General features: G+C 43.4%; 3 protein-coding genes across 5 annotated transcripts; 1 reads left to right on the forward strand and 2 right to left on the reverse strand.

Annotated features, from left to right (window-relative positions):
- Positions 1-2798: 2798 nt before the first annotated feature.
- LOC118777360 (protein SCAI-like) lies at positions 2799-29428 on the reverse strand. Of its 2 annotated transcripts, none has more exons than XM_036528186.1 (17): positions 28834-29428; positions 19739-19870; positions 12799-12894; positions 11868-11954; positions 11532-11630; positions 11075-11171; positions 10810-10908; positions 10521-10673; positions 9439-9540; positions 9191-9292; positions 8073-8151; positions 6476-6575; positions 5503-5584; positions 4639-4711; positions 4333-4506; positions 3775-3875; positions 2799-2966 (listed from the first exon to the last, which is right to left on the reverse strand). In XM_036528186.1, exons 2-17 carry the CDS (start codon positions 19843-19845, stop codon positions 2820-2822), a joined length of 1698 nt encoding a protein of 565 aa, XP_036384079.1. In that variant the 5' UTR covers positions 19846-19870; positions 28834-29428; the 3' UTR covers positions 2799-2819. The 2 variants fall into 2 exon arrangements, with proteins under 2 accessions (XP_036384079.1, XP_036384080.1); XM_036528187.1 differs by lacking the exon at positions 28834-29428 and adding an exon at positions 28582-28666.
- Positions 29429-30999: 1571 nt separating this feature from the next.
- On the reverse strand, positions 31000-35022 carry LOC118777941 (serine/threonine-protein phosphatase 6 catalytic subunit). Its single transcript, XM_036529209.1, has 7 exons — positions 34930-35022; positions 33812-33907; positions 33629-33694; positions 32484-32625; positions 32067-32146; positions 31478-31687; positions 31000-31327 (listed from the first exon to the last, which is right to left on the reverse strand). Exons 1-7 carry the CDS (start codon positions 35002-35004, stop codon positions 31079-31081), a joined length of 918 nt encoding a protein of 305 aa, XP_036385102.1. The 5' UTR covers positions 35005-35022; the 3' UTR covers positions 31000-31078.
- A 2238-nt stretch (positions 35023-37260) lies between these two features.
- Positions 37261-94852, forward strand: LOC118778573 (multiple epidermal growth factor-like domains protein 9). Of its 2 annotated transcripts, none has more exons than XM_036530188.1 (6): positions 37261-37961; positions 56442-56640; positions 74395-74534; positions 80184-80333; positions 91505-91774; positions 93222-94852. In XM_036530188.1, the coding sequence occupies exons 1-6, from the start codon at positions 37412-37414 to the stop codon at positions 93689-93691; spliced, it is 1779 nt and encodes a 592-aa protein (XP_036386081.1). In that variant the 5' UTR covers positions 37261-37411; the 3' UTR covers positions 93692-94852. The 2 variants fall into 2 exon arrangements, with proteins under 2 accessions (XP_036386081.1, XP_036386080.1); XM_036530187.1 differs by having other exon boundaries at positions 93219-94851.
- Positions 94853-135364: the final 40512 nt, after the last annotated feature.

Below are 135364 nucleotides of genomic sequence, written 5' to 3' on the forward strand. Positions count from 1 at the left end.
TTGAAACCTGTAAATACCGTTTCCCCTCGTACCACCTTGAGGGAGTTTTGTTGTAGTCTGTACTTGTCTGTGTGCGTTTTGTTGTGTTTTTGGTGTGCAGTTTGGTACACTAGTGTATTGATGCCTGTGCCTTGTCTCCATTCAGCTGTGTGCTACGTGGATCACACAGCCATCACAACACAACACTGAAGGGCAGTCACTATGAAGTCAGACGAACAGAGGGATAAACCAACAGTAAACAAGCAAGGGAAAAACAGCATCCTTCTCAGGGTAGTCCACGTGTATGCTCCGACAGACAGCAGCGACGACTTCACAATGTTACATTTTCATCTCGTTTCTTCTGCTCGCCAAGTGATTTGTTTTTCACAAGATCGTCAGGTTTATGTTCTTTGGATCCAAAAACCTCTTCGAATTGTGAAAGGGGCCTGACCTGAACCAGAACCAACCAGACTGTGGATGGTGGAGGCCGGTGGTCAGTATAGATATTTCTGTGTTCTGCTTGTCCAAAGTTTGGGGAAGGTTCCATTTGGCAGTGAAAAGACAAAAAAAGAAATTGCCCAAAAATTTTTTTAAAAAGGGGTTAACTCATCATAACTCATTCATAATTCAGTTCAGGTAATTCAGTGCAGTTTGTCTTTCCGCAATGCTGTAAACAGGAGACAATGCAAAGAACCCAACTGAACATTTCATTTCTGTGCTTGAGATTAACGAGCAGCTACTTGATGCAGTGCACCATGTCTGATTCTGTGGACGAGGGACGTGTCCCGGCTGTGACAGCCCTCTGTGCAAAACCACCACTCCCGCACACGCTGCCCCACGTGGCTTTCAGAAGCTTCGCAGAAAACAAGATTCTGAAACAAAGTTCTCTCATTTCAAAATAGGAAGGCTTGCTAATGCCCCCAGATGCTGCACTTGTTCTCATTGGCTGTCACTGTTCTAGACTAGAGGTCAAAAGGTCATTTTCTCACTCGCATTCAGGACGGGGTGGGTGCATGAAAGACAGTGGAATGGGTTGTTTCTGACATGCCTTTTACCAACAGTACAACAAACAAGATCAGGTCATAATTCAATACAGTAAAGTGCAAGGCTACTATTATTAATGTTATTACTATTATCATCATCATCATTAAGATTTAGTTTAAAAACAGACCAAAAAAAAAAAAATCACAAGAACCGACATCAGACATGTTTCTTTTTTTTTTTTTTACGATGATTCAGTTTCTTGTCAGAGCCGGGGGGAGGCGGAGCAAAGCAAAAACAGCTTCGTTCCTTCCTCTCCCCGCATCCATGGAATGTAAGCGAGCCTGACCGGAAGGGACCGGATTGGACCGGTGGAACCAGTGTGGACATGGCAGAGCAGGGGCACTTGTCTCTAGGACACTGCCGAGTGCATTGCATCCATTATGAGAAACATACTAAAGATGAACGCACTTCATCGCCACATCCCAAGTTTCTCCTTTATATGTATTATGTATATTTACATATGTGTGTATATTTGCTTTTCTTTTCCTTTGTTTTCAGTTTAAGACAACACAGAATCTGGCTACGCACATCCCCCCATGATATGAAGCAGACACTAGGTTCTGCTTTTTTTGCACAATACACGCCTCTAAGAACCATACACGCTAACAACTGAACATGCTAACGAAGGGATGTGCACTGTGGTGAAGTGAACCAAATACAACTGTTTAAGAGCGGGGGCCTTCATGGTGGACGTCAGGTTTTCTTTGAGGCCTGCAAAGAGTTCAACACTCAAGATGTTCTGGTGTAAGCAGGCATTTAAACATTTAGGCTTGACTCCATCAGCTGCAATGCAAACCACCACACTGGGTTGCATTGGAATGGAGCATACAAAGCCAAAGTGGGCTAATACAAACCACACACTTTGATAGGATAGCATCCAATCACATGACCACCTTCACTCGTCCCCTTAGAGACCCCGCACCCTTCATTAAACACAGATCTCACAGAGAGGCAACACTACCCTCTGCAGGTCAGTGGAAGTATCAAACAAAAAACAAAAAATGCAACCCCCTAATATGGGTGCTACTTGAAAATGACAAAAAAAAAATCAATTATTTTTTTTTTAAGCAAGCTAAAGCTATCTGTCTCACAGATATGCACATGCAGGACACCCTTGGATACACTGGCCTGGCCACCTCACAGGGGATAGGGCCACACAGGCTACAGTTAACACAAGGACCTCAAAGTCAGTCACACCTCAATGTCCAAAGTAACCTTTGGAATTGTTGCAGGCAGTGTGTTGTCTTTTTTGATTCTTTTCTCCTTCCTTCTGTTTAAAAGCTCGATGGCTGTTTATTGTGATTTCTAATAAATTGGGGGGGGGGGGGGCATTTTTAAATCTGTGCATAAACACGCACAAGAGCATGCAAATGTTCGTGCATGTGTCCACATGTTTTTGCATGTGTGCCTGTGTGTTTGTACGGCATTAGGGAGTGCATCCAGGTGCATGTGTGCCTGTGTGTTTGTACGGCGTTAGGGAGTGCATCCAGGTGCATGTGTGCCTGTGTGTTTGTACGGCGTTAGGGAGTGCATCCAGGTGCATGTGTGCCTGTGTGTTTGTACGGCGTTAGGGAGTGCATCCAGGTGCATGTGTTGATAAGGTTAAGTAACTGGACAGCTGTGATCTCCTTTGTTTTTCTAAAAAGTAGAGACCGAGTCTACTGAAAAGAAAAATAATTAAACCAGAGCTTCTCTGCTAAGACAACAACCCTACACAAAAATCCTAAGCCAGACCCTACTCCAGTGGGGTCTCCGATATGGGGGCTGGATGGGATGGGCCAGGGGAAGGGATGGGGTCAGTAGCTGTCCGGCGCGCTGTCGTAGAAGAGGTTCTGCACTTCCAACATGGTGGCCAGGTCCAGCACGTGTTTCTGAAGCACGCTGCTCTCCACCGTGTCCTGCTTGGGCAGCGGAGGGAACGACTCCGGGAAGCTGCGAGACTCCTGGGAGAACACAGACCCAACAGCCAATCAGCACGCAGACACCAAGCCGCTGCACGCCTTCCAATTCAGAAGCATTCAGAAGTCTCTATTGAGCATGGTGCTGGTTATATCAGTGTAGGACATATGGGTCAATGCTGAATTTTAATCATTTTGTGCTGGAAGTCACTCTGCTAAATGAATGTAATGAAATGTAGTGTAATGTAACCTGGAGGATGGTGGGTTGGATTCTACTAAACGATGTGAAATCTATGAATATACTTCTCTATGAATATATAGCTCTATCTAGTATATGTTTTTGGCTGCTCAAGGCTTGAATATTTGAGTAGAGCCTCCTCAGTGATATAACATCCAGATTATCATCGACACATTTTAAAAGGTTCTGAACTGATATTCACACAAGGGCCTCCATCAGTACTGAAGTCAAAGCTGATGGTCTGCAATCATTGTACTCCTTTGGGCATGGCTCCTTAGTAATGAAAATGATGCGTGATGTTTTCCAGTCCCTTGGCACTGAATGTGAATCAGGTTGCCAGACTGGGCTCAGTTCCTTAGCAAGTTTAGGAGTTTAAAAATTTTAAGTGGCCACTCAAATTGTCGGGTTCATTCACACGTTTAAAACATCAGTACCCTGCTCACAAGCACGTCTGTGTGTCCCACTGTCCTGGTGACTTTGCTAGACCCAGTTGTGCACCTTTGCTTTTTAATTCACTCTGGATGAAAACGACTAAATGTGACTAAAAGGCAGGTGGATGAGGGGTTTGGGTAGAGCGTTTGGGAGCAGGCGGAGGGCTCGGGAGCAGTACTGTACCCGGAACAGCTTGTGGAGCCTCAGCACCGCCGAGCAGAACACAAACCGGATTAGCAGCAGCCGCAGGAACTCGTCCCCGTAGAACTGCAGGAAGGCCTGGTCTGAGGGGGACAGCGAGGGGACAGGGGTGAGAAGGCAGAGCTTCCTGCCTCCTTCTCCGTGTTAAAGACATCACTGTATACTAATACTACAAATCAAAGGCATATGACATCTACCTACCTGTGTACCTGCGTGTCTATGCACATTTTATATATTATATATTATATATATAGAACATAAAAAAAAAACAACCAGATCTCACCATTCAGTCAGGGAAATAAATAATACGTCTGTCTTTGCCTGTCTCTTCAGCTCTCCTTTGTCTCTCCCTCTCCCTCCCTCACTTTTTACTCTCCTTACCCTCTCCATCTTGCTTTCTCTCCTTCTTTCCCACTTCCCTCTTGTCTGGCCCTCTGTTCCTGACTCTCACTCCCTCATTCAGTCTTTCCTTCCCAGTCTTCACCTCTCTGCTTCTCACTGCCTGCTTTCCTCTGTTATTTTCTCTCCCTCCCTCTGTACCTATGGAGTGCGAGTGGGTAACCAGCTGGCCGATGTCACGGTACACCTTCCGTAGAAACTCCTGGGCCTTTTCCCACAATCCCTGGCGCAAGCTGCACAGGTCACAAATGAACAGGAACGCCATGAGGGGGCTGTACAGGAAGAGGGTGAAGAGGCTGCCACGCTGTGATTGGTCTGAGGGAGGGAAAGAGGGAGGGGCATAGTGAAACAGTTCAGCCAGGTAGGCTTGCAAAGCCTGGGGCTGGGCTTCATCAGTAAGGCCGTTCTGAAGGCTGTGCATGGGGGCAATGAGTGCTGGGTACACACCTTTCATGCTTTTAGGATACACTGTCGGCGAGAGCAGACACACCAATGGCTGTCCGAAGAGATTCGAAAAATTCTAGGCAGTTGAGAAGAAACAACATACACACACAAAGACACACATGTACACATAAAATCAACATGAAAAATTAATTATGTAGCCTCACATATACATGCATTCAAATGGAATATTTCAATATGCAAAGTAAATACATTAACACAAATCAAGACACCAGAGGGCGCCCTGATACACATATACAAAAAGAATGTAAACATGTAAACTCAAACAACCCCTATGTTTGAAATTAGACAGGCCTCACACATGGTGCCCACACCATGGACAGGTTTTGCCATTTTTAAAAATTATATTCCATTATCTTCAGTCGCATCTTCAACACTGCTGTTGCCACAAAGCTTTCTCCCACCCATGAGATTGCCCAGCTTGGTTTGATTTCTATTCCACAGCTGGGTGATTTCTCCCTTATAAGGATAAGAATCCCTTTCTGCCTCAAAGTGACTTGGGATTCTAATGTGGACACACAGTTTGACAGTTATGGCCTCCCTGAATGAATTATTGCAGTCTTTGGTTTGGGAGCCATGTCAGGCCACAAGGACAAAACCAAAAGAAATTTTCAGAACTTCTGCACACACTCTGGTCTTTGCCAGTCTCATTGAATAATGTCTTAAATTTTTGGTCAGCAGAACATCAAACATGTAATGCAAACAGTACATACACTATATATGGAGAAAGACTCCTCCTTGAATAACTCTTGCATACAATCCAGTTTGAAGCACGTGGGCAGGGGTTGGTCTGAGGCCGCAAAGCCAGCCCAGAGGACTCTGCAGAGAAGGGGGAATGAAAGGGCTCACCTTGTAGGCCGTGCTGTTAGAGGAATCGACGATGATGAAGAGAGGCTTCCTGGTGAAGGGGAAGAGATCGCCAGGGTGGAGGCTGAAAGGGGAATGAGACACGCATCAGGAGGGAGGGTGGGACAGAGGGGGGGACGGGACACAGCCCCACACCATCGACCAGCCCCATGGGCACTCTCTAACACATCACCAGCCTTGCGCTCACTGAACACACTACTTGGACAAATGTACTGTAACCACTGGCAGGATCATCTTCCGTGAATCAGGAACTCGTTTAGAGCCCCACGGAGAGAAGAGGCACTGATTGGCTGTTCCTCTGTAACTGCTCTCACCATTGGCTATATAAAGAGCGCCTACAGAAAAACACCATTTCAATGAAGAAGCTGGCATGTCAAAACACTTTACTTTTTTTTTTAATTTAGTTTACCAAAAAAAATACTGGATGAAACTACTTTTATGAATGTAGTTTCTGAAATTGATGTTTGCTTTCTTACTGTAACTAAATAGATGTAGCCTTTTTTGCCAGAATACCTTAGTCAAATCTAATATATCATTTTAACAAACTGAAAAATGATCTGTTACTCTTCAGTGCATTGCATGCTATATGTCACCCTGAATCTGTGTATTTTCCACGTGACTGAGACATGATAAAATAACGACCATGTGTACCGAGGGGCCTTCACACGGTGCTTAGCTGCTTTCCAGCGCCTTTCCCACAATGCATTACCTAGAATTTGCTTTTGAATTGCCAAAGATTGTCTAATGTATAATGATTTCCATTTCCCATTCACACATGACTCAGTGTTGCTTTCCCCGGTGTCAGTTAACGGTTCACATGGTGTGGGGGGGAAGTTCACCACTGCATTCAGTATAGTGAGTAGGCCAGTTCATTTTTCCATTCAGTTCAGTAGAGTGATAGTTTGTGTTAGTGTTCCGTAGTTCAGGGTTCAGCGTTGCGGCTCCTCTCTCTCACCAGTGCATCTCCTTCTGTGCCTGGTTCTTCTTCTGCACCGTCTCCCCATTTACCACGTCACGGTTGGTATTGGTGAGAACACCTCCAAAGTCATAGGGCCCTGAGAGAACAAGCAGAGCGATTACCCACACGTGCACATGTACACTAACACTTACACACATCCCAACATTCACAAGCCCAATATTACTTCAGTCCAAAAAGATTTGAATACCAACACTGTCTTTCAGTGCCAGAATCTGTGTGACTAGGGTTCAGACTCAAAGCCTGACAATCACTTTAATATATTTTTTGCTTTTCTGCTGATCTGCAGAATGCAAACTTTAAATGTTATGATGCATACACTTCACAGGACTTAATTCGTTTGTCAAAGATAAAGTCCATATCAAGTCCAAAGTATCACCCGCTCATGGGTTATCAAGTTTTTCCAGGACATCCTCGCAGCACTGTCTGTGTTCTCTGTCTCGCTGTAGCGAGACTGCCCTGGTTCACTGTCCCTGGGGGCGAGGACAATGCCCACATTTTTTCATAAGAGAAAAATCAATGAACTTTTAAAGTGTCTGGATGAATCGATACAACTTTGAACAGAGAGCTGTTTATCTAATGTAAGCAAGGGAGCGCTATCGATCTTTAGAGCAGGGAAATGAAATATCTACCACGGCAAGACCGCGAACACGACGGCATTTAAAACCCCTTTGATTTAAGGAAGGGTCCATCAGTGTTACAGCGGGCTGCCTCTGGTAAAGAGAGCAGGTGAACCTGGGCATAGCAGACGGAATGCTCTCTTTCTCTCATACACAATACACAGACACACGTGTTTGACTTGTCTTGTCTGAGAACTGATGAATGTGCCTCTCAACATTACGAGTGGGCAAAGTGGCAAGAGAAACTCTGGCCTGCTGCTCATTCGTGCCGTGTGTGGCAGTTAGGAGCTCAAGCTGGGCACTTCAACGCAGCTTCTGTGTGTGAGTGAGTGTGTGTGAATGAGCGTGTGTGCCTATGTCTTTCCCTATGTGGTGTGCATACATATGCGTTTGTGCGTGCATGTGTGTGTCTGTGTGTGTACACGTGTGTGTATATGCATTTATGTGTGTGTGTGAGTCTCTGTGTATATGTGAGTGCGTATAAGAGCATGTGCATTTTGACAAAAAATGGACTCGCAAGAAAGACTTCCTTATTATAGCACAGCACGCTTCCCAAGTTCATCCATGACAATTCATTCCTTGCAGCGATTGTTGAATTGTGTTTCGGTGCCAACTCACACTATTTTAGGTTGGTTTTGTGGATAGGGCTCAAGGTTATGGTGGGCCAGAAATCAGGAAACAGCAACACAGAAATTACACCAAGCACCAGCTGGTGTGGAGGGCATGTGGCATTTCAGAAAGTGGCCAGCAGCTGGCGTACTGGTTATAGGATGGAGCTTTGAACCTGAGGGTCTTGGGTTTGTATCCTTTGTGGGACATTGCTTTTCTACCTTGGGCATCTGCTACTCAAGTAAGTGATAATTATGTCATACATTTTATTGCCTTACACATCATTAGTCCATGATGAATGAGAAGGAGAACTGCTATAATAGGCAGATGAAAACATAGCACACTACCTTCATAATCAGTGCATCCAGTGGGGAAGACTCCAGTGGCTGAGAGGTAGACCAGAAGCACGCTGTTTGCTGGCAGCTCCTGTGACATCATCACATAACTTACGTCAGCCAGTCCCGACAGCTCCACACGGGATAATTTCACCAATCAAAGACTAGCATCCAAAGGCAACAACATCCTCAAACGACTGTTCATTAAATCATGCTCAGTACATTAAAAACCATACGCTGTAATAAACAATGTAGCAGAATTATATTAGCTTGAGAGAAATACCCAAGAAATAATAGAGAATAAAATATAAAAAAAAATGTAAAGAAAAGAGGGCTTTAAAGAAGTGAGACAGAGCGGCCTGCTTCTTCAGATGACAGGGTAGCAGAAGGTGACACTCGTAGCAGTATTTTTAGGACACCCTCAGTGACAGTGCTGTTGTGTCAGCCTGCCTTAATCACTGCCATATGTGTGAGCCGCTGCGACAGAGCGAGGCGTTCATTCCGCACCATCCTCACACTTCTACAAATGTGTTACAATCTAGCGAGGGAGAGTGAAAGAGAGAGAAAAACTGCTCAGAGGACATTGCTCTGTCATCTGATTGAATGGATCTGTGGTTCCGCCAGTGTTAAATGAACAGCCCATAGCAAGGCATGGTATCATTTCTGTTTTTTTTTCACATTTCAGGGTTCACATCTATCGAAATGCTCTTATTCAGATGTAGTATAGGCAAAAAACCATGTTGGAGCCAACCTGTGTAAACAACAATAACCTGATGGAGGGGTCACAGCTGTATGATGTCCTGCTGGCCTGGTAGGGTAATATCTACGGTGTGCTGATAGGGTCATATCTATGAGAAACTGCCAGCATGTCTCAGAAGCTTCTAAAGTCAGTAAGAAACTGGCAACCCAGCTCTAAAGTCAACGAGAAACAAGCAGCCCAGCTCCTAAGTCAACGGGAAGCTGCCAATCTGGCTCTAAAGTCAGTAAAAAACTGGCAACCCAGCTCTAAAGTCACTGAGTCTGAAATGAGGGATGCACAGATCTGAGGAGGCAATGAATAATAGATTAAAAGAGCAGCAGCTGTATTTAGCATGGCCGGGGCGGCGCAGTGGGAGGTGAGAGGGGCGGACCTTGAAGGAGGCAGACAGGAAAGTGTATAGCTGGCTAAAAGTGGGTTTGTACAGCAGGTATTTGTGAGGGTTCTCTCTCTTGGCTGGTCTCTCGCTGGGCTCCTGTGAGGACACACAATAAAACTGCGATCAGACCAGTGGACAAACATGTTTGAATGTGTGTGTGCGTGTGTGTGTGTGTGTGTGTGTGTGTGTGTGTGTGTGTATGTGCTCCTGGTTTGTAGTTACATACAGTAGAACTCACTCACCAGTGTCCCTGGTTTGGTCGCCTGTGTAGCCAGGTTGACAGGTTCTCGTTCCAATGCCTGAAGCATGCGAAACATGTCGATGGTCAGCTCACTGAACTTCACCTGTCCGGAAGACAGAAAGAGGGACTTGTTATCACAATGCTATTTATGATGAGCGCGTGCGCGCATGCACACACACACACACACACACACAGTGTTTTAACAACAAATCATTTATGATCACTTATCACTTATCCTAATTACGATGGTGACAAAATGGCAGAATATTACCATCATATTTGGGCTAGCATATGATTTTATTTGCACTTTTATATGCACTATTTTACCTTCCTACACACATTCACATTACCTTTAATGGCAAATTTACAACTCCAGACGAGTCTATTAAATATGGCTAAAAATACCTCAGAACCCGTCAGCTAAATGATACTCATTAAACTGAATATTTTGTGAAAAGATACACCCATGCCAGCTTCTGCCAGTGTTCTACATTAGAAAGGACAGAACACTTACTTTAATGACCCGGCTATAAGTATGAAATATAATCTGTCATGTTTATAAATACAGATGATATATTAAACATTTCTCATATCCTAATCAGGTTATTCAATGCAAAAGGACTTTAGGAAAGCATGTATAGCTTGGCAGACTCCTAGAGACCTCCTTGTTATCTGCTGATGCTATTTTTGAGGTCTGCATTCCTGAAGAGTGTCCCTGGGGATGTTTGGATTCTTACAGTGTAGGACAGAGATGTGGGGGTCACCTTCTCCAGGAGTACTGCCTCCTATTATTATAATCATATATACTCTACATCTGCCTCTCATAATTATAATACATTATAGAATGTAATACCAAGTAAATACACTTATGAGAAATGCCCACATGGTTGTAAAAAAAAACCATCTACACCTGCATGCGGAAAGCTATACTGCCCTACATAATATGAATATAATACTCTATCAGAATGCTAAATAAGCAATTTCTCAAGCTCATACATGAAGCTGAAGTGGAAACTATCGTATGTGTATTTCTGGTTACCGTGTGAATTTCCTGAAACCACACCCATGTCCTCTGCGCTGTACCTGATTGTTGCAGTTGCCGATGATGAGGGCGTCAGCTAGGGTGAGCTGACCAACCACCATGCCCTGCTCTAGCTGAGGTACGCCCCCTTCCTGCAGACGATTGGACGTGACCACAGCAGTGTTGTCATCGTTCAGCACCACAACCGGGTCCGCCTAGACAAACACAAAAGCACGTGCAAAAACACACACACAAAGGGGCATCGGCGGGTGTTTTCAACTTTGGGTGACCACAGACACAACTTCGAATTCACACAAATCCAGAGTATCTCACACACTGCGCGTCTCTCACCATCACAAAGGCAGCCACCTCCTGCAGCACAAGGTTCCACTCCAGCTGGTCCTCTGTGTTGAAGCGTTGCGTGTATTCCTCTATCTCCTCTGACAGCTCCTGTATGCACATGCACACACACAAACATAACAGCCATAAGCCACGCCAAATAAGGATATCCTACATTCAAAGGCCCAGCTGCGCTACAGTATAACACCGATCTGTCCTCTCATGGCAGAACGCACGGCTCAAAAGCTGAACACAGCGGGGCGCTTAAAGACCTCACCTTGACCAGCACCTTGACCAGGTCCATCTTGTTGAGCAGCAGACAGACCACAATGAAGCGGGCATAATACCGCAGCTTCTTCACCACCAGCTCTGGCCTGAGAGATGCCACAGGAGGGGAGAGGGAGAGGGGGAGAGAGGAGAGGAGGGGACAGGAGAGGAGAGGAGGAGAGGGGGAGAGAGTGGGAAGACAGTCAGTCTGGATGTGAAAACAAAGCTTGGGGGGGCAATGCAACTACATCAAGCAGCCAATGAGCATAAAGGAAATACTCTGGCAAAACAACCACTGCGTTTGAGAAATAATGATGACAGTTGACAGTTCATGAGAAAGACGTTTTCCAAACACTCTTCTCTCTGTGACAGCACTCCTGTACGCTGACTCCAGATCAGAATTCCAGCATGACAAATGAGGAACAAACACATCATACACAACAGCACCTAGCACACCTGGTCCTCACCTGTCTTCCTTATTGACTTGGTAGTAGTAGGACCTCTGTCGGATAGCGGAATAGAAGGAGTATGCCTCATTTAGGTAGCTGGTTTCAGAGGTGCGGAGGCTAGAAATGTTAGACACAGGTACTGAATATAAAAACAGGTTTATCACTCAATGTAACATTATACATGCAAATATTATTCTGATGAACCCTCTTTGCCACACCTGAAACCACAAAGTGAGCACACCATGTTAAAGATGGGCAGGCATAGCAGAGCTTAATGTTCAGGATTAAGAAGTGAGTCTTACTAGTGGGGGTAGTAGAGCCTGGTAATGTTCAGAATTAATTGTAGAGTCTTACTAGTAGTGGTAGTAGAGCTGACCGATTTTGGAAGCCACCTCCCCGATCTGCCATCTCTTCAGGCCATATCGGTTGTCCAGTACCTGTCTGTGAACAAAGACACAAATCCAAGCTCATTTACCAGGGACACCTGCGTCCAGCGCACCAGGCATATAGTGAGTCAGCCCCCATTAAGAGAGCACTGGGAGAGAGCATGGAGCCACTCAGAGTCATCTCCCCTCTCTCTCGTTCTCTCTCCTCCCCCTCCTCTCTCTCTCCCTCTCATGTTGTGCACAGAGAGCTCCTGCTGTGTTACTCTAATTTTAGAGTAAAGGGCCCTTTTTCTTCCCTGCCTGACTGCTTAATGACCCTTTCCCAGTGTTCAGCCACGGGGCTGCATACACTCTCAATGAGACTGGTAATCCTTCTCCAACACATTATTCATTTATGAAACTTCACTCTCTCTACTTCTCTCTTCCTCTCTCTCCTCTCATCTGCCCTCCTGTCTTTCCCTTCTTTTCCCATTTCCCACTCTCTCCCTGCCACACACCTTCTCTCCACTCCTTATCCACTGTCTCCCCTTCTGTCCCTTCACCCCTCTCTCTTTCTCTTTTTCCTGTACCAGTCCAGTCCATTCACGCAGTGACAGACGCATAAACAAACACAAATGCAAAACATAAAAGCCAGCGCCCGTGAGGCCATTTTTTCAGCAGCTCAATCCTGAGAGCCAATGACAAAATAAACATTAAATATAATGTAAAAATGCAATAAACAAGCCATTAACATGTGTATGTGAAATAAATATAAGAGAGGCTAGTGTGGGGTCTACAGCCAGGCAGCAGGGAGTGCTGCCTTGTGCGAATATTCGCGAATGGCAAATCCTGGAAGGGAGGGGGTCTCTTCAGTATGGTCCTAATCCGCGGGATGCACCTGTCCAGGTGTGGCAGCGTACCTGTGCTGCTGCTGAAACTTCCACAGCTTGGTGTAGACGTCGAAGGTCCGGCCAAAGTAGGATTGCCACTGTTTGTGTCCATACTGAGGCAGGTCCCTGTGGGGCAGGGGGATGTTGCAGTCAGACAAACAAAGCAGGAAGTAGAGCCAATGCTGTGTCTGTTTGTACGCAGTGCAGCAGAACACTCTGGGTCATCTGCTTTCTCCTCATCTCAGAAAACAAAGGTGAACATATTGGTGGCATGTACTGACAACTACACAACAAATAGGTACTACTTTGTCATTTAATAAAAACAATAGCAACGTCTTTATAGTTATAATAACATTGTAACGTAGTGACTGCTGCCCCTCCCCCCGGGGCCCAAGGAGCCCAGATGGAGGAGAGAAAGAAGGAAAGAGAATTTCATACTGCCAAATGTCACAATCATCTTCCAATAGGTGCGCCTCCTGCAGTGGTACAACGCAAGCCTCACCTTACACTGCTGTGCTGTGTAAAAGGATACACTCCTCCCTCCAGTTACACTGTCCACTACAAAAACTGAGATCTCAGCATCTCAAAGACCATCAAAATCACCAAACTCCTGGGGAACAGCATTTCCCACCATGCACCAGAAATCCAATGTTGGAGGAGACAGACCCTAACATCGACCATCCGTCATCAGAGGGACTGCCAGACAGACAGGGACACAAGGAGATGCTAGCTGGACATGAAAATTGGGAAAGCCAGATCACCATGGCAACCTCCGGAGATGGACTGAAAGTGCACTGGTGCCTGAAGACTGCTCAAATCAATGCCTAATAAATAAGTAATTACACTAGTGTGGGGCATGTAGGCCTAGATTCTGAGCTCAATTATTTTACTTACCTCTTAGTTCAAACTTAGTATTGAAGAACAATGGTGATTATTTAGCGACCATTCTCATAGCTTGTAATCTGATATAATTAGTATACACAGTGTAATGTTGATTGTGTTTACGTAGGTTATGTGACACACATTCCAATGTGACCACAGACAATGACAATGTGATCACAGACAATGTGATCATGTGTATGTGGTGTAGGCCCTCCAACTGAGAGGCCCCTAATTCCATACATCCATGTCGTTGTTCTTAGTTCAACCACTGTATGTCTGACCACTGACAGGGCTGCTCTGATATAATAGTTCTGTACCTCATATCCCAGGCTCGGGCCCACTCATGTTCCCAGGCTCGGGCCTGCTCTTTGCATGTGACTTTTAGCCCATTCTTTGTGTATAAGTATGGTCTGCCTTGGGTGATATAGATGCATACCACTTAGTGTGCCCCATGACCTACTCTCCCACTCTGCCTCCCCTGTCAAGGTCCCACGAGACGTTGAGGAGGGTGTAAGGTGTAAGACTGTAAGCGCAAGACTTTGTGCATGTAACATCTGAAACTCCGCTGAGCCGACCATCGCCTATGAAGCCTTGCTGTATTGAAGATCATCAATAAGCAGTCTTTTCTGTCTCCTTCAACCGAGGTCCAGACTGAAGTTCTTTGTGTTAACAGTTTTAGTAGTTATTTTGCAAGTACATTAATGCTGAAGCAATTTCACTGAATACCAACACTATGCAAGCCACCCAAACTTAGAAGCTTACTACCTTTTCTCTGTATATTTATAGGTTAAAAATACATATTGACACCAAAACTAGAAATTGCGAGACCCCTTGAGGACCAGACACAAAAAACTACTGCTATACTGGTTGACCTAGGGATACCACCCATCCCCCCCCTTTGCAACTGCTGATCAGCCTGTATATCTCTATGTCTATGAATAACTTCAGTAAAGGCTTGAGGGGCTGATGCTGTTGATCTTAATAAACAGTCTGGGATTTCAGGACATTCTAAAAACCTTGCAGAGAATAACAGTAATAGTAAAAGCAAAATAATAAAAACCCAGAGAGAAAAAACAGAGGAAAACAGAGAGGGTGCTCACACACCATTGGCTCCCGGCCTCTTAATAAGCAGAAGCTGAAGTGTGGCGGTTTGCTAAGACGCACGTCTCTCCAGAAGCACGGCTGTTATCAAAGCGTGTTTGCATTACCGCTGACTCTCGACTCAAGAGAGCAGATATGTATGGGTACAACAGTGATGCGTCAGTGGATTGGTGGGGGCGGGGTTGGGTGTGGTGAGTCATAACGGTGATGATGCGATGGAATCTGACGCTGAGCTCTGCCAGCCTGCCCGTCTGCCGGAATGGCAGCACAATGTGGCAGGTTTTTTTTTTTTTTTTAAACTGAGCTCCAGGCCCCATTGTTATCGTCAACCCGTTGCCATGGTGATGCATCTGGAGACCGAAAAAAATATGGACAGAGAAGGACACTGACTGAGGCTGGGCTAAGGAAAAAAAAGAAAAATGCATGCACATAAACACGCACACGCCCTTCTCGCTGTGCGCCTGTGGAGAAGAAGAGCTGGAAGGCAGCGTGCAGAGTTCACAGTGGGAACGCAGGGCAGAGCCAGTTTGTCCTTTAATAGCTCCTCTTTACGTAACACTGCCCACAGCGACACCTGTCCACAGGGCAGGGTACCATAAGCCACAGTGGGAAGGAGATCAGGACAAACCCTGTCCTCTCCAACACACACACACACGCACGCACACAGACACACATGCACACACACACAAATGCACTCAGTCATAGTCATACAGACAATTCATACATAATCACAGAGGCTTTCATAGTTCCTGAAGCACTGAGCTCCCTCTGCCCTGCTTAGAGCAGCCAACATAAGGCTGTACAAAGCAGCACCATCTGCTCTGTACAGCAAGGAGAATTCTCCTCTTAACCCAGATGTTAGCGTTAATGAGCATTCAAATCCAGCCAATTATCACTAACTGCATATCTTTAGTGTTACTTTAAACACAATAAAAGGTAGACTACCTCACACTTGCACAACGTTGTTTTTACTTGTGCCCATTCTCCTTGGTGACTTTACAGTAACTCACATGCAGTCCCATTTAATTAAATCTCATCAATTGAATTCTGGCCCATAGATCTCAACTGGCTACACCAATCCAATGGCAAAGAAAAGAGTTCATCGTTATTTTTGTGTTTACTATATTTCACTGCTGAATCTCCCCACTTCTGACTACAGCAAAGAGTTAGCTGACTACATGACATACACATACACATTCACACACTAACACACATACACACGCATTCACACCCATCCAACCACACACAGGTGAACATACACACTCATGCACATTCATACACTAACTCACACACACCAACACACATACACACAGGCACACTCACAATTCCATCTGTGGCTTATTTTCCAGTTAAGAAGTCAGCCTTTAAAATCTACTCAATCACCACAAACAAATAAATGACTGAAAGCAGGCCTGAGAGGGCAGTTAAAAGCATACAGGTTAAGTGAAGAATACATGCAGAAATCTGTTTTTCTAACTGAGACACAACTAGCTGAGTCTCCCCCCACCCCCCGCACTCCCCTCGGGCTCTGATTTATAGCCTCATTCCTTCCTGAGGTCTGTGGGTGAATACATCTTGTGGGTATTAATCCTATCAGGATGGGAATTTAATGGTGCGTGGAATGAAATTAAATCCTGCCTGATGATTGCGCCCACGTCGCATGTGTGTGTGTATGTGTGTGTGTGTATGTGTGTGTGTGCGGCCGCATGTGTGTGTGTGTGTATGTGTGTGTGTGCACGCGTGTGTCTTCCTCACGACCTTGTTCCTCACAGACAGCGAGGGCATTCGGGGTGAGAGACGAATCTTATCACCAGGCCCAGAGTGTGTACGTGCGAGTGTGCATGCATATGTGTGTGTGCAGAGAATGTACATGGGACTCTGAGTCTGTGTGCCCGAATGTGTATGCCTTGTATGTTTGTAATTGCCTGCATGTGAATGTGCTTGTGTTTTAGTGTGCTATCACACATTTTCGTTTTTTGTACTTGTTTTTATGACTTTTACATACAAACGTCTCTGCAGGACTAACAGGAAGCCGAAGCACCAAACCCTATGAGACAGAACTCTATGGCCCTCACCAGGACAAAGCTATATCCAGTAGATATGAATGTCCATACGATGACAGAGTAAGACTCGCTCTTGATGCAGTTACAGGGGTACTGTTCTTTGGCTTGGAGTCTGATGAAAGAATCACCCTCAGCTATGAGGCCAAGGCCGATGATCCCCCATTTGGACATCTTACACAGGGAAAAGAAAGGGAGGATTTGGGGCGGACGAAGAAGGCTCTTCCTCCTCCACCCCAAATCCTCCCTTTCAGGGGCCTCCCTGCAAATAGGCCCCTTCTACAGCCCAGTGTCCCCTTCAGTGTTACAGGTAGAAAACCAACGCCCCGTAACACTGAAGGGGACACTGGGCTGTAGAAGGGGCCTACTTTCAGATGAGAGGCTACGACAGGAAGAAACCATGGTGTTTATCGCAGGGTGTAGGGGCTGCCTAATCACCTCCAAATCTAACAAGCTACTTAAAATTGTTATCTGTGTAGAGCAGCTGACATGGGGTGAGGGTTGTGGCCCTAAACAACTGCCATTCCCCATCCCCCAGGACACCATCCAGCATTACAGAGAGACTGGCTAACCTACCTATGTCACCTGTGAAAACCATGTCTGGTAAGCAAACACAAACTTGAAAAGACTGGGTTCATGAAATTGTACCAAAGACAATCTACATGCAGATGAGATACTAGGTTCTGTGTGCTCGACACAGAAGATTATGCCTCTGACACTGCTGGAGCTAAAGGCATCCTGATGTATTGAGTCATTATGAACATTCACATGGGACTATGGCTGAGATAAGAACATTCATAGCTACCACAGAAATGCGGACAGCAACCGTGGCCTCCTGCTACTAATGGAAGCATCTTGGACATGGATGTATGCAAGAAAAAAGAGATACGAAACCGAATGCCTTGTCACTAAATAGAATAATAGAGTATCTGTGGCAATTTTGCAAGTGACGTTTGCATGTGACACTCTCCAACCTCACCAAACATGTCACCTGTCCTGGAATATGGGAACATCAGAGGACACAAGCACTGAAGATCCAGTGACGTAAAGAAAAAAAAAAAACGCTCTATGGCTTTCTTTCTCCCTGGCTTAAAAATTCCTGTCTGGAAGCCAGGAGATAAGCAGTCGTTTGAAGAGGAAGTTAAAAATAAAATAAACTTTTGGCCCTTGAAAGGCGAGACTTCGTTTGCAGTCACATTCTTAGCTGACTGGGACTGAGCACGCTCCGTCAGCTCCCCGCCCGCGCCAGCAGCCTCACGCTGCCATAATCTCACACAATAAGACTAATTGATAAACTGTTATTATGCCATATGAAACCCCTAATCAGCAGCTACTGTTAACAGCTGCTATCACACACTACAGACACATTATTATACATTCCGGACTCTCTGTCTCACACAAATGCGCTCACACACGCGCACGGGCACGCACATCCACTAACACATCACACAACCAGAATGATGTACAAACACACTGACACAGGGATACTGACACATACACGTACATGCACACATGTGGAACGCACACAGACACAACGACCCTAATGGAACCAGGCTTTAGCTGATAAGCCTTACTTTGGCTTAGAATGACAAACTATTCACACACCCCAAGCTACAGGCAGGGAAATATTCTCATTTTTAGCTCTCTGTGTACTGACCATGGCTTGCTATGAGATGGACATCCACAATGCCATGTGAGGGAAAAGAAAGGAGAAGAAAGACTTGACCCCGAGCCTCTGATGCTACAGCGGGAGTGATGAACCCGCCAAGGCCTGCAGCGAAAGGGAGCCGCTGCTGCACACGCCATGGCCACAGCCACGCATTAGGCAAGAGAGAGAGGGAGAAAGGAGGGAGAAAATACAGCCCGCAGCGACTGACATACTAGGCCTATAAATAGACTGCGGCTGAAAAATGACTGATTAACTCAACACACAACCTACGAGCCCAGGAGGAACGGTGAAACACTGATTTGCGTGATTCTTTCTGAGTTTCACCCTCCGCGTGAGGGAAAACAATATAAGCAAAGACGTGGGAAGGATGCTGTGGGAGGGTGCTGGGTGCTTTCCCATACAAACTGCAGCTAGGGTGTCATTCATTTTTGCTTTGAATAAACCCATACTTTTTGGTCTACAGAGAAGATACATTTAAACACAACTGAAGAGTGGCTCCATCAATAAAATACAAACAGAAGACAAGAAGAACAGAACATAACAAGGGCTATAGCATATCTTGGCTCTGCTGGGGCAGTACTGTCAGAACTCAGCCCTGGCATCGAACCTTAGAGAGACAGAGTGCAGATCTTCCAAAGAAGTCCAGATATTAAGAAAACTGGCATAAATTCCTACCACACCTATGCGGAAACCAGTACACCAGTCTGAGAGTGAATGCATGAATGTAATAAAAGCATATACAGCAGTCTGTCTCATAAAAAGACACTACAAAATATATCATCTACCGTTCCAAATATCAGCTACCATTCCAAACTTATTATTAATATCACCCAGCCCAGGATTAAGAATTCTGTCAAAAACACCTAAAAATACAAAAAGAAGAAAAAGACCCAAACATGCAAGGAGAATCAGCACAGAAACAGCTCTTGAGCTGCCTCAGTCAGCTAGCACTAAAGCTCACTAAACACACACACACACACACACACACACACACACACACACACACAGACCACCACTGTAAACTATCTACAAGTCACAGCAAGCCAAATTATTGAACAAACTAAAACCTGGTTAATGGCTCAATGAGGCCAAAACAAAGTTATGATGACTGCCACCAGGCCTTGTAAAAGTAGACAGACGGACAGATATAGGCCCAGGGACAAAGGGGAAGTGTGAAAACTGAGACCTTGAGAAAGATAATCTGAAAGAAAGACAAACAGGCAGAGAGACAGACTGACAGGATGCAGGAGATCCTCACCTCAGGCCATTGAAGAGCTGCTTAGATTTGTCCAGCAGGTAGCAGAAGTCTGTGACAGTCTTCCTCTCACCCAGGGGAATGTCATCATCAGCACCCGCCCCAGTCATGGCGTCTACTTCTCTCTGTTCAGTCCTGACACACACACACACACACACACACACACACACACACACACACACACACACACACGCAAGAGCACATAAACACAAACACACATATAGAGAAAGAGAGAGAGAGAGACAGACAGTTTAAGATCTATCTCTCATTTTCAGTTTATAGGTCACCGACTTTTATACTCATTCATTCATGTACTGTGTGAGTGCCAAAAATCACAGTATAGACTTCATGAAGCACAATGCGTATAGCTAAGGAGACACTGGTGAGAGGGTGAGAGAGGATGCAAACAGTGAGTGTGAGAGGATGAGAGTGGGTGTGTAATGACAGGGTGAGAGTGGGAGTGTAATGAGAGGGTGAGAGTGGGAGTGTAATGAGAGGGTGAGTGGGAGTGTAATGAGAGGGTGAGAGCAGGTGTATAATGAGAGGGTAAGAGTGGGTGCATACTGAGAGGGTGAGAGTGGATGTGTACTTAGAGGGTGAGAGTGGGTATGTAATGAGAGGGTGAGAGTGACTGAGTCATGAGAGAGTGAGAGCAGGTGTGTAATGAGAGGGTGAGAGTGGGTGTGTAATGACAGGGTGAGAGTGGGTATGTAATGAGACGGTGAGAGTGACTGAGTCATGAGAGAGTTAGAGCAGGTGTGTAATGAGAGGGTGAGAGTGGGTGTATACTGACAGGTGGGCAGATCTCAGACAGGAGGTCTGTGCCACAGTGTGAAACCCTCCTCCAGACATGCCTCATGCCGCTCCCATGGCAACCGTTCCTCTGCCTCCGGTTTTGAGAGGAAGAGGCCGCAGAGAGAGCGCAATTTGGCAGGATGTTGTCACCATATGCCTCCAGGCCTGTAGACTGTGCTGCGGAGGCGGTTATTGTGTTGTCTGGATTTTGGCGAGCAAGACAGGATTCGCCTGGATCCCTCACCACATGGCACCAGAACACAGCGCCTTGGCTTTTACTTCAGTGTCATCGCAACAGAAGAATCCCCTTTTATACAGTCAGGGAAACTTTAGAGTTGAATCAGGACATTCTCTTCACACCTGCTGTTACAAAGACGTTGTGCAGCATCGGATTTCATGCCCCCGTTTAAAACAGGGGACCAAAGCCAGCATGGCAGAAGCCAACACGCCAGCATCCCAGCTTCAATGCTGCGCTCTCCTCAGCACCAAAAACATAGCGCACATCACTTACAAAACTATTACTCTGGTGTAGGCTGAATAGGCAATGGGTGAACAGTGGGTGACCATGAACCTGAGGCATTCACTCTCACTCTCCTAACAGGGAACAGAACATGACCAAACAGTACCACTCAGCTACAAGCCAAATTAACTCATCCAGATCAAAACCCAGTCCAAAATACTTTCAGAGCAAACCTTAGAGCAACGCATCCCAAAACCCAGGCTTGGAGGAGGAACACTGTGGACCCACCCCAGTTACACACTCTATAGCCTACTGGCCAAGAACTTCACGCTGAGAAACCACACAGGTTCCACCACCTGCAGCAACTGCCTAGAAGCGAGTGCAGGTGTATGAACCTCCAGCAGCGGTCGAGAGGAGGCCTGAATCTGTTGGGACAGAATGTAGCCCAGAAGTGCTAAAAGGAGCACAAGGCAGCATGAAGTGCAAAAAAATCCCAAAGGGTACACAAAAGGTGCTGTTTTAGTTGCTACATCACAGGTGTGAGGTGAGAGCCCTGTCCCCTGCGAACAGGCAACAACAGTGCGGAGGGAAAGGCCCACAGCACAGATGGAGCAACCGCACCACACCACTCCCCACTCCGACACACACAGTGTAAAGCACACACATACATGACCACTCACACATGTACATACACCCACATGCGCACACACACACACACACACACACACACACACTCAAGCACCCATCTGTATTGCATACATGTACAAACATACGCACAAAAATACATACACAAGGGCGTACTCACTCCACACGCGCGGACACAAACACTGAAGTACCAGCATAAACATGAAATGACAGGGTGTGAGACAAAACCAAGTTTTGAGACTTTTGAGAAAAGCTAAACAAAGTGATACAAGCAGAACAAGTACAGAAAGCGTAGCTGCTCGCTGAATGGCTGAATGGCTTTCCTCTCTCTCTTCCAGTGTGTCTAAAGTCTCTCACCTGAATAGGCACCACGTCAAGATCTGTGAATGTATGGGAGAATTACCTGTGTCTGTCTGAGTGCACTTGTGTGCATGAACACTGTAAATAAATGAACCTTCACTTCACCTCCCTGTCTGAGTTACAGTAGTACAGTAGGTGGCAATCTGTCAGTGACTCACACAACATCACATTCTACAGTCATTTTCCATCACATCTTACAAGCCCCTTTACTCTCACTGCATGGAGCAAACAGACACAAGCCTGAGTGTGGGGAAGCCTGAGGATCCAGTATCACTATCAATCAATGATCCAGCCTAACGATCACTCAATAATCCAGTATTACTATCACTCAATGGTGCAGTATTGCTGTCTGAAGCACCGCCAATCTCTTCCTATCCGTTTTGCCAATGAATGAATGATTCACACATTGTCTGGCTTCACTTGGGATATTGGTAGCCACAACACAGCCACTAATATTCAGCAGTATAGCAGCAGTGTAATGTGAAGGGCTTGTAACTGAAAGGTTGTTGGTTCGATTCCCGGCTGGGGCACTACTGTTGTACTCTTGGGCAGGGTACTTAACCAAACACTGCTTCAGTCCAGGAATATAAATGGATAAAAGTATAACCTATGTAAGTTAACCTGAATAAGAGCTTCTGCTAAATGACAGTAATGTAATGTAACATTCCTTTCCACTACCATATTAGAGGAGAGGCACAGTCAAAGAGAAGAGATGGGACAGTAGCAGGCCTACAGAGTGACACTGGTCACCACACGTATGTGTGCGGGTGTTTTTAATATAGGACTCACCGTTATTATTCATATTATCATTGTTGCTGCTGTTGGTACCTTATGGAAGATGTTCCTATGCTGGGAGGAAGCTGAATATTTTACAAAGGCCATTCAGGTTAGGTGCGCTGGTCAAGGGTACAACAGTTGCACCCCACAAAGGAACTGAACCTACAACCTCCTGGTTACCATAGTTACAGTTAAAATCAATTCTAAATCTCGGTTGTGGCTTTGTCCTATCAGGATCCTAAATCACACCCTGGAGACAGGCTGGCTGCCCAGCGGTCACCCGGGGATGAAATAGAGCCGGACCGGATAAAGGTCGAATTAACACCACCAATCACAAAGCAGGGCTTCAGAGAAAAAAAACGTGATCCATCCATTTTTATGGACTCCTTCACCCCCCTCATCACCACAGAGAGAAAAACTGTGGGGACAGGGGGGTCAGGAGGCTGGGGAGGACATGTTTATGGCTGAACCTGATGGACGATTGCTCTGTTTCAGGAGTGGAGTGGGGGTAGATGGGGTGAGAGACTGGACCCTCACATCATAGAACTGACGGGCAGCACCCCCCCCCCCAGCAATCTAACTCCATTTCTCTCCTATCAAGGAGTGACACATGATGAGCGCCACTTTCAAGATAAATAAATAAAACATTAAAAATACACTGAATTACATTACTGAGAATACACTGTGCTCAAAGTCACTCTGAATAATAGCTTTTGCTAAATGAATGTAATGTAATGTAATTACAAAACAGGACAATGGGACAATTTGCATGAAACGCACATGCTGTTACATGTCAATAGCACGTAAAATGTATACATGTGTTTACCTATGCACCTACCCACCTGTCTTTGCAGCTCTTACGACATACTCATATCATATGCATATCTTGCCATGAGCTCTGGGTAACTGCACTACAGCCAAATGAATAACACACACATATAAAAAATACAAATTTATATATTTACTTATATAAATACAAATATATTTACTTAAATACATGTCTATACGTTTTCACAGTTTTTGGAAACAATTACATATGGGATGTAACTTCCTAAAAGACCAATGAAAGCTTTCTCTCTGTCTAGGAGTCAGGTGTCTATCGGCTGTGTAGACTTCGGCACGTCTACAGTAGCCAACACAAGGAGACACTGATGGCCCAGTCACAAGTCTCAAATGACTTCACTGATCAATACTGGGGTCGATATCGATGCCTCACTCTTAACGGGTCTGTTTTCAGGTCATAACGAGCTGGTAATTGAAAAAGACCATGAAACCCTGCAGAGCTCCAACACGCCAAGAAAGAATAGAGCAGGTCAACTGTGATGAAAAGAGGACTGTCATTCTCTAGTCCCCACCCACTCCTGATGACATCACACAATAGCCCCCCCCCCAAGCAAATCTATATAAATAAAGACAATAGATGGATTTGCTACATGTAACAGTCATGTGACATGAACCAGGGAAGAGGACAAGGAGACAGAGGAAGGAGGAGAGATGCTTTGGACATATGTACCACATACTCTCATATATACAGACGCACACATACTTCCACTTACACACACACAATCACTCACACAGTCCAGTCACAGCTCTTCACATTCAGCTTAATTTACCATTCTGCTTCTTTGTACCACCTGTAAAGAGGAGCAGGTTCTGTACACAAATAAGTGTGACCCAATTATTCTCACTACATAAAAATGCAGGAATGTCCAGCACGAGGACAGCAAAAGGCAATGAGAACACAAGTCTGTGTATATGGGTATGTGTGTGGGTATTTGTGTGTGCCTGTATGAGTGAGCATGTGTGCGTGTGCGTGTGCGTGTGTATGTGTGTTCGCGCCAACAAAAAAACACATACACCATCTCCATCCCAGCCCAAGGCGGGATAGAACCAAGATTCAATCTAACTGCTATGGCGCTTTGTCCTTATATTTAAGCAAGTAAATCTTTTTATTACATGGAAATTCCTGGGGAAAAAGCCCAAATCCACCACTAGGAACACAAAGCCACTGGTTGCCATTTTCTGTGCCATGACTTCCACGCCGATGGGCGATTTTTGCTGGGTTTAAAAATAAATACCATCGCATCTCATTACAGTCAACGGTGTCTCCGGCACCACCCCCACTTATGCCATGCGACTATATCCCATTTGTAAGATCGTCCAGCTGGGTTCCATTTCTGTCACGTCACGATGCTTTCTGATCTCCCACTAGCATGGCTGGAATTCATCCAGTAACCTCACAGACTAATATACAGACATACTCGAATGACACACACAACACAGTTTTCATGTTTAAGCAGAATAAGGCAGTCATGGCATCATAAATGAACTGTCACAAGCACACTTTTGAGAAATGTATCAGGCACTGCAAAATCTGTGAGATTTCCCCTGATCTGTGAAACACCCGGATTACTCACCCCACTCACTGTGCCCGCATCAGCCTATCCACACAATGTAAAGATCAGTGGACCTGCACAGCATCTGAGCAGTACAGTCCTAAATTATGACTGCTGAGTGTGTGCATCACCAGCTGTTTTGCCTCCACCCACTTACATGACACTGCCCCCTATATTTCAGAGGAACTCCCACAGGCTGTCTCCATTGCAGAATCATTGGAGTGCACTGTCAATGCCTCCCAAAGGGAAATGTGGCCACAGACTCCCACTGTGCTACAGGCTCTCAGCTGCTGCAGAAATGCAGTCCTAAAGGACTTGGTCTGAGCGCATTATTCATTAGCCAGTATAACTTACAGTTTAACATTCCAGGCTTTCCACAGGTCGCCAGTATATCGGGACACTACTGGAATGAGTGGGGTCAAGTTTTTCTGTCAGGGTGGCATAGTGGAAAGGAGCAGGACTTGTGATCCAAGGAGCTTCTGCTAAGCTAATGTAAATCCAAGGATGCAGTACCTGAGATTTGAACCCAAAAGACCCTGTGACTTGTTCAGAAAGAACAAGTCACAGGGTCTTTTGAATTTTGTGCAAATTCAAGCATATCTGTAGCACTTGACACTCTGTCATGTGATTCTGTTCAGTCAAACAAGACTCCAGAGCATAGGGCACAGGCCTGTGTCGTAATCCACTTGTAATACATCTCCATTAGATTACTGTGGCCAATCATGTTCAGAGAGAAATGAAAAGCTGAAACTGGCAGGCTGAGTGTTGCCTGATGGCCTTTAGATTGTACCATAATTTGATCAGTCAGCCTCCCACCCCCTCCTCCCAGCAGAGTTGTGCGCTAACAAAGTGTTGGCAAGAAACCTCATTGGAGACTGTTAGAAAGGGCAAACACATGCCAGATTCACATGCTGCAAAAGGCCCCATTCGCAGTCACTTTGGTAAAACAGCAGGTTTGGCAGATGACATCATATAGTGCACCCCACCCATTTTTTTGTGTGATTGGCTGACTAGCAGCTCAGGGATTTTGCAGTGTGCGCTGTCTGTCAAATCAGGCATTCAGGTATATAGGCATATAGATTGAAATGCCAGTAGTATATTGGTGCGGTGTAGTGGTTAGGGTTTTTAAATTTGTGACTAGGAGGCTGCAGGTTTAATTCCCAAGTGGGGACATTTACTGAATAGCTTCAGCAAAGGTCCAGCTGTGAAGCTTGGTATTGTAATACGCCAACTGTAAACTGCCCTGGACGACTGTTGAGATGTTGTAATGCAATGAAGAGGAGGCATCTACTCTCACAAATGTTCATGAAACAAACTCACTGCTTTCTTTAAACCGGCCATGGAAACAGTAATTAACAGCGGCTTAAATCAGCGTCCTTTCCTCCCTCTCCATCCTTCTTTCAGGCTGAGAAGGAACATGACAGAGAAAACCTGCCGACAGACTTCTGAGCAGTCAGCCATGATTACGCAAGTCTTGAGCTGATGCCTCTTCTTCCACATCAGTCCTCTATCCACTTGCCTCTTTAGCCAAGAATTGAAAAAAAAAGAAAAAAGCACGGAAAAAAAACAGCAGAGGAAACATCTTCCTAACGTTTCTGCACCTCATAACCAGGCAAAATGAGGAACAGGAAAGAGTGAGAAAGGGGAGCAGAGGGGCAAAGTGTCCCATTTAATCTGAAGTGGAGTCAGGCACCCCGTGTTTACATGCAGAAGTGCCCTCCCTCCTAAGAGAGATCACCACCCCCACCATCAACACCCACAGACAGGAAAATCCAGCTGCAGGCTTCAGAGTTAAAAAAAAAAAAAACACTGTGCCTCTCCATGCATGACGTCAATGAATGAATGATGCTGAACGACTTCAAAAGGAATGGGCATGACTGGCACAGACTGTTTCACAGACATGTCAGATTAAAGGGAATGGAGGGTAGGATTCTGAACTAAAAACTGACAAACTGTTGTCACGAACTGGGTTGGGGGGGGGGGGGGTTGTCAGATTTCAGAGACAGACAGAACCAGGCAGAATGAGTTTCGAACCGATGCTGGGTAAGAAAACGGCAGGGTATGTAAACCCCATTCATAGCACATAAGGGCCATAAGGGACACCACATAGCAGCCGGGCAGGCAAACTGAGCTTGGAGCTCTAATACCCTCAGGGCAAGACTGTGCAACGCTGCACTGGCCCCTAAATGCTACAACCTCTGCCCGCCGTGGTCCTCATCTGACGCCCTTCTCCCATTCATGTCCTGCCTTGCTCTCCCATGCACAATTACAAACAGGCTCGCATGAACGGGCAGTGCACACGCCTGATTGAGACACAGGTACACTGTTAACAAGTCAACCGGTTGCCATGGGGCTCACAGCTGGTGTTACGTTCAGACCAGAAATTTCACCAATTCATTGCAGCACCACACCACAACTACACAATAAAAGAAAAAAAATCATTGGAACATCTGCAAACGATGCTACACCAAAGCTTGAGTATGTGCAGAAAAGAGCAGAGCCCACGATGACACACGGTCACAAATATCTACTAGCGTGATCAAGCTTGTCATGAGGCCGAAAACTGCATCGACCTTTTCGGTCCCGTGGCGACGAGCTTACTGTGACTGTGGGCAGCCACCGATGGATTCCCCCTCCAGGTCTGGTCCATATAAACCCCACACATATGCACGCAGAACGTCACGAACACTAAATTACAGAACAATCACTGCAATTCAGTATGTGAAATTCGTGCATATTAGTACTGGTTTCGTAATACCCTGCTAACTGAGGGGTAAAACACGAAAAGATTCCGTTTTGCCAAAGGCTTTATAAATAGAGTAAAGACGCACGCACACACAAGACTGAGCGATTTTACCGCGGAGGCTGATGTCACACTCGATTCCGAAATTTTCAATATTCAGCAAACGGTGAATGCATTACTTTTCATGACTGCGATTTGGAAACGGTCACAATCGTGAGTAAGACTGGCGGCAGTTCCTTTGTGCAATGCTCATTCAAATACACACATCTGCGCATGCATATGTATTTCTGTAATTTCTTGTCCGCTACACGAGACACCCTTGACTAAACGAAAAGACTAGCTATAGCTAAAGCTAAAGCTTCGGCTTGACATGCTAAAACACACAAGGAACAGGAGGGTCCACTTTATCTTAAAGTCGAGTGCGTATTCTCTGCTCTCATAAGGTTTATTTGGGAGGGGGTACAGCGCGGTCTTTCGAATAACGAAGGCTTTAAATGGCCAAACCAAGAGACCACCGGTTCATGCGAGGATTAACACTGACCTGCAAGGCATCATTAAAATGCACCTGTAAACCGTCTACTTTTCGGTCCCTCAGCCGAATTATCATAATGACAGTTCTGATAAACATCAGGTACATTATCGACGCTTATTTAGCTAAATTGATGCTTACCGTGCAATCGATACCTTAATTGAACCGCGAAGTCTTCCTGCTTTGTGCAAATCGGGTGGCTAGCGACCCGATGTTCAAAACGCTTGTGACAAGCAGTCGTTACTCTACGTCAAATCACCTTCTTCTGAGAGGTAGCTATGTCCACATGACCCAAATACCAGTGCTGCCGCAAAATCCATCGATTTACAAGCTTGCCAACACACATCCATAAACGTAATGTACACCCAGAGCACACAAATGAAAGACACTTACCGCTTCACTCAAAATCCAGTTGCGACAGTTAAAGGTGGCAGAGACCGCTGCCAGTTTTCTTGATTCTGTAAAAAAAAGATTGACAATACCGATCTGAAAGCATCAGCGAGGAGGAGAGAGAGAAGGACTCTCACACCAAACATACATGCCGCGCTGTTCTATGCACATCATTATCTGTCACTGACATAAGCTGGGACCCTACATGCCACAGCCATGAAACACAGATACCGTACTGCCAGGTAGCTTTCAAGTGCTTTGTTGAATTTCTCCGTACAAATGATTTCTTGGTGTACGACGTCCTAGTCGGCCCGGGCAGATGACAGTAGGAGCAAACTAGTTGTTATAACTAAGGGTGAATTCTTGGTACGTTGTATTGGTTGATGCAATTGAATCTGAGATCGCTAAGGTAGCTAGTTAGCTAGTCTGGTTGCTACTCTCTAAACTTCCGTGCGTTAAAACAACAAAATGATGTGTTGATGAATGCCTAGCGGAAATAATAAGAAAAACGTCTACTCTAAGCGTCTGATCACACACTTAGCTAAACGGTAAAGGACAGCTTCACAGTTACTACTGCCGCTACTGTATTCCATCGTGTTTACGCGGCAAGCATATAGCAGCTGTTGTTGCTAGAAAACCATCTCTGTCTTGGCACAATGTAGCTAACTTAGCTAGCTGAGATAGCTCGTTAGCTGAACCCCGTGTATCTCTCTTCCCTCCACAAAACCGTCTCCAAGCCAAGTGGAAAGTGCATGTAAATACGAGGCAGTAAGTAAATAACAGTATCCAAGATAGTGTCGCACTGTCATTTGAAACTTGCCGTTTTAACCCCCTTTCTGTACCGCTCAGGAAAACTGTTCTGTGCTGAACTTGTGCGGCTGATGCAGTCGCGTCCAGCTGCGGCTGTACTGAATTGTGGTGTTTTACAGCCAAACTTGACACACCCGCGCTGCGTGCTGTAGTTGGATCAGATGACGTCCATGCCGTCGAGGCTACATTTGATTTGCTGAATGATTTGTCAGTTAAGAGGAAGGACATCAAATCATAACCTTGCATGGTTGCCATTGGACAAAGAGACATAGCCAAGGTACCAGACCAGTGATACATCAGCACCACCATGTGGCCAATACCTATATTTTTAGCACAAACATTAATTGATCATTTAATGCTGTCAATCACTATTAATAAAGATGAGTGAATACCTACAACCACAGCACTGCAGAAACCAGTACCATTACAACACATTAAGAATATCTGAGAACTGAATTTAATAATAAAGGCATTTTATTTTCAATATTTTAATAGGTATGTAGGTTGCAGTCTCTACAATAATAAAATACAACAAATCTTGAGAAAAGAAAACAAAAAGAGAAAAAAATCAATACAATTATTTGCATGTACAAATTCACCAAAGCCTAATTTGACCCCTCTGCTACAACCCCCACCAACACCACTACTCCCCACCCCCCCATATGTCCTGGCCTAATTTTAAAAGCAGCCACTGGACACCCTCAGAATTGTGACACAGCCACGGTCTTTGAGAGGTGAAAATTCTGCAAGGATAAAGTTTCTCCAGTTTCACCAGAAAAACCAGTAAAATCCTTTACTTTTCTCCTGTCGCACCCCCATCTCCACACACATACACACACACTGAGGAGAGAATAACCCAAAGATTTCCATATTGTTGTGTGCACACATTTTCAGTTCATGTCACCGCTAACACTTTGATCTGAAGTTTGACACATTTTCAGGCTGAAGGCAACGTTGATACTGAAGTTGAGATACTTGCATCCCCCCTCCCAGTTACACTAACTCAAAGTAAGACTTCAAACAGCCTCTTCGAGGCAAAGCAGGTGTATGTCAGGGTGTAGCATGAGAATGCAAAGACCTCATGTGGTAGAGGCCGTATGCAAAAATTACAACAGGGGAACAGCTCAGCAACAGAAATATCAAGATGTACAGAATTTTAGAACTGTTCATCCATTCTTAAATAAGATGGTCTTGGAGTTAAACAATTTCTTATCAAAATTTTGAATCCAAAAGCAGACAGCAAAAAAAAAAATCTTTAAAAAAAAAAAAGGCTCTGCAACAAACCAAATCTTTCAGAAGAATGAGATTGTAAGCTTGGGTATGTTTTCTTTTTAAAAAAAATCATTTCATGATATTATAATAATTAAAAATATAGGGAGAGAGAGAAATAGGGAGGTGGGAGAGGAGGGAGGAGATTGGGCGGGGGGCATGGCTCTGCTCAGAGGAAGTAGGGTGTCGTCGTTCGGGGTGGGATGACCCTCTCGGAGTCGGGCACAGCGCGGAAAAGCTTGGGCTCCCGTGTGTTGACATCTTTGAACACCATGATGGAGGCAATGTTCCCGCAGCGGTAGCAGTAGTTAGGGGCTGACCACACCGTCACCAGCTTCTCATCGAACATGAACTTGTAGCCCTCATGAACCAGCTGGTGCGCCCGGCAAATCAGCTTCAGGTTGTTGATGTGAACAAACTGGAGAGTGAGAGGGTGGGAGAAAAAGAGATGGAGAGGGAGAAAGTGGAAAGAAGGAAAAGAGAAGAGTAACACATAGCATGAAGCTCACCAGAAGATGACTTTGAAAATAAAATGAAGTAACGGGAGAGATGGGCTGCACGCCCTCACCTCATTGGTGACCTTGGCGCCAAACAGCCAGCCAGCACCCCTTGGGCTGATGGCCCAGGTGTCAACATCCTCCGGGTCGGACCACACCAGATCACAGAATGCCCCCTTGTGGGGGATCTCCTGATTGCGCTCAATGGTGCGGATCTGGTCCAGGGTCTTGATGTCAGGAGAGAGTCCACCATGCACACACAGGATCTGCTCGTCTATCAACTGTAGCAGGGAGATACGACCCCCAATCAGAAACACGAGGGAGAAGCCTCTAACGTAGGATACAATTATAGGCCTTAAGGACATAAGAAAGAACATACTCCTGCTGCAGCAGCTACATCCATCACCAAGATGGCAGCAGAGACAGCAGCAGTGGTGGTGTAAATCGAATGCTGCCGATTTGATTATATGCAGGCTTTGAAAGCCGCCCCGGATGAGGTTAAACACTAGGCAGAAGCTGTAGAATGTGGGCAAGAGTGAACATGAGCGGCCACTGTAACTGATACTGGCACAGCTGAGCTCATTTGAAATGTGTATGTAGGCAAGTCCAGGATTAAGGGAAGAACCTGCTTGGTGGGGGGGGGGGGGTGGCTGTACTCACGGCAGCGACTGTCAGCATGTCGAACACTTTCGTGCAGTATCGCCAGGCATTCGCGTTCCCGTACTTCGTTTGGCACTCATCTGAAAGGCAAAAACCGCGGGGGCGAGGACCACCCACTTTTAAAGATACTCTTAAAGACACATCGAAGCCATTCCTGCCATCTCGTCATTCATCTTGTGGCAGACTGTGCCTATGAAGGGCAAGACCAGTATAAATTTGGGTACCAGGCAGTACGACAACGCCATATATGTATATTCACTTATTTAAGTAACCAGCGATGACTGATCACCAAACCACAATCAAATACTGTCCCTGAAAAGTGTAATGGTTCAATCGGCCGAACAGCCTAACATAAGACAATACAAATGACAGCCCGCGCACAGAGCACTAGGAGCTGGCTGAGGACAGGATGCTCACCGTAGAAACCGTACACCTGAGTGATCTGCCGGCTCTCATGGTTCCCTCGCAACAGCGTGATGCGGTCCGGCCACTTGGCTTTTAACGCCAGCAGGTATGTGAATGTCTCCAAGCTGTAATAACCCCGGTCCACAAAGTCGCCCTGCCGCACAACACACACCACACCAGACCCGTGAATTAAGTTCGGCAGGTAAGTCCACTAAGCAATCATGAGACAGACAGGTATTATGATGTCAACATATACGGGGCTATTACTCATCATATACTAGCATATACATTGATTTTTGTTTTATTCATACACATTTACATAGCTGAATGTTAACCAGAGAACTGATGCAAATACCTTATGCCATATAACAGGAGTGGGTACAACCCCTATGTGATTTGAACCCTATGGGTGATGTCTCCACAACACCACGTATCACTGATGAAAGCTTCAATCAGCCTCACAGGCGACAGCTGAAACTGAAATAGTCATGTGTGGAAAACAGGCTGACTAAAGTAAGGGGTCATGCTCACCCCCACACAAAATCAGACACAGTCTTAGGCTGGAGACCAAGGAGAGCTGTTTATATACCTCTGTATCCATGACAACAGAACTAAATCAGAGTTAAATCTCAGCAGTCAATCACAGCAGATTTCACTAGGCAAAGCGCTGAAATTTTCTTAGCCTGCATTACACAGTTCCAGTAAAATTGTTCCTTATTGTTATAAAATCTGTACATGTAGCTTGCTGAAAATGCAGTTTGGAGCTGCAACTGGGCAATCCTCCATACTCACTATATTGGTGCAAAGACAGTGCAACCAATTTGTGTAAATATCAGATTTTTGTTCAATTTCATTTCAATTCAAGGAACAGACTGAAATTCTGTTCACCAATTGAAAAATCAACATGAGACCTGTGATTTTCAATTCAAAAATTGAGATTCAATTCCCTGATTTGACTGACCTGAATGGTAACTTACCCCTACTCTGATAAAAATATTAATATCACCCTTACCAGAAATTTTCAACTGACAAATATTCTATGAGTGGGAGCTGTGTGTCTCTATATTTTCCAAGAAATCAATTCTATTTCTGGTGGCTCCACCAGAACTCTGTCTGTGATTGCGTCAGAATATCAATCCTAACACCTCGATACTTACCATAAAAATATAATTTGTGTCTGGAACCTGCCCCCCGGTTCTGAAGAGCTCACACAAGTCATAAAACTAAAAGCAAAGAACAACACATAACCTGTTAGAACAAGACTTGGAAACGCCGAGGGAAATTATGGTGAACTAAATTATCCACCTTAACTAAAAACGGGGCGAAAAGAACGGGTGTACCTGGCCATGAATGTCTCCGCACACTGTGACTGGAGTGGACACAGGTTGCACGTTGGATTCCTCTAGTAATAGGTCGCAAACATAGTCACACAATCTCTGTGAGGACGACATGCATACTTTAAGTCAACTTTGGTCACCGGTGACTTCAAACAACAATATCACATGTCTTGTCACTCCAAGTTGACGGAGACCCTTTGACGCCATCATCAGAACTGCAAAGCAACATCGTATATATTCTACTTGATATTTGCGATGCTAACTGTTCCGCTATTTAAATAAATATGCGTCATGTGGCACATTAAACACCAACATTCTGTATATTCCATGTAAATCCTATTCATTCTCTAACTAGCTAACGTTAGGCAACTCGATAACCTACACGACATATACCACATAGCTAATATTATCCTAGAAAGAAAACTAAACAGGTCTGTCGTTCTATACACCAGGAAAGTAGCACACGCATCAAATATCTGCTTACTCAAGCATATAATGTTATTTCTAAATGCCACCGACTACATCGGGAGCAACGGTTAACTTTACCAAGAGAGCGAACGTAATCGCAGTGTATGGGAACCAGTTAGCAAGCCAGCTAACGTTAGTTATACGAGCAGAAGGAATACAAGGAAGAATAGGCAACGCTGCTTATTCCATGTTGAACATTGTTTCAATGGCTTATCATATTCAACATATCCTTTTGGACAATTATTTATTTTCGCTAGTAAACGTCAGTTTTTAACTGATACCGTGTCATAACTCCTGCACTGGGGCTGGACCGGTTTTGAAAGTAAAGTTAGCTGGCAGCGTAGCTAACAAGAAAACCACAGCTAATACCTTTAAGCGATTGCTCCGCTGAACAATCATAAATGTGAGAACCTCTTAGTTAGACAGTGAGCTATTTCAGTACTATCCAGCTCGCTAGCTTGCTGGCTAAACGAACAAACGAAGCAGCGCTAGTAACCATAGCTAGCTAACTAGCAACTCTTATTCCGCTCTGAACAAGAGAGCCTAGCCAAAGCTAAGTTAGCACTTAGCTATAATGTTTTGAACAAAGTCAGACTTTTAATTAAACTAATGTTACTGTCCGGTTGAGGCTGATAAGACAAGTTGCTCTTTACCTTTAAATCGTTTTCTGGTAGGTATTTACACTGTCTTGCAATTTCGACATACTTATCCAGGTCTAACGGCGCCATTTTAAGGATAACAACTGCTACAGGAGGCAAAGGGGAAGAACTGCTACGTCACTTCCTCTTTCTGACAAACAAGTTGGGCTTGCAAAATGTGCGTTTTACGACGCCTCTCAATTTCATTTTCGATAAAAAATAATGCACGCTAGACGTAGAGAGAATGTCATACATATATATAACTTTATGAGCCTGCAAGTGTGGGCTAATAATTTGAACTCAAACCATAGTTGTCGCTGTGTAGGGGATCAAATCTGCGCAATTCCTTGTGTTCATAAGTATGAGTCCTGCGTGCATCTGGGTGTATTGCGCGAAGAGAAGTCCTACTTCATCAGCTGCTTCGATAGATAGCATTCTTGTGTTTGTGTTAAAGTCCTTTTCTTCTTGCATGCATTCATGCCCATATAGACACTATAGCTCAGTCATAAAACAGAGGTATTGTGTATGGATCGAAAAGCAGCTTGAAAAGCATACATGGCAGTATATAACATGCGTTCTTACTACGTAATCTGGGTATGTGGCATTGGATAATAATGTAATGTAACATAATGGACAAAGGCACCCGAGGAAACAATCTAGTTAACCAATTTTTCTTTGAACCTCAGTTCCAAGCACTGACCGCACGGGGCACTGTTGCATTAAAAATAAGCGAGCCCTTAACTCTCACACAGGTTAGTACCACGTTTCATCACTAGTTAGAACCAAAAGGGTGAGCGTCTTCAAGATCATAATACACGCGCTTCTTAAAATATATTTGGAGTCTGTTCTGTGACCTTTCACCTCCTGTTACAGTAAAGCAAAGGTATGCACCCTATTTGATGGTACGGCCACAGGTAATGCTTTTAATATTCAGAGGACTAATGTGTGGTGTAGTGGGTATAGGACATGGGTTTGTAATTAGTATTTAGAATTTAGTCATTAGATCTGATTTTCAGATGGGGTGCTAGCATTGGAACTTGCCTTGCTGACATCACACGTATATTAGCCTACGTCTCATCTGTCTCCTGGGCAGACGACTTCTATTAAGGAAGGGACCACTACTACCGCTAATGATAATGATTTGTCTTAAAGTCTTCGTGTGACAGGGTAGCATGTGTGTGGCAACCTGCAAACTGTATTTTACTTTAAAGATCATTACTTGGCAGTTGAAGCGTCACATGTATTTTACGCATTGACTCCCATTAGAAGTTGTAACACTGATGATTTGGTATCGTCGCTGCTTTTAGCCTAAACCATTTGTATTTACTTTTGTAGGTCACTCTGGATAAGAGCGTCTGATAAATGACCAAATGTAAAACGTAAATTAGTTCTTTTTTCTCGAACTGTTGTCTTTGTGAAAGCTGGGGAGTGACCAGTCACTGCAGCTGGGACGGTGTAACCCATTTATACAGGGGGACCACCGTGATTGTGTGTGTGTTAAACCATATTGGAGGAACAAAATGTATTTTCAATGATGTACTTTTGCATGACAAAGGATGTCTTGGAGTGGTGAATTTATTTGGGCTTGAGACCACGGTCTTGTAGTACAACCATTTGTATTCATTGGTATGTATATTGGGGGTATCAAGGTGGCATGCGTGACGTGTGAGCCCAAAACAGTGACTCGGCACTTCTTGAAGCATTGCCAAAGTAATGTGAGCATTCAGTCGATCGCAGTCATTTACCAACCGAGTGCAGTTTTGGTCCTCGCCATAGGAAGGTGCTAATACATTGGCAATTTCTTTCATTCTGTGACCAATTTTTGTTTATTTTTCTCGCGGCCGCCGAACAGTATTTTCACACAAAAGAAATGGAAAATTGGCCTTGCGGTCAAATTGAAAGAAAAGAAAACGGGGCAAGCTTATTGCATGAAAACGACATACATGCGTGCTGGATATAACGAACAGCCAAGTGAATGTTAGCAAACTGCTCCCTGACGAAAAGATGATTGAAACGTATTGAACTTGAAGCCTAATATGAGAGATAGAGGTTTGATGGCTTGTGCATGTCTGAAGAGTGAGGGATTTAATTAAAACGTATAACATGCCAACGGTGCTTAGCCACCTCACCGAGGTTCTGCCCGTGGTACAGTTCTTCAGAAATTCATTCGTTCGAAACAAGGCGGCCCCTAGGTGCTGAATTACCATGTTCTCCCGACCCCTCCCTTTAACCCTCTCCATTGGTTGAAAAGTACGCCCATCTTACAGGATTTTCACACGGGGGTTCGGTTGAGAGCTAACGTGGTAGAGTAAACGGTGCCGGGCTGTCATTTGCGGATGAGTTTGCCGCAAGAGCAGGCGTCTGGGCAGGCAAGGCTGGGAGCTCTAAGAACCACATTGGAGGCAGGGGCGGAGGAGGAAAGTGGATTATTACAAGGTCGTTGGTTTTTCACCGATCATTGCTTCTAGGGATTTACATGGAGAGGTAAATCAGCAGCATGAAGTGCAGACCCGTAGTGATGTTTGTACCCCCAGCTTTGGAATTTCTTTTGTTTTTATGCACAATTGGATTATCAGAAGCTGCACCTCGCATCAACGCCAAGGATGCTTCGCCTGCCGAGAGGCACCCTCGTGCTGTCTCCGAGACCACCTCGGAACTGCAAAACACCTCAATGCCCAACCACTTACCTGAGGAGAAATTCGGAGATGGCACGATAGCTGTGCTAACGCCAGCTACCGCCACGACTGTGGCAACACGGACGTCTGTCAGTACAGTACAACCTGCAACCACCATAACATTAAGCGCCACCACCGCACCCCTCAAAACAGTGGAACCTATTACCAAAACGAGAGACGCTGCAGCAAACACAAAGCCGAGAACTGAAACTGATTCGGTTCTCACAACCTACATCGAGTCATCCACTTTGTTGTCAACTACTGCTCTTTCCACAGTAGAAACGCAACAGACCAAGGTATCATCGGTGACCAATTCATGGTTTACGGAAGACAGCGCTCCGCCAATTGTCACCACCACCGAGAGTGGGCAAGGTGAGTCATCTTAACGCTCAGGTGCCGTTGAGACCAAACTTACAGTGAAACTGAAATATCGCTCAGATTTCTCTGAAATATCTGAATCCACCCTATAATACTTTCAGAGTTGAAGCGACTAGCTGTTTCGATTTTTTTGTTTTTCATAAGCATAGCTGTAGCTCGATGCCGCCACTGTAGTCATACCTGTATTGCTTTCTGCGGAATCGAGCACCCGAAACATAGTTTCCAATTTCGTTCGTTTGGGTGATCATTACGCACAGCGACTAAGGGAAAAAAAACAGGCATAACATAAACGAATTGCCATAATGCGGTTACACTTCCTTCTGCATTTTATGCCGTATAGGCTATTACATGGGTTTTGTGTCCACTAGAGAAAGGCATCGGATTAAATGGTAAAGTCAACGTAGTGGTTGATGTTATTGAACCGCTGTCAGGTAACTGGATCGTTACCTACTAAAACAATTAAGGGTAGCAAAACTGACTAACCTAAAATATTAGATTCTGATCTAATATATATGTACGTTCAGCACAAATAAGCAGATTTCAGAAATGATTGTTTCTCTCCATTATACTTGTAGCTGGTGACTTCCCGGGGATTGTTGTGTATTCCATATATATTTCCATAATGAGGGTACATCCACTGTTAAGTATCTCTCGCCCACTGCCTTGCACGTCTAACCCAAAGAACGGACTTTAAGAGAAGACGCAGCACCAGTGCCTTTATGTAAGCTTTACTAACAGCGCGAGGATGCAACCAGCCTTTTTTTTTCCAGGGAAAGGCTCAAAATGTCAGATGTTCGAGTGCCATCAAGCCCGAGAGAGCGCCGCATAGCAGACGATTTTGTGCACGGGAATATAAACTCAGCTCTACGTAGGATATCTTTCCGTGGATCGTGAGATCAGTGCTGGCTGTCTGCGAGCCTTCTGCAGACTGCCGTCAATTTGCAGTCAAGAATCGTTTTGGTGAGCAGGAGCTCAGCGCACAGTAGCACAATCAAATGGACGATACAGAGCAATAGGTGACCATTGGGTAGACCATGTTAATGGTGCTGTTCCCATTCATTTAATGTGCTTTTACCCTCAGGCTTACACCAACGGGCCAGCGTTGGGCTTGTTATACCACTGCACTCATTCAAACACACTGGTGTTTTCCCTGCCCGGGCCTCTGTCTTAAATTGATATGGTTTGGCTACACCAGTGAAAATGTTTTTTTTTTCTTCGCTCATTGGCATAGAAATTTTAATAGTTTGTAGATTGGTTTTCGACCAACCTGTTCTCATGGTGTCCCCTGTATTGTTCAACCTGTTGACCCTTATTCTTCATATAAATATTTGTGTCTAGATTGAATTTAAGTTGCAGGACTTGCACGGCTTACAACATAAGCAACAACTAGGCAGGTTTTTCAGTCTGTAGAAAAAACCATGAATGGCTGGGATGGTGTCTTGAAGCTCTTGGAGTTATCTTTTTAGAAACCATTCCCACCTTCTCTCTTCAAAATATGAAAACCTGTTGCCATGATAAGTGCTTTTTGATGGGTTTGTCAGAATGGAAATGGGGTTTCCACCGCTTGGCAACACTGTCAGTGATTTAAGATTACATGTGCTTTATGGATGCAACATTTTTTTCAAATTTCCCCCTCCTTTCTTCTCTTCATCTCTTTCTCTCACTCCCTCTCCCATCTTTCCCTTACAATTCATCTGTCCCTCCCTCTCTACCCCTTATTCAGTCTCTTTGCTGTTGTACTCTGCATGTTTCCTATCATCCTCTCTCTCCCTCACTCCCTCCCCTTCTTCTATCTCTCCCTCTCTCTGTAATGCTTTCTCATTCTTTCATTCCCCTCTTATGTCTCCCTGCACTGCAACCTTCTTCTCTGTCTCCATGACTCCATCGTTTCCTCAAGCCTTCCCAGCAGTAGTGCTGCATGGCTGCTGCAGTAGCCCAGTCAGAGCCGTCTACTCTCTGAGGAGAATAAAGAAAACAGAATGAATTAATAAGAAGTAAAGAAACTGTTAACTTCACATTTTTCTCACCTGTTTGTTTTTTTCTTAAGTATGATATTTGGCCCTCATGAAATATGCACATGGCTGCTACTTGCAAAAGAGGAGTCACTTCAGGCTGAAGGTTGGAGTGCAGAAGTTCTCAGGACACTCACGCCCTAGGGTGATCAGTTCCAGGCCTTACCTGAGACAACACCCAGCTGTCTTAACTGTCAGCTCTCTAGACCCTTTCTGATTCAGATTGGCCTTATTGACAAGGGTGTGTACACCACTCAAGCACAGTGGAAGAGATTTAATCTAAAAAAGTAAACATGTGCCTGCCCTGCTATGTCTTTGTAAGGATCACCCCACCTTTCTCTCCAAATACAAAATACAAACAGAAGCTATACCTCTGTTTGCAATACTAGTAAAGTGTTCTACTTATTTCGCTCTCCCCTGTCTCTGTTTTAATCAGTCAGTCAAGCAGTCATTGATTAAATGATTGGTTTCTCTGTTGACATTCTGTCCTCTTTCCCTCTTTCACTGTTGACATTCTGTCTTCTTAAATTCACACGTCCCTACTTGGTTTTTCTGATGGTTAATGTTCTGCTTATATGTCCTCTTAATTTAGTTTTTGTCTCTTTTTTATGATGTGCTATTTGGGATTTCTCCTTAGCTTGCCAGAGCCCTTTTTGTCTGATATATTAAAAAAGTATATATATATATATATATTATTGTTTTAATTAAACCTATCAGCAATATTTCTGCTGTAATCAAAGTTACGTATTTCTGAAAAACATACCTGGGCTCACAATATTTCCTCATTTGATACTGCACTTCACCTTCGGTAATTGCATTGTCTTCCTTGCAAGTTTTCCTCCGTTCTTCCTCACTTTACCTTTTCCAGTCACAGTGTTATGATTAGATGACATATGTCAAAGCTGGAGCACAGGGAGAAATTCACAAGCCCAATTAGATGCTGTTCACTGTTCCCCCAAAAGTCACAAAAAACTTAAAGAGTGATAATACCTATTCCAAGACCAGGTTTTCTAGTCTATGCATCAAAGCATGTGAACATGCCTAACGCTGAAGCCTTCAAGTGCTGGAGGCATCAATGTTACAACCGTTAGTCTGTTAGTCTGTGAACCACATGTAGTCACGCAAACAAGATCACCTCCGACGTGAAAACATTTTGTATTGCAAGCCAGCCATTCACCAATTCATTGGAACTGGGTGGAATTCTTTTCAGTTAGTGTTTTTTGTTAGGGTGTTCAAGGTAGCTGGCTAGACCAGTTCACCATACTTGAAGGGATAGGCAGTTCAAACTGAAAGTGTTTGTGGGTTCTTGGGAAAAAAAACAAATCATTTACAACTCAAACTAACAGGAAAGGTGTCCCATCCAGTAATCCAGCCTCTCTGTGCGTGGGCGATAGTAAGGCCAGGAAGTATGTGGAAATGTGTTGCGAAAAATGACTCGCTGATCCATGGACACTAACCTGAAAGAACTGCCATGGAAAGTTTTTTCTTTTATTGTATTTTTTTTTTTTTTTTTGCACGCAAGCAGCTCCACCTTATAGCTTTAGCTTTAGATATAGCTCTCTCTCTCCTTCTGTTCCCCCTTCCACTCTTCCTGGAGTTAACCCTCACTCCGATCTTCTGAAAAGTGAGGGTCTCATCTGATAGTTTCTCTTCCATATTTCCAGGTTACGAAAAAAACACACGTAAAGGGTAGAGCCCTGTTTCCCAGACGAAGCACTTCAGTTTTGACACTGGTATGTTCTAGAACAGTATGGATGAGTGATGATAATTACAATTTGAAAAAAAAGAAAACTCATAGTGTCCTGGGCACACAGGAACACAATCACCTACTTTCCTGAAATGCCTGGGCATCTCGGATGTATCTTCTGAACCAGAGGATCTTTGAAACAGGTTTCTGTTCTTGCTCTCAGAGTGGAATCTTTCTTCTGTGAATAGTGATGGACAAAAGCCCAGCTTGACACAACATGACATACAGAGCTCTTTTAAAAAGGAGGGAAAAACAACCTTTGGTGCTTTTGGATGGCATTTGAAGGGCACTTTTTTTCTCTTTTTCCTGAGAGGTTATGGTCTTGTAATTCAGCTTCTTGAAAAAAGGTTTAGCAGAACCACAACCCACTTTTGGGTGTCTGTCAAAGCATGTCCAGGTAGCGTATGGTTTTTACCATTTTACCATGGAATCAGGAATGGACATCTCTCTGAATGGGTCATGGTGTAGACTTGCTCAAAATGTTAAGGTTAGGGATGTAACCATTCTGTCAAATGCACTGTCAGTCAGAAGCGGGCATGTTGGTAGTAAAATGTAATTGTTGACAGTTTTCACCAACACATGATATTTTAGGAGGTGTGGGATCTTCTCTTTCCCATTTCACGATTTTCAGTTTAAGAGATGGCTAACAGGCACAGGAGTAGCCTACTGTATGTAGCAACTGCATTTGATTGCAGAGAAGTGAGTGCTTTTACACAAAAATAACAGATTGCATTCAATTCAGGCATTGCTGATAAGTGTTTCAATTCTGTTTAATTAGGAGAAACTTTTCTTTTAATTTTATGAAGATATTGTTGCTGTGGTAGATTGTTTAACGTAATGCACATTTAGTTGGTATAAAGTGGTCAAAACATTCACAGTAGTTGGACATAGCACTGTTCACAATGCAATTGTAACTTATGTAAATGAGCAAAATTAATTTTTGCTAGCTTGTTAGATAGAGATACTAAAGATGATTATTCACATGTGGCCCCAACTTTGTTTCCATGGTGCTCTTTCTCCCTTGAATTAAAAAAGAGGAAATGGCACTCAGCACAGCGTGGAATTTTTTTCTTTTAAAAGAGAGAACTTTGAAATTAACAGAAGTCTGCTTTGATTGGTGTGCTCCGGGCATGGTGGATAGGGAGCTGGCTTTGTAACCATAGGGTTGTAGGGTTCATTCCCAGGTGGGGTGCTACTGTTGTACCCTTCAGCCAAGGTACAAAACCTGAAATAATTCAGTACATCATGCTTCCAAAAAGAAGGAGAATATGTGCATTGTCAAGCACTTATACCCTGTAAAATGTTACATGGACGACATTTAGGTGTGATTCCCTCACCTTCCTGTTACCCCAGGGCTCTACTTACTAATCCCTGCCCAGTTGTCTCAGATGGTTTTCCCTACACTCCAGGTCTACACAGGGTCTGTGTGCCCCTGTCAGCACATGCTGTTCTCAGTTTGATCAAAGTACCTAATTACGCTGAACGTGTGAAGCCACACTGCATGGGTCTAAGGGCTCATGACATGTCCCCCCACCCCATCAAAAGGATATTTTCAAGTTGTTCCTTCATAAATTTATGGAAGTAGTTATAGTTAGTTCTAAAACTTTAAACAGCATCATCATAAAAACAAAACATCAAATAGATTAATAAAACAATTATAATGAAATGAAATGATTATCCCATGCACCCCCTGGAGACATGCCATGTGTCCCAGTTTGTCCCACTTTCTGTTTAAGAGTAATTGTGTTGATCTGTCTGATAAATTTCACAAGCTTTCATTCTATAGTGGTTCACTATAGAACAGCAAAGGCCTTCTGGGAAATCCCAGCTTACTGGAAGCTCCTGTGGTTAATGGCACCTTCCTTGTAGTGTTGTTTCTGTTTGTGGAAATGTTATCTGCGGGTTATCTTTTGGGTTTGGTTTACCTGTTTTCATGGATATGCATCACAGCATCGGGAAGTGCACCTGCAGGCCCAGAGATGCCACTGATGTGTAGCTGCCTGCTGAGAAGAATCTAGGAAGGTGAGCAGAACTGCATGGCCTAGACACTGTATATGCAGATGCAGTGAGACTCCGGACCGAAAGCTGGTGGGTCCAAGTCCCTGCTGTGTCATAAATCACAGCGCTTTCACTTAATTGCTTCAGTGAAATCCAGTACACGTGGTCCTGGATGAGGACGCTGGTTGAATGAAGAATAGGCAGGGGGTGTGTGAAAGGGGACAGATGGAGGGATGCAGTGTGCAGTGTCTGAATGCATGTATTTCTTTACCGTTCTGAATTCTGCTGGAACCAAACAGGAAAGTTTGTGATTAACATTTCTTTCATTTCCTTTAGTAGCCATATAGCCCGTCAAATTGTACACATTTGCGCGCGTGCACACACACACACATATGCAAACACACAAATTGACACAGTCCATACCACACACAGTTCTTTGCCTTATCTGTCAGAGCAGGACTCTCTGAGTATGTGCTGTGTGCATGTGTATGTATGTGGTATGTACAGTACAGTGCAGGCATGTGTCTGTGTAGTATGTGTGTGCGTATGCGTACCTCTGGTCTTTCCAGCCACTATCTCGTGTATTGAAGCTGTGAGAAGCACAGGGTTGCGCCACACTTAGGTATTTTTCCCATGAATTTTTCCTGAAAAGGACCAGACAAGCAGTTTGCTGGAAAAGTAGAATGACCAGCTGTTCCACTGCTGCTCCTCTGCTGTGCCATAATTGAACATGGAGAGAATTACAACCCGGGGAGAAACAGCAGCGAACACCACAGCAAGAGGAAGCCATGTATAGATGTCTGTACCAACCACAGACCTTTGGATCACTAGGGAACTAAAGTAACATTATGAGCATTTCTCTCTGTGTGTAGGAAGACTATTTTATATGATACCAGCGCAAATGGCAACAAAAAAACAACCTCATGTCCAAGGCTGAACTATTGTTACTTATGTAGACCAACATAACCAGTATTTCCTTGTTGGCAAAATTTAGTCAAATTGGTTGATTCTGGTGTTTTGTTGTGCATGCCAGTTGTTTTAAGGATTTTATTGACAGGCCATTGAACCATTGAACATTAAAGCAATTATTGTTTCAGTTTCTTACAGTGATAGAATTTAATGTCATAATTTGCAGCATGTGCGTACATACATGCTGTGTGTGTGTGTGTGTGTATGTGTGTGTGTTTGGTCTCAGAACAGCCTACTGCCTCAAGGAGCATAGTGATCTATTGATTGACAGTGCTGATCAGTGGTGCAAAGCAGATGAGTGTTTGTTTGTGTTGTTAATCCTTCTAATGGGGGAGGGGAAAAGTGTCACGCAGGGAGAACAGTGGTGTCTGCAGTCTGGCTGATTTCTCATTGGATGAGCAGAACCCAATCGGCAACCTTCCTTCCCATATCTGTGCTGCTCAATTGTAAATGCAAAGGGGCAGACATTAGAGTGACATTCCAGGACATGAAAGCACATGGCTGAAGCGCTGAACCCTGAGTGTGCTTGCATCCCTCAGCATAGCGCTTAGCCTGAATTGATTTACTGCATGCCCAGCTGCATAAATGGATAATACACAGGGGCAGCACTGAGGTGTGGTGCAGGCCCATCACCCAGTAGTTGCCAGTTCAACTCCCAGGTGTGCCACTGCTGTTGTACCCATGGGTAAGGTGCTTACCCTGAACTGCCTCAGTGAGCATCCAGCTGTATAAATGGATGATGTGTCAGCTATGTAAGTCACTCTGGTTAAGTGTCTGTTATGCAAATAATTAAGAGTTGTAATAATAATAAAGTAGACCTAGGGGCACACAGCTCATGGTGACAGGCAGGAAAACAATGCGAGGCACCATTAGTACACATTGCAGTTACTGCACTAATATTTAATATAATCAACCAAAAAGGAATGGCGTAAGCAGCTTAACATTCCCCACCCCCACCTGCCGATTTTTATTTATCTCCTATGAAATCATCCCTGTTCCAGGTCAGCTTTGTGTCACCAGTGTCCCTCTTGGCTTGTGTGAAGATCCAGATGTATAATTGAGGTGGTCCCACTCCTGCACCCCCATGAATGTGATGATGATGAGAGTGATTTGGGGCCTATTCGTCACACCCGCGAGACGGGTAGGCAGGCTCGCATCCTCCCTTTGTACATCTTCCCACTAATCCTTCCCTTAATGTTCTTTTTGCAGCTTGTAAAATGTTTCAAGGTGGCGGTGCTTTTTTGGCAACTCTGTTCACAGAGGTCGAGTGCCTCTGTGGCTCATGGAAACAGATCCAGGGTGCCACAACTGGGGGTGTAAATTTGAATTGAAGTGTCATAGAAATGTTCTGACCTGTTAACTCCTGCATAGTTTTCTTTAGAGGTAGTATAGTCATTTGATACCACTTGCATCAACTGAGTTTTTTGCTTTTTCCAGTATGACTTCTGGTCCTGAACTTCAACACTCATGTCTGTGTTTCATGCATTGTTGAAGATGAATTGTTGAGTCTCTGTGCCTCTAATTTCTGTCATAGGGGTTTCAGTACTACTCTAGCATTTGCAATGGGTAATTGATTTGATGTTCTCCTCTTTTTTTGTCAGAGGATGATTCTCTCAATCCCTGTAATTTTAGCGCAAGAACATTGAGGGGAAAATCGTCATTATAACGAAAGGCATAAATTCATTCTGGTAAGATACCCCTGGTCACACCATTAACATTGGCCTGTGGTAGTTTCACTGCCCTTAATGGATACCACAGGTTTAATCTGGGATTCTGTTAGTAAATTCCTCCACCGTTTAATTCGACTCATTCAGATGAATGATGTCCAGCGAAAGTGATGAGCCAGTCTGGGCCTGCCAATCTTTTAATCAAGTGTTCTGGGGGGTAATGCAGTGCCGCCACCCCCCCAGAGCTGTAGAAGATGATAAGGATTGCAGCCCTGGCTGCTTCTGAGATGTTGTGACGTTCATTATATGCTACAGTATTGGTTACCTAATAACATTCTTAGCGAAGATGTTGCTCACATTTCTGTCTTTTGGGATGCCTGATAATTGGCAGGACTTCTGTTCGCTCTTTGTGCTGAATGAAAACTGTGAAGAATGCAGGCCTTCCCTTTTAGTCTAAAGCACTGATTCTCAATCCTGCTCCTGGGGCCCCCCTGCTCTGCATGTTTTCCATCTTTCCCTGCTCTACCTACCTGACTGAACTCATCAGTGGCACTTTTGATTAGCTGGGCACACCTGATTTAATCAAGAGCTCACACTAATTTCAATCAGGGGTGTTTGGAGCAAGAATGGATAGCAGTCCAGGAGTAGGATTGAGAAACACTGGTCTAAAGGAACTAGCCCGTGGAAGGTGCTCCTTATTTAAAACTGGCAAACTTGTTTATCATAAAATACAATCAGAAATAGGATTAGGACAGTGATCTGTTTGAAGGCCATATCCTAGCCTCCTCTGCTTGTTACTCACAGGACATTGGTCTCTGGAGAGTACGGGAGGGCCTTATGGCCCTGATCCTGTAGCTGGTACCCCTCATCCTGGGCCCCCTTCTCCTCCCCCCAGAAGAGCGGACCATCCCTGCGGAGATTATCAGATTTTCCCAGCGCTCGTCCCCTCTAATCCCCGCCCTGATTGCCCGCCTGTTCTCCAGAAGGGCTCCGTTAGGGAAGCCTGCTTTCATTTCCCTGATGGATCTCAGGGGTCATGGGGGCCGGGGGTGGGGTCAAGGGGTGTTCAGCTGCCATGTGATCAAGCTCACTGCACAAAAATAAACCCCTCAATTATCTCAGATTTCTGAATTATTCCTAAATTCGTTTTTCATCTGGTGCCAGGTCTTAATTTACATAACGACAATGCCATTGTGCTGAAAGGATGCAGGCGCATTTCACAGCATGTAGCTTAGGTGTGGGTACAGGGTCTGAGTCCTGTGGCTGGAATGCCATGGGGTGCGTTGCTGTCTGAGAGACGCAACAGTGTGGAATAGAACTTAGAAGACCTTCAAAACTCACTTGGTGGAAATTATGTCAAAATGGTTATAATGTCTCTGCCTCCTTCAGGAAAAGGCTTTGGGGCTTTGAGGCAGACTGCACAGGTCCTGGATCAGGCTGTGAGGGCAAAACGCTGAGTGGTTTCTGGGCCCCAGTAAGCTCTAAAGCCACATGCACACTTTGGGAGATTTTGTTACGCAACGCATTTGCACGCAATCGAACACTTAAGCATGGATATCCCTGCATCTGTTTGTTAGCAGTGGCCTCCTGTAGAGGTGCATGTTTCAAGTGAACCTAATGATTCTCTCTGATTAGTTTTGCCCCATGTGTGAACCTTTGGAAATTGAAAATCCTAAAGCAATGATTTGTGATATCTGCAAATGATATCTGCATTTCAGCGACCACATCTCAATGACTGCCAGATCATGCAGATTTGCTCTGTACAACATCATGTGACCATACAGGCAGTCTTTCATGTGGGGTTAAAAAAGATTGTTCACTTCACGCAATCAAAGTCTGAAGTTGCTGGTGGCTCCACCATCCTTCCACAGAGTCACTTCACCTGTGCAATCTTGGTGTGGACACAAAAAAATCATGGCTATCATTAATGAATCATCAGATGAGCTTTGATTCAGCTATTTTATAAACACTGTGAAGTATCAACGGAGTCTGCAGTTCAAGCGCTTACGTAATGCAAGCCGATTGGATAAGAGTGGCTCCACCTTTTTGATGCATAATTTTCCAGTCCTGGAGAGGTTGAACCCACATGCTGGATGGTGCAGACTAGCTTCTTTGCTTTCTAGAGGAAACTCAAGGGTTAATTTTCCGTTGTGTGCATACTGTGGGCTTACAGTGGTCTGTCCTTGCTCATCAGGTCCTTCAAGCAGAAGAGCAACAACACAGCCACAGCCAAAAGTCTCAGCTGCAACACATTCTCTCTCAGCGTTGCCCTGTAACTGAACTGTACCGAGTAGCCTCTGCATGGATAGATAGGAATGGAGGAAACGGGAGAGAGAGAGAGAGAGAGAAAGATGGGGAGAGAAAGGTACAGAGGGTGTGAAAGTAAGAAGAAAAGGGAGAGCTTTTGAGAATGAGAGAAAATATGTGTGTGGGTGGAGATGTCTCTCCCCTCTCTCTCTCTCTCTCTCTCTCTCAAACACACACACACACACACACACACACACACACACACACACACACACACACACACACCTACCTGTGCCTGCTTATGTGCCTGCCTGATTTCTCCCACAGGTCCTGAGATATGCCAACATTGGTATGACTAAGCTGTCACAGTGACAGTCATTCCAGTTCCTTAATTTATTTGACTGAAGTCTTCATACGAGATGACATCAGCATCAATGCAGGCTACCACACATCCTTGCTGTATGAAACTCAGTAGTTTTGTAATGCTGTAATACTGTAAGCCAGTTGCTGGTCAGCTTTGAGAAAAGCTGAAAAGTGCCACCTTCTCAGCATGGGGTGGTATCTGGCTAGGAAGCTGTGTGCCTGAGAAGGGAATACCCTTGAACAAGCCTGATTCAGGAAAATATACAGCCACACAAACGGATAAACAGCTGCACAGTAGGATGATATAGCAAGTTTAAGCTTTGTGTGCTGCCTTGGGTAAGGGTAGCATGAGTGTTTGGATGGTGTCTGGAGACAGTGAGAAGCTCCACTGCTCTGACAGCAGCTGGTGTCTCTTTCCCCAGCTGAGGCAGCAGAGATATGTGTTGTTCTGGCCCAGGCCCGGTTCAGAGAGCGGTTAATCCCACAGAATCAGCGGGCGGCCCCAATCAGTGCCGGGCCAGGAGAAGGTAGAGGGGACGGGGGGAAATGGACCCTTCTGGATAATCCGCTTACCACAGCCCCAACAGACAAAAAGACAAAAACACCTTGCAGTACTGACAACAAACATGTAAGCTGCTACACTCTTCTGTTTTATCAGTAAATGGATAGGAAAGGAATTTTTCAATGAAACGCTTTTCCTCTTGCGGCCTTGGTGCTCGGCTGGCTGCACTGTGTCAGCATAAACCTTCATCCCTGAGAACGGAGGACCCTTTTATAAAAGTCATTCATTGTCATATGAAGGAAATATTTTGGAAATATTTTTGTTTTATACCTAGATCACACACACACACACACACACACACACACACAATAAATCTCTCTTTCTCACACACACACACTCACACTCATACACACAATATGTGAAGACTCTTTCTCACACACGTGCATGTAGACTCTTCCACACATACACACACACACGCAGACACATGAAATTTACTATTCACGTTGATTTACGCTTCTCGGTGAAATCTGTGTCCTGGAGGAATGCAGTGAGTGGAGTCTGCATTATTGAAAAGGCTGTAAACTGAACTGGAGATTGGTAATGATACCGAGCCACACGGGTTCACTTTCTAGCTACATTTCAAGTGCGAAGCACCTCGCGTTCGTTTTTATCATCATCCGTATTCGCCCCGGGGAACGTTTCCCGTCCAATTCCGTATTGAGGTCTGTCATCAGACGTCATGCAGGCGCTTCCATAGACCTGTGCTTCTATTTCATCGCGTTTGCAATGGACGCTGCAATGTCCACTTCAATTTCATGTCAAGACTTCGGCTCTCCTCGTGTAGAATCACGGGATATGTGTCCTTTACCCCAGAATGTGACAAAGTGGTTGTGGATAGCTGACAGTGTAGGTAACGCTGTGACACAAACAAAGTGGATGTCTCGAGCTTCCACGCTCGTAGACAGCCGCTCCTCACAGCAAAAAAAACAAACACTGAACCTAAGCTGGACCCTGGCATGTCATCCTTCTGCCTCACACCTGCATGTCTTGCGTAAACATCACGGATGCTGAATGTTTTCATGCCCGCTTGTTGTTCAGATCAAGTCTCATATTTTGGTACAATACATCGATAAAACGATAATGAACAATTTTCAATGCTATTAAGTCAAATAAGATTAAACAGTATGTGTGCATCTGTGTGTGCATGCTTTCATACCTTTGCCAAGTGTGTTAAGGTTGGCTTTGTACTTGTGTGCCCTGAACTCTGTATGTGGTTGGGTATATATAACGGATTGTGTGTAGTTAGATGTGTGTGTGGTTGGATACGTATGTGATTAATGAGAGGTGTGTGTTTGGCTGTATGAGTGTGTTGTGGGATTCATTTGTGCCTGTGTCATTGTGTTTGTGTAGTAAGATGGATGCTTCTATCTGTGAAGCTCAGCAGATAATGGTGCTCTATTAGATGTGCATGTGTATGTGTGTGTATGTTTGTGTGCATGTCTGTCTATTTCCGCATGTGTGTGTACATGAGTATATGTCTGTGTGTTTGTGTATGCACCTGTGTGTATGAATATGTGTGTATGTGTTTGTGTATGCGTGTGTGTGTGTGTGTGTTTGTACACACTGTGTATGTGTCTGTGGGTGTGTGTATGTTTGTGCAGGTGTCATGTGTTTGTATATGTGTGTGTGAGTATGTGTGAGGGACAGTGTAGGGACTCATGCGGCTTGTGCTTTATGTCAGGTGACAACGCGCTAGCTGCCTGAGGCAGGAATGTGTCTGTGCTCGCCCATGCAGGCTTGTGTAACTCTGTTACGTAACACTTGGGATGCACTAGTGGCGACTGTTTAAGGTTAAGACAGTCAGGTCACGGTTATGGAAAGCAAACCAAAGCCAATCTGCCAGTCGCATTGAGAAACACTTCCCTGTGGTGAAAACAAGCTGCTGTAGCATGTCACTGCCACGTAAACAGGCTCCTGCTCACATGAAGAGTTCAGCCGCCCCACTCCACCCCACCACACCCCACCCCACCCCACCTCCCTGGGCCTGCCTTGCCCTGCCCTCTGCAGGTGGGGTCCAGTGCCACACCCTGCCTGTGACATGCCCATCTCTGGCACATTCCCATCTGGGTTTATCCTTTGCACCTTCCTGACATCAGCCTGGCCAGACTGACATGCATCCTGTTGACAGGAGCTGACAGGGTGGAAATAGCTACAGTGAGTGTGTCTATGTGTGTCTATGTGTATGTGTATGTATCTATGTACATGTGTTAGTGTGTAACTGAAGTCTGCTGGACATGTTGAACCACCATCTGCTCAGCACAACAAGAGATACAATTAGCTCATTGAGTTAAAGACCAAGGTCTGGTTCTGGATCCAGGAGCAGACATTACCTCTCAAAGGTATAAATGGATCAGCCAAAACTGTACAGAGGACTGCTTGCTGCTGTCTGGAATTGTTTTAATTATATTTGGCAGACCAACAATACCTCCATTCTTTCACCTGTAAATAAGTAAAATTTTACAACTCTCTCACACAACAGGGAATGTACATTCTCATATGTGCCCATTTGAAATATATGAGTTAATTAAAGCCACTTTTATGAAAGGTTTTTTTATAGCTTGGAACTTTTGTTTCAAGGTGATTAGTAACAAAGTAACAGTGTTGGCGCTTTTTTCGTCTCAGTAGTAATGGAATGTAGTGGCCAGACTAAGTGCTCCTCCGAGGTCAGGGTGGAGAAGCAGTAATACCTCATACAGTTAAATTGCTTTGTCATTTGGATCTTTTTGATTGCTGTTTTGCATCAGCACAACTTGATTATTGCTACTACTGCAGTAATGAATGAGAGAGCTGCTCTGTTTTAGTTGCACTTTGAGCACATGAAGGCATGGAAAAACAGGCATCAATTTAGCATGTTGGCTCTGTAAATTTCTCTTGCTGAGTAGAGCTCAGTGTGTGGTGGCGGTGGCGGTGGCGGTGGTGGGAGGGGGCTGGTGTCGATTTGAGATACAGTCTACAGAATCTGCTTACTCATACTTGAAGAAACGGAATATGTAGCTCCGTAGAGATCTCTATCTTCTCAGCACTCTTAAGTTCAGCTCTTTCAGTGTTTTATTCATCCCTCTTAGCAAACTCTTTTAGAGTGACGGGGCTGCTTGCCTCAGCTGTCCAAAGGTTGTCCAAGATCGTTCTCTGAAAAACTATCAAAACGTTCCTCCCCTGTTATCATTTTCATAGTTGGAGTTTAAAATTTAGTCTCTGGAAAAAAGTCTGAAAGCTGAAGTTATGGAAATGAAACCCAGGGTAAATGTTTGGGTGGATGTGCCCAGCACATTCCAGTTAGATGCCCCTGTACAGGGGGGGGGCATCAAAAACCTTCCCCTTATTTTGTGATTTTTTTTTTAGAGAATGACTTGACTAAACACAATCTTTCTCTGAGAGAATTTAATGCATTCTTCAAAGCATGAACCAGTAAGAAAATCACAATAAATATACACAGGTGTTTGCACTTCACTATCAACAAATGGTGTTACCAGTGCATTACAGCATGAATGCGCCTACCAGAATCTCAGCGGTATCTTGCAGAGTCATAGTGATACCTTACAGAGCCACAGTGCCAAGCTCCTCTGAATTCCTGAGCTCAGGTGGCACTGAATAATCAATGCGTGCGTGATCCTGTCATAGTGGCTTGGACCCCGATTTCCCCTGTCTCATTAAGTGCTAATTAAATTCTCCCGTGTCTGTTGCGGTCTTCATTTTGGGGTGGAGTGGAGACAGGGGAGCGGTGTTATTGTGGCCAATCCGTTTTAGCTTAAAAGCAATTAATGTTTCAATACTAAATGGAGCCTGGTGATTAAAGAAGCAGTCTTTTCAGGCCTAAAAGACTTGATTCTTGAAGGGGGTATTGACCCAGGCTGCAGGAGTGTCTGCAGTTATCAGCTGTCCTCTCTTAGTAAGGTCATGGCTGTGCAATGTTTTAAAAAATGCAAATTACCAATGGAAACAGAATATTTCCACCCCACCTAACCCCCACAACCCAGACCTTACCTAATAATATCCGTTTCTGTGTAGTCTGGGATTTTTTAGAATTTTATCCCTGCCAGGGTTTCATTTTCTGTCTGAGTTGCTCGGAAAGTGAAAGGGCTTATTTACCCACAATGCCCCTGTGTTTTTCTGTCAGGTTCACTTGGGGGTTTTCCACCCCTCTGTCGTCCTCACTGCACCACGAACAAAGGCAGCCCAGGTCGCCTTAGTAACAGAAAACCCAAAGCCCAAGTCTACTGCTGTTGTGGCTTCGCTGATAAGACCAAAGTGTAGCAACAGCAGCAGCAAAAGGGTGAGGGCTGTGTTTGTGTGTGGCAGGCGGGGTTACCCAGCTGAGGGGTGGGCAGGTGAGTGGGAAAGGGTCTGCATGTCTATCACATGTTGCTTATTCTACAAGGTGACCTCTGATCGAGTCGCCAAGCTCCCAAGTCAGCTGGTGTGAAAGATACGGGCTGTTCTCTGCCGCTAAATATATCCACTGTGTCCTATTTTACTGGGTGCTGGGGAGCAGCTCTGGAGGCTGCTCCTACGCCCACCCGCCACTCTGAATCTCGATTCAGATTCCCCAGCTTCATCGACTTCACAATATACATGCACTGGGAACACTGGGCGGCAGTGTAGCATGGTGGTTAAGGAGCAGGACTCGTAACCGAAAGGTTGCCGGTTCAATCCCCGCTGGGACACTGTTGCTGTACCCTTGGGCAAGGTACTTAACCCACAGTTGCCTGAGTAAATATCCAGCTGTATAAATGGATAACATTGTAAAGAACTGTAACCTATGTAAGTCGCTTTGGATAAAAGCGTCTGCTAAATGAATAAATGTAAATGTAAACATGTATGCTGCATGGGCTACATGTCCATGACAGGAACTGGAGTTGGTCACTGCAACAACCTCAATGGAAACAGGTGTAGTTTGCGTTTAACTTTAGCTTCAGTTTCCTCAGTTTCTTCTACTCACAGTGATAAGTCGATATGCATTCCTATTTGCCTTAATGCACAGTAATTGTCAACATAACCAGCAGTAATACAAAATCCTGGTGATAATAATTACACACACACATATATATGCATATATATACATTGAAAAATTAATCAATAAAACAGAAAATAAAAAAGAACACTCCATTCCTCACCTCCCTCACTCTACTCTCTTTCTCCCCCTCTGTCTTTCTCTCCCTCTGTCTCTACACCTCTTCTCAGATCACACATCACACATTTCTAACAAACCCATCTCCCCTGGGAGTGAGCAGCTGTGGTCTTATCTCTCAGTGTCTGAATAGATGGATACCGGAAACGCCATGCTAATGTGTCTTTTTGTGCGAGTGCATGTGTGATTGCATGTGTTCATGTGTGTGCGTGCATTTGGTTGTGTTTGTTTAGGCGTGTGACTGGTTGTGTATCTGAATGCAGTGTTAAATGCAGTTGTGAATGAAAGCACGCTGGTGGACCTCAGAGGAATCGTCAGACGGTGCTGTTGTGTTCGTCACAGCGCTGATGGAGTGTCTGGTAGCAGAGGTCCTCTAGCTCTCCCTCTGTGCTGTGAGCATGATGGATGGGTGTGGCTGTTTGTGTGACACCTCCTCGTTGCTGGGACGACCGCTTGCAGTGCTTTCCCCCTTTCTCACACCTGTCCTATGGAGGGGCAATTCGACTGAAGTGGAGAGAGTGAGAGGGAGGGGAGAGTGAGAAAAACAGAGAGACTGTGAGGTGTAGGGGTTGAAAGGGAGGGAGAGACAGAGAGAGGATGAGAGGGAGGTTTTCTGTGGCGTGTGCTGCATCCCAACATTGCTTCAATCAAATCTAACAAGAGCCACTGAGAACACTGTGTTTGTTCATGGCTAGGAGAAGCACATACAGTCTCCCATCAGCAGAAAATGTTGGGTTGTTTTTCAGCTCATGTTTTAATATTTGTTCTATTTTAAATAAGCTCTGTCAGTAGAATACAAAGCCTTGGAAATCTTGAACCCGCACGGCAGGCATGCTTAATTTTTAATAAAAAAAGGAATTAGAAAGGAGCTGGAGAGAGGGGGAAACAAGCACAGTGTCCCCATGCTGGCTTGCTTGTGAAATTGCACATAGAGATCTGTCAGTGGTAATGCGCTTTCTTTGCTGTCCAAAGCACAATGCTGTTCCCAGAGCCACTGAAAAATGACCTTTGCTCCTGGGAATAAGAACTCAAACAGAAACAAAGCAGTCATATTCATCTCAAACTCGAGAGACTATCCAAAGTCATCTCTCTGTGATGAATAAACAGAAAGCTTTGTCCCTCTAAAATGTTTTTCAAATACTAAGCTTTTGCATATTTAAATGGATATTAATGAATGGGGCTGCCCAAATGTACATCAGTGCTGGTGCCCATGTAAGTGCTGTTGTTTACTTTTGTAATTAGGATAACAGTTACGCCAAGGTTTTCATCCTTCTGTAAAGAGGCAAGGGATTTACAGTAAATGGAACCCACAACCTGACCAAAAGGTGGAATCATATGACCTCTAACAGGAGTCTCAGGAACCTCGATGTTATATCAGAGTAAACTTGGAGTAATGTCTCGGTGGACAACACGGAACGAACTCCTTAACAAAAAGGTTTCTGCATGGACAAACATCCTTGAAATAATCTGTATGTGCGTTATGTGTTTACACGTCAATAGAATTTGTCTCTACCTTCCTGTGATATAGGTTAATTTTGCTCTTATGGGTCATTGTCTGATTTATACCATGTAAACACTATGATTCAAGATAATGATGCTTTCATAGATTGTTTACAAGCTACAGGATGTTGCTCTGAAGGATAATCTTTGGGCGCTGTTTATACTGTTTACTGATTTTCATCTTGATGTACATTGACTGTATGACATGTGCAAGTGTGTTCTATTTGTCCATTTCTCCTTGTAGAGAGTTGACATGTCTCTGTCTGTGTCCACCCCCACAGAGCTCTCATGTAACTGCAGTGGTGAGGGGGTTCAGGACCCATACGAGTGTGATGGGGCGACAGGCCAGTGCTCCTGCCTGTCGGGGTACACAGGCCTGCAGTGTGAGGACTGTGAGGAGGGGCACTTCTCCAATGGCTCCACCGGCTGTCTGCCCTGCGGCTGCGATTCCTATGGTGCCATCGACGATCACTGTGACAGGTAAGGACCAAACTGGGCCTGCATCACAGACAGTATGTAACCGCTTGTGTGACCAGCCTTTGTCTAAAGCCCTGTATTAATAGCCTGTGTCTTGTGTTAAAGGTTTGTGTCTAAGAGCTTGTGTTAACACACTGTGTCTATGAGCTTGTGTTAAAACCCTGTGTCTAAGGGCTTGTGTTAAAAGCCTGTACATGGGCATTATTTTTAGCAGCATGCATCTGAGGGCCTGTGTATGACAACCTGTGTATGACAACCTCTGCTTGGACAGAGAGAACCAGACAGAAACACAGTGGGAGATGGGAAGTCACAGTAAATGGAATCCCCTTATATTTTACATGTAGTATCACAATGTGTTTTAGATTCTGTGATCTAGTGACTGATGTATGGAAGAATACTTGGCTTCCCTTGTCTAGTCAAGTTGCACATAATGATGTAGCATGATGCAATATTATAGGGGAAAATTTTTGTTGATTTGTCACAGAATGACATCACTAGTTGTTGGACTGGATAAGCCCTTCCTCATAAGAGGCTGTGGATGCTGTACATACGGAGACTGGTTAAACCAGCTGGGTTTCGGTTCTGGTGGGACAGCTCTGCAGAACACACCATTGGGTGTGAACAGCAACAGCGTCTGCATGGTGTAGTGGGTAGGGCACTGGAGTGGATGAAAACAAGTAGCCATTAATGGATAACTTGTGATGTAAAGGCTACTCTATGTGAATGGCCCTGGGAGAAAGATGTCTGCCAACCAAGGAAGAAATGTAACAACTATTCGTGTTGAATTAGATGGTTAGATTTGTTTTTGTATGAGATATTGAGCTGTGATTCACATGATAATGGGTTTTGTCAGTGTTGTAATTATATCACTTTGACGCGGAAACTCGCGAGAGAGAAGGTCAGAGTATTTGGTTGGGTCGGTGTTAGGTAATAACAGTTAGGAAGTAATAATCCTTGAATAAAATGACCACATCAGCTGACGTCTGTAGATGTCCCAGAGTACCCTGAGCACCTCATTGCACTTTCATAGTACCAGTGTTCCCAACAACTTTGATACAAAGATAATTATGCAATCCCATGCAACTTAGCCAGCTAGTCCGTGTGTCAACAACCTGGAATGACAGGACAGTGTGTGCCCTTGTGCATGTGCTTGCAGGTGTGTGCTCATATATGGTATTTGTGTCTGTGTTAGTGTCCACGCTTATAACTGGTGCAAATGTCCCTGCCCTCCCCCAGGACTTCATTTCCCATGATTTTGGTCTGTGGTGTAGACAGAGCCCTAGAGCCCTAGAGAGTGATTTTTTTCCCTCTAAAATGTCAGAATGCTTCTCATTTTTCATGCGAGCCCAAGCAGGTCTGCTGTCAACGGGGCGCAAGACACCAACTTAGTGGTGCAGGTCTGACTGCAGGTTTTGGACAGACCTGTCACCGCAGGCCTGCTCTTATAGCGTTCCAGGAATGCTGCCATTTGAATCATACCATGACACACCTCAAAGACCTGAAATCTCTTAATAGAGAACTGCTTGTTATTTAGATTATTCAGTTGTCTGTGTTGAGTTTTCAGACACCATACAGTTAGATAAATATGGATGTGCTGCCATTCCCAGAAATCCCTATTTATCACTTTTTTAATGAATTATATGAACTCAATTTACCAACTTCCACAGGTGCTTCATGCACCTGTCACTCTGTCTGTACCCTCCTGTTTACCTGTGTTTACCTGCCAATGAGGTGGCTGAGTAGGGAGGCGGTTCAGGAGACTCTGAACTGTGGTTGTTATTTATCACCTGTTCCCAAACACAACCTGTTTCAGCTTGCTCCACCACTGGGGCAGGACCCTACTGTCTACAGACCAGGCACCTGAAGGAAACAGCTGTGGTGAAGAAATAGAGGGATAAAGAGAGAGAATGTGGGAGAACAAGAAAGAGATCAGGATTTGGTAAGGGTGATGGTGATTGTGATGGTGGCTTCATACTGTACGTATATACTAGAGATACACTGGTATATTTAAAGTATTGAGTCTGGGGATTTCCTTCACCAACTGTGCAGACTCACAGCATGCTGATTTTGATCTTGCACTAAAAATAGATGCCGTTTTTTTTTTCATGTCTGATTATCCCGAGGGATGCAACTGGTCAGAGAATCAATTGTTGCCTTTGAGTTTTTTTTTTTTATTTTACTTTCTGCAATATTCTTCTTTGTTTTGCCCCACAAGCATTAATAGTGCAGATTTTTCTTCTGCATTTAGACAGAACACACTGTCACCTACACAGTCAGACAGTACATGGAGTTCTCATTTCTATAAAGCTGTGCAGTCGGCTGGGGCTGGGGGAGGGTTAAGGGGGGTGCAGAGACAGTGTTTCCTTATGTAACACTGTTTTGAACTGCTCATCGGTTCATGGTAACAAACACACTATGTATGCTGACACAGATCAGCACACGCAGTTAGCCAAAGGCGGCCTTTTGTCACCAGTACAAACTGTCAAAATGTTGCCTTAATGTGTTAGATTTACTATAATGTTATTAACGATCTAAGGATTAAACTGTTTAATTTCATATTGAATTCTTTAAGGATGCTGCTTCACTACTACTTTTCAGTGTGAAAAATTGCACTAGCTTCCCTAATGAAGTGCTCATAATGTAATTCTCTAAACCTCAGCCCCACACAAGGAGATTTCATTTAAAGGACATTACCTTGCCATTGAAGTTTCACAGTTCTTTTTTCTGGAGCTGTTGGATTTCCCGTGTCTTTGTTATTGAAAGCTAGGGGGTTACCAGTCAGTGCAACTGGGGCAGTCTAACCCATTCATACAGGGGGACCACCGTGTGTGTGTGTGTGTGTGTGTATCAGCAGAATGGATTCTCTCTCCCTGGAAAGAACATGTATCAGGGGTGATTAATTCTTACTTGCTCAGTAGCGGGTCCTTTACTGGAAACTGGAGGTCATTGTCAGAAGAAGTCCAGTATCGCTAAATGTTTAATTTGGAGTGAGGGCAAATACCAGCCCCAATCATGATATCATCTGGGTCTCAGTCCTTATAAGGATCAGCTTCTCCTTCTGTTGAGAGGACATGGAGATGAAGTCCCGGGGAAAATACTTAGCAGTAAAGCTGTTTGCAGCATAACAAGCTCACAGTACCTCGTTGGTTAATGAAACCTGCAGAGCTGTTGAAGGAAATCCCCACACTCAATGCAGAGTATGTTAGTGCATCTCCATTAATCAGCGCCACCAATGACAGCAGATAGGACGGTGGCTGTATCATCTGAGTAGTTAGTGTGGTACAGCGGTAATGGAGTCTTGCAGGTTCAAATCCCATTTGGGTTATTGCCATTGCACCTGTGAGCAAAGTCATTAACATCATTAATTGCTTTAGTAAAATATCCTGCTGTATAAATGTAACCTGTGTAAGATTCCCTGTACTGTGTGAGGGCTGGGTGCCAAGCAAATGAGTTATAATAAAAACTGGTCACGGAGATACTCTCTTCCTCATACCCTCAGCGTCATATCCTCTGTCTGTTGAACTATTGCAGTCTGAACCAGCAGCCTGTAGCTACAGACACAGGCTCAGATAGAAGTCTTCATCAGTGTGTGGCTGCCAAGCTGATCGTTGGCATCTGGCTAAACAGTGGAAATATTGAGTTTGTTGGCAGGTGTTAGGGGGTGGAGGGACTGGCATCAGCCTCTAAAACAATCAATAATCTGTCGTGAATTGTGCTACCCATGACCCTTTCTTGCTTTCATCTTTAACCCTCATATTTCAGCCAGTGTTTGCCTGTGGTATGAGTTTCTGTTGTGGCCCAACAGTAATAGAGATGGTTACCTCCTTTGAACCTAACCCCAAGCATGCCCTGGAACCTATAGCGAAAATATCACCACGAGTCAAGAGTGAATGCCCAGCCCAGTGTATATGTTTTTTCTTGTCCAATTGGTTAAGGTAGCAGTGGAGAGGGCTTTGCACTGAAAAGGTCATGTCACTGTGGAATGGGTTGGAGGTAAAATCTGGGTCAGATCAGGTTCCAGTGGGAGTCTCTGAATCAGGCTTAGAGGAGGATAGGTATTTCCTGTGATTTTCAAGTGAAGAACAGAGGCATCCACATAATATTTCCAACGAATTTCTGTCTGAACCATTGGCAATCGTGGTTAAAGACACCCTCATTGTCTAAGGTTCAATACAGTGTTACTCTCATTCATGTTAATGTTTTCCTCATGAATTTGTTCATTAATTAGTATGTGTTTATTTAGTGTTCAGTGTGGGTTTTTGAAATACTAGATGTAGATTATTGTTAACATTTGGTCTGTGGTAGACTGGGCAAGTAAATGTATTTCCATTGATTGCAGTCAGCATAAACAAGGACAAATAAAATGTCCTCTTCACCATTGTGGAGGGGCCCCAGTTTTCATCATGGAATTGACAGGAGGCTCATCACCCCCTCTGTACCCCTGTGTTCTGTTGTCTGATGGCAGAGACTCAGTGTGGCTGGACACTAAGGACAGGGAAGGGAGTGGACCGCCTTGCTTACCATCCATGTGTCAGACCTGACAACACATCTCAGAGGCACAGAAACTGAGATAATATATGCACAAAGGCCCAGCAATCAAAAGCAGCAGCTGATTGAACTGCTTAATCAGAGCGCATGTGATGTTTCTGTTCACGAAGGGGAGGAGAGGGTTGTACTAAACACTCCTCCCTGTGTTGTTTTCACACTTATCTTAGTGAAGCATACAGTTGTCATCATAGGTAAATGACTGAATGAAGCAGAGATGGCACATGGATGGTACGTATGGCTAGACAGTGCAGGCAGAACTATACTCCATCTGGAATGTGACTGTTTGGTCACAACGCTATAGGGGGCCATTAGAGTGCAGATCCCTGCACCTGCTTGAAGGAAGTTAAGTTATATTTTCCCTGTAGACAATCTGCATTTAAGTATGTCACAACAAAAACACCTCAAGTGTTTTATACTTGAGTAGCTTCTGTAATGCATTATTTAGCGTAAATTTTCCACTTAAAAATTTAGTTACACTTTAGTTACACAAGTATTTGCCTAATTTTTTATTTGTTATTTAAAAAAAACACTTGCAGGGGGAATATGAATTTAAAACCTTAGAAAACTCTCTGGTAACCGCTAAACTGAAACAAAGTCAATGGCAGAATTGAAGCACGTTGACAAAAAGGAAGATTGTGCTCCATGCAAGAACATTTGGTGAGGGAAAAAGCTCTTTGGACACAATTACTGAGAATCTTATGTTATCTCTGGCTGTGGCTGGAAATCAGTCTACGATGCATCTGAGATGAATGAAGCTGACTTGAAGAGACAGAGCTAAAGGCACCACACACTTCTCTCAGTGCTCCAAGTTTTAATTGTGCTTGGAATTTTTGCTAATAAAGCTTTCAGGAACCACAGGCTGAAGTTTTCAATTTTAATTCCTCTGTTATGGTTTGGAAACCAGTCGGGTAGTTAGTAGCTATGCTACAATGAGCAGGGAATTAACCCTGAAAAAAATCCCAAAAAGAAGGCTTAAATTTCCTCACTCCTTTATTAGTCTCTGAGCTGTGATGCTCTGCGCAGCACTGACCCTGCAAAATAGGGAAATAGAGCAGAGAGAGTAGCATGTCCTGAGTGGGTGTGTGCAGGGGCCCGCTCTTTTTCAGCGCTGTTTGTATTGGCCTACCTCTCTGTTTTAGTTTGATCCTGTATTTGACCTCTGGTTCTGAAAGAGCAGTCTGTATAGTGTCCATCAGCTGACCCCGCCCTGACCTCCTTCCACCCACAGTTTGAGTCTGCCCTGTGGGGTGGGTGGGGCAGGGTGACAGGTTGGTGTCAAATACTTGTACTCTCCTGTGGGGGAATATATAACACGTCCCATCTGTAAGCATACATATAGAAGATTCTCTACAGGCCTCTTGTATCATTAGTCAGAGCTCCTGTGTGTATTTTAATTTTTTCTTAATTTATAAGGTGTGGTTTGCCTTGTTTTTTCCCATAAAACATCCCACAATGACAATTACTGTAATGGAATATGTGGTGCAATTGCCAGTTTCTTTTTTCTATAGAGATTCTAGATTAAGGTTGGATGAATGACACAAGGGAATGCTGAAACAGGCCCCACCCACCAGCCCAGCCCCGCCGCCCCCAGACCACACGCACTCTCCTGTCTGGAGAAATCTATCTTTCCTCCCCTAAGCGATGACATTTATTAACCTCTGGCCTGGTTTTGCCATAATCCCAGACTCGCACGGCTGAGCTGAAACGAGAGAGAGGGATGAGGGGGTGTCAAAGTGGAGGGAAAATAAAGGCATGACAGGCGCATCTGTCGCAATTCCGCTGCAGTGGGAGAGATGCTGCAGAGAAAGAGCACATTCTCCCATACATGCCAAAATGAGGTGCATTTATCGCAAGCATGCATCGATTATCACTTTTGTAAATGTGGTCTGTGCAAATATTGCGGAGGAATATGTTTTTATTTTAATGTACAATTCCATTGTCGAAAAGAATGAGGGTGAACTTGAGAGAGGAGGCATGTATGCACATACACACACACTCATGCACAGAGCCATGCACATACACACACGTATGCAAGTGCAATTTTGCACAGAGACACACACACATGCAAGCACGTGCAGAGGCACAAGGTTGCTAATAGGATTCCATAGTAGCTACCAAACCCCCCTTATATTATGTGAGCAGACAATCTGGTGGTATGAGACATGCAATTAACACGTAGCTGTCTGATGCATCTTGCGTTGTGGGGTTCACAAATGAGAAACCTTGGCGCACACAAAGAGGACAGTGAGAATGGGGTCCCTTGCCAAAAACCCACTTTCTAGCTTTCATTCCAAACGCATCTGCACCTCCTCAGATGGGGAGACCAGAGCGCAGCAAGTGGCGAGAGACGCCGCTGTTTACAGAAGGAAGAGAGTGTCACGTCCGGGTGCGGCGTTTACGGTGACGGCTGCGTCTGTCTGTGAAGCGCTAGAGGCTGGAGACCGCTGATAAAGATGGGGAACGGTAAACTAAGGTGAGATGGAAAACTGGCGCTTGGCGTAAATGCCAGCGGTTGCTAAGTAACAGTAGCTCAGCACCCCACTGAAGCTATGATGTGACTAGCACGGGAGGAAATGAGGCCAGATTATTGGAGTGGGGGAAGTGGGGGAGTGGGGGGGGTGCGGAGGTGTGGAGGACCACCATCTGTGAGTGAACCCCTGGGGATGAACCATGAGAGAAATGGGGGAACGAACAGAGCCAGAAGATTATGTTCTTTTGTGCTAAGGTGTAATAAACGTAATCAACCCAAATGAACAATTCACCAGGCGCTGGAGAGAGACGGAGGGAAAGAGTGAGAGGAGGAGAGAAGGAACGAGAGAGAGAGGGTGGGGCAGAGGCAGAGAAAATGAGAGGGGGAGAAAAGGAATGGGAGGGACAGAGGGGGAAAGAATGTGGAGGGGAAATGGAGAGAGACGGAGAGACTAATGCCTGGCAGAATATCTTACGAGGGTCAAAAGTCCCGAACCAAAGACACATGTTAACAATGTACAGACACTTGCCATTGTCTTGTCAGACCTGGCTAGCCAGGCAATCACTGCAACCATGCAGAGCTGAAGACATCGGTAATTTTCTCCTTTCCTGACCCCGATAGGCTAAAGAAATCATAACGCACAAACAAGACATCAAATCCTCTGCGCAGATGAATCCGTTGGCTTCATTCACAGGCTTCAGAAAGAACAGAAAAGCTTTTGGGAGATGAGGCTAACACTAACATTATGAATCCCGCTGCCCAGTATATCTCTGCCTGCCATAGTCAGAGTAGCGGGAGGGTATGGGCTAAATACAAGGACTGTGTAACATCTGGGGTGCCCATTCACGATGGGTCTGAGATTTAATGTATTGTCCAAACTCTGTTTATGAAGACGGGTTAATCGTTCTGTGTTTTGATGTTTTATTCTGTTATCTGTCATCTGTCTGTAAGGGTCTTGTTGTGCAAATAAAGTACATTTGAATTTGAATATAAAAAAAGAGATGGACACATATCTTTATTTATGTTGTTATTTATTATCTCATTATGTATGTCAGGTTGAGGGGATGGAGAGGTTGGGGGGGCAGGAGGGTGGACGGACCCAGCCGTGTATCTCACCCTCCAGTCTCATGTCACCTGTGGCGCAATTATCGGACTGTTGCCTCGTGTGTTATTATAATTAGTACTTATTGTTCAGTATTTACTGTTCTTATCCAGACTGAATTACAAGGTTATCACAGCAGGATCCATTCAGCACGTGTCACTTGAGCGACAAGGACCAGGGCAGCAGGTGCAGAGCATTGAGCAACACATCAATTATAAAACATTACAGTGAAAAACAGTGATGAGGTGCATGTTTCGTATACACGTAGTGTTTCACAATGATCATAGAAACCATTAGGGACGCAGCGCCTAACGATGAATGAGATTTTTGCCTTCATCATACAGGACAATCATGTATATATACTGCCTAACAGTGATCTATAAGAGCAACATCAGTGAGATGGGGGGGGCAGGTGATATTATAGGTGATGATCTACCTAAGGGGCAAATCCACTCCAGGTTGTAACCTTTCAGCAAGATACTTAACCTGCCGTGCTTCAGTGAAAATCTAGCTGTAGCCTGTGCAAGACCTGCTGCCAGACAAATGAATAATGGAATGTAATCTTTGCAAATGACCACAGAGTTTCACAAGCTTAATTTTTGTTGTTTTTCATCTATTTATTTATTTTGCCTGCACTTGAAACATTTTCCAATTGCAAGAAACGCGGACATTTTATTTATTCACAGCTTTGAGAACACGGACCATTTAACACTTTTACGAGGACAGCATCGTAAAAAGAAATGAAAAAAATCCAGCTTCTTCTGTTGTGGCAGTGAAACCCACCACAGAAGGAGTCAGCACAATGGCTCCGCGCAGGGGAGCGTGGGGTTCTTTTCAGCTCGGGTACCACTGCTTTCATCTGGCTCCTCCACACTGGGAAAGTCATTAAATTTATTTTTTTCTCCTGCAACTTTCTACACCACTAGACTGAAGAGACTGTTCTCAAAAAAATTCAAGAAACAGCGGAAATGTTTTATGTGTCATTGCAGGGAGTCTAATGTGTGAGGTAATGGAGCTTTTTCTAAAGAACATGAGCTTTTAAAGAATGGTGTTTGAATTAAAATAGCTATTATTGAAGAGTGAGCTGTAGTGTCAGCGTTAGGCCCAGAACACTGTGTCATTTTCAATTGTTTTGCCTGCAGGGACTGTCATTCACACTACTTTATAAAGTCAATGAGAAATGACAAGCCAATGCAGAGACAAGCTACAGTCCTGTGACATATACCCACACACACACATATACACAACCACACACACAACACACAGCACACACTCATATACACACAGACATGTGCACTGTTTAGTGTTGTCGTTAAACACAGGGAATGTAATGAAAGAAACCTTTTCTCCCGTCGGGGGAAACAGAACAAATTTCATCAGAGTGGTCCATGTGCAGCAACCGTGCTGGCTGGACCTGCTTTTAAAAATGTTTTCTCAGGAACTGTGTGGCCGTTGGTGCGGGAGAATGGCTCACTGGCGCCCAGAGACAGGCACCTGCGCTTTAGTGGACTTTGTCATCGGAGCGCTCAGTGCAGGCCACCTGAGCCCCTGGCCAGGGAACACACAGCCATTAAAGCACGGCCTGCTGGGTGGACCTGGGCCCGGGCCCAGTGGAGCAAACTGACACAAGTTTACACAGTCTGTTACATAGGTTACAGTGTTCAGATTGAAATTCTGTAGGACTGGGTCGGGTCGTAGACTCAAAATGGTTCAGATCCTGTTCCGACACCAGCTTATTGAGTCTTCTGTGTGGGTTATGGTGGGAAGGTTGAAATGCCACAGGACCAGGTCAGGTCACAGCGTCAGAGTTTTCTGAACCCCCACTCCGCGTCTGACCTCAGTCTGATTCATACACTGCTCTCTGCCCCAATGGGAAAAATATCATTAATCCCTGTTTATTCACCGGCTCGACAGACTCCAGGTAGTTATCTTGCTCAAGGGTACAAGCAGTGATGCGAGTAAGATGGTGTTCCCTGGTATGCAATAGCAGAAGGACATCGGCTGCCAGTACACCGTATTATTAAGACACTGTGTGATATTTGTCGCTAGTATTGCTTTCCTTCTTTGTCACAGGTAAACATTGTAACTGTCACAACGAGCTCTTACGGATCATCTTATCTGACTGTAATCCAGAGTTTCACATTGCACAGGTCACGCTCATTAAACACAAAGCTCAGTCAAGGTGCCGTGAAGTTAATTGAGCGGGGGGGGGGCTGCATTTCACTACAGTCCTCCCCCACCCCAGGAGAACACCTCAGTCACATCCTTACAGCCAGGCAAAAGACAGACAAAACCATCAATTTTATTTTCCCTTCGAACAGAGGAGCCATTTACCCTCACAGAGACCTTTACCCGACGCGCGGGGCTGACAGGAAGGTGCTGCAATCAAGCCCGTGAGACCAATAGACACGCTCTGTCAGTCCAGCAGTAGAAGGCTAATAAAGACTGTGACCTTTTTGCCTTTTTGGAAGGGCTCTTATTTTAAGCGATCAATTGCAGAAACGTTGCCCAAACCCACCGTCAGTACAGACCATCACATTGGCAGAGAGTCACTAAATCAGTGGCAGACTTCTCTTTGATACATCATCCCTGATATGAGGTCCTCAGTGGACATGCATATATTATCATTTCTACTAAAGCCTGAATTCAGTGTCTTTTGCTTTAACAAACAAATTAATGCAAGTACCTGTTCATCAATAAAAACAATTCATATTAGGTCAGTGAATTCATAACTATGCAAGAAAAAAACACTTGCATGTATTTGTGACTCACAGTTCAGGACAAACATTGATTTTCAGCCAGCCCTTTTGTATTTTAAGGGCAATTCTAAAGTGATACTATTTAAAGTGGCCATCTACCTCTCAAATGCATTTGATTTTTGCTTTCATGTTGAGGAATAGTCTAGTTTGTCTGTATCTATGGACACCTCCCCTGCATTTAGGAGCACATGAGATGCTAGCCAATCACTGAGATACTGGAGTACTTTTGTCTCAATTCGGTTTTGAAAGAGTAACTGGAGATGATGGTACTTCCCAATGCTTGTATTCATTTTTTTTATTTCGCTTTTACTCAAATTCTCAAGACAGAATGTCAAATCGGTCATTGGGTGTGAAATGTGGAATTAACTGTTGTGTTGAATACGCACAGCTGTTTTTGTTCCAGTTTGTTAAAGTGAGGGGCTTAACTCGCAAGCTTACACCTCACAAGTCACTTTTCCTCTTCACAGTAATCCAAGCAAGGTTTGGTAGCAATGGGGCAAAGGTAATGCACATTTTATTAATGAAACACTGAAAGGTGCTTTCTGAGCCTTTACCCTTTTAAAAGGGAAGCTTTTCAGATTTGTCTGTTGGTAGACAAAATGTTCATTGCTGCTTCTGTAAGGTCTGTAATTGCAGCTTAAATTATCCTCAGCACTATTTTATCTGAGAGGAAGAAATGTCTTCTGTGTTGCCAGTCTGTGTAATGGTTAAGCAGAGCTAAATGAATTAAATCCAATACATACACGTAGTCAAACGCCTGTTCTTAAGTTCCCAGTGTTTTCAAGTTGACTTGTATTGACTGTATTTTAACCAGCCAACAAAGTCTGGTCATAATTGGGTTGAGAAAAATAGATAAAGGATGATTGAGATTTGGGGAATGAAAAAGGTGGTAGGGGTAACTCCAAAAAAGGCAAACAGCCACGACGGGTTTCATTTGCACATGAATATTTGATGTTAAGACTGCGTGAAATGGGATTGAAGTATCTTATGATTCAAGTGGTGCTGGAGAGAGTGTACATAGGTGCAGGTGTCTGCCTGTCAGCTCTTACAAGGCCTGAGGCTAAAATGAGGGAAGAAAGTCAAAGCTGGGAGGAAGATGAATGTGGGCGAGGTGGTGGGGGCATTCGGGGGGGGGAGGGGATTATGTCTGGGATAGATGCAGAACGAATCCTGAAGCGACCCATGGCACTCAGGATGGCTGTCGCATACAGTATTTGTGGATCTGAGTCATGTTGATACAGAGAGACAACTCTGTGCCCCCTCCTCACTAAAGTCTGCTGTAAATGGGGTAGTTGTGCTATTTTCAACTCACAGATTGTAACCAGTCACAGTGTACTGCTATGGAAACAGAGTCTTGACTGGTTCATATGAGTCATAAGCACAGACTGTAAGAACAACAGGTCTCATCCAAATATTTGCAGAAATGAGCACATTCTTCATGGTAAACATTTGTACACGTCATGCTGAGTTCATAAAACATACAAAAACACCCAATTTCATTCTTAACCTTGTTGAATCTCAATTGTTCCCAACTTAGATGCATTTTATCTGTAATAGGCTGATTGTTCAGGTTATTCACCTACTATATTTCATTGTTTATTGTAGCTTTCAGCTGTGAAAAGTCATTTTGTTGACATATGAAGTTGGTAGTTGCACGATTTTATGAGAATGTCAAAAGCGTACATCACCTGTAAATTTGTTTGTAAGTAAGAACAAATTCCAAAGAAGAACAAATGAATGAATTGCAAAATGTTTAAAAAATTACAAAATGGTTTTTACACATGAATAGTGAATCTGGCTGAAGGAGTTTAATGAGAACAGGCCGTTCAGCCTGGTTGGGCTCACATACCTTGTGTAGCAGTGTTCTTTGACTCTTAGCCCACTGCGCTGCATTCTGTTGCTATGGCAACGCCTGTGAAATGAAGGACCAGATTGTGTGTGTGTGTATGTGTGTGTGCATGCATGTGTTTCTCTTTGGCTGGCAGTATACATTTTGCCCAGTGCACAGAAAAAAAAGTCAAAAAGGAGAGACGTGATTAGAGTTCCATCTGTCACACACAGGTAGTGATAGCACTGGCTGCAGCACCTCCCCCTGGGTCACCTGCAGGGGGCGCCAGACATGTCATGCCCTTGCTGCTGAAGCCTGGGGTGGATGGCCTCATCATCTAATGACGGCACGGCATGGGCAAGGCGGCTGAGAATGAGTACCGTGCTGATGATTTCAAATGAGTCAATCGTGCTGACTGCGGGTTTCCTCTGGGACAAAGCCAAAGATTTACCTCCATCTGTTCAGACCTAAAGACACAGTTTCGCAGTCATGGTGGGAGGGTGAAGCACATTGCGTTTGTCTGCATCACCGTGTCCACAGTCATGGTCACAGCCTTTCCTCTGGAAGGGGTTTCAAACATATTCTATAACTTATAGTAATTGCTGAGTTCCGTATGCATATGTTTCTGTGAAGCACAAAAGCTGCCTAGGGCTAGACACAGACGCAGTGAAAGGGCATCAGAGAGAGGGTCAGAAGGAGAAAGAGGGAGTCAGAGACAGACGGATGGAGTCAGAGAGACAGACAAGGAGTCAAAGAAAGAAAGTGAATCAGAAGGATTTCTCTTGTGAAATATTGATATACAACGTAATCTGTTAAAGCACTTGCTGACATCTTTTTTGAGTCTTATATCAAGCTCAATATGAGTGAATGAGTGTGTGAGTGAGTGGGTGAGTGACTGAGAAAAGTGAGTTGGGTCTTCCTGCCTGGGCTCTGTCTGTGTAAATTGCAGTATAGTCCTGATTGTCCTGGAATTAGAGCAACTCGCTGCCAGATGTGAATAAAGGATTTTTTCTAATTCTGATAATTAGCTAGAATAAAGTCACCCAAGAGCCTCAGGCAAAATACTCTCCAGAAGCTTATGTGGAGAGTAGAGGATTTTTCCTACCAATATTTCACACTCACTTTCATCATAACCACATAATAACAGGCCAAAATGATTAACCTCTGCAAGCAAGATGACTGCCAGAATTCACAAGTATTCTACAAATTGAACTGCTGTCTCAGACACTGTTTACCGAAAATGACGTTGAACACTTCAACCTCATGTGTGCAGAAAGTAATGCAAGAAGAGTAGGCTGGTTGATGTCCTCTTACACTCTACAGCTTCTTACCTTTGTTTTAATTTTTCTTTTTTTTAAATTTTCACAGCTTTTAGTGCTATTTTTATGCTTCTTGTCACATTTTCTTTTAATACATACATATAATACAAAAAATTACATTTTGTCATTTGGCAGATGCTCTTGTCCACAGCAACTTACAAAACACAACAACAAAGTATATGTAATAAAATGTCATGAAAGACTGTAGAAACAACTCACAGCTGAGTACATCCAAACATGCATCAGTCCCTTACACAATGCTGTGATAACTAGTGTGTATGTGATTCAGTACATACAGTGCCATACGTAAGTATAAATCAATGCAACCTACAATAAAACTATATAAATCAGGGCACGGTGAGTTATGTTCTGGTCAGGGAGCCAAGATGAGGTCTCAAGGAGTGGGCTTTCAGTCTTCAATGGACGATGACCAGTCACTCCGCTGTCCTGAAAACAGCCTTTGTTCAGCCACAATATTAACAGCGCAGGTGAAACAGTTTGGCCCCCACCCGATGGTTGTAGCCCTGAGCTGAACAGACTGATCCCTCTGTCTGACGAAAGTTGCAAAGACGTTATGTGCTACCTGTATCTTCAACCGATGTAGAGATATTTAATTAATTAATTAATTTATTAATTTATATATTTATTTATTTAGTGTGAGTATTGCACCTGCAATAAATGTAGTCATGTCATATTCCCTCGGCTCCTCACTTATCCTATCGCTCATTTATATCCATTCCAAGTAATTGTGTATCTATGGTGACACTACCGAGTAAGGTAGTTCTGTCATGTTGCCATGGAAACCCAATGCCTGTTGATCCCGTGGGAGCAAGGGAAAGTGAGTAGGTGTTCTGGCGTGGGCCGAACTCCCTGTGTATGAGGCAAATTTCCATACCAACCAGCCACTCACTCATTCAGTCAGTGCTTCATTTCATTGATTTTCAACAAGGTGCTGTAACCTCCCTGCCTCCATCACTCATGCTGTTGAGTTTATGCTTCGGAGGGAAATGTCCGCTTCCATTTCACACTGCAGCATCTCCACAGTATCTCACAGCATTTGCTGTGCTTTCCTACTGTCTTTGTTTAATGTGTATACATATCACACTGACAGTTGTTGCTATGATGGAAGGAATCTCTGTTGCTCTTGGCTGCTCTCTCAATATCTCAGACAATTGAAAAGAAAGTGTTCAATCTATACCTTGTCTGATCCCGTAGAAGGTCACATTGGCACTGTGCTGTGCTCTTATGTAGGCTCATGTTTACTGAAGTGGCTTGGTTTGAAACATGAGATAAACACGTTTTGCAGCGTCTGCATTAGAACAGCAGCTGCCCCTGCACAGGTGAATTTGAAGCGTTGCCTGGGGAAAATGTTTCTTTTTCTCATGTTGGTTTTTAGGCGTTTCGATGTTGGACTCTGATTATCATCCCTGCGGTATTTTTCCCTTACCACTAACTTTTTGAAGGAGAAAAAAAATGAAAAACTGATTTCATTCACACCTGCCATGAGAGACGTTGAAGTCGATTTAGTAAGTGAAGGGAGAGCGAGGCTTCATGAACCCCAAAACAGGCAGAGTCATCATGGGTTCAAAGGGCTCTTCCATTTGAACCATGGAGAGTAAAATCTACTGATTGGGTCAGACAAGGCATGTTACCGCTAATCCTCATGCTCCCAGCAGCAGAAGACTGTATAGACTTCCTATAAAAAATAGATGTCAGTAATGCATCTTTCAGTTACAGTAGCAGAGGGCAGTGCAAGGCAAAAGGGAGGGTGGGGGGCTTTACTGTAACACGCTAATGGAAATTTGCAGTTCTCACAGATCTGTACCCCAGAGAGGACACAGGCCCCAGAATGAGCTGCATGAGTGAGATCATCTGCTCATCTGCAAAACAACAAGGTTGAAAAAACATATTAAAAAGAACAGGACAAATTTGAAGAAAAAAAAAAAATTACTGTACCTGCACCCAGACTGCAAGGCCCCAGTCAAAATGTGTGCTGCCTTGTGCATGGAAGCAGGGGGGTGCGTTTGCAGTTGTTGGCAGTTTATCAGTTGGGATAAGATGGCCAGAGCTGCGCTGGTGATGCTGGTGGTGTTTTTAGAGTGGACCAGCTGAGGAGTTCCATCAGAGCAGCATCTGTGCGCTGCAGTCCGTGCCTTCGATTGCAAACACACAGCACCTCTGCTCCTCCACTGGTTTTTCATGAATGGAAGACTCCCTCTGTGCTCCAGGGGGTCTCGTGCATAATTGGACCTCTGTGAGTTTCGGTAGGCTGGCCGCTCCACGCTAGCACTGTGAGACCGCACTGATTTTCGACAAGCTGGCGGCTGCTCTTTCCAGCATGTGGCTGGAGGATCGAGCACGTGGGCGAAGCCCAGGCCAGGCTGACTGGGGCCTGCTGTTTAGCCTGGACGCAAGTGACAGGTAGCCGTGACATAACAGCCGAACACTCACAGTTCTACTATGTATGAGAGATGGGTGTTGTGGAGTAAGGGTTAAGGAATTGGACTTGTGAATTTGTGGCAGAATGCTACAGCTACACAACTGTGTACTAGTGAAGTTTGTGTGGATTTCTCTCTGTTAGTATACTATACGTAATTGAAGTAAATGAGTGCTGAGTGAAGTATGTGCCTGGTTAAAGATGTCTTAAACTCAAATGGTTAACATTGTCACCGTCCATGTAGCACATGGGCTGTGGAAGAAATCATTTGAGGTCAGGAACATGTTTTTGTACAGGACACTCCAGGGCATTGGCTATAATCTGTTCTGTTTAAAATGCCTCTTCCAATGATGTAAGAGATAAAAGCAAAAAGATGAATAAATGAAATGAGCAGGTCCAGTTGAACAGTTTTATCAGTCTTATGGTGTTTTCGCCCTCTAGTGGTAGAATGTGTTTATTGAAAGAGCCAATTACTCCATCCATATGCGTGGGAGACTGTGGTTTCTATGGTTTCTTCCCTTAGCCACAGCTGAAAAAGAGAGCTGAAAGCATACCTTATTGAAAGGCTACTTTCAATAAAGGAGACCTGTCCAACTGCTCACAGCATCCAGCAGAGACATTTGTTCTGCGAAATGAATATCTCCCCCAATTGTTCATCGTGATTTAAATTCCTGGATTGGCTCCACATAACATTTCAAGGCAGCGGGAACGCACGTGGGTAGAGCAATAATATTGAGCTCATGCTGGGGGGGGGGGTTGTTATCGGTGGCGGTTCTGCTGCTCTGGATGTGGTCTAGACCCATTTCTATGTGCTTCGGAGGGGAGATGAAAAGGGCTTTTTTTTGAGGTTTCAGACCGCTGTGAAATGAGATTTGATTCCCGATGGCTGGAGCACACTGGCTGTTCTCACAAAGGTAGGTGTTGGAATAAGGAGGCCCTTGGGAGCTCTTTGGATGGGCAGTGGTGTGTGTGTGTGTGACAGAGAGTGATTCAGGGGGTGAAGAGAAAGCAGGAGGATTTAATGTAGAGTGTAATAGGCAGAGGGCCCCTCCTTTTAAGTTCTGTCAGCTTGACCTCAGCACAAGACAGGAGTCTTGCAATCCTGTGAGCAGGTCAATGTCTTTTCAGGATGTTGCAGCCCTTTGGAACCAGGGTTTAGTAGCCCAGCAGACAGTGTGGTCCTCCTAGACCAGAGTAAAGTACCCCTGTAAGCACTGTGACCCTCTGAAGCCAGGGTTGAGTAGTACTGCAGACACTGCAGCCTTCTTGACCCTATATGTGTCTCCTTTTGCAGCTCCGGGGCTTGCACATGTAAGCCTGGTGTGTTTGGACCCAAGTGTGATGACTGCCACCCAGGATTCTTCCGATTCAGCAGCACCGGATGCCAGCCCTGCCAGTGCAACAACCACTCCAATGACTGCCACCCACAGTCAGGTGAGTTACCTGTCGCTATGCTGCCACCTGCTGACAGGTGATTCACTTGAACCCACACTTCCACCTGCAGCCAGGGAATTTACACAAACTTACACTGCCATCTGCTGGCAGGTAAGTTAGCCGAACCAACTCTACCACCTGCAGGCAGGTAATTTACCTAAACCCAGTACAAATCAGTGAAACTGCGTGGCTTGGGTCAAGACAGGATGTAATTCAAAACGTGTATTGATTCATGGTGGACAGATTTTTCATGGACAGATTTTTGCTCCTGGCCTTTCTGTTGAATATAGAGGCCCCTCCACTTCACCCCAGGAGAAAGGGACAAAGATGACACTTCTTAGCACTAGCACACTTTATACTCATAAAAACGTATGATGTAGACACACATCCAGGTAAAGTGACCCTCTCTACCAATCTGTCATGTAATGGCAGATGCCATAAAGAGCAACACTCACCACTCTCACTTTGCAAACGTGGCAGCCAGTCTCTCAGGATCTAATTGAAAATACTTGCACTTATAAATTTGTTCAAGTTTCACATATAAAGCTCTGTCAGACCTGCACTGTTTGTTAAGGAATGCAGTCAAAATAAAAACAATACCCACAATATGGCAGATTGTTTTTGGGTTTATTAATTCTGCTCAGGGAAATATCAATTTTGAACAATAATCAAAGAGTAAACAAGACACGTGAATAAATATTCATCAACCTAGCAATACAATTGCATTGTATTTTAACCTGTTTGTTCAGTTTGTTTGACAGACTGCAGAAAGGATTTGTTTTTATGAAATATGGTAATCAGGCATGTAGCATAATGCCCACAAACACTGGGAGGGAAATTAGATGTACATCCATGGTGCGTACCTCCTTACAAATTCCAAACATCTTAGAAACTTCACAAAAATGACAAGAATCCCCTCCCTTTCGAATGCTGACTGCATCCTCGGTGAATTGCAGCTGAGTAATTATTCTGGCACAACCGTGGCAGTGAGCCGCTTTGTTAAGTTTCTTTTTGCTTTGCGCACAGAGCCGGCCTGTGACAGATCGAAGCTGGCGAATGCTGTAAGCTAATTATCCTCCGTTTGCTAAATGCGCTAACAGCTCACAGTAATTATTCTTTATCATCTCAGCAGCGTGCCCCTATCTGATGCCAGCTGTAGGCCAAACCAAACCAGACCAGATGGAGTTTTCTTCTGTGGTTTAGTGGTTAGAGATCTGGGTTTGCATGCAGACAGTTGCACACCATGCTCACTCTGCCTGTGACAGACCACCACATAAGGGATTCTGCTGGTTACACAGTGCAGTAATGAAATTGAGTCTGCACACGTCCTGCTGGGCACCTTGCCAAAGTGGAGTGATGAATGTGTGATGAATGGACCTGCCATTTGATTGACCGAACGACATAGGGCTCATTTCCCCTCCCCGTCTTTGCGGGAGAGACATCTATAGCATCTGGCATAACCTTTCAATAACCAAAACATATTGTTTTGTTTTTCTTTTTTTTTTTTAAAGTTGTTCTTTCAAGCATTACTTCCACATCATTGCCACATCTCCCACTTTTGCAGAGGTATGCAGGGATCACCAGCTGAGTGATCCTAACCTTTGCTATTTATTATCCTATCAATACTTTTGCCCTGCAGGATCAAATGTATATAAAATATAATGAGAATGTAAAATACAACAAATACACCCACTGATCAACAAGCAAGCATCAGGTTTCTCAGTGCTAATAGACCAGCTCACTAGCCCTAAGGAAGAAAAGGATCCCACCAGCCTGTTATCACCAACCTTTGCCATGCAGCACATATGACTGAACCCTGCCTTGAAGCTGATTAATAATAGATTGGGAAGGAGTTCTTTCTCTGCGGTGTGAAGGGCTCTTTCAGTCTCAAGGACTAGGATGTCTGAAACTGATGACAGCTCTCCTATAGTTGATCTGAGAATCGATTCCTACATTACTCTACTGTCCCCGAGGTCCATGAGCTGGCTTGGAGGGTATGTAGACAGTGGAGAGATGCATGCTGGGAACGATGAGAGTTGCTCTTTGAGAGGGTCCCTGTCTACCCTCTATTAGGGAGTGGCTGTCAGTTTACAGAGGACTACCTCCAGTCATCAGTGTTTATTCCTTTTTGTGTGTGTGTGTGTGTGTGTGAGAGAGAGAGAGAGAGAGAGAAAGGTTTTGACTGTTTAACTCGACTCTTATCTCTCGACAGTGTTTAGTCACCTTACAGTTTGCAGTACATTTACAGTTTCTATCAAGCTGCTCTTTTTAGGTGCTTCACACACACACACACACACACATACACACACACACAATCACAAACTGACCCTGCGATGCTTGTTTTGTAAGTGGTGCTACTGTCTTGTTACTAGAGAAGTGCTTCGAATGTGGTCTTAAAATGCTCTCGCCATGCCCCACTCTGCAACACTGATCCCTGATGAGGAAGCAAAGATGTGAGGATGCGGCCACAAAAAAAAAGATGCCTTTCTCTGTCCTAATCTGAGGACAGCGGGGAGGGCGCAGTGTTGAATGCCCCCTATATGCCTGTTGTATGGCACTTATAGAGTGGTGTAGAGGACTTGAGACCGGACACTCAACTAGAAGTTTTCAAGGTACAGAAGAAAATGTTGGGCACTGCTGTTGTACTCCTGAAAAATGAACCTAAACTGAGCAGGTTCTGTAAATATACCCAGCTATATAAGTTAATATTAATGCATATATTTAAGCCATACCAATCGCCCTGGGCAAGGTCATGTGGTACGTGAATAAATAATGCAATATGCTGGTGAGATATGCAGTGTTACCGTGTATCACACCAGGGGCAGTGAATTTGAATCAGCCTTTCTGAAAGGTTGGGTAGGTAATGACCAGGATATGATCTTGCCTAGAGGTGTTGCACAGGGGAAGCAGAATTAAAGAGAATGGCGTTCCTGTAACACACGGTGAGGAAGGGGGGGGCACTCTTAATGATGCATCTCTCTCTCTATCTCTCTTTGTTCTGGAATCCCTCGGGTCACAGTGGCAACATGAGCAGAGCCGCCTCCTCTGGAGGTGTCTTTGTGACATCATTCGGTCTCCACAGAGCTGGCCTTTGCTCCCTGCCTCAGGCCGCCTCTGGCTGTAAACAGTACAGTAGAATGGACACACCCCCTACTGCAAGCCTAGCGCAGATTGCTGCTTTTTCATATTTTTTGTGCATGGAAATATGTGCCTCGTATGGAGTGCAGATTAGCTGGGGATGGAGGGACCCCTGTGGAGAGCTACCTAATCAGCCTCGAACACTTGGAGCAGGCACTGTCCAATCAGATTAAAAAGCGGGTGGGGAGAAGTCGTGCATTTAAGAGCAGGTGAATTTTAGCTCAGTTGCCCAGGAATCAGTCTTTATTCTTTTCCTTTGTCTGTGGTGCTGAGCTGTTGCTCATGGACCAGTGTGTAGATTAAGGGTGTGATGGTCAGGGCAGCCATTTCATAAAACGCACACACCATGCACAACCCCCCTCTGCATCTCTGGCATGTGTCTGACAGGGAGGGGTGAGAGAGGGAAGGGAGGAGGAAATTCAGGAATGAGGGAAGAGAGTTTATCGCATGGAGAGGAAGGGATGGGGCTAAAATGGAAAGACAGAGGAAAAGAGAGAAATGGTTGAAAGGTAGTTGGTGGGGATGAAGTAGAAGAATGTGTGTAGACTGGGATATACTGTTTAATGTTTGAATAGGGTCTTTCAATTAGAGGATGTGTTACATTGTTCATATCCTGTTGAAAATAGCTGTGGTTATGGTATTTTATATATTTGCTAAACTTCCCTCAACAATGCAAGTGTGTATGGGCTATGCCAGTGAAGTGAATTAGATGACATTGAACTGTAATAGACAGAGACTTTCCCTCCAGTTTCATGGTCGACTGCAATTACCTGTGATGGAGGCACAAAAATCGTAGAACACTCAGCACATACAGAACATCAGGTGGCTACAAGGAATGTTCAAACACAGTGTGAAATTAGTAATTTCTTACTTCATACTTGTATTAAATTGGTTGCCTATTCCAATTCCTCTGCATTTACATCTTCGAACATGCTGTACAGTATGTACAATAGAGCAGACTAATTGATTTTTGGCTCCTCAATCTGGCTTTGAAGCACTGTGTCATGTTCACTTGCCTTTATAAACGTTTGCTCATTAATTAATTAGACAGGTGCTCTGCATGCATTGAAAGGGGGGAGTATCTCATTAATATTTTGATTGCATACTGTGCAGCAACTGTCTTTAATGTCAGACACTCATTTAAAATCACCCTGGTACTTCCCTTATCTTTATTCGAACACAGAGGCCAATTCATCAAACTCGTCTCCAACCCACAATCAGTGAAAAACAACATCCACATTCCATTGTCTCTGTCCTTTCCTTGTGAAAAGCAGCCCAGGTATTCACTAAGCAGGAAACTGAATAACCTGTCCATTGACTACGATGAAAGACAACACTGCTTACTTTTACGTTTTAAGGAAAGGAGAAAGTGAATGGCTTGCAAATGAGCTTTATGAAAAAGAATTGTTTTAAAATGTAAAATGAAATGTTTAAGTATAATATTTTACCATTATGTAAAAAAAACCTCTGTTCCAACACTCTCCAAATGACACGCCTCTAATGGTGGCGTTTACCCACCCTACATTGAATGAAGATGTCCGATACCATCTTTAAAAAAGCTTTGGCTTGTGGAAGGACCAGCAGCTGATGAGGCAATGTGTGGGTTGAGGATTCCAGCTGAATTATATGACTATGTGTACTCTGTATTCACTGAGCAGAAACCCTTATGTAGGAAAACTTACGCAGCATACCATTTCATTTTATCATTCATTCATGCAGCTGGATATTTACAGATGCTATTCAGGTTAAGCACCTTGCTCAAGGGTCCAACGGCAGCTCCCACCTGGGATTCGCCCCTAAAATCTTCTAGTTATAATTCAAGGTCCCTAACCACTACACCACTCATCTAAATCATACAAAATTAATCTTGTGAAAAGCTTTTACTCCTCAGTGGCGTGGCATTGATCCCAGACCCCCTCATTGATTTTATTTCAGTGAGACTCCATTAGCCTGTATGACTTCCCTGTAGCTTGTGCATTGTGCTTTTGAGAGCGGTCAGTAATGAAGAAAAAACTAGGTTTACTTCCAGTTTTTAGCACTGCAGCACGGTGCTAGCAGTTTGCTTTGTTTAAACTTTGTTGCCTTGCTGAATACAGAGGAAAATTTATACAGCTAGTTAACATGCCCTCAGGCAGATTGATATATGTAATGCTGTGTTATTAAACTCCTCCTCCTTTGCTTGGTCAGGTGAACATATACACATTCTTTCTGCCTTCTGCCTTCCTTCCTGGTGTTTTATCTTCTCTGCCACATGCACTTGTTGGCACTTGTTGCCTTGCTTTTTTTTAAATACCCTGGCAGGTGCTTGTGTGTTTGTGTGTGTGTGTGTGTGTGTGTGGGTGCATTCTCTTCTCTGCCTGTGTTCCTGTCAGCATGTGTTTCAGAGCAGCAGGATGAACCCTTTCCCTGCCTGTGTTCAACCCTTCACCTGCCTTGATCATTCCCCACTGCTTAAGTCAGCACTGAGAAATTTGTTCCTTCTTTTTCTCCCCCCTGCGCTATTTCTGTCAGGCATCTGCCTGGACTGCCAAGGCAACACGGAAGGACCCAACTGTCAGGAATGCAGGAAAGGTTTCTACAGGAGACTGGGTGCTGCCCCGACGGACACCTGCCTCGCCTGCCCCTGCTCCAACGTCACCTCCACAGGCAGCTGCTACGTCGGTGAGTTTCCTTGTTACAGTCCGCTGTTTAATTAATCTGTGCACTCACGGCTCTACCCCCTCCACCCCACCCGCACCACTCTGTTGCAGGGGACAAGTCAGGGACGCAGGCTTGCATGGGTGGGAAGCACCTGCATCGTGTGTTTTTGTTGTTTATGCATTTTTGGCAACTGCCTCTGAGCAGTTGGGTGCTTCTTACTGATAGGAGACATGGGAGGACAGGTACAGGGAATCAGATTGGGGGTGGTGGGGGTTGCAGTGGATGCAGCGTTTGATGGACACAGGAATAAAGCTCTCATCCTGCTACTCTGCTACAAGGGTATTTTCCTTCTGGCAGCAGGAGAAGGGCTGTTGAGGATGTTATGACAAAGTGAAAGCAGGAAGTCAAAGCAGTTTCTCTCTCTCTCCCTACTTGCTTTCGTTTTGTGTATTAATTAGCTCTGTATAGGGTCTGCACCAGGGTTTTTTTTGTGTGTGTGTGTGTGTGTGTGTGTGTGTATTTGTGTGTGTGTGGGCAGCAGTGAGATCAGGGTTACTGCAGTGGATACAGAGAGAGGGAATGTGTCTGGTGTTTTTTGCCTTGGCAGATCCTTTAAATACTGATCCGTGTCAGTGTCTGAATCATGGCCTGTCATGTGATTGCTTTAGTGCTGTGGTGGTGTTGGTATGTGGTATGTGTTCACACACACACTTTTCTTTTCTAATGCTGGTTTTCGGTTTTTAACAAATTTACCGTGATGGAAGAGACACTAAATGTCCACTTCAGTTCTCTCATAAATGGTGCATGTTTAACACATTCTTACAATTGAACATGTAACCCCAGCCATAGGTGCATTTTAATTTATGCAATGAGCTTTGAGTTTGAGTGCATTTTAAATAAGTCAGCTCCTTGTATCTGGCATATTGTATGTAGTGTTCATAGCTGTAAATTCAAGTACAAATCTTTTGTCATTAACTTGTATTGGTTGCATCATCATTGACAAAATGCAAGATCAAATATTTTCAAAACCCACATAAATGTAGATGGCGTATACAGCCCTCCACACTTGTTTACTAAGGTTTTAAAACCATGAAAAATCCCTCATTTGTGTGGAATCTCCTTTCTGTGTGGTTCAGCTGAGATGCTGCTGCTGCAGCAGCCGTAAGGAAGCTCTGTACTCTGTACTGAAGCTGAGATTCTGAAGCGCAGTCAGTCTGTATCGATTTCAGGGCTGAATGCACCTGATTTGTGCCTCATTTCTCCAGAGTATGCTCTGCCAGCACGGCAGTTTTAAAGACGCTTGCAAGTGCTTCCACTGCTGCGCTAATGAAGAGTCAGCAGTCTAAAACTGAGCTGTGCCGGATTTTCAGGGCTCAGAAGTTGGATTTCTCACCTGGAAGCAGGGGTCATGCTTTCGGTGAATCCTGATGATGGATATCACCCGGAAGGAGGAGTGCAGCGCCCGTGATTCCAACAATGCCGTTGTGAGGTGTACCGATTAAATTGGTCCTCTTTCTTATGTTCCTCAGTGAAGCACGCAGACCAACACACTCTCATTATGACAGTTAGCACTGATCCCAGAACTGTGAATGAAGCAGATACAGTTGCTCTGGGTCTCTGCCTGTCTAGCTCTCTCTGTCTTTCTGTTTCCCTGTATCTCCTGCTATTTTCCACCTGCTCTCTTTCTTTTTTCTCCTTTTCTCACCCTCCCTGTCTCTCTTTCCCCCTTTCCCTCCCTCCCTTCTTTTACCCCCTGTCTGCAGTGCTGTACTGGCTCCATTAAATCCAGTGAGGGGGTCACAAGGTCTAGAGGCTGAATTATTTAGGCATGAACAGCAGTTCCCATCGACTCTCCTTCGCTTGCATGTTAGAGAACAGAAGAAAGTGGCTAGCATCCCAGTGTGAGATGACAGTGTGATTGGGGCTAATGGGTTATGTAACTATAAATCAGGAACAAATAAAACAAATCACATCTTATTGGTGTGTGTGTGCGTGTGTGTGTGTGTATGTGTGTGTGTGTGTGTGTGTGAGAGAGAGAGAGAGAGAGAGAGAGAGAGAGAATAAGAAAGGACAGGGTGAGAGTTGGAGGGACCGGTTGCCCTAGCAACAGTGAGCAGTGTGAAAAGGCTGCCCTAGAGTGTTTCTTAGTGATCTCTGGCTAGAATGATGGACAGGGGGAACACACATTGGCACTGATGCACATCAGATGCTATGCACACGCACGCTACTGTACAGAGCCTGGTGTGACTGTGTTCATATCCCTATCTCACATACAGTACATCAATCCAGCGCTGTGGTCCTGCACATACAGAGAGGTCAGACACGTGTGTATGTGTGTTTTGCAGGAGCTTACACAGGGTCCAGTATGAGAGGTGCTGACCAGAGCACCAGAGTGCAGACAGCTGCAGAGCTACCATTTCCTCACTGAGCCCTGTGCCACTGACCGCACGCCTCCATCAGGGGATTTCATTTGTGCTGTTTGGAGTGCATCTAATCAAGGACTTCTTCCGTATCTTGCATTTTTACATATTCTTACTGATCCCAGAGCTGTTGTGTGCATACACAGCATGCAGTGCTGTAATGAGCAAGCAGAGTAGCTGATTAATCCATTGCAAGTCTGATTGTGTTTGCAGCCTGCACTCAGTGTTAAGGTAGGCTTGCATCAGCGTGTAGCAGCACATCAGGGTTCGTTCCCTTGCTCTCTTTCGTTGCATGATTGTAACGACAGCATTTGTATCTCAGCAAACCAAAAGGCCTCTGGGTAATTTGATTGTTATGATTGATTTGATTCTGATTGAACGCCGAAGTTCCCCCTCTTAATGACCTCTGAACGATGTCCAGTCACCCCTGCTCTCTGATGTCATCAGTGAGATTCTCAGCTAAGCCAGTCAATGCAATCCTTGAGGCTGATGGGGAGATAGGGAGCGAGGAGAGATTCCTGCATGGCAGTTCTGAAATCTGAGATTTCTGTGCTGTGGACCAGCATCACTGTTCCTTCTCTGGAGTACTGCAAGATTATTCTTCTTCCAATATGAATGTACGATGTGAATTATCTAATATACTCAGCTATCTTAAGAGGAGCCTACTGTTTCTTTTTTTCTGAAACATTTTCATTATAATTTGAATTAAGAATAACAGTAATCATTTTCTTATCTAGTTGTGTGGTTTTACTGAAAATTCTTTATGCTCTTAGAAGAATCCCTGTATCCAGGGCTGCCTTGTACTTGAATGTGAAGGCATACATGGCAGTGCTCTAGATGTGCTTGTCTGGGCTGTGAGGTGGGGGATGGTAAGGGGGCGGGGGGCTGGCTGATTGCTTGATACCGCCGATGTAAAGTGCTGTGGCTTAAATCAATAGACTGATGAGAGGAGACGAGGCTTTGGCGGCAGGCAGGGCAAGGAGCCGAGTCAGCGCCGCGCCGCGCCGCCTCTGAAACCCGACGCTTTAAGGGTAATGAGACCCGCAGGAGTGCTCAGGTGCTACTTTCACCTCCTCGTGTTCCATCAACACGGAGCCTCGTTAGCCGGGATGCCCGGAGCTGCGCTGGCTGTTCTGGTACACATGCATCCAGCAGACCGCACCGCAGCCAATGCAGAGCGTCACTGTCTCCGCAGGGGAGATCCTTTTAGAGGTGTCATCCAATTACCCTTTGACACTTAATTCCAATGTTTGATTGGACAATCAAAGTCTATTTTAAATGCGAATTTGAAATGGTGGTCCATTCAGATGGGATGTTTTTGTACAAGTCAGATGGGAGTGTGGATATGCTAATTGTGAGACGGCCAACAGAACATTTTCCCAGGGTTTTAGGTGGTGAATGAGTATTAGCATGTGGTCTTTGAGTGCCTTTCATGATTGCATAAATCTCGTAGATCAGAGAAGTAGGAATGCGAATACCTCCTGTGCAAGAATGTGCACGGGAATCCATGGAATCGAAGAAGGCCGTATGTCATGCCCAGAGCTGATCCCAGAACAGTCGTTGTGACACAGGTCATGCCCCGTGACCTCTGGTTTGCTCGCTTGCCTGTGTGCATGGTGCTGCTCACTCTGGCCTGGAGCATGGAGCTCAGAGAAAGCCTTGATTGTTCCAGGACTGCAGTGGCTCTGATTCAAAGCAGATGGGCTAAGCGGAGATTGCACACTTCAGTGTATAAAGGACCTGAACAAATGCCTGAATGAATTAATAGCGTATTAAAGTACAGTGTAACACCTTGTATTCATGTCAGGGCATTTGACAGTGAGGGAGGGTAACTGACCTCAAACACAGAGATACACAGAGACCAGAACACTTCCCACACATCAACCAAGGTGGAGAGGCAAGGATCAAATGATGCAAGGCTGCATGGCTTTTTCCCTTGTCTGTCTCTGTGACTCGAGCATCTGAAGGAGGAGGGGCCTGTCCGGAGAGTGGGGCTCCTGGTCCTCTTGTCCTTTCTCTTTCAGAGCGCAGCGCGTGAACCGTTATCTACGCTTTAAGCAGCCTGCAGTGTTCCGCGAGGCGCAGTGCGACAGCGCCTTTGCTCAGAGCCCAACAGGACGGTGTATTTAAATAAAAAAGAAAGCGGGACTGATTGATTATGACCCACAGCCTGTCAATCTTCTCTCTACCGTGTGAGCCCTGCTCGTGGGGGGAGCAGAATGTGGGTCACACATATTAAATCACCCCCTCAGACCTGACCTGCTCTTAATGGAGCGCTGTAACCTCGAATGCTCACACGCTGTCCTGACTGCCACGCAGGGCCTGTGTGTGCGTGTGCTCATGCCTGTGCTCACATGCATGTGCGTGTGTTTGTATGTGCATGTGCATGCTCATGTTCATGTGTACTGATAGATACGCATGTTTGTGCACATGGCTGGGCAATATAGCTGTCGCAATATATCGAATAGCTATTTTTAGCGTTGCTGTCCCCGGTATGTGGCGATAGGTTTCTTCCTGTATTTTTTTCCCTTTAGTCATACCTGATGCGGCCGCACACCTCCAGTTTTCCGAGGACATGTGAAATGCTTCTGGGGAAAAACGCCACTCGTATCTGTTGATATCACAGCAACAGCACTATGCTGCTTCCATGTTTTAGATAGAAACACATGGCTACATAGATAAAGAGTGAAAACATATGCTATGTGTTTTTCAAAGCTAATAGGTAAGTTAACCAACATATAGATACAAGTGATATTTCTCTGCCCCGGAAGCATTTCACTGAACTTTGGAGGTGTGCTCCCACATCAGGTATGACTAAAGGGAAAAAACTACGGGAAGAAACCTAACGCCACATACCAGGGATAGCTGTTATTGCACTAAAAGCAGCTATTCGATATATCCCGACGGCTACATCGCCCAGCTATATTTGTGCATGAGCTTTCAGATCTCTAGAGTTGTTAGGAGGTTATTCTTGTTCACACACTAGCATTGCATACATACCTCATGATCTATAATGGTATCACTGTTTGTATTTGTATTGCTGGTCTTTTTTTCTGTTTGTGTGTAAACTGATTTGATTTGAAGTTGAGGTTCAGATCTACACTCACCCTGTGCAACCTGTGTAACCCCCAATGATGAGGGCCATCAGAAGTATTCCTGCAAGCAAATTCTGACTTCTTTTAATAAAAGTCACAGGTCACATCCACAACAAAAGCACTCAGAAAATGCACGCTAACTCTTCATGGCAAAGAGGAAATCACGGCAGCCTTGCACTGATTTCATTTCCTGTTTGCACTTGAAACAGTGTAAAGATCTGCACACCCACATGCCCACACACACAGCCATGGCTTGTGTTAGGTGCACAACACATTTTCCCTTTAAACGCAAGCTCTGAAGGTCAGGCAACTGATAAAATGATGTTTTAAAATGGAGAAATGTTGTTATACATAAATACAGTTGTATAATTGCATTGCTGTGTGTGGTTGTGTGCTATGCCTTGGACCTTGACAGCATTTTCATTCCAGTTTCCACTCCTCCAGGTTTTGTAACAGATTGTAACCTCTGTGCAGTGGAAGAACCAGCTTGGTTGCTCTAGTGTGGATGGTCAGCGCAAAATAAGGTTTTGCCTCCCTCCCATTGGTCACATCAGGCTAACAACGCTATGCTGTATCAGCTCAGGGCCATTCAAGATGATGGCTTACGTTTTCCTTTGTCCACAGTTTAAACTTTACCCCAGATACATTCCAGCAATGGTAGAGGTCAGAGGTCAGCTCCCCCTCACTTGTCCTGCATGCCAGCTGTGGCGGTTTTTTGTGCCTGCATACTGTACTATTTACAGCTGCCTGCGTCAAAACTTGCTGTAAAACAGGAGCGCAGAATTAGATGAAATGATTATAATACAGCTCGTAGCTGTGGCAGTAACCTTTTCTTTCTCCCAAGTCAAATAAAAATGTCAGTGTTCCCCTTGTCATGTTTCTCACAGAAACACAGCAGAACAAGAAGACCTTGTCTTAGCTGCTCTGTTTGTTCACGGCAGATATGTGCAAATGGAAAGGGAAAGATCCTGATTGGTCATCCCACAGTAAACATGGCTGATTGTGCTCGGTCCCTTTGGTCACAGTGGATGTCATGCAGGATATCCCTGAGCGAGGAGAGGGCGCTCCCAGGATGGGGGAAAGTTAACCTGCAGTAGACATAAGCATGTCCATGGCCACATTGAGGTAATCTTAATCCAGGACAGTGTAAACACAACTTTTGCTTCCTTTGCTATCCTTTGTATCTTGTTGCTCATAGTGATAGATCAAGATTGGCCTGCCCAGCAAACAGACAAACCTTACTTTTTAAGGTTACAAACCTTACTTCTTACGTAATGTAATCTGGATAGGACTTGTCATTTTTCATTTGGCCTCCTTGATATATTTGTTATTCAGTGTTCATCCATAGGGCATTGCTTGGCCTGAGATAGGATTACCTTGCTGTGTCACAATCCAAACACATCTAAATTTTCCCCTTTCACTACCCATCTGCAGAGACATGTGTACTGACAGGTCAGTGACCAATCAGGTACCTCACAAAAAAAGCACAGTGTTAAAAGGCCAAACACTAAACATTAACAGTGAAAGCCTTTCCAGACGGAGGTGTGTTGACACACCACATCAGATGGACAGGCAAGATCTGGATAGGGTGCATAGTAACTTAAAGCTGGGGAGATGTTGGCCTGTTGGAATCCCAGAATGATTCGAATCACAGGATTAAAAGAAAAAAAGCAAGTACCGCAGAGAGCATTACCTTAGCAGGCCATTGGCATTTAAACTGTCAGGGATTTATTGAATATAATTCTTTTATAAACACTTTTGGCCACAGTATTTATCCAGCTTGGTACCCAGTCTTGGCTGTTTAAGTCTCTCTCTCTGTTTTTTCATCCCTCTGAAGGTAGATCAGTGCATGGATCAGTTTTGTCAGCTGTGGTTCTCTTATCACACATCACTCAGCAGAGGTGTCCTCCCTTAGGCTCCTGTGAGTCACGCCGACGACGTCAAGGGTGGGATGGCATGGGTCATAGTGCGCTTGCAAGGGTGAACATGAAGTTGCGGTGAGACAAACCTAATGCGTAACTGCTGATTCAAAAATTAGGAGACAATAAGTGATTCCAAAATAGGGAAACGGAGAAAAAGCATAAAGAAGATTCTAAAAAAAAATTGAAAAGTGCACCCCCTGCATGAGCACTTCACACTGATTGGCTCAGGGGGGATATCAGCTTTATTCATGGTGGTTTGGGATCCTGTCCAGGTCCTCTCCATGCCAACTCCCCTTTTCCCCACTGGGGAGGCTCCTCTGATTTCTTCTGCAGTGCCTGCAGTGTCAGCATCCTATCTGTGTCCTATCTGCACCTTAGTCACGCAACCCCTGCGCCATCTGCACCCTATATGACCCCAGTCTGTGCCACCTGCGCAGTGTAAGCGGCATATCTGTGTCCTGTCTGAACTTTACTCACGCAGTGTCTGCATCATCTGCGCCCTTTCTAACTTCTGTCTGGGATGTCTGCATAGTGTCTGCATCCTATCTCTGTCCCGTCTGCACCTTGCTGCGCAGTGTCTGCGCAGTATGCTCCCTGTCTTCACTGTGTCTGTATTGTTTGCACATTGTCTGCACTGTGTGTGCACCCTGTCTGCATCACACTTCTGCAGTGTCTGCTCCGTCACTCTTCACAGCAGATACTGTGCTGTATTTATTTGTTTAACCAGCACCCTGATGCTGTTTAATTTAGCCATCCAGGGTCTTGTTTAAGTTTACAACAGCCGGGAACTTGAAACTGCCTTCGTTTAAATCCTTTAAACACTTCTGGCAACAAGCTGCTTATCATTGCCATAACACCGCGCTCAATTGTGAGTCTTGCCAGTGGAAGGGCTTTTCTTTCTTCTTCTTGCTCTTCTTCTTTTAATTCTGCAGAGGGCCCAAAGGGGGCTGAGAAGATGGGCGTTGTGCTCGTAAGCTCAGATACTTAGCTTGCTGTAGCGTCAGCATTCTGTTATCAGCTTAAGGACAACACAGTGAAGCAGTGTACAAAACAACAGCAACAACAAACCCATCTTGACTGCAAAAGCCTCACTGTAAGCCCCTGAAATTACATCCGCAACAAGCATAGACGTCCCTCAGCAGCTCAGGCTGTTATGCGTGGGGGTCCTTATCTCACTGAATGAGGCAGGAGAGTTTCCCTGGATAGCTCAGTGGAAGGGAGTTCTTGTACCCGGAGTGAGACATGTGATTCAAGTAGAGGTCATCTGCAGGGGTCGCTTCAGGTCAGTGAGGGTCACGACCACAGGCAGAACCTGCCATGAGCTGTCTGCCTCTCTGCTGTGAGACACCATACCCTATGGACTCAAATGTAGGCAGGGAGTCACGCAGTTCAGCAGTCCAGAGCAGGGGTCAGAAAGGTATGCACTGGCTGCCTTAAAGCTGGTTGTCCCAAAGCTCAAAACTTTTTTTTTTTTTTCCCCAGCAGTTAAACTCCACGCAATGGGGCCCATTAAGGAGAGCTCAACCTGGTTGTTACACAGGAAGGATGTAAAGGTGCACCTTTTTAAAGTTCGCTCAGTGATGCTGCAACAGCGGGCAGCAGTGACTGGCCAAACGGTTCAATAAAAAAGGTTGAAGGTTGAAAGCTGAAAGGTTTCAGCCCCGGGTGGGATATTTCCCACTTCCCAGTAGCACCGGCTGTGTGCCTGAATGGCTTCAGTAAGTATCCAGCTGCATAAACAGAAAACATGCAAAGAGAATCACAGACCCTGTTAGTCACCCAGAATGAGGGCATCAGCTAATGAGATAAATACTTTAATGTAATGCTTAACAAGCAGCAATATCTAGTGCATACAAGGCACACATATTTCCATCACATGCGTCCTGTGTCTGGTTTGGACTGGATCTGTGCAGCACAGGGCTGCCTGTGGAGCACCCCTGTGTCAGCAGGCTGGGCTGCACAAAGACCAGCACTGCCAGCGGTAACATCCGTTCGTTGGCCTTTGTGACCGTCATTGCTGCGGCTGTTTTTTGTTTTTGTTCTGAAAAGGATGATACACAGTGTTTGGGTTCTATGAGTTTCTTCATGTGAAGAATTTGTGGTCCCACCAACCGCTTTCCCTGTGTCTGATTATCAGGTTCATTATTCTCAAGGAACTGACAGTTTCCGATATAGAAGTGTCATAACAAAATGACCCCAGTTGCTCCTGGAGGGCTGGCAGAATTTCATTAGCTTGTGCTGCACAAGGACTGCAAGCTCAGGAGCAAAGGTGTGGGATCTCTCAGAACTGGGGGAGAGCTGACCGTGCTTCTGTAGATAGCAGATGGTACCCTGTATTGTCCGTGCATTGTCAACATGGTTCAGTTCAATATATTTGGGTTTTCTTGAAAAACGTAATGTGTGAATGTGTGTATGTGGAAGGATGGAGTTCTCCTGATGTGGTCACGACTGTTGAGATTGGAAGGAGGCCTCTCCCTTTAGGTAGAGCTAATTTAAGCCTGGTGAAAGTAGTCTAAGTGTCACTGCAATCAGAGTAGGGAAGGAGTTTGATAATTACAAGTGTTTTGTGCAGTGGTGACAACAGTTTAGCTCTAAGATGAGTGCCAAGGGCTTTTTACCTGTCAGCGTGCGCAGATATGTGTGAATAAGCATTAGCTTAAGACTGCTGCATTGTGGAGTAGTGGTTAGAGCAGCTGACAGCTGATCTGGAACTCTAGAGCATATTTTTAAACCCCAGGTGGGTGATGCTGTTTAACGTGCAACAAAGGATCACTCTCAGTACCAATCTGAGTGGGAGACAGAGCGCGGCAGTGAAACTGTGAGAGTTGTGTGCAGCACCTGCTGTTATTAAAGTTTGTTTTGGTGGTATGAGTAATATAGCTAGCACTCTCACCTGCAGTGAAAAGCCCTCTCCTCTCATCCTCCTGGGAAACCCTCCCATGTGAAAGTGTTAGATTTATATGTGACGGACTTTGTACTCAATTGTGATGTTCTTGTACCACCCAGTGGTTGACGCTGGTATTTATTGACAGACATTTTCAGCGGTAAGTTGTACATGATGCATTTACTAATTAGCAGTACCAAAGATTCTTTATAGTTGCAAGATATAAAACTCTAAATAGTTCACACGGAAAACTTTGTACGTGCTACAACAGCAGCACAACTCTTCACTCAGCAGCAGACAAACCATCCTATAGTCTTCTTCTACCTGATGGCTGAAGCTATGGGCGCTTGGTTCTTGGTTGGTATTTGGATGGGAAAAACAAGGTTACTATTAGAAGTGGTGACGGCGGAACATTAGGGCCCATTTTTCCTTCTAGGCCAAGAAGGGACATCAATGTACCACTGCAGTGACAGGGACATTGTACTGTTAGAGATGCAAAACCAAGGCCCTGCCTCACTATGGTCATTAAAGATGCCATGGTACTCCTCACCAAGAATTTTAGTCTTAAAGGTGGCTTCTATTACAGTTGACTGGCTACACAATCCATTGCATTCCCCACCTGCCTTGTTTTCCCACATCATCACTGTAAATGAGTTCCAAACTCCCCTTTCTGTTTATATAAAGGAAAATAAAAAATGAATAATTAAATATCTTCAACAGTAGCCAGAACTCCTTAATGAATTCAAGAGGGAGTACATAGTGATTAATAGGCCCCTGGTGCTGGTGATTTGTGCATGCATGTCTGTGGTAGAATTTTCCCATTTGTCCCAGCTTTTGTGAAAGCTTTGTGTGTTTGTGTGTGTCCTCACAGACTCCAGCGGGCACCCGGTCTGTGACGAGTGCAAGCCGGAGTACCAGGGTCTGACCTGCAACGTGTGCAGGGATGGGTTCTACAGTTTGGACGGCGTCTGCCTGCGCTGCGAGTGTAACGGAAACGCTGACCCCCTGGCCCTGCCTCGCCTGTGCCACCCGGAAACGGGCCACTGCCTGAGCTGCACCAACAACACCGCCGGGCCACACTGCGAGGTCTGCGCCCCGGGCTTCTCCGGGGACGCCCTCACCCACACCTGCACCCCCACAGGTGAGGGGGCAGGACAGCGAGGGGGGGGGGGTGTCTGTGTAAGGCTGTGCTACACCACAGTACAGGAGAACCTCACCGTTCTCAGGTTGTCAATTGGCAGTCTACAATCACCAGTACTTCCTGTTCCCAGCCTGCCAACACATGCTCTCCTCTATTTGTTTTACATATTACACAACAATATTACATAAATATACATATTAATCACTTGTTTGTTGTTTTATTATGTAATTTTCTGACTGAAAATGTGCTTGTTTTTTTCAGGAACAAATCTCCCTTTGGGCATAAGTCTTCAGTATCAGTGTAGTACAGTATTTGTAGATTTTTAGAGACTTTCAGGTTAACTTGTTGATGAAGGCACACTCTGCCTTTATCAGCTGCTCCTGAACTTTAAATAAATTGTTATACTAAATGCTTGGAGTTAGGATTGGGGTTAGGTAAACTGCCCTTAAATTTGTGGGCAAGGGCGGAAGGGACACAGATTAAGCATGTTACTCTGAGTAAGGCCATGAAGTAGTAGTAATAGGTTAACGAGGCCATCATTACCCACAAGCCTTCAGCGTGGTTTTACATTTGTATTTACAAAGTGAATGAAAGTAAAAACTAACTGGTGTTTGACTAAGAGATGTTACTTAGATGGAATGGGGAGGATATATACACAGACATGTGCACAAGATGCAAACAAACTTTATTTTTTCTAAACATTTGTGAAGCACTGTGCCAGTTTTTTCAACTTAACTGTAGAATGCAAAAACAAAGATAACTTAGTATACAAAGTGAGTGTCCAGTGTTTTCTGTCAGTGAAAAGTAGGAGAACTGGGGTCTTGCAAATGCAATCCATTGATACACACTCACAGCAGCCTCACTTGTGACCCTTTTTCACACTACAAGTCTCACATTGCACCAGCTAACGGTGAATGGAAGATATACGCATTTTGTCAGCTGACACAGTCCAGACTTCAGCCCAGATCTGAGCTGTAGGGCTAAGCCTGTGGATGAAATGAGCACCTTAACTGCCGGAGCCCTTGGGGAGCCCCATGACCAGGTCAACTGATTTTGGGGTGCATCAAAAAATCTGATCTTACTATCATCTAACCCTCTGTGGTATTTGTTACCTAATTTATGTAATTTGTATATGGATCTGCATACTGGAACAGAAGCCTTCTCCAACTGCAGTCCTAAAAGTATACAGCAGATGTCGCACTTGTATCACAACATTGAGGATCTTACATTAGACACAATCACTGTGTGTGTGGAATGTGGTTGCCTTGTCTCTGTCTGCTCCACATGGACTAATTTGGCTTCGCCTCATTATTTTAACCGCATTAGTTTCTCTCTTTTCTATGTGTGCTTAACATGTCATCACTACTGTGGACATATCCATAAAGATGATTACATCAGTATTTTTATATTCTGTAGCATTAACATTTCATCATCTGTCTTTCAGCAGTGAGGGTCCTCCCCACGGTTGAGCTCAGGACAACGACCACCAGCCCGACTACGCCCCCTAGTGGCAGCACCATGGCCTCCACCACGGCCAACTCCACCAGGCATATGACCACCCCCACCACCCAGACCCTGCTGACCAGCCTGAACAGCCCCACGGACAACACCACGGCAACCATCTCCGAGGTGTCCTGGACACAGTTCAACGTCATCATCTTAGCCGTCATCATCGTGGTGGTGGTGCTGCTCATGGGCGTGGCGGGCGGGGTCTACACCTACAGGGAGTATCAGAACCGCAAGCTCAATGCCCCCTTCTGGACCATCGAGCTGAAGGAGGACAACATCAGCTTCAGCAGCTACCACGACAGCATCCCCAATGCTGACGTCTCGGGCCTGCTGGAGGACGAGGCCAGCGAGGCGGCACCTAACGGCCAGCTGGCCCTCACCACGCCCATCAACATGTATAAGCCTTAGGACATGCCCCTGAAGATGCACCCAGACCAAGTCCCTGGCCACGCCCCACCCAGGACACTGAGCAGCTGGGCGAGAGGGCAGAATGCACAGGGTCACCTGGTCATGGAAAACATGGACACAAAGAGAGCAGGGAACATGGCCACTTTGTAAAAAAGAAAAAAAAACATTCAAAACCAAGGAAAAAATGTTGTGGATGTTGGGGAAAGTGGTAAAATATGTGCAGACAAAGAGCCTAAAAAGTGGGGCTTTTGACATTGTTAGGGTGGCATTTCATGTGCTGTGTTATGTAACAGGAGCGTGATAGAAACATGGAGAGGACTCCGTCGAGAACAGAGACAGGGTGAGGCATCAAGTTTGGCAATGATGGGAAGAGCCGTTGCGTAATGAGGAACTGCTATGGTATGAGGAGCCACTTTTGAATACAACCCTTTCGTAAAAGGAAGATGTCTAGGCTGAGCATGATGCAACAGGATCCCACAGAGTCAGACAGATGCTGCACCCCTCATCTGATCATCTGTCCCAGATGAATGAGTCAAATCAACAGCACAACCACTCAGAGCCCGTCTGTACAGTGTGTCTGTGAATTCAGGAGACAGGAGATCATGTTTCCTGAACAAGACACATGTGCATGTTCATGCACGCTCATACACACACTCGCGTACATACGTACTCCCCCACACACTCACACACACGCATATGCTCTCACACACACTCGCACACTCATTCACACACAAATACACACAAACACACACATATGGGAAAGAGGCAATAAACAGAGACATAAGCCATAAAAGGGCAGAAGCAGGAGATAACTGACCACAAACACACAGCAGTTACATTATGAACAGACTTGTTCTTAGGAGTGCTTTTCCTCCCAGACTTCAAATATTCAGAAGACAGTAACAGATAAAATGAAAGACAAATAACAAACAATAAAAAGTAGCAACAGACTGATGCTCAATGCAGCGCTGGACTTTTGGCTCCAGTGATAAAGAGATGATCACTACAAGATGAATCACAGGTCTTGCAGAGGAGTTGGAGATCACGTAGCTCTGTGAGACATACATGTCCTTCAGGAAGACCCATTCACAAAGAGTTAAAACTCTTCAACTTGAATTGAGAGAGAGTGCCATTTAGTTATTATTATTATTATTATTATTACTGATGTTGATTTTTCAAAAAATGAGCTTTTCATTTGTGGATAAACATTGTACATGTCAAAGGCAGTTAGTTCATTTACAGTTAGTTAATGACCGGTACTGTAACTGATAACAAACTGAAAAGGGATTCCTGGAGATCTGCTCTTGCTGAGTGCTGCAAAGGTTGGTTCCACTTTCTCTGTTGGAGAGGAGGTCATCTCTTGAGGCCACGGTGTAGCTGGCTGGTCTTAGAGCTGGAGTTTGGCTGCTAAACATTGATCAAAAAACTTGAGTGCATGTGTGTGTGTGTCTTAAGTATGTATGCAGGCCAATGTGTGTGAGTATTTTATGTGCGCTTGTGTAAGCGTGAATGTGTGCTTATGTGGGCACGTGTGAGGCAGTATTTGTCAGTATGTGTGCCTGTATGCTTGTATGTATTCTTGTGTGTGTTTTTGTGTCCATGTGTGTGTGCCTACGTGCTTGTGTGACCATTTTGTTTTGTGTGTGTGTTTGTGTGCGGGGACAGACGCACATATGGCAATCAATTCTATTTGTACTTATGATTTGTTTTACTACTTTGTAAATTTTGACAGATGAAAGGAAAGTGCAGTTGGCAGACCTGATATAAACTCCAGAATTATACATCACAATGCAAAAAAAAGGTTTACACAAAAAGTTAAGCACTGCTAATATTATTTTAATTTATATATACTATCAGAAAATTAAAAAAGGGAGTTTTATGAAATCAGTCCTGCTGTTCTGGAGTGTTCCTTTGGTTTGTAGCATCCGGACTTAATTACAAAGCACAACAGGACCTGAAAAGTCTCTGTAAACGTTATATCTGGAAAAATGCGAAGGATTTCAATGGAAGTCATTGGCTTTATGTTAACTGGAGTGTGGTGTATGTTTCCAGCCCAATTTCAGCATGTTCCTATGTCTGCTGTGGTTGTCTGCAGTCATCTCAAATTGGAAGTCTCAGCAGGTTCCTGGCAGTCCTTAATGATGACAGACGCTGGTTCAACACACCCTGGTTTCCTGGTCGAATTTTCTGTCTGGTGGCTCCATGTCTGCTGCCCCAAGAATGCTGCTCCTTTGTCAGACAGTGAGAAAGGCTCTGGCATAGAGTGGACCTGGTTGCACCTGAGATAAGCACGTGGTCTCCTCAGGTTCCGCAGCTTCCTCTGACCTCTGTATACCTGTAAATAAGAACAGAGACTATGTACAAATGGATATAAATAAGAGGACATTATTGTACAGATACTGTGCGCAGCATTGCAAGGCCATGCCCCGGGGGGTACTGGGATAGGTACACCAGGAGATGTACAGACTCACAAAAATTCAGACATCTTTCCCCTCCCAACAAATCTGCTGGTTCCAGTGAATAATGTGGTGTACATATTATGACCTAATATTGCATATATTTAATAAAAACAAGGTTTTGTTTTTGTTTTTTAGCAGTTTCTCTGTCGCAATCTGTCTGGTGTGGATTTCTTGTTGGGTTGAATTAAAACACTAGTTTGACTGCTCAAGTTGTGGGCAGGAGGTGTCATACCTGAGGCTGGGTGCTTGATGGCAGCAGGGCTTGTCCTAAAATCTACGCAGGAAACAACTTTCACAATTACATACAGACAGACAAGATGCCCATATAAATTTTATATTGAATTGCCAAGCAGAGGGGTAAGGCACATTGTGAAAGATTAGGTTAAACACACATACTTTATACCCACACACACATCTTTGTGTCAGTGCAGTTGATTTTTCAAATGAATCCATTTCTGTTTAATCTACAACCTCCCTAACCTCTACAATTTACATAAAAATTACATAATGTCACAGTTCTTCAGAAATGAATTGATTAATAAGGTGTAAATATTAATAAATATTAATTAAATATTAATATTAATATTGTGTTGCAGTGTTACTGTATAAAGAGGTACAACTCACAGCTAGACTGCATGATCTTCCAAACCACACCAGGATGATGGGGACAGTAAGCTCTGAACATGAACAGTTAATGGAGTACATCGCACTGATTTCACACTGTAAACCTCTGGTCTCTCTCTCTTTCCTCTTCTTCTCCTCTCCTTCCTCTCTACCTCTCTCGATCCCTTCCTGTTTTCTTCCTACCTTCCATCCTTTTTTTCTTTCTCCAAATTTCAAATTTGGTGTTCTTTATTCTATTCTATTACCCCCCCCCCTTTTTTAGCCAGCTACTCACAGTTTAACACTCCATCTCCATATCCTGCAGGCCCCCGAGCGGGTTGCACTGTGTTCCCAGCTGTGACCACTGAACCCTATCTAACCTGCTGATGCTTCTCCCTGGAATGACGCCAATGTGCTCTGCTGCACTGGGCTCCCAGTCATCATGGTGACACAGCTGATTCCAAACCTTGTTCATAGGGCTCAGCTCAGGTTTCTGCTACTCAGGAACCCAAACTGAGATGTTTTTTTTTATTTATTTTATCTGTCAATGAAAGGCGCAGTACTGCCAGGGCAGGGTGAACACTCATGGATTTAATTATTAGTGTAAATGACAACACTGCAATAAATTATCACAACACTGCTATCATTACCAAGTTTTTTATGAACATAACAAAAAACTAGAAGTAATCCCTTCAGATTTTGTGTAAAAATAGAATACCCCCACTTGTGGAAGAATTGTTACTCATTTCTATGAACCTGCAGAAGGGTATTATAATGGTCTTACAAATGCTTTCATTGACGTTTTGTCCCAGTTTTATAAAGTCATTTCTTTTAATGGGCCCAATTTAGGGGTTAAGTACCTTGCCCAAGAGTACAACAGCAGTGGCCCAGCGGGAACTGGCAACCTTTTGGGCACGAGTCCTGCTCCTAAACCACTATGCTACACTGCATATATAAGAGCGGCCCTCCTTCCCCTGAAAATGGATCGAAGCAGGGTCTTCTCCTGTCAGGGGTGCAATGACTGACTGTGCCAACACTTCACATCCTGCGCTCAGTACTGTGGTTTCATCTCCTCCCTCCTCTTTCCTGACATTGCATTTTACACATCTATTAAAATGTTACTGTCTGTCTGCAGTGACACAGGAGGAGAACCATTGTGGGGGTTTTTGGATAACAGGTTGTTGTACTGTGCATTTTGGCAAGAATTCACATTTGTACATATTTCAACTTATCAAGAACCATAATCAGACTTTATTGGCCAAGTATGCTGTTACATATCAAGAGTAGTACAGAACACATACATGGAATGGCGTAAGGATGGAATGAATGAGGTATATAAAAAATAAATATGAACAGATACTGTACAATAAGTTAACAGCTACTGCACAAGTGTAAAGGAGTGCAGGCTGTGGGTCTGTACAATTTGTTTTAGACAGCTATTGCACTGTGTTATATACAGGTGTTGCACGATGAGCATGAGATAAAGTGTACAACTGTTAACTATACAACTATAGTTGTACACCTATTGCACTGTGAATCGTCAGTATAACAGTTCAAGAGTGTGATGGAATGTGGGAAGAATATATTCCGATGTCAGCTTGTCTTGGGGGCAGTGATCTGAAGCATCTGCTGGAGGAAAGGAGTTCAAACATGTGGTGGCCAGGATGCGAGGGGTCAGCAATGATTCTGCTCGCCTGTTTTCTGGCTCTGGTATTGAAAAGATCTCAGAGTGTGGGCAGGTTAACTCCAATGATCTTTTCTGCAGTCCCGATGGTGCGCTATAATTTGCTGATGTCTTGTTTGGTGGCAGAGGTGGTAAGGACATACTCAGTGACTGTGGTGTAGAACTTTACCAGCAATTCCTGTGGCAGGTTGAACTTCTTCAGTTGGCGCAGGAAGTGTGCTGGGCCTTTTTGGAATGGAGACGGTGTTGGTCTCCCACTTCAGATCTTTGGAGACTGTGGTTCCCAGAAACCTGAAGGTCTCCACAGCTGAGACAGCACTGCCTACTATGGTGAGGAGAGTCAGGGGTGTGGAATTCCTCCTGAAGTCCAGCATCATCATAAAAGATTAAAATATCAGTGCTGTCATCATTCAAGACTCTGAAATGAAGCACTTTGAAATGCAGACATCAAAGAATATCTTTCGTTCTCCAAAACGAACAAACCCTTTCTGCTCAATAGTTTCCAGTGTGTTTCAGACATATAATTAAAGGGCGGCACCATACAGACATCAAAGTATACATTGTCATATGAATTTCTATGTCCGCATTTACTGACTTGTGTATTCTGGCCCAAAGATCTTTTGACTGGTGACTAACTGGAAGGTTTTGCAATTCCAGTTAGGAATGGCCTGCATATTATTATATTGTCAGCCACCCAAAAAAGATTCCCAGGCTTCTATCAGGTTTTGGTATGTAAAAGATCAAAGGCTGTATGGTAAAACATGAATTTGTAAGAAAAGAAAATCTTAAATAAAAAAAAAAAACTGGGTTAGTATTTCTTTAAAAAATAAATAAAATATAGCATAGTCTTGAAAGGATGGATGAATGAATGGATACACAAGGCCATAGTCTGGGGTCATGCTTGGCCTCCTCAGCTTTTTTGGTGTGACACTTTGGCTGTAAGGTTGTGAATCTATTTCTAGGTTCTATTATAGGTTGTGATTCACTTTTCCTGGGTTCCTTCTTAAAAAAAAAAAAATCAAATCAGCAACAAATACATCCAAATGCTTCATTGGTGTAATCCCCTATAACGCTGTCACATTTCTTATCATATTGCCAAAGCTTTTAAATTGAAATCAATCTCTCTCACATACACATACAATTCAGCCGGGGGGCGGGGGGGGTGCTGCAGGACATCCTGAAATACTGATAAGCAGGAGCATCATATGGTGTTTTCTTTATCAAGTTATGCAGATAAATTGACTCCAGATTTAGACTCCTGCACTGTATGAATTTCACAGTCACACTAACCACTGCAGCACTAACCACTGCAGCAAATGTGACATTTTGTAACATCTTTGTCTGAGCTTCACAATTTCCCTCCCTGCACCACATCAGAGAGATAGAGGAATTCTCCCTACATTTTACATTTACATTTACATTTATTTATTTAGCAGACGCTTTTATCCAAAGCGACTTACAAAAGTGCATACAGTAGGTACAGCGACAGTACGGGGACAGGATGTGTACAGTTCCACAATGAGACAGTTCTCAGCTGAGAGCAAGGTCTGTTTGAGGACGCAGTACTATCAGATTTTTACAATTACAGCCTAAAGGGCAACTAGTACGATATACTTTCGAACGGCAAACTTCAACAACTTCAAACGGCACAATGAGCGTCAGGGTTAAGGCGGCAACAAGAGACAAAATTTAAAAGCACAATTTAAAAAGCACAGAAATTTACGACAGCACTGATGGGCGGGGGGGGGGGGGGGGGGCAGCAAATGTGTGCTGGGTCAGTCCAGGTAGAGTCTGAAGAGGTGCGTCTTCAGGCCCCGTCTGAAGGACTGGGGTGAAGGAGCTGTCCGTAGCGAGACCGGGAGTTCGTTCCACCACTGGGGAGCGATGTAGGCGAAACGCCGATGTCTGGCAGAACGAGCACCTCCTGCCTTGACCATGCAGGGAGCAAGGCGTCCAGTTGCTGCTGAGCGTAGGGGTCGGGCTGGTGTGTAGGGCTGGATGAGTTCTTGGAGGTAGGCAGGGGCTGTCCTGTTGACTGCAGAGAAGGCGAGGGTCAGGGTCTTGAATCTGATCCTGGCAGCGACAGGAAGCCAGTGGAGGGATTTCAGCAGGGGAGTAACATGGGAGAATTTGGGGAGGTTGAAGATCAGTCGGGCAGCTGCATTCTGGATGAGCTGGAGAGGGTGGGTGGTGCATGCTGGGAGGCCTGCAAGGAGAGCGTTGCAGTAGTCCAGTCGAGGGAGAACTGTGGCCTGGATAAGGAGCTGCGTCGCGTATGTGGTTAGGAACGGGCGAATCCTCCTGATGTTGTGGAGGAGGAATCGGCAGGTCCGTGACGTGCGAGCAATGTACTCCTTGAAGTCCAGGTTACTGTCGAGGGTGATGCCCAAGCTCTTTGCTGTCCGAGAGGATGGTATTGTGGTGCCATCGAAGGTGATGGAAAGGTCATGCAGGGGGGAAGGGCCGGCTGGGATGAAGAGGAGATCCGTTTTACTGAGGTTCAGCTTCAGGTGGTGGGATGTCATCCATTTGGAGATGTCAGCCATTTTCTGTGTGCACTCAACAAAGGGTCATAAAACTAAGAACCTACCTTATGTATCTCACCTTCTGAGGTGTGAAACTTGGTGATTGGTTGACATCCATCCCATGCTGGTCTTATCTTACAACATTTATATGACATCTCCAGGAGAGATTCAGAGAGATTGGAGAGATTTGTAGATTTTTGTGAAGATCTCATCTCCTTAAACTGGGTCTGCCAAGGGACCCAGCTCTCGCCACATGAGTGAGTGTTTCCTTTGTCCCCTTAACAACAAGCTCAAAGGTGGTGGGAAAAAAGTAGCCTGAATTCAGGTCCATGATGCTTGCGATGGAGGACTCTCAGTCAGACTGTGCTTCCCTCTTTTCAGCATTCCAGCTTCAGTGAGAAACTAAGTTAGGCTTTATTTAAGGAATTTTAGCTTGAAATGAAACGAGACCTCTGGAAATCCAACCTCAGAGCACTTCCTCTGAGTTTAACCAAGACGGATCACAAACATCAAGAGAAATAACCCAGAATCCTTTTCAAAGAGGTACAAATAGCAAGGAATCCAACTGTGTCCAGAAGAGCCAGGCCAGCTATCCAGCCCTGTTCACCACAAAAAGAGGGACAAGCCACATGCCAAATTCCTGCCATGTCCAGCTGTGGAGGGAGCCTAGCAAAGACTGAGCACAAGAGATCAGCCTGAAATATTCTCAATGTCTTTAATATCTTATCTGTAGGATACATATTCCCCACACTGCCACATGCATTATGTTTTGTAAATATTGTGTTTGTTTATACTCAGTAAATTGACTCTGCAAATTTAACATCCTCTCCCTTCAGATTAATTCCTCATTTGAAGAACTTCTTTAAATATTTAGATGAAATTCCTAAACTAGTGATTTATAATCACTAGTTTAGGAATTAACCAATGATTTATAATTAATGTATATTTCCAACAGGAATACCACATTCACTCCATTACATACAAACACATAGATGTACTCACAGACTGCATAACAGAATACATCAACTTCTGTGTTGATAATGTGGTCCCCACAAAGACTGTGAAGTATTTCCCCAACAACAAACCCTCGGTGACCAAGGACATTAAAGCAGTGCTGAACAGGAAGAAGGCAGCATTTAGGAGTGGAGACAGGGAGGAGATGAGGAAGGTGCAGATAAAATTGAGGGAAAAGATCACGGAAGGTAAGGAGGGCTACAGAAGGAGGCTGGAGGGCAAACTCCAACAAAAAAACACCAGGGAGGTGTGGAGTGGCATGAAAGCCATCACTGGCCAGGGAAAGGTGACTGGCCATGGTATAGAAGGTGGTATGGATTAGGCACATGAGTTAAATCTGTTTTTTAACAGTTTTGATGATGCGGCTTCTGCCCACCCCTCCCACCCCCTGGGCCTATCCTGCGACTCCACCCCTCAACCTGCTTGATCTGCTCCACCTCCACAACTCCTCTCAATGACTCCCTGTGCTCTGGACCATCCACCCCCACCTCCCTCCCCCCTGCTCCCCTCCTCCATCAGGGCTCTCTAACGACTCCACAGGGCCAATCACCTTCTCTGCAGAGGATGTAAGAAGGCAGCTGAGCAGGCTACGCCTGGACAAGGCAGCAGGTCCTGATGGTCTCAGTCTCAGAGTGCTCAAGGGTTGTGCTACTCAGCTGTGCGGGGTTTTCCAGCACATCTTTAACCTGAGCCTGAACCTGTGGATGGTACCTCTCCAGTGGAAAACATCATGCCTTGTCCCTGTTCCCAAAAAAAACCACCCCAACGCCCCCGGTGACTACAGACTCTGACTCTACAGGCTCTGACTTCACATGTTATGAAGTCAATGGAGAGGCTGGTCCTGAAGCACCTTCGCTCTGTAGTCAAGCCATCACTGGACCCCCTGCAATTTGCCTACCGGCTACGTGGATGATGGCATCATCTTTCTGCTGCACAGGGCCTACACGCACCTGGACGAGGCAGGCAGCACTGTGAGGGTCATGTTTTTTGACCTCTCCAGTGCTTTTAACACCATACGACCTGCCCTGCTCAGAGATAAACTCTCAAACATGCAGGTGGATGCCAAGCGGTGGCCTGGATTACTACCTTATGGGTCGGTCACAGTATGTGAGGCTGCAGGGATGCGTGTCTGACAGAGTCATGAGCAGCACGGGGGCACCACAGGAGACCGTCCTGTCTCCATTCCTGTTCACCCTCTACACATCGGACTTTAGATACAGCTCACAGTCCTGCCATCTGCAGAAGTTCTCAGACGACTCTGCCATTGTGGGCTGCATCTGCAGGGAACAGGAGGCAGAGTACAAAGGGTTGGTGGACAGCCTTGTGAGGTTGTGTGAGCGGAGTCACCTGGAGCTCAACATCAAGAAGACTAAGGAGCTGGTGTTGGACTTCAGGAAGCAGAGGACTCCCCTGAACCCGGTCAGCATCAATGGCACACAGGAGGACATTGTGGACGATTACAAATACCTGGGTGTCCACATTGACAACAAACTCAATTGGACTAAGAACACTGCTGCTCTGTACAGGAAGGGTCAGAGCTGCTTGTATTTTCTCAGGAGGCTCAGATCCTTCAATGTGTGCAGAACCATGCTGCATATGTTTCACCACTCGGTGGTGGTCAGTGTGATCTTTTACACTGTATTGTGCTGGGGTAGCAGGGTGAAGGCAGCTGACGCCAGTAGACTCAACAAGCTCATCAGGAAAGCTGCATCTGTGCTGCGCTGCGCTGAGTCAGGCGCAAATGTAAGCAATTGAAAGGTATGCTTAAAATATGTCAGATAACTGATTAGCAGGATGCCCACACTCCTGATTTTAGTGGCCCTACCATTAAGCCTATATGTTCTCTTGGAAACTAAAGCCAAACCTGATTGCTTTATTTTCTCAGATGAAAATCCTCCTTGGCCTCTCAAAACTGTCTGATAAGGTTGTTAAACTGACAAAAACCAGTGAGGGGCAATAAGTGGGGTTGATCAAGAGTCCTTTTTTAATTTGGCAACAGAGTGAAAAGGTGGTGAAGTCTCTGTGTTGATGCCACAAGGCTATCTGGTTTGCTCTGCTAATGTCTGGAAGCCTGTACATTTGCCAGTGGAAACCATGTTACTGATCTACAGTAAGCTATCTGTCCATCAGGTGCATCGCACTTTCATGAGCTGTTCCCTCATCCCTATCCTACATCAGCAATCCCGTATACTTGATTGAGGGATGGAACTATAAGTAGAATCCATGGATTGCACATCTGACATTACACTGTAGGTTCCAATACATAACATTTTGTCATTTAGCAGACAATTTTATCCAGAGTGACTTCCAATGTGCAAATACAAAGTGCATTTCACACAACAGCATGAAATGTTGTACAAAAAAAGGACATGTACAGTTTAAATGAAACACAACATCTCCTCCATTATTAAGAGAATGAAAACACAACAACGCAAAACTACAAACAAATGTAAAAAAAAAAAATGAAATCAAAATGAAATCAAGGATCAATCAATGGATCAAGATCATACTAGGGTAAGGGAAATGAGGTACAGTTTGAAGAGGGACATCTTCAATCTGTGACAGAATTTGGCTGTGGCTGATGGAATCACTTCAGCTGTTCTGACTGCAGCAAGAAGAGCCTTCCACCACATAGGGGCCAAGATGGCAAAAGGACATTATTAAAATTAATAATGTCAGATTATCATTTAAGAATGTGGTAGAGTTTTAAACAGGTTTCAGGTGCCCCTGTGAAAAGTCCCCAAAGCTGAGGTTGAAGGGTCATATGGGTGCCCATTCAGAAAATTCGTCACATGTCAAGTTATATGGACAAGAAAGTAGTAAGGCCTTGACATCCCTCCTTCAGCCATTGTTGAATGGGAAATCATAGATCATAGATATTCATAGATCCCCATATAGAACAGAATTCATAGATCCCCATATCCTACTACCCCACCTCCTAACATGGATTTATGTGGCAAACCAATTGATCTGTTCGTTTACCAGCTTTCATTTGCTTATAATCCACTCTTTTCTAGAAGAGTCTTTCAATCACTTTATCCTGAAAGTCATTTTCTGTGGCAGTGGGTTGTGCTGTTTTGTTTTGTTTTTTTTTTAAATTCACTTTGGACACCATGCTCTGTCCACTGCTCCATTACACTACACTGTATTCATCTGGCAGACATTATCCAGACACTAGTGATTGATCATTTCTCCTAATTAAAAAGACAGTCTTGCATCAGTTCTGACGCAGTTGCAGACGAAATACATATTACAAAGTGATTTACCCAGTGCTGGAGGGCCTGTCTGTCAACAAAGGTCATATTTCTTTTCACCTAAGGACTTCATTAGAGCCAAGTCTATTTCTGATGGATTATGTCAGTGCTAGTCTGTGATCTTGGGATGAGGACAAGAACCTACCTTTAATATTCTCAGAACTGCCCATGCTATACAAACTATTCTGCTTAATAATTGGGAAAAATAACAGAGAGTTCAGGGCAATCATCAGGGTTAAAGGCAAATTCTCTATCATCCCTTGAGATAGAGAACTGTTTATAGTTCACAGGCCACTACTATATATCTGCCAAGTGTATATTGGCCCAGTGATTCATGCAGATGTGACATGAATCAACATACTATGTACACCAACAATGAATGCTTTGTTTTTTCAGAATGCATCAGACCCAGGTTATTGACCTACATAACACAAGAATAAATATCAGATGGAACCAAATATTTTTTTTCCCATGAGCTTGTTTTTTGTTTGTTTTTGTTTTTTTGTTTTTACAAGGAGAGGGGAAAAAAGCTGCTACACATTGTGGTGAAGATTAGTGAGGGGGAATTTACAGGTCCTCTGACGTCATTCGCTCTTTCTCTGACAGAGGAGCACCAGAAAACCAAAAATGCCTCATAAACCTGGAATCCTCGGAAACAGTGTAGCTATAGGTACCAACAAGATGCACTGTATAGGGTTTTTTCTTCTCTATTTGCTCGTAAATGGTACTCTGTTACGGGAAAACGTAACGGTTATTATGATTCTTACAATACCAGTGAGTCACATTATTGGCAAAAAGACAGGAAAGATGGTGTCGCTGACTCTACCAGCTCTCCACAACTCCACTGACATTTAAGTTGAAGGTCCTGAAAGAAAGAACTAGTGAAAATTCAGCAGAAGAATGCTAAACAGCATCTGCCTTGCTAAACACCCACATCCAATAGGGACCAGTTTAATCGAAACGTAACTTTATCTTTCGAAAAAATTTCAGACTGCAAGAGAAATCACACTGTTGGGGAAAATGCTGATGGTCTGAGTTGGCTCAACGGTTTCTAAAATCTCATGTTTTGGAAAGAAAGTATTTTAATCGAATAACATCAGCCTTGCTACACACCCACAACCAATAGGGGACAGTTTCATCAAAACGTGATTTTGTCTTAATTTCAGATGGCAAGAGAAATCAAACTGTTGGGAAAATGCCAATGGTCTGATTCGGCTCAACGGTTTCCTAAATCTGAGGTTTTGGAAATAAAGTATTTTTTCATCAAATTTATACATCAGGACCAGAATGTAATAAAAGTTTAGTGAATAAGAACAAAATATGATTGATGAAAGGTCTTTCTTTCTTTGTTTGACCTGCTTCAGAAAGTAAAGGAAGTGCACTACTAAGTGCTTGAACTGGTATGAAATGTTTTTTTTTTAGGTTCTGTATTAAACCTCTGACTTTTATTTCCAATGTAGAGATATTTCTTCTCAAATTCTTCTAAAATTCAACTGCTGCACATTGATGCTGGTAGAGATGAGTGTACTCCTATTCACTGTAAAGCACTTTGAAATCCCTGAAAGGAATGAAAGCTGCTATACAAAGCAAAACATTACAATTTTGAGTCATGAACACATAGCAGGCCTAATTCTCTCTTTGGACCATCATTTTATGTTTGTAGAAATTGCTACACATTACATTAAAGTACATTATCCATTTTTCAAGAAACAAATTTCCAATTTGAATATAACAAGTAAAAAATACATCTTATCTTCTTGGGTATAAGTACATCTTAGCAATATACAATCCCACATAAATACAGGTATCCTGATTACAGGATCCTGATTTCCTGATAGTGCTAGTTTTGGCTGCATTGTGGGTCAGATTTTGTGAATAATCAATATTGACTTGTAAAAATACTTTCTCTATTGACTTAAGCAACATAAAACAACCTCATCTTCAACAAATTTATATTATGTATGTGTGTGTGTGTGTGTGTGTGTGTGCGTGTGTGTGTGTGTGTGTGTGTGTGTGTGTGCGTGTCTGTTAGGGCTGCAACTAACGACTATTTTGATAGTCAAATAATCTATTGATTATTGAAAGGAATAATCGCTATTCGGATTATGAATCACACAATTACTCAATGGCTCTTAATTAGGCCTATCTATTGGCTTTTAAATTTATCTTGAGGTTGTTTTAGGCATATGCTAACTAACAATAAAGAGGAGAAATTCATTTAAAAATACGTCTTTTAATGAACGGTTACTAGGACTAATTCAGTGAGGGCAGTTACTTGCTGGGGTGTACAAGTCTGCTTCCTTTGAAGAAAGCCATCCACTAGCATTACGAGATCCAACAAACCCATAACTCGTTCGAATTAATTCGAATGCAACCCGCATTGGGCGGGCACGCACGCATAGACACGAGTTGTAGAAATCGCGATTTAGAAAGTATCAAATTCTCCGGTGTTCTCTAAACTTGTGCACTCGGCAGCAACACTATCTCCAGCCATAAACGTCGCCATGACAACGATGCAACGTTTAAGCAGAGAATTTCTAAATAGTAGACGGGCTCTGGTTTAACATTGTAAAGTTAGGACACATTTGGAATGTGAACAGGATGTGAATAATAGGTTATCATTTTCTACACTGTATGCTCAATGTCAATAATTTATTGATCAAGAGAAAATGTATTTCAAAATAGAAAACGTTACAGCTCATATCGTGAAGTAACATGGCTTTTACCATTAACATCAGCTATGCTAACTAGCTAACTAACTTAACCGAGACGAGTCTTCATCATCCAGAGAGCCAACGTACCACTTCTACAGATGTTCGAGCGTAACTAATGTGCTCCCATGCCAGGCAACGTCAGGTCTGCAAATGTTGCAGATCACAACCTTCTTGGCAGTTAACCCTTTCGCGCATACGGTCACACCGGTGTGATTAGCCCTTTAGCATGTATGCTAAAATCGGTGCGATTAGAAAACTAGATTGGAAAAATTCTAGCTAATTTTATCTTTGAGGAAACAGCGATTTAACATTAAAAATATAGCAAATACTAACTGAAAACTATGAGAAGGTTAATAACGCTAATGAAACCATAACGAACCACGTAACGTAACATGCGGTCTACATAGCATAAAAAATAAGTTACGTGCAAAAGTGTGAGTGAAATGCTGTCACACGTTTGAGGTCTTTGGTCGTGAAGGTGTTGCCATCTCTATTGTTGACTCCAGTGAAGCAACATAGCTTAGGCTACATGTCTGAGCATTCCGAGTCAGCACGAAAAACACGTGATGACCTCACCAACTAATCGACGATTAAATTGGGAATTAATTTGGTCATCGATTTTAGTCAACTATGTCGATTATTTGTTGCACCCCTAGTGTGTGTGTGTGTGTGTGTGTGTGCGCAGGCATGGCTGAATTGCTTCAGTGCAGTGAGATGACATACTGTAAATGCAGGGTGTTTCACCTCCGTGGAGGCATTTTCCTCCACGCACGCCTGTACTTTCCACTCAGAGAGAAAAAGACGCAGAGCTTCTGAAACCTCCCAGCATTTTGTCTTTTTTTATTTGCAAGCAAATGTGAAGTCGTCTGAAACTGTACAGCGGTGAAGAACCATAACTGGGCCAGCCACAATGCATCCATTGCGGTTTCATGCCAATCATTTAGGAAACTATGTCAAATTGCACATCAATACATTGGTAATTCACGGTTTCATAAAACAGCGTTTCATGAAGTGGAAAAAAGCGTTTTAAAAAGGATGCCAGGATGAATAACCTTGAAGCACACACATCTGTCTGTCAACGAGGAACAACTATGAGTAAGGTTCTCACTGCTGTTATCACAAAAAAATGTACAGCATTGGGAAGCATTTTCAGTATGTTAAAAAGTGATATCCTGTCATCAGTTTTTGCTTACAGCCTGAAAGTAGCCACTAGTCCGTAGCAATGAACAGTGCACATGTTGCTAATACATACTGCTAATGTTGATGCACATTATGAGGTGGTTACAGAAGAATGACTGGGGTCAGAAAAACAATTTTTGCACCACATGATCACAAATGCTACCTCATAAAGTTACAAAACATCAGGGCATATAAAGTAACCCACTTCACTTATCAATCTGCCCAGATATTTCCACTTATTATGGATCAAATAAATCATGATGCTCTCTCCACAGCCCCTTTCTCTCAATAATGTCTTCATCCTCTGCCTCTGCCTAGCAGCCTTCCTGGGCTTGGCACCCATGGCATCCTTGTATTTTCTGTTTCTAAGGGGTTTTTCTCTGTTTAACATGGTGATTTAGGGAAAATATGCAATGTCACTAGGTGCAGAATATACAACAAATCAGTTAGTGTAATTAATAAGTCAGTCTGGGCAGTCTGCAGAAAGAATACACAGGAAACAGAAGAAATGAGCTTAAATGCATAAAGTGCGAGTCAGAACGAAGAGCCTGGCCTAAGATGGGACAGGAAACAGGTCAAATTGCCTTTAGCAAAACTGGTAATGATATCTGTCATTAAGATTTGGTTGTGCAACAAGAACAGGGGTTTGGATCTCACTCGTGGAGACGAGGACCTCTTTCCATGTTTATTACTATTGCAAAGTTAAATTTGCACATTAAACCCAATTGACAATGCCCAGTTGGAATCGAACACATTCTCCTGCCTAACCATCTCATATAATGAAATAAAAGGCAAAACATTGTGTCACTGCCCTTTATCAAAGCAGTCTGAGCACTCATCCTAGTTTCATCCTTTGTAATAATTCAGTAACCATAAAGGATGCTCTCCTGGTAATTGCCTGTACAAAATAATCAACCAGCAAGCTGCAGTATACAGCAAGCATAAATCATAAGGTGTATACTATGCTTAGAGCAAGACCACTCCTGCATTTCCCCCTTAAAATGTGATCTAACTGACAAGATGACTTACCTTCAAAACTAAATCATATAATTCAAATCCTGTTTTTAAATCTATGCCCTGTCTTCATTTTTAGTGCAGCTGTTCACTTGATATGGATCAGCAGAATGTTTTTGTCTATACTGTGGAAAGGTTGCAATGAGCTTAGTGTGATAGATAAAACCCATTTATATATTGGAGGACTAGAGTAAGATGCTGCAAGCATCTGATGTGTAAGAAGCCCTTGGCTCAGCTTCAGTTCTGTAACAAGCTCAATTTTTACATGTTAGACATTTTATTAAACATTTTGGAAAGACATATGGAGCCCCATTAAACATAGCTTTATTGAAACCCAGGTACAGTGAGTGTTTTGTTCAGTCATCTCCAAACTTTATCTAGCTCATACTGGCATCTTAATGACTCGCTCTGGGGAAAAAAAAAACCCATCATCAACTTTCATTTTCAAAAGTCTCTTAGGTAAGTGGTAAAATCGGTATGGTTCTGAGTATCTCTTCATATTCCCACTAAGTTCTTTCATGAACAGTACCCATACCATGTGATTTCGAGGAGAGGGAAGAATGAAAAAGAAGAAGAAAGATGCTTACTCAATTAGGAAAAGATGTTGGTCTTGCCAAAGGCCTGAATTTCACATAAAGATGATTAGCTGCTCCTATGGTTTGACTTTCCCCTTTCCACCCACTGCTGTCAAGAGACGCGCCCCATGGCCCTGGGGAAAGATTACATTTGTGCTGCTGAAACATAAATCTGTATGATTTCAGATCATATGAGCAAATGTGTTGCAATCACGTAAACACATTAAGCTTCAACAGAGTGGAAATAATTACTTCCTATTATTTGCTTGCATACACTCTTAAGCCATGACAGTTCTTCCATTAATGCCTCCAGAAATATTTGTGTTACCTTTTAAGGTAATACCCTTGTATCCTAAATATTATAATAAAAAGTGCCCCCCAAAAGCTCTCCAAAATTTAGAGGCACACTGTCAGTACTCCGGCCCCCTAGCTGTTGCGTTTATGTTCTCCCGATCTGTCATTTTGGTCCATGTGCTTTTGTTTATTGTTTTTCCTTGTGTTTCAGCCCTGCCCCGCTCTCCGCCCACCTGATTACCGAGATCGTGTTCACCTGCCTGCCTGCACACCTGCTTCCCATCTCCTTGTCAGCCCTGCCCTATATCTTCCCTGCTTGCCTTGGTCTTGTTCACCAGTTTGTTGCAGTGTTTTGTGCCTGTTTTGGTCCCGCCTGTAAGTCCTGCTGGTTTCGATCCTGCCTGTACCTTGACCTTGTTTCTGCTTGCCGCTTTGCTCTGTTTGCCTGCCTGCCTGTTACCGACTCTGCCTGTTCTGGTTTTGCGATTTCGCCTGACGTCATTAATATAGCCCTTTGGAACCTGAAGCTCTCGTGTCCGCGCTTGAGTCCTTGCCTGAGCCCTGACACAAACACTAGGAGCATTAATTGTTAGCGTTAGTCATACAATTGAGCTGGCAAATGAGCAGTTAGTGTGCTTGTATATACAAGCAGAAACATGGAGTGATGTGTACTTTATGAACGGTTAGCCTACAGCGTACATGCATCTTTCATGCAGCACAGATTTGTTTGTTAATGGTTGGCACAAATACAAGTAAGGCCTAATATATCAAGCACTGTGTGTCAGTTTAGTAGTACATGTACATGCACAGTATTTTAAAAAAAATTGCATATACTATATATAGTGAGGAATTTATTTAATAGTATTATCTATTGTAGTAAGAAAATATTTCGCTAAATACCCATACTTATGTGCTGCACTGAGATTTATTTCCATCGCAATAAGCAGGCAGCATGCTTTCCCCGCTTAACGACATAATGCCCTTCTGGAAACCATATCATAACGAATTGAGTCCTGTCCTTTGAATCCTGAATCCAAGACGTGCTGTTATAAATGGTTACATACCTAGACATTTGCTAGAACTAGAAGACCGGGTCCGACATTAATCTTTTGTTTATTAACGTTACTGCCTGGTAGATGAAGAAAAATCACCAGCAAAAATGTATTGCGAATCAAGCTACACTTTAGCTGGAAATTGCAAGGCACATATCTGGCACACAAAACGGTTAACCTGCAAGTAAGGTTACACAGGTAATTCACAGTAATGTTTGCTAATACAATACAATGCATTATCTACGTAGCCTACATAAAAAATGAAAAGGAATCCAACAAACTCGCACAGCCAGGAAAGGGCTCTCCCCTTTTTGTGACAGACACGGTAAAGGATAGCCTAACTACCTCTGAGATCAGATCAATCAAGTTAGTTGTCGAATCAAATCGCATCTCGCTGTCATATGCCGTGACCGTTGTGACTGGAAAACCAGCGATTTTTGTACAGAGATGATCAACACGAGACTTCACAAATTTTGCACAATGACAGAGGGATCCGCCCACTGACTAAAAAACCCAGCGGCCTGATTGGACAGAGCATATATTTATGCATTGTACGTTTTCAAATGGTTCTTTGACTAATATCGTAGGCCGTGGTTATTTTTATTTACTTTTGACGCAAAGACCACACACTACAGTGGCTTGTGACCCTGCAACTTTAAGCCGCCGAACATGCCAACCAAACTAAAGAGGGCTCACGCACGTTACATCTCTTTGTCTTGCTCCAGTTGCTCTCCGTAGCTGCTCATTTCGTGTTCGAGGCCTTCATGCTTGCGTACAGGACGACCAACAAAACTGCACCTACCTACTACTACAAGCTTATGTTCCCTCCCGACCGCTACGCTCTGCTACCAAACGGCTTCTGGTGGTCCCGTCACATTGCGGCGCAAAATCACTGTCCAGAACTTTCTCCGCCGTTTTTCCCCATTGTTGGAATGAACTTCCACACCTCATCCGTTCTGCCGAGCCCCTTCAAGAAACATCTGAAGACACAGCTATTCCGCTGAACACCTAAAACACTACCACCTAATGGAATTTCTCATGTCTCAAAACTTTCCCCTTAACACTATGAAAAACGTAATCTAACGGTTTAATGCACTCGTTATCTCTGCCAGCTAGCTTATACTTTGTTTGGCCAACCATTGAAAGCTGTGCTTTCAATGTGCTGTGAGCTGTGCTTCTAATATTTTCGATTCCTTATGGTTATTTGATTGTGTAGCCTACTCTGCCTCATTTGCAAGTCACAAGTCGCTTTGCCTGCCCAAATGAATAAAAATAAATGTAAAAAAATTTTGGGAAAGGAACAGGTGTGTAATACACAGGGGAAGAGCAGGCGCACTCTGGCGCTAAATTGAGTGCTCTTTTTACATTCTTGTTCTCACTCCCCAGCCTGTTTTAGGATTTTTTCTGGTAAAACATTTAATGGCATAATGTGTGTACATGTCATAAACAGATCACCCAGAGACTGAGACAGTCTGTGTTGAATATTCATCAAAAGGGTCGATTATGCTACATTATGCAGCCAGTGAGTGGGAGAAATTAAATTTAGTACTTCAGTAAATTGTGGAAACTAGAATATCGCATTTCACCCACTGACACACTAGCAATTTTTATTTTTTATATATATTTATTTTTATATAATATATATTATGTATTTACGTACTTGATGTACTAAATATGTACTTACTCCTGTACTTTTATTATATATTTTAATCAAATCAAACTTGGCGATTTATTCTGCGAGTCTGTAATAATTTCAAATGAGTATTCAGTAGTTCCGAAAGCACTGGGCAGGTGCCGACTGTAAATCTTTACATAAATATAACAAAATTCAGCTTATTACAATGTAACTCTACAAGGAATCCTATTTTAACCCCCCAAAAAGCACTACGTTCACTAGCAGTGCTTGTTTACCAAAAGCACATTTTATGAAGTAGAACTGCTAGATCCCAAAAACAACCATCAACATTAAAAACCATACTCATGCCTGTTTTCACAGGATGAGGAGTATGATGCCAAAGTGAGTTACATGAAAAAACTTCACAACAGTTCGAATTTGCAAATGTTAGAGGGTAAAGGGTAAAGCAATCTTAGAAAGCTTTGCTGGCGTCGACCATCTGTCAGTTTCAATTCAGCTAAATTCGTATATACAGACACCTTCGTTATCTGCGGTTTATTTTTCCACTTTTGAATCTTACCAAATATAAATATCTGTCTTCAGAAATATGTGGGCCATGTCGATAGAATTTCGAAATGACAACTAGTGTTATCGAATATGCACTTTCTGAGCTGATCTGCAGCAGAACCTGACGCAACAGCACCGCGGTAGTCAGAGGGAGACTGTGCGTTGAAGCGGTGTGTCGGCTGCGGAGGTATACGGTGACAGGTGGGACGCAGATATGATCAACCCTTGTCGATGCAGCTTTTACGACTCTCACTCACACCCACTCAAATCGGCTACTTGTGTGTGAAACAGGTTTCCCATATGACGGCAAGAACCAATGGGAGGACGGAAATCCTGCCAGGACGATACCCTCGAAAGAGAGAAAGTGGGCTAGAAAAACCGGTATATTTATTGAAAGAATACGAATTGTGTGGAGACAATTATATTTTAGCAGAGACGTAGATACATCCAGTCTACAATCACTGTGAAACCTGCCGTGCCACAAGCGACTTGAGAAACCACTTCTGGGATGAAGCAAGACGTTTCTGTGACCAGGCGTTTACTGTTGGTTGGGCTAGCCCTTGCGCTAGTTGCTGTTGGTGGATTTTTAATAGGAATATTTTCAGCAATAAAGGTAAGAATGTCGTTAGGTGTCCGAGATGTTGTGTTTGACTGCTTGCGTCTCTCTAAGTTTTGCCGCATCTTATAAACACACCACAAACGGACTTTTCATAAATAATCTTTAACTAGCTGCATCAGTGTATCAGCATCTTTAGGTTGCCGTTCATCACGCCGATTCGCTAAGAATAAATTTGCTATACAACGATAATCAGTTCTAGGATACATTTAATTTCTGTTTAATTAATGTTAATATTACAGAGTTTCAGCTTCGCAGCGTTACTGGCTATTCTATAACAATATCCAATGGTTAGTGGTATCTGCCCAATAAACCAGTAGCCTACAACTAATTTGTGTATCAGATTATTGTTACGATTTATAAAAAATTTATCCAGCGGAGTAAAATACTTGAATTGCACATTTAAAACATTTATCGTGAAAGAAGAGATAAACATCTGCGGATCGTTTTGTTGTGGTTGCTTCATTAATGCTAAAATTAAAACTCTCCCCATTTTACGTAGCACGCATCATATTAAGTATTGTATTAATACTTAATTTAAATTTTATATATACTTAGTCTTATAATGTAGACTTGAAGAAGGGAAAAGTGTAATTACTTACAGCTTAAAATAAATGCATTGTGAAACGTATTTCCCCCGCAACGTGATACCATTTAACGATGAAGAATCTTCTCGTTCTCGTTTGCCGATGAACAAACAGTTGTCGCAAAAGCATTTGAGTCAAGTCGTTTCAACAAATAAAAGTGAGTAAGTCAAAAGTCTTGTCACAAGTCAAATGGCAATACATGACCACTGACGTAACCCATTGCAAGCGGTGGTATTGTATAAAATAAAGCATTTGGGGTCGTTTACAGCCTCAGTAGTCCTAGTTACTAGTCACTAGTCACAAATGAACAAACATTTCGCGAGTATTGTATTTGACTGACTATGATTATTATAATAATTTGGTGTATTTTTATATTATCAGAAGTATTACCTCAAAATTAGATCCACGTGGTGACCGTCCTGCAATCCTGTTATTAAGGCAATGGCTCCCTCACTCTATAGGCTACTCACAGGTGTTGAAATGATGTCATCCTAGAATGGTTAACTTGTAATGGTGTGCTACATCACATTTTAATTATATTAAAAGTATATATATATAATAATTTTGTTGAGAAACATAGAAAATAATATGAGTAGCATATTTTTTGTCAAAATTATAGGTACAAACATGTCTTTTTAGTAGTGTCAGAGCAAACAAAATGCACGCAACATCAGTTGTATTAAGAAAAATAATGAAATTAATTAATAAAAATATGTTAGTTTTCACCCCTTGCCCCAGCTACTTGCAGTGTGCATGCCCCCTCCCAGGTTTTTTGTCATAAAATCTATAAAACAGTGCAGTATCTAACATTTCAGTAAATTGGGATATTCCTCAGCAATTAACAAAATGTCAAAGAACGCCGTTTACATTTTTCATAGTCACATAATCTGCTCATCCGATACTGCAAAGCAGATGAGCTTTCAAATGTCAGTATACAAAGAAAAGCTGACTATGTTGTGAATGGGCATACCTGGTAGCACTCTGATTCAGTGATCTTTGGTTGTCATTTTCAAGCTGTGGTTCTCTTTTGTGTTATTTTTGCAGTTTATGTATTCAATGAAATGGGTTTTATTCAAAAGATTTCACTGAATTCATTAATTCATTAATTTAATCACAGTTTTCATCATACCTATCAATACTCTAGTGTGATTAAAAAGTGAGCCATTGATTTGTGTAGTCAGGCGAGCCTTGTCGAGGTACAGTCAGTGCTGAGTTGAAGATGGGGAGAGCCTGGGTACGTCCCTGAGATTTGTGATGTCGAAGCGGAAAGGATCAAATGAAGTTGTTAAACCACGCAAGGTAGATGAGAGCAGTTTTCAGTTTCGCATCATACTCAAGCAGGCTATGTAGGATGTTAAACTCATTTCTTGATAGGATGGACATCTGTTGCATAAAAAGCGAATGGAATAACCTAATGCATATGCAGATGTTACATGTGCGTTTCAGAGAAGTCACTTGTGTGAAAAGTTTAGGCTGTGTTAATTTCACAGGATATGATAAAGCCAGTGCTAATGAACTGCAGTTATATAGCACTTTCATTCCTCTCATCTTAAAGGCCCTTACAGTGAGGAAGGAGGCGGGTGGTGTCTCATCGCAGCCTACACAGATGCATAGCAATTTGTAGAGTAAAAACTTTCCAAAAAATCTGTGCGCAGATAATGATGGAACACACAGACAGCAATTTCCAAACTTAATCAGAGGCTGACAATAAAAACAGCTACTGACTATTCTAATGCTGATACAAACACCCTTTTTATTAAAAAGCTTCTGGCCAATATGTTAAGCTTTCCAAAAATAAACATGAACAGTCAAAAGCCTTTTATTCTACAGTCTAAAAACTTTTATTCCACATTGCCTCAGGCAGTGTATCCAGAGAGAGACATACAAGCTGGCTTGACTGTGTCATGGTTTGTACTGTGTGCTCCTTTATGTGTGTTTTTACTTTTGCATTTCATATGCTGCTTGTTCCGGCTTTTTCATATATTTTATTCATTTGTCCTATTTTACGTCTTCATCAGCTACTATCCTCTTAACCAAAGCGTCACTGTTTATTGGTTGATTTATTAATTTGGGTTTTTTATTTAACAAATTAATTTAGATGGTTTTTATGTCTATGCTTGTTCTGTGTAATTTACTGTGTAACAATTTCATTGTAAGGAACTACATTCTGTATGTGTTATTCTTACTGAGCGCTAAATTGTCCACAGGAAAAGATCCACCGGATATTTTGAATAATTGAAGGTTACAGGTTTGACTGCCAGTTGGGGCACTGCCCTTGTGACCCAGGTAGACTTCACTTGAATTGCTTCAGCAAATGTCCAGAGGTTTAAACTGATGACTGAATAGTAGGCTATGTAATGTTGAGCTCAATGTGGATATCCACCAGGCAAATGGATCACGTGATGCTAATGGTAGTAATGAACCAAGCACCTGACAAAGTTGCATGTGTGTTTTGGGACAGTGAAGGTGGGGGGCCCAGCCTCAGCACCTTCCCAATGAGTGACCCGTTGAGTAGCGCAATTAAATTAAACATCAAATGTTATATAAACAAGGAAATCCTCATCCAGTCATGAACAAGAGTCAGTGTCAAACACACAAAGCTGGGACCACAAATACAAACACAATATAACAGACGGGACTGTACCAATCCAATACAGTAAGAACACATTCCCAGGGTCTCGTTGTTTGCTTTTCCTAACTCCTCCCCTCTCTCTTTGTCTTAAATATCAGTGTGGTGTGAAACCTGGGGGACCGATGGCCCAGCTTAACGGTAGGTAGCAGAAACTACAGAATGCAAATGTGGAGCTCACCTTTGGCTTTGTGGGGCTGTGGGGGTATGTGTGTGTGTGGGGGGGGGGGGGGGTGTGAAAAGCCAACTTAAGCCCCAGCTGAGTTTGGTTGTCTGTATCCACCCTCTTAAATGGTCTGCAGCCATTTCGTCGTCTTCACAAGGGAGAATTCTGTGTTTAGAGGTTGCCTGTTGTCCAAATGCAGTCACCTTAAAAATGACCTAGGATGGGTCATTTTCTCTGAGGAAAAACAATGGATATATCCTAGTGAAAGTGCTCAGCTGAACATACAAATCGTTTATGAATCACCCAAGCTTGTGTGTGCTGATGTGCTGTATACCAAGCTCTTTCCCTGGAGTTTGTTTTTTCAATCCTCATGGCTTTCTCCCAAGACTTAACAAATAATGTCAAATGTGCCCCTCAGTGACTCAATCAGTAAGGTGCTCCTCTCGAGTGCAGGCACAGCTATATGGCCCAGGTTCAAAATCGGCCATGTTTATCCTTCTATGACCACGACCTCACATCAGTGAAACAAATTGGCTTCATTCTGCCAGGCATGGGTGGGGCAGTTAGGTCATCCAGGTGCCCTATATTTCAATGCATGCCTTCAAGTTACTTGGATGACATAAGTGGAATAGCACCTATGCTCCAATTAGTGCTCACATCTTGAGTCAGCTGAGGGGGGAATTCATCAACAGCTTAAGAAGTCAGCAGAGGGGAAATAAAACACACACACACACACACACACACACACACACACACACACACACACACAAATCAGTCTAGGCTGTAACTTTCAATGAATAATTCAAGATGAAGTAGAAGTTTTTTCTTTCCTTCATCTGTCAGAGAGTACTTTGGCAGCTTGAATAGGGTTTAATGTAATGTGTAGAACTGAAGCAATTCCACAGGTAGGTTCTGCAGCTGGAATTCAGTCATCTTGAAGTAGGGTTGTAGGAGCTTTTTACAGGCAGATACAGGAAACAGCATTTCCAGTTTGGCGGCAGGAAAGGGCACACAGTGAGTAACCACTACAAAAGCCAGGAAGATGAGGACGCCCCCAGCTGATCGAATCTCATCCCTCACAGCACCTGGGACCTTCTGGACAGAGGACAAACCAATGTTCCAGTCATAGTACTCCAGTGTGATAATCAGCACAGAGTGGCATCTGTTTGTGATGTGAGAGCGTGGTTCAAGGGCTGAACCCAGGGAGGAAATGTCGTCACTCATAGTGTTTCCCGTAACACACTCTCTCTTTTTCTCTCTCTCTCTCACGCACAAACATACATGCATACACAGTTACACACATGTGTCAGCATGCATCTTAATGTGTGGCCTGTGTGTTTCCTCCTCAGGCACGCACACACAGACCTTTTTACTGTACTGCCTGTCTTCACCTTAAGTTTTCAATATGAGCAAAAAACCTCAGAGCTGATGGAAAGATAGCTGTCAGATGTGCGAGGGTGGAAAAAAAGCTCACAGCCTCAGCAAGAAGAACAAATTTTCATAAGCTGTTTTTCAACAGAATTTCTCTCTACTTAGCAATGTTCCAGCCCCAGTATCCCTTCATTACAGCACATTTTGTCCTAACACCACCCAGCTCAACTGCACTGATGATGTCATTATATAGGCAAAAAACTTTCATATGTATATGACACTTCAGGTTTGGAGGGAGGAAGCTTTATTGGGCCTAGTTAATTTGTGCAATTGTGTGGGGAAGTTCTTCTGCAAACATTTAACCACCTCTGGTTTTTCAGTTGTATCCACTCTCCAGCTTCTTACTGTCAGCTTCCAAACATGACGGTTTATGACGACTTGTGCTTCTGTGTGACTTGTGATCATTTGTGAATATAATAATAGGGTCTTAGTGAGGATGCACACTTCTGTTTGCATTGTGATCTTCATTTGAACTCCTGTCCTCTCATCTGAAATTTCTCAGTATCTGTCAGTATCTGTTGTTTATAATGGAAAGTTTACTTTTTTTGAGGACATTTTCATATTCTGTAAAATGATTATTTGTTTCCTGGAGTGACTTTGAAGGCCACAATCTCAATTTGACTACTGTTTTCATACCAACAAGTTTTCAACCTCAAATGCTTTCAGTATGATATGTTATGAACCCCATAATGGATGGGCATATATGTGTGCCTGTGTGTCTATTTATGTCTCTTTTTCTGGCTTACAGGTACCACGATGGCTAACATCTTCCAATTACAAGGCTCAAAAGCTTGTATGTTCTTGGCAGGTAAGAAATCTGTCTCTTCCCTAAGTACTGTTAGTAAAGTCCGGAACACCAAAAAGTGTTTCGTTACAACAAAGAAGCAGATTCGATGTTCGTAGCAAAAGACAGGAAGGTTTATTAGCACAGCCGGCCGTGGGAACATCAGCATTGAGCAGAAGTTCAACAGGTATAGAATTCAGTTCATGATTTATACAGTTAATAGTAGTCACATTTGCATATGAGTTATGATAACCAGCGGGGGTGCTGTTTCTGATTGGTCTTGTGTAGCTGTGCATAGCTAAACAGCTCCCTCTCTAATTGGGCATTTCCCATTGCCCTGTAACCTAATTGGTTCACAAGAGGCGCTGTTTGGCTCCGGTCGGATGTAGCGACATCGCTTTGTATTCAAATACACATTGCTTGTCTCCAGCGTTTGTATTCGAAAACACATCGCGTGTCTCCGGATCAAATGCCATGCCATTCCACAAAACTGTCTCCTAACAGTACCATTCACACAGGACTACTTTACCTGAAGTCACTAGGGTGTTTAAAGGGTGTTTAATCTTTGTCTTGGTATCCTGCTGCACTCGGTTATATTATTCACCCACATGGGCATTGCTTGGGCTAAGGCACAGGGTATTTAAAGATACTACTTTCACTTCTTAGCACTCAAGCAAGTTTCAGGCTGTTATATTTTGAGCTGCGACAACAGCTTTTTATGTTCTCAGTCATTACAAAGGCTGTCATTGAATATGTGACTGCTGTCTAAATGTAATATTGAATTGGTGTTATCAGAGGCATACAGGCACACTCTGATGAGAGAATTTTTGCACAATAAGATAAATGGCAAGTCAAATGTGGCTCAACCATGTGGATACTAAAAATAGTTCATGACTTCCTTTTTTAATGGCTCAGCTTGCCATTGAGGAGAAACAGTGTTGAGGAATAATCACAGAAAATGGTGATGGCTTATACCTACTCTTCAGTCATGTGTGTAGGTGTTAATAAACATAAATCTACATATCTGCTAAAATGTAGTATCTCCTATTTCATCTACAAAATGAGAACTGTTTTTATTTTTTTTAAGTATTGTGTGTACATTTCTTTTTAAAAATGGAGTTTCTGTTTTTCCATCCATTTTCAAATTTTCCTAGTAAACAGTTTTGAAACAGATGGAAAGCAACAAATGTGAATCAGGAAAATTTTGCTGGACAGCATTTGCTTTGGGGAATATGAGGAAAAATAGCTCAGTGCAAATAGGCCGTCAGCACTCTCACCTCCTTCTTTAAACCTTCATTCAGCCTTTTCTTTTTAACTTGACTTGGAATGCACTTAAAGGCATTTCAAAATGAAGTGAACCCGGACACTTCATATGATGTGAAATTTGATGTCTGGCTGAGATATAAAACATGTGTGAAAAGTTATTTGGGGTGTATAGGAAATTGCCGTCGTGTAGTAACTGGGGTGTGAAGGAAATTGTCGTCGTGTAGTAACTGTTGGATATGTTTGTGATTGGACACTTGCATGATGTTCCAGTTCCATATTCAAATTCAGTCCTGAAGTAAGCCCTGGATGAAGGGAAACCAATGGTCACTTTGAGCTAAGGGAGCGTAGAAATGACATCCCACAAACCAGGAAGGACCGTGTCAGATCAGCCTCCCAGACAGGTGACAACAATGTACCTCCTTATTGAAATGCAGCCCTGCTTCATGAAACCACAGAAAAAAACAAAGCAAAATGACGTATCCTTCCTCCCCTTGCAAAGCCAGAAATACGAAGCCTGTCTGCATGAATTAAAACAGTATTTTGGGTTATGTTAATTACTCTAACATCTCTTTTCATTGTTGGTGAGTGTGGTATTGATGAACAGTGGTCTAGAGAATAATGATGGACAACACTGTCCCAATGGAATGCAAAAGTCTTGTGAGCCCACAGACTCACCAGAAAACGGCATGTGCTATATAATTCTAATGCAGAAATAACATGACAAACACAGTTATCATAAACGAATCACTTTTTTTAATAAGTGTAGACAATACAACATTTGCTTAATGAGAGGGGTGTTCATATCATCTATTTTAGACAGCTGAATATGTACTGAACAATTTGGGTATGACAGCAGTGGCCCTTAAGGAATTTGAACTGGCAGCATTTGGGTTACAAATAATTTTGGGTAACTCTGAGTTACAGCAGTTTACCGCCATGTTATTTAAAGCTCATGGTAAGGGTGCATTTCAGATTACATCTCATCAGGTTTTTAATTTGCAACATCCAATAAATGCCTGAGGAAATGAAAAGTGTTCCACTCTCATCTCATTTCTTTCCTTCTCTGCTCCTTCACTACAGCAAGCAGTTCCGGAGATGAGGGGATGGGGCAGGTGCAGTGGGTTGAGGAACACCCCTACCCGCGGAACGCGCTCCTGGAGGCAAACGGGCGATGGATTCAGGTGAATGAGAGCGGCTACTACATGGTCTTCGTGCAGGCTGTCTACAGGCTAAAGGGGTGTGTGTCCACACAGCTGGGAATCAAGACAGTGGTGAAGTACCCCGAGCGCACGGAGGAGTTCTCCTCCATCTTTGAAACGTGGAGGGGGGCTGGGGGGCCTTGTGGGGAGGGCAACAAAGAGGAGGAGGCCGATGTCGTCCTGAGTCACCCTGTTCTGCTGTGGATGGAGAAGGAGGACCGCCTCACGGTAAACGCCACCCACAGAGAGCTGATGGACTACGAGACCCGTCCAATCTCCAGTTTCCTCACCCTCTTCAAATATTCAGATTAGTTAGCCAGCAGGGGTCATCCTGTACAGAGCTGGTCCTCAACCCGCTTCTCATGTAAATGATATCTGATCATCAACCCGGGGAAGGGGGGTGGTGGGTGCGGGACACGCACGTACAGTGACATGGACCAAACAGCATCAAGCTCCTAGGATCCTAGGCTAATTAATATTAGCTACTCTGATGATATTTCACAACTCTATACCGAATGTTCCCCTCATGACATTTAACATAAATTATGCCATTCTTCCCCTTTTACCAGGAAAAAAAATGTTGGCTTAGCAAATATTGGCCCCTATGTAACTTCCTGTTTGAAGACCTCATAATGGCTGTTCAATGAAGAGGGGTCAGGGGTCAGTGAGAGGGGATGCAGTGCTGACAATTTTCCCCCACACCCCCAGACCCCAATTGGTAGTGTACACTTTTTTTTGCCTGACATAGATTTCCAGAGAATTTGCTCAGCCACAATGGACTGTTCTCCAGCTTTGCAAGCTTATCTTTGTGTCAGCTCAATTGCTGGATCATGCGATATCATCTGTTTTACTATAGTTTGTTCCCAGTCACACAGAGAGCAATTCTCTAGAAAAGTCAGCAAAATATTTGCGACACAAGAATGTTTTACTGAAGGCTTACAGTCTGGAGCTGCTTCTACCACAGGAAATGGCTGAAACTCCACAACCCAGACTCTGAAGCAGACTAACAATGTTAGTGTTCCATTTTGGTAATATCTTAAATCTTTCAACAATATTCTTGCAGAAGGTTGCTAGTCAATCACATATGTAATTATTTTATTGTATTATTATCTTATTGTTTGAAGATTTGTTACTGAAATGGAATGCTAAAATGCTAGTCAATCACATATATAATTGTTCTTGTTATTATTATTATTATTATTATTGTTATTATTATTGTTATTGTTATTATTATTGTTATTGTTATTATTGTTATTGTAATTTTTTATTATACCTACCATATTTTCTTGACACTCAGATGCCATGTTATTTTAAATCTTTCACTTTGATTGTACCTTTTTAAGCTATTTTCCACGTTTTGTTGATAATTCTGTAGTTTTATATTCATAACATCTGTGTCTGGTGCATTATATAATTTATTTTTTGTTACAAAGTCTTTTGTTCCACATTTAACTATGAAGTGATGTCATTTATAGAACATAAAAGTAACTTCATGCAACTTCAGTTCTGTTGGTTTTTTTTTTTTTACTTTATATATGCAAATTCTTATAAGCCCTTCCTCCCCCTTCTAGAGACACTACCTTTTTTTTAATCCTGTGAAGAGTCTTGTGGCATTTTGCCTACAAATGAGTAATAACAGGAATCCGATCACAGAGTGTGGTGGGAACGGGCAGAGTTGATCTAACTTGAGTGTCCTTGTGTTTGTGCGTGGGCTCGCCCTCTGACGCACAAGACGTATAAAAGCACCAAAACACTTTCTCAGAAATTGAGACATCGACGCAAAAGGCAAAGCAAGAAATAAAAAAGAAAACACTGTTTCCGAGATTGCTATCTGTTGTAACACCTTATTCTATAACTCACTAACTTCCTTCTGCTGTTGCAAATATCAGTACTTGTAATCTGAATCGTACAGTGAAAACTGATTTACATTTTGTCTTAAATTGTAAGGATGTGTGGTGAATACCTACAGGACCACAAGTTTTAGGTGACACATTCAAGTAACGTACACAAATTCCATGTGTCATCAGCACATATGACATACAGTCTATAGTTACAGCAGGAGGCAATACGAGTAAGAAAAGGTTACTACTGTAGTTCATCTTCAGACAGTTCAGATGTCTGTTAAAGAATACAGAACACAGGAAGAATAAAGGTAAACCCCAGGGTTGTTCAGGTTGAGCTATGACAAAAGGCTCAAGTTTGTCTGTGCACAAAAGTAGAGCCAAGAATTGGCATTGATCCTCTCATTACAAACTCTTGGAGAGATACAGCAATTGATGTAACTCGTGCTAAAACCACTGATAGGTGCTAAAATAGCCTACTCTTCACAGCGCATGTGAGCAATAAGTGCTGCAGCAGTTCAGCTTGGTAAAAACACATAAGGTAGTTCTGTAGCTCACCACCGATTTCATTACACAATAACATTGTGGTGGCGGATTTCAGCTTCTTCACTCCTCATAAATCAGGATTCAAAGAGTTTGGGTTTGCGGCAAACCTAGCTAGAAATGCTGCTCGGTTAAATCTAGTGGCAATGCTCCTGCATGTCTATACTTCGCCATCTGGTGGCCACACAACTCATTTTTTGGTGACAGTACTATGTGGGAGTTAACCAAGTGACAATCTGAATCTTCTCGAAGCATTTCATTATTACTGATGTGAGGGCTACAGGATGGTAGTCAGGACAGTGGAGCTCTGTGTGAAAAGGCTCTGCCACCAGATTAATTTTTTCAGCTTTTTGATACCACCAGCAAGCCAGCATCTTGTGAATGAAGTAATCTGGGCAGGTTATAGGGAATTAATAGCTCCTGGCCTGCAGGTAAATCGGTGCTGGTCCATTGGAAGCCTTTTAAGTAAGGAGCAGTGCTTTGAAAGCAATCTGATATTTAACCGGTAACCAGTGAAGTGATGCTAACAAGCTGGAAGGGGTTTGAGCATCCGGAAAAACGGAAATTATGATATTCTAATCAAGAGGTAATAAATGGTTGAACTGAATGGTTTTTCCCCGCAATCTTCTCAGTGCCCTCCTTGCCTTCAGTTGTATTTGTCTCTGGACTTTTCCTTGTGTAGTTTTACATGTTAGTATGTGTCATGGCATGTTGTCATAGGTTGTTGTCATCATTTACTGCCACTAGAATGGTTGACTGGACCCTGTGCAATAACTGAACCACTGGACTCAACCACTGCAATAATGCTTCAAGGACTACTTTGCTATTAAGCAATTGTGTTTTTAACCCTGTGCATTCTGCATCACCTATTTTGTTGTGTATTGTCTCTAATCTACATCATGTGATCTACTGTAGTGTTTCTCAATCCTCCTCCTGGAGGCCTACTGTCCTGCATATCTTTTATCTATCCTTGCTCTACCTACCTGACTGAACTCATAGACATTTTAGCCAAGTCTTTTTGGCTGAGGACTATCATTTCAGTTTTACTTGAATTTGGAAGCAGAAAGTTTGATAACATCCAGAGCTATATGTCTGTAAGTCATGCTTCATGTCTAGAGATCTGGGGGTCAGTTTATATCAAGTTTATATCATGTTTGATCTCCAAGCGTGAATATATATAGAGTGAACAGCACAGCTCTAAGAAGCAGGCGTTGTGGGATACCATACTTAATTTTGGAAAGAAAAAAGGAATCTTCATTCAGTTGTATGAATGGGAATCTGTCAGATAAGAATGACTTGAACCAAGATATTTACATGATGTATCATGTCGAGGGCAGAACTCAGGTCTAGAAGCACAAGTATAGAGAGAGAGTTATGGTCAGAAGACAAGGTCATTAACAACCTTAATGAGGGCTGTGTCTGTGCTGTGACCAGGTCCAAAACCTGGTCGAAAGGTCTCTAAGGAAGTTCAGGAGCTGTCCAGCTATGGCTTTCTCCAGAATTTTTGCTAAGAAAGGGAGATTTGAACTTGGTCTGTAGTTCTGCAGAGGGGCTTGACTATAGCTAGTTTAAGGGGCTTAGGCATATATGTAGCATAGGCTGACCAATCACAGGCAGAAGAGCATTAGTTTGGTTGGAATTGTATGAAGTAAACAAGTATATAATTTCAATAACATAATTAATCTGTTCAGTTCATTGTGCTCAATAGGGGGAAAAAGACAGCAGAAACTGAGTGGCTTTAGGCAAGATGTCAGGCACTCCACACATGAAGCTTCTGAGGTAAGGGTAATGAAGACGGTGAATATCTCATCTCTTATTTGGTCACTATTTGCATAAAAAAATCATGAAATCATTACCACTATGGACAGTTAGACACCGACAGTCTGGGAAGTAGTTAATTACACAATAGTATTAAGTAACAGTATAAGAGATAGAGGATTATTTTATTTTCCTCAAGTAAGTTAAAGAAGTATGACAATTGGGCTTAAAAAGTACACATTTATAGTGTAAGAGACTATTCTTCAATACCAGAAAGAATACCTCTAAGTTTATTGAGTACCATTTCCTTTCCATTTTCTGACAAGCTTCTTTAAGAGTGCAAGTATGATCTTTATACCAAAAGCTAAGTTTTTTCTTTTCTTTTTTTTTCTCCTCAGGGTCATGATATGGTCAAGGGTTCAATTTAGGGTATTGTTGAAAACACTCAAAAAGTGGATTTCAGGATAGACCACTGAGGTCTTCTTCCTTTGAAAGGAAATTTGAAAGCCCTCTTATAAAATCTGAAACTGTTAGGAAATTTAACACAAGCTTTTTAGTATGCAGTTCAAAATTCAGGTGGGGCTCACACAAAACCACTGAAGGCCAGTATCACAATTCAGATGGGGGGGGGCAAGCTTAGCACAAATATGTTCAATTTCTTGCTTGGCACCTAAATTAAGGACTTGTCTTATCCTTCTTTAACTGTAAAAAATTATGAGCCATCCAGAGATTGTTATCCATGAAGAGCCCCTAACTTCTTTAAATCACCATGAGTAACAGACAGATACAACTGGGTATCATTCATCAGGAATTACTAGTGTCACACTAAGGCAGTTTCAGTGCTATACAATGAGCGGATGCTCAATAATTGTTTTGAGACCACTTTTCTAGTATCTTTGAGAGAAAAGTCAACTTGGAAAATTGGTCATGGAAGCTGTTTAAAACTGAAGTGTTCAGATTCAGTTTGTTCAGAAAAAGCTGAACTGTTGCCCATTTAATGCAAGAAAGGACTGAAGCTGTAGCCAGAGAGCTGTTAATAATGGTCAGAATATCTGAACAGACCTCCTTTGGTAAAAAAAAAAAAAAAAAAGTCCTTTAGTAATACTGTAGGAACAATGTTCATTGGACCAGCTGAAGATTTCAAGTGAGCTACTAATTCCATAAGACACTCAGCTGAAATTGACTGAAAAAAAGCTTTACCTAACAAGAGGTCTGGTGCAGGATATAAACATAATGTACAGGAGAAGAAATTTGTGCTCTGATATTAACAATCTTGTAGATAATGAAAGATGAAAACCTTTCACAAAGCTTTGGAAAAGAGTCCAAGTTACTTCTAGTAGGATTAACAATACAATCAATAGTGTTCAGAAGTGCTGAGCTGTGACCATTTTCAGAAAGGTTTGCAAAGAATTTAGCTCTTGATTCTTTAATCAGATAATTAAAATTAAACATGGCCTTCCCTTTACATTCAGCCCTCCTACAATGCCATTTATGGTATGTACGTGATTATCTATCCAGAGGATGTCACTTCTCATATATTTTGTTTTAGTTTTAATTGGGGCAACTGTTGTGTTGATATATATACAATGTTAAAACTGTTAGTTAGTTCCTTGGTTTACTGGGATCTAAGAGACACTGTGCAGACATTTGAAAAAGCTAGAGCAAATTTATCAGCAGCTGTTGAGCGTTAATGTGTTCATCTGTTAAAGTGTTAATGATGTGAGAACTAAGAGTAAGAACTTTTTGTAGCCACTGGGACTGGAAGTTGAAATAAGCTGAAGTAATACTCAAATGATTAGAAACACAGATATCCGTTTGACTAAATTCTTAAGATTAAGGCCAACAGACAAGATAAGATCTAACGTGGCCATGACAATTAATAGGATGAGAGACACAAGGTTGAAAGATTCTATAACATTTAAAAACTCAGCTGCAAGCGCATCAGAGGAATTATCAATGCGAATATTAAAATAACCAAAAATAAATATTTCATCATATTTCAAAATTACAAGAGACTATTAATTTAGTATGAAAGGCAATATTAGATTTGAGAGGTCTGTAGACTATGGCACAGAACAATGTAAAAAGATTACACATGTTGAAAGCAAGCAGTTCAAATGGTATAAAATCATGAAAAGAAACAGGGCTACACTGCTTTTATGCAAAACAGCCACGCTTCTTCCTCTGCCACTGACTCTAGACTTGTCAATAAACTTGAATTTAGGGGGGAAGCTTCAAACAGTTGACAGTGTTCACCAACTTGTCTCTGTTAGCATAAAAAACCAAAATTTCCAGAGTTAGGAAAAACCATGAGGAAGAGTTATCCCTGTGTGTGGACAAGTTTATTTTGAAAATGATTGTGAACGTTTTTTGTAAAAATAAAGACAAAAAGGAGAGGAGAGCTTCATGGAAACTAACTATGGTAACAAAACTAGAAGGTTATTCATGGTGGAGGATTAGTATAAATTGAAAGATATAAAGAACCGAAGCACTCAACTTAAGTAGCAAAAAAAAAGAGTCAAAGTGATTTTATTGCACAACAAGTTCCGTAAGAACATGTTAAAAAAAAAAAACTCTGACGGATTTTGATGTCATGCCTTCAAGGAATTAGAACATGTTTGTGCCTTCGGTATTCCACTCTGGTTGGACTTGAGTTACTGCGATGCGAAAAATGCTGATAAAAATGTAGAAGCATGAGGTAGAGTGTGCTCTAAATGCACTCTGGGAAGTTCCTCTTCGTTGGTTGCCCCAAGGGTGCTGTGTGAGTTTTTTATTTTCCGTGACATGACTACAACTTCAGGTCCTCTTTTTACTCACCCTGGTCCCCATCTGACTCTGGTCAATGGGGGAAAAAAGAGAACACAATGATGAATGAATGCCTCAATACGTGAGAGCTTGTACACCTGTGTGCCACTGTAACAAATCAAAAGAAAAACAGTTCCTCTATTGCGTCTTGTAAAAATATCTTATTGATCTATTCAAAAGGTGACCAAAAGCAGAAAAATTCCCCTGATTAAAAAAATACAGGAAAAATATATATTATAAACAATAACTCTGGCACTTAAGTTCTAATAAAGGACTGTATTCACGCTACCCGTGCCTCTGAATATCAAAAAATCAGTGCATGCAAATACCTGTAACATGTCAAAATTAGTTAATGTACAGTACAGTGTTACCCAGGAACCTTTACTTCTAAATCAGTTACATTACATTTCAGGTATTTAGATTTCAGACACACTTATCTAGAGTGGCCTGCATATATCTTACATATTTTATCCATCCATTTACGCTAGATATTTACTGAGACAATTTGGGTGAAGTACCTCAGCCAGGCATATAACAGCAGTGTACTACTGGGGAATCAAACCAGTCACCTTTGGGTCACAAATCCTCTGCTTATCACTATAGCACACTGCTACCCATCTCATGGTGTTTTGTAATTAAATTCTCAAAAAAGGCTTTGAGAGTACAAAAATGCCAAGTTACCCACAAGTGCTTACTGTTCTTAAATCAGTGAAAATACAAAAAAATCTATCACTACATTGCCTATTAAAATTGTTGAATTAAAAGTAATGCTAAGCAATTACACAAAGCAATTTGGGCTCCATTACGACACACAAAGTGAACACGCATTATTCCAAAGTATACCTCACCAATGTTTCGTCAGTTCTTTCTTTTAATGTGTTGGGGATATGTGCTAGTGTGGCATGGTGTTAAGGAACAGGGGTCATTGCCCAAAATGTTGCTGGTTGATTCCCATATGATGTAAAACATAAACTATGTAAGCTGTGCTGTGCAAGCAAATTGCGTTAATAATTAGAGATGTTGTGATCCAGTCTATGATGGGTCTGCTGCTCTGTGCAAGACAAAAATTGGAACTGGGATGTGCCTAGGCAAATGAAAGCATTTCTCTGTTTCTCTGTTTCTTCATGTTCTGGATGAATGCAGAAAAGTTAGCCATGATGAATGAAGTCTTTATATTTTCCAGGAGCTGTCCAAACAGGAATAAAACCCTGGAAGGGAAAAATGTGTAAGAATTGCATCATACAATCTCATGCTCAATTGTGAAAGAGAGATGAGAAATTTTCCACACACAGTGATTGATGCAAGCATAGTTCAGCCTAAACAGCCCTAGATTGTGAGAGACTTGTAATGTTTCTGTCCTGCAATTGAAACGAAAAGGTAAAGCGTCATCAAGGCAGACGCCAACCACTCACTTGCAAGGGGCAGCTCAAATACCAGATCACATGTCCACTGTTTCTCAAAGTTCTCTTCCATTATGAACAGTCCCATACATAAAATAAACACTGTGCACGCTGTTTATTGTGTTTTATATGTCAAGAAAACGCTGATCAATTCCATCCCAAGACTGTGTTAAGCATGATGTCAGAGACTTAGCTTTTATGATAATTACATCTAAAAAAAATTACTGCAATGCCTGTGGTGAGCTGTCGTAACCCCACATCAACTGTGAGGAATTTCCCTTTCCACTTTTTCACACCCACTCCTGTTTTAGCCTGTGGTAACTTTAGAGTGAGTGGAACAACTCTGCCAGACAGAAAAGGAATGTTGATCTACAACTATCAATGCATCTGTCATTTTTTTCCTAAACATGATTACTCAAAACAGGAAAAAAAAAATACAAATTGCAGTCTGCAACCTCCACTCCCCAATTATTTTTGACTGAATAAAATTAATTCTAAAACTAAAATGCTGCCAGTCTCTCCCCAGTCCCCATATAGACACCATATTTCCATATGTTTTACTCCTCAAATTCAGGATGGCCTGACTCACTAGCACTGTACTGTACCTCTTTATTCTCAGTGTGGGACATACTCCTATGCTAAAGGCCTACAACAAAATATTTCCAGAAAGTAATTACAGGCTAATGAGGTCTTGAACATGAAACCTGACCAACTTAACTCCTTCTGGTAAAACTGTGTACACAACATAAGCAGCTAATCTGCTTTTTTAAAAGTAGAAAATGATCATCCCTCAATATGTCTTACCATTGCTGCTGGTTCAAACACCTCACATATTCCAATACAACTCCCTGTAATTGTTTTTCAGATCACTGTATGTTTTATTTTGTTGCATACTAGTGAGTTCTGTCTTGAACACACTTACTGAACTACTCTTTTTTATGTGAACGCTCATTTTAAGCCCAAAAGTGCATTAAGTGTGCTGCCATATCAGTCTGGCAATCAGGAGTCACTATTAATAAAAGACAGATAACAGAAACAGTCATTGAAATGGCTTGTTAAAGTATTTTAAAGATTTAACTTTGCATGCAAAAACTGCTGCAAATAGCCTGAGAATTTTAAAGAGAAGGTAGACAAATATTGCTGAGATGATTTTGGAGAAGGAACGGTTTTAGAGAAGTAGTCTAAATATATCCTTTTGTATCTGCACGTACACAAAGCTATTTTTATTACGCCGTAGTTGACATTCCCCTCTTATCACTACTAATCTTAACGTAGCAAAATGAGGATTGGAAACACGATGAGGTTTCTGTAATAACCGCAGCTATCAACTATGACAAAGGAAAACAACATCAAAAATTCAAGGAAGCATGGTGGGAAAAATATTGATACAGTGATGAACAAATCATGGTCAGACAGGTATGACAGAGACACTCAAGCTATAGTAAACATTTCCTCTGGCATGAGTGTTTAGCATGTTTTTGAGCTGGTAGACCATTAATTACATATCTTGGAAATGTATAAGGACTGAACTCTATGGAGGAAGAATGAGTGTTGTTCCAGTCACTGACAGTTCAGTGTTAATGCCTGACTCCTTTAATTAAGGTGAGTTAAGTCAAATGTACAGGATTTAATGCCAAGAAACCCAAGTAACATGAAAAGATGTTTAAAGCACATTACATTTACATTTACATTTACTCATTTAGCAGACGCTTTTATCCAAAGTGTCTTACAATACAAGGAATACATTCAAGCTACAGTATGAAAGGAGGCCTTGTAGTAGGCGCGAAGTGCTAAGAGAGCTGTAAGGGATAAAGCAAGACAATGCAGACAGAAAGGTGAACGGATAAGTGCTATAAGATAAAGTGCAACAGAATAAGGTGAGGGTTAGAAATGTTAGTATGTTAGGTGAGAAGGTGAGTTCGGAAGAGGTGAGTCTCCAAGAGATTCTTGAAGATAGAGAGGGACGTATTGCATGGTTGCATAACACGTCACGGTTGCGAGAATGAAAACTCTGAACATTCTATTTTCTACTGCAACAGTTTCACTGACATTTTTTGGGCAGTTGAGAGAAACTGATTGTACTCCCTTGCGAAATCTTGTATTGCCTAACTTTATAGTCTCTACATTGTCTTGCACTATGAATTTCGATTCTTGAGAAGCAACATCAGTGTCTAAAATTAAATTAAGTGCGTGACAAGACTATTTTCCTCCTTTCCCTCAGGGTGCCATGGTAGTTTAATGTTGCATCAGAGAGAAATCACCTGGCTTTGCCAGAAAGATCCCGGTGTATTGTGTTTGTCTGTGGAAGTGTGGTGGCAGTCTGGACATGAATAGGCATAGTAGTGTGAGTCTTATAGCTGTGCGTTGACCTCTACGTGAGTTGTATTTGCGTCGGCGCTCACACTCCCACAGAATAGCTACTCATTACACTTATTACAAAAAGTTAACTAGTTATGTAGCTTCATACAGTACTTAATTTTTCCATTCCCTTAGAGGACTGAATTCATAGTAATTTTATACAAAGACACCATAGTACAGGGGTTGCTGATGTGACATGGCATTGTTGTTGGTCTTTAAGAAAAAAATATTAAGTCTTTATAAAGTAAAAAAATATGATAAATGGACACATCTACAGTGCTTGTGTTTTCTGTGGAATATCATAAAATCTTATACTCATTTAGTGAATCTAATAATAGTTCAAACATCTTGTCCTTTGGTTTGTCATTTCTCAGCAAGTCAAATGTGGATCAAATTAATAAAGTGTTCTAAACTCTATCTTGAAAACTTTAGTATTATTTCATATTTGTCCACTCAACACCGAAAAGTTTATCCAGTGTATTTCTACACCAAGAACTGTCTCCAGTATGAATGTCCTTAAACCGACAAACAAAATTCCAATTATAAAGCTGTCCTGAATTGGATGTGAGTAGGGTTTTGGAATTCAAGAAAATCTCAAAATGTGAAATCTTCCATGGGACTTAATGGTCATTTTTTGGCAAAGAATGGAAATGAATAGTTTTTTTTTCCTACTGACCCTTTTATTCTGTTTACCATCAGTTGAAATATACTCTTCAGGACTGTAATGAAAACAGACTGGGATCCAAGAGCGGTCAACAGAGTTTAATAACGCAAGGCGAAAATCGTAGTCAAGGACGAAATGGGTCAGAAACAAGAAGCAGCAGTGCAAACCCAGAATCCAAAACACGAGCAAAGGTCCAAAAACAGGCAAGGGTCAAAAACAGTAAACACAGAACGGATGAGTGCTGGCTTGGTATGGATGCAACAAACAATACCTCACAATGAGGCAACAGAAACCAAGTCCTTAAGTAGCCAGGACTTGATTGAGGAAAGATTCACAGGTGCGCTTGATGAGTGGGTGTGGTTGAGCCGGGCTGAACTGGATGTGGCTGAGCTGGTTGACTGGGAGCTGGTGTGACAAGGACAAACAGGCTTTAAAAGCTATGTTTATCTTATAGCTTTGAACTTTAAGTAAAATTGAATTTTGTAACACCAGTTGAACATTTTTAACATTCTTTCACTTGTTCTGCATCCTTTTATCTTTTACCTGTGACATGAGATAAAATCACACATAAATTATACATCAAAATGAAAATGTCTGAAATCAGATGAAGGGAAAAAAATCAAAAATTAAAGCTCAGCATTTTGGCAGCCGCATCTTATTCAAAGTCTCTGTTCCAAGTTTAGTTCCACTCTTGACTCTGACTCACCATTTCCCTCTCTGTGTCACTGTCTCACTGTAAGCTGGACTCCACTGCACTTGGCCCAATCAGTTCTAGGCTTGACCAAATAGCCACCCATCAGTTTCTGCGTTATAAGCTGTTAGTGAACCTGTTGCACACTTTAATTGCAAACATCAAATTGTGCTCTAATGAACCATTCTGTAAAATGTGTGCAATCTTGTCACCCTTTCACAGTTTTTTGAGGATTCTTATTCAATCAGGAAGTGAAGAGCATATTTGCAGACTGTGTACCATGATGAAAAATTAATTCTCTGAATTTGCTCCGAATAGTTCTTTTCGTGACACAGAATTATTGTTGTCTTATGATTATAAAATATTGCAAAAACAATGAAGCATAT

Source organism: Megalops cyprinoides, chromosome 5, assembly GCF_013368585.1.
Source record: "Megalops cyprinoides isolate fMegCyp1 chromosome 5, fMegCyp1.pri, whole genome shotgun sequence".
Classification (NCBI taxonomy): Eukaryota; Metazoa; Chordata; class Actinopteri; order Elopiformes; family Megalopidae; genus Megalops; species Megalops cyprinoides.

Excerpts from the sequence above, each read along its gene's own strand:
- LOC118777941 (XM_036529209.1), bottom strand. The coding sequence starts at position 35,004 with ATGGCGCCGTTAGACCTGGATAAGTATGTCGAAATTGCAAGACAGTGT. Across the intron at positions 32,147-32,483 it reads TCAGGTGTACGGTTTCTACG|ATGAGTGCCAAACGAAGTAC; the intron begins GTGAGCATCCTG and ends TTTGCCTTTCAG. Across the intron at positions 31,328-31,477 it reads GCGCCAAGGTCACCAATGAG|TTTGTTCACATCAACAACCT; the intron begins GTGAGGGCGTGC and ends CTCACTCTCCAG.
- LOC118777360 (XM_036528186.1), bottom strand. The coding sequence starts at position 19,845 with ATGACTGGGGCGGGTGCTGATGATGACATTCCCCTGGGTGAGAGGAAG. Across the intron at positions 9,293-9,438 it reads CGACCAAACCAGGGACACTG|GAGCCCAGCGAGAGACCAGC; the intron begins GTGAGTGAGTTC and ends GTGTCCTCACAG. Across the intron at positions 4,712-5,502 it reads CTAACAGCACGGCCTACAAG|AATTTTTCGAATCTCTTCGG; the intron begins GTGAGCCCTTTC and ends TCAACTGCCTAG.
- LOC118778573 (XM_036530187.1), top strand. The coding sequence starts at position 37,412 with ATGAAGTGCAGACCCGTAGTGATGTTTGTACCCCCAGCTTTGGAATTT. Across the intron at positions 56,641-74,394 it reads ATCGACGATCACTGTGACAG|CTCCGGGGCTTGCACATGTA; the intron begins GTAAGGACCAAA and ends CTCCTTTTGCAG. Across the intron at positions 91,775-93,218 it reads CCACACCTGCACCCCCACAG|CAGTGAGGGTCCTCCCCACG; the intron begins GTGAGGGGGCAG and ends TCTGTCTTTCAG.